This window comes from Microcaecilia unicolor, chromosome 1, assembly GCF_901765095.1.
Source record: "Microcaecilia unicolor chromosome 1, aMicUni1.1, whole genome shotgun sequence".
NCBI lineage: Eukaryota > Metazoa > Chordata > Amphibia > Gymnophiona > Siphonopidae > Microcaecilia > Microcaecilia unicolor.
This window is the reverse complement of record NC_044031.1, coordinates 118445526-118589704: the sequence shown is the minus strand read 5'-3', so window position 1 is coordinate 118589704 and position 144179 is coordinate 118445526. Positions and strand designations below refer to the sequence as shown.

At 42.7% G+C, this 144179-nt stretch overlaps 1 protein-coding gene and 1 long non-coding RNA gene across 3 annotated transcripts in view; both read right to left on the bottom strand.

Annotated features, from left to right (window-relative positions):
• LOC115460086 overlaps window positions 1-849 on the bottom strand; it is a 15265-nt gene extending 14416 nt beyond the window's left edge. Inside the window, exon 1 of the long non-coding RNA XR_003940370.1 lies at window positions 829-849. This is a non-coding gene — a long non-coding RNA (uncharacterized LOC115460086). The remainder of the gene's footprint in view (window positions 1-828) is intronic.
• A 41054-nt stretch (window positions 850-41903) lies between these two features.
• On the bottom strand, window positions 41904-143612 carry TRDMT1 (tRNA aspartic acid methyltransferase 1). Of its 2 annotated transcripts, XM_030199580.1 has the most exons (11): window positions 143469-143612; window positions 110469-110578; window positions 85696-85772; window positions 78086-78157; window positions 76699-76764; window positions 73102-73171; window positions 69291-69374; window positions 59074-59429; window positions 56550-56607; window positions 44899-45028; window positions 41904-42165 (listed from the first exon to the last, which is right to left on the bottom strand). In XM_030199580.1, the coding sequence occupies exons 1-11, from the start codon at window positions 143533-143535 to the stop codon at window positions 42065-42067; spliced, it is 1191 nt and encodes a 396-aa protein (XP_030055440.1). In that variant the 5' UTR covers window positions 143536-143612; the 3' UTR covers window positions 41904-42064. The 2 variants fall into 2 exon arrangements, with proteins under 2 accessions (XP_030055440.1, XP_030055448.1); XM_030199588.1 differs by lacking the exon at window positions 85696-85772 and having other exon boundaries at window positions 143469-143548.
• Window positions 143613-144179: the final 567 nt, after the last annotated feature.

Sequence of the window (144179 nt, the reverse complement as noted above, 5' to 3'; positions counted from 1 at the left end):
AGGAATAGGGGAAATAATACAGTAGTGAGAATTAATACAACCCATCAAGGACTGTAGGGGTTGACTGTACCTCCTGAGGTGTGGATAACATTGCCGTATTATATAAGCTGGCATTAACATTCTATTATATTAATGTTGGATTATTTGCATCTATGTTCATAGGAAACCGACAGTAATGTTAATACGTATGCAAATGGCTTGCATTAATGACTATATTACATGGGCATTAGCTAACAGGTATAGGGAAGATCAGTCCTCCCTGATATTCAGCACTATTTAAGCAGTCAGAAACAACCGCTAACTTGGTTAAATAGTGTTTTTTGCGGCTAACTGTGACTATTCAGCAGGAGAACATTGGTTATCTCCACTGAATATGCAGTAGGTATCACCTACTGCTAAACCAGCTATGTTGCACGGCATATCTGGTTAGGAGTGAATATTCAACGCCAGACTGGATAAGATTAATGGTTAAATTAGACAGCATAAGTAGCAGTACTATCTTTAACCGCTGTAACTTGACCGGCCAGCGGCTGAATATCTGCTTAACTGGTTAAGTGTTCAGCAGCCAAAAAACCCTGGATATTCAATGTCAGCTGCTGGAAATGGCCTGACATTGAATACCCGGATTTAACACCAGTGGCAGGCAGACAAAGTGCTGTCCGCTACCAGCTGAATATCGGGGGTAGTGTTCACAACAATACCCATTAGAATGTAGAGCCCTAACAAGCCTGTTAAATCATCTTCCAATAGAAAGCTTTGTCTACTGAGGCAACATGTGTTTTGTTGTTTGTTTGTTTTTTGTGCTAGTGTAACAATAAGTTCTTTTACCTTGGAATTCAATTGGTTAAGTTGATTTGACACATTTTGAGATATTCCAGCTCCATTTCTCTTTAGCTCTGTTATATCTTCTTTGTTTTTCCTAACCTAAAGTTGGGGGAAAAAAAGTTAATTAGGTTGATTTTTGAAGAAAGCGAGGCTCCTAACCTATCCACTTCAGTTTTAGGCACCTAGAGGCCTTTTTACTAAGCTGCGTAGGTGCCTATATGCACCCAACGCACATCAATTCGGAGTTACCGCCCGGCTACCGCGTGGTCCGGGTGGTAATTTCATTTTCTATGCACGTTCACTACACGTGCCGGAAAATAATTTTTCTTTTCCAGCGTGTAGCAGAAATCGGGTGGTAATTGTCATTCTACGTGCGTAGATGATTACCATACGGTTACCGCATGAAACCTTACCGATAAGTCAATGAGTGGAGGTAAGGTCTCAGACCCAAAATGGATGCGTGCCAATTTTTATTTTGCCGCATGTCCGTTTTCAGCAACATTTTTTAAAAAGGCCTTTACTTACAGGTGTGCCTAACACTAGCGCAGCCCATTTTTCTGCGCACCTTAGTAAAAGAACCCTCTAAAGTTCTGCAAAATCTCAACTGAAACTAAACATCTAAGGGGTCAATATTCAAAGTGATTTAAATGACCAGGAGAGGCCCCTGGTCATGTAAATCACTTGTCTGGGATTAACCAGGTATATTCAGCAGCAATTAACTGGACAATGCCACTGAAAATGCCCCTGTTAGCTAATTTGTGGGCATTTCAGGGGCAGATTCGGCACTCAGCTGGTTAATATTCAGCCCTTAACCAGCTAAGGGGCCCTTTTACTAAGCCACATAGGTGCTTATCTGCCTTATTTTCGAAAGTGATGGGCGCCCATATTTCATCCCAAATCGGGAGATGGGTGCCCATTTCGCAAAGGCGCCCAAATCGGTATAATCGAAAGCCTATTTTGGGCGTCTTCAACTGCACTCCGTTGCTGGGAACGAACAAAGTTGACTGGGGCGGGTCAGAGCATGGTGAAGACGGGACTGGGGCGTGTTTATCGGCCGAGCAGAGATGGCCGCCTTTGGCCGATAATCAAAAAATAAAGGCGTTTTTACGGGGAATTTGGGTCACTTTTTCTGGACCCATTTTTCTCAAGAACAAGCCCCCAAAAAGTGCCCCAACTGCCCAGATGATCACCGGAGGGAATCGGGGAGGACCTCCCCTGACTCCCCCAGTTGTCACTAAACCCCTCCCACCAAAAAAAAGAACTTTCAAACTTTTTTTGCCAGCCTGTATGGCCAGCCTCAAATGTCATACCCAGCTCCATCACAGCAGTATGCAGGTCCCTGGAACAGTTGTTAGTGGGTGCAGTGGACTTCACCCAGGTGGACCTAGGCCCATCCCCCCCCCCACCTGTTACACTTGTGCTGGTAAATGGGAGCCCTCCAAACCGCCCCCAAAACCCACTGTACCCACATTTAGGTGCCCCCCTTCAGCCATAAGGGCTATGGTAATGGTGTAGAGTTGTGGGCAGTGGGGGGAATTTGAGGGGCTCAGCACCCAAGGAGGGGAGCTATGGACTTGGGAGGTATGAAACTTTTTTTTTATTATTACAAGTGCCCCCTAGGGTGCCCGGTTGGTGTCCTGGCATGTGAGGGGGACCAGTGCACTACAAATCCTGGCCCCTCCCATGACCCAATGCCTTGTATTTGTTAGTTTTTGAGCTGGGCGCCTTCGTTTTCCATTATCGCTGAAAAACGAAATCGCCCATCTCAAATCCGCACACATCCAATGCATTTGCCCGGCACAAACCGTATTATCGAAAAAAAAGATGGCCACCCATTTATTCCGAAAATACAGATCAGTCCCGCCCCTTCACGTACCCGTTCTCGGACATAGACACCAATGGAGATGAGCGTTTGTGTTTGATTATGCCCCTCTAAGTGTGCCCAATGTGAGCCAATTCGGAACCACCGCCCAGCTACCACGTGGCCTGGGTGGTAATTTCATATTTTACGCACGTCCAGTACACACACCAGAAAATTTCCGGCATACAGTGCACGCTGACAATTGCCCCTTGGTTAACGCGCGAAACATTACCACTAAGTCAATAGGTAGCGGTAAAGTCTCAGGCCCAAAATAGATGCGCACCAATTTTTATTTTGCCACATGACCTTTTTTGCAGGTGCGCTGAAAAATGGACCTACGTACGTCCAACACACGTGTCTACACCAGTGCGGGCCATTTTTCAGCGCACCTTAGTAAAAGGACCCCTAAGATAGCTGCATGAATAGAACCATAAAAAACACAGTCTTATCTTTAAGCTATTCATCGTAACCGGTTAAATGCTGAATATCGCATGCCTGGATATTCAAGGCTGGTGCCTGGATATTGCCTGTGCATAAGTGCTGGAATCTGGCCCGCCCAGGTCCACGCCCCCTTGCAGCTGCATGCTATAGATTTTGTGCACTCAATTTATAGAATACTGACCAAGCATAATTATGCACATAATTGCAAATTAGTGCCAATTAACACCATGTATAGCCAAATATTGGCAATTAATTTAACAATTAAGTTATGTGCGCAACTCATAGTCTTCTATAAATTGTGCATGCAACTTAGCACGCTAAGGGGGTCTTTTTCAAAGGTGCTCTAGTGTTTTTAGTGCGCAGTAATGATTAGTGCGCACTAAATGCTAGAGACACCCTTAGGAAAATATAGGCATGTCTAGCATTTAATGCAAGCTTATTTTTAGCACATGCTAAAATAACGCTAGCATGCCTTGGCCCTTAGTGTCAAATTGTGCAAGCAAGTGTAGGAGACAGGAAAATATCTACTCTACCTGAATGTAACTCACCGTGAACTACTATTGAAAATGCATAAGCAAAATCCAAGTAAATAAAGACCTCAGTCCTACTCATTTTTCAAAGGAGCATAATTAGGATCTTAGCTTTCAAGCAAAGCCCCTAACCTTTTGAAAACTGACCTCTGAACCTTTTAACTGGAAAAATGCTATAAAGATATTTTCTCCACACTTTGGCTTAAGCTGGATTCAAGGCACTTGCTCCTATGTAATGATCTATCTTGTATACTGCTCAGAGATGCTTTATTATCTTTCACAATATTATCTCCATTAGTATAGAACAGATTCATTAAAAAAAAGACTGCTACTAGTCCAGAGTACACTTTACAACACTATAGCACTAGTTGGAAAAAGAATTTCAAATATATTATGAAAAATAAAATATTTAAAGAAAAAATAATAATTTACCTGATTTAAAACTTCTGTGAGGTCATCACCATTTATTGTTATCCTGCCAGATAACCCAGTCTTAAATTCAATGTTTTTGGCAGAACCTGGATAAAATACCAAATTGCCACTCTCCGAGGACATCCTGGGCCTTACGTGCAAAAGAAAGCAAATAAAATAGGATTTAGCCAACAGCTAATAAACCATGGCATTCCCACTTGCCCTTTAAAAGTTGCATCTAGGCAGAAAAGGGGAAATGGAAGTGTACTTACTGCTCTTCGTAAATATTTCTTTTTGTCCTCCTTGGTTCATGCTCTTCAAGTTCACAATTTAAGCCAGAGAGTATTAACAATATCCCCAAAACCCATGGAATACAGCTTCGATGTAACCTGCTTCCTTCCATCTTTCCTGGGCTCTGCCACAAGTTAAAGAGAAATCTCTGGGGCTGTAGCTCAGGTGAATGCACTTTGCCCCCAAGATTTGCTGCACTCACACTTTCCTTCAGCTTCAGTCTGCAAAAGAAAAAAAAAAGAAAAAAGAGAACCCAGTGAATGCTTAGAATGCTTATTCCTGGCATTACCAGGGAGCATCTTTTTTTGAAAAAGTATGTAGAAATGTGTTTAATGATGCTAAAAAAATTATGACCACTAATGTACTGTGTTGAGAAAAAAGTTTATGATTCCCCTAGGTGATTTGTATGTTAGCATAATTTAGAATCAAAGTCTGATTAGATCATAATCTAAGCCCTGATAAGAGAGAAAGATAACACCAATGAATAAATTGCTTTTCTGCTGACATTTAGGGGCTCATTTTCAAAAGAAAATAATGTTCAAAAAATGGCACAAGGGGCAGATGCACATATTTCTCACAGGATAATGTTTTTTAAAAAAAGGTTTAAGTCCGATATTTGCTGAAAGAAAAGCATTTTGAAAGTGGGTGTTTTGGGGGCGTCCCCTGGACGAGACATGGGTAGTGTTACGTGATTTATATTTTTTTTTGCGATAACGGTTAGCAAAACTATTTCCTTGTGCCAGAAAGAAAAACATCATGCATTACCTACTTTAAAAGTGACTCGCTCAAGACCAGACTTGTCTTTGGGTCCATCTGTGATTTTGCTGAGTTGGAGAGTGGAGAGGTGGAATTGTAAGTTTGTGAAAAAGAGTGGAGAGTTGCTGAGTGGTCTATAACCTTTGTTTCTTTGACCCAGTCTGAACCTTTTGACCCTCACATTTCCTGCCTTGCCTCCTCTGTGTCTCTTCCAAGGAGATTTTTTGGACATGCTGTGCAATGCTCCTCACATAGCCTATAACAGATGGCTACAGCCAGATGTGTGGGGGGGGGGGGGGGCTGAGGGGGTGGGTATGCAGTTCACAGGTACAGGTGCTACTACTACTACTACTTCTGTAAATCATTTCTATAGCGCTGTGTGAGTTGAGGTGATCATGGGGACAGAGGATGGCACGGTGGCTTTTCTGTGGAGCATGTGCACTGATGCTGGGAAGTGGGGATGGGCAGTGGGGTAAAGCAGGTGTGCACTTGGGTGGCTCGGTGTACTTTAATGAGCTGCTGTCAACGTTCTCGTCAGTATGTAGGCACGGGATAGGATGCTGGGGTTAGAGGGGGTCCTGATATGTGCAGCCCCTCATTTTAGCATTGAATGGTTAGTGGAGTGGGCCCCATAATTACTAGTCTGTACATTCTGAGTTCAGCAGTTTTGTTTTTTCTTATGAAAAATCAATAACATGTATTGCAGCAACAAAGGGACCTCACTGTATGTGACCCTGCCTAAGTATGAACATGAGTGGTGCTGTGATCCTGGGGGACACTGCTTCACACTCACCTTTCCAGGCTGCCTCTAATTGATCTCCTTGCCCTCGTGGTGACATTGTGGAGTGGCATGTGGTGGTGTTGCTTGAAATTTTCTGTCAGGCACAGAGAGCCCTGTCTCAGGCACACTGAAATTAGGCTCCCTTCGAAGAGACATGACTGGCTAAACTGAGAAACCTTCCTCCAGGTGCAAGAGGTATATATGTACATTTTGCACGTGAAGAGAATGTGCTGCCATTGCTGCAGACCTTTTCTTGTGTAAATAATTGTCACAAATTGAATGCAGTGAAAAACAGGTTCAGGCTTTCTAAAGTAAACTAGGCCTCTAAAATCATAGCATCTCAGTCCTGATATTTCACTGAAGAAATGTGACAGCCTGCTTAACCTTGGCAGAGTTACAAGGTTGGCAAGGGTTGTGTATAGCTGGATATAGGCATGCTGAGAAACTATAAGAAATAATTGGGCCAGGTGACGAAAAGTTAAATTTGGGGATGAGCGAAGTTTGGAGATAGGAGAGTTGAAACTTGGTCCTAATTGGATAAGAGATAAGCAAACTTGCTAAGGTCGAAACTCAGTTCTAATTGGATGAAAGTTAAGAAAAGTTAGAACTTGAGCATAATTGGATATATGTGCCAATTATGACGAAAGTGCAGGTGTGAAAATGAAATGCTCATAGGGATCTATGGGATCAAAAAAGGATAAAGGTCTGCTACCTAAGCAGTGCTTAGGAGAGACAGAGAAGAAGCCAGTTACCTTTGAAGGCACATGTCATCTGTCGTGAAGTGCTGTACTACCATGTGAATGCCTGAACTGCTTGTACTGTCTTTGGGTAAGATCTCAATGCTAATAAACTATACTTCTTTATCTAGTAAATACTGGGTTCCTTTCTAATTACATAGGGCTTATACTGCCTTGACTATGTAACCCTGTCATGAGCAGATACCAGTTAGGGTGATTAAGTATCTAGAGGGGATATGCAGTTCTTTCCAGGATAGTACAGAGAGCCCATGGCTTCCGCTGCCCAAACGGGTGAGGCAGACATAAAGCGAATGCTACATACCTGTAGAAGGTATTCTCCGAGGACAGCAGGCTGATTGTTCTCACTGATGGGTGACGTCCACGGCAGCCCTCCAATCGGAAACTTCACTAGCAAAGGCCTTTGCTAGTCCTCGCGCGCTCATGCGCGGGTCCGTCTTCCCGCCCGAACCGGCTCGTGTTCGTCAGTCCCATAAGTAGCAAACAAAGCAAGGGAAGACACAACTCCAAAGGGGAGGCGGGCGGGTTTGTGAGAACAATCAGCCTGCTGTCCTCGGAGAATAACTTCTACAGGTATGTAGCATTCGCTTTCTCGAGGACAAGCAGGCTGCTTGTTCTCACTGATGGGGTATCCCTAGCCCCCAGGCTCACTCAAAACAACACCCATGGTCAATTGGGCCTCGCAACGGCGAGGACATACTGAGATTGACCTAAAAAATGTATCAACTAACTGAGAGTGCAGCCTGGAACAGAACAAACAGGGCCCTCGGGGGGTTGGAGTTGGATCCTAAAGCCCGAACAGGTTCTGAAGAACTGACTGCCCGAACCGACTGTCGCGTCGGGTATCGTGCTGCAGGCAGTAATGAGATGTGAATGTGTGGACAGATGACCACGTCGCAGCTTTGCAAATTTCTTCAATAGAGGCTGACTTCAAGTGGGCTACCGACGCTGCATGGCTCTAACATTATGAGCCGTGACATGACCCTCAAGAGCCAGCCCCGCCTGGGCGTAAGTGAGGAAATGCAATCTGCTAGCCAATTGGATATGGTGCGTTTCCCCACAGCCACTCCCCTCCTATTGGGATCAAAAGAAACAAACAATTGGGCGGACTGTCTGTTGGGCTGTGTCCGCTCCAGGTAGAAGGCCAATGCTCTCTTGCAGTCCAATGTGTGCAGCTGACGTTCAGCAGGGCAGGAATGAGGACGGGGAAAGAATGTTGGCAAGACAATTGACTGGTTCAGATGGAACTCCGACACAACCTTTGGCAGAACTTAGGGTGAGTGCGGAGGACTACTCTGTTATGATGAAATTTGGTGTAAGGGGCCTGGGCTACCAGGGCCTGAAGCTCACTGACTCTACGAGCTGAAGTAACTGCCACCAAGAAAATGACCTTCCAGGTCAAGTACTTCAGATGGCAGGAATTCAGTGGCTCAAAAGGAGGTTTCATCAGCTGGGTGAGAACGACATTGAGATCCCATGACACTGTAGGAGGCTTGACAGGGGGCTTTGACAAAAGCAAACCTCTCATGAAGCGAACAACTAAAGGCTGTCCTGAGATCGGCTTACCTTCCACACGGTAATGGTATGCACTGATTGCACTAAGGTGAACCCTTACAGAGTTGGTCTTGAGAACCGGACTCAGACAAGTGCAGAAGGTACTCAAGCAGGGTCTGTGTAGGACAAGAGCGAGGATCTAGGGCCTTGCTGTCACACCAGATGGCAAACCTCCTCCACAGAAAGAAGTAACTCCTCTTAGTGGAATCTTTCCTGGAAGCAAGCAAGACGCGGGAGACACCCTCTGACAGACCCAAAGAGGCAAAGTCTACGCTCTCAAAATCCAGGCCGTGAGAGCCAGGGACCGGAGGTTGGGATGCAGAAGCGCCCCTTCGTCCTGCGTGATGAGGGTCGGAAAACACTCCAATCTCCACGGTTCTTCGGAGGACAACTCCAGAAGAAGAGGGAACCAGATCTGACGCGGCCAAAAAGGAGCAATCAGAATCATGGTGCCTCGGTCTTGCTTGAGTTTCAACAAAGTCTTCCCCACCAGAGGTATGGGAGGATAAGCATACAGCAGGCCCTCCCCCCAATCCAGGAGGAAGGCATCCGATGCCAGGCTGCCGTGGGCCTGAAGCCTGGAACAGAACTGAGGGACTTTGTGGTTGGCTCGAGATGCGAAGAGGTCTACCAAGGGGGTGCCCCACACCTGGAAGATCTGTCGCACTACACGGGAATTGAGCGACCACTCGTGAGGTTGCATAATCCTGCTCAACCTGTCGGCCAGACTGTTGTTTACGCCTGCCAGATATGTGGCTTGGAGCACCATGCCCTGACGGCGAGCCCAGAGCCACATGCTGACGGCTTCCTGACACAGGGGGCGAGATCCGGTGCCCCCCTGCTTGTTGACGTAGTACATGGCAACCTGGTTGTCTGTCTGAATTTGAATAATTTGGTGGGACAGCCAATCTCTGAAAGCCTTCAGAGCGTTCCAGATCGCTCGTAACTCCAGAAGATTGATCTGCAGATCGCGTTCCTGGAGGGACCAGCTTCCTTGGGTGTGAAGCCCATCGACATGAGCTCCCCATCCCAGGAGAGACTGCATCCGTGGTCAGCACTTTTCGTGGCTGAGGAATTTGGAAAGGACGTCCCAGAGTCAAATTGGACCAAATCGTCCACCAATACAGGGATTTGAGAAAACTCGTGGACAGGTGGATCACGTCTTCTAGATCCCCAGCAGCCTGAAACCACTGGGAAGCTAGGGTCCATTGGGCAGATCTCATGTGAAGGCGGGCCATGAAAGTCACATGAACTGTGGAGGCCATGTGGCCTAGCAATCTCAACATCTGCCGAGCTGTGATCTGCTGGGACGCTCGCACCCGCGAGACGAGGGACAACAAGTTGTTGGCTCTCGTCTCTGGGAGATAGGCGCGAGCCGTCCGAGGAATCCAGCAGAGCTCCTATGAATTCGAGTCTCTGCACTGGGAGAAGATGGGACTTTGGATAATTTATCACAAACCCCAGTAGCTCCAGGAGGCGAATAGTCATCTGCATGGACTGCAGGGCTCCTGCCTCGGATGTGTTCTTCACCAGCCAATCGTCGAGATATGGGAACACGTGTACCCCCAGTCTGCGAAGTGCCGCTGCTACTACAGCCAAGCACTTCGTGAACACTCTGGGCGCAGAGGCGAGCCCAAAGGGTAGCACACAGTACTGGAAGTGACGTGTGCCCAGCTGAAATCGCAGATACTGTCTGTGAGCTGGCAGTATCGGGATGTGTGTGTAGGCATCCTTCAAGTCCAGAGAGCATAGCCAATCGTTTTCCTGAATCATGGGAAGAAGGGTGCCCAGGGAAAGCATCCTGAACTTTTCTTTGACCAGATATTTGTTCAGGGCCCTTAGGTCTAGGATGGGACGCATCCCCCCTGTTTTCTTTTCCACAAGGAAGTACCTGGAATAGAATCCCAGCCCTTCTTGCCCGGATGGCACGGGCTCGACCGCATTGGCGCTGAGAAGGGCGGAGAGTTCCTCTGTAAGTACCTGCTTGTGCTGGAAGCTGTAGGATTGAGCTCCCGGTGGACAATTTGGAGGTTTTGAAGCCAAATTGAGGGTGTACCCGTGCCGGACTATTTGAAGAACCCACTGATCGGAGGTTATGAGAGGCCACCTTTGGTGAAAAGCTTTTAACCTCCCCCCGACTGGTAGGTCGCCCGGCACTGATACTTGGATGTCGGCTATGTTCTGCTGGAGCCAGTCAAAAGCTCGTCCCTTGCTTTTGCTGGGGAGCCGATGGGCCTTGCTGAGGCGCACGCTGCTGATGAGAGCGAGCGCGCTGGGGCTTAGCCTGGGCTGCAGGCTGTCGAGAAGGAGGATTGTACCTACGCTTGCCAGAAGAGTAGGGAACAGTCTTCCTTCCCCCGAAAAATCTTCTACCTGTAGAGGTAAATGCTGAAGGCTGCCGGCGGGAGAACTTGTCGAATGCGGTGTCCCGCTGGTGGAGCTGCTCTACCACCTGTTCGACTTTCTCTCCAAAAATATTATCCGCACGGCAAGGCGAGTCCGCAATCCGCTGCTGGATTCTATTCTCCAGGTCGAAGGCACGCAGCCATGAGAGTCTGCGCATCACCACACCTTGAGCAGCGGCCCTGGACGCAACATCAAAGGTGTCATACACCCCTCTGGCCAGGAATTTTCTGCACGCCTTCAGCTGCCTGACCACCTCCTGAAAAGGCTTGGCTTGCTCAGGGGGGAGCGCATCCACCAAGCCCGCCAACTGCCGCACATTGTTCCGCATGTGTATGCTCGTGTAGAGCTGGTAGGACTGAATTTTGGCCACGAGCATAGACGAATGGTAGGCCTTCCTCCCAAAGGAGTCCAAGGTTCTAGAGTCCTTGCCCGGGGGCGCCGAAGCATGTTCTCTAGAACTCTTGGCCTTCTTTAGGGCCAAATCCACAACTCCAGAGTCATGAGGCAACTGCGTGCGCATCAGCTCTGGGTCCCCATGGATCCGGTACTGGGACTCGATCTTCTTGGGAATGTGGGGATTAGTTAGAGGCTTGGTCCAGTTCGCCAGCAGTGTCTTTTTCAGGACATGATGCATGGGTACTGTGGACACTTCCTTAGGTGGAGAAGGATAGTCCAGGAGCTCAAACATTTCAGCCCTGGGCTCGTCCTCCACAACCACCGGGAAGGGGATGGCCGTAGACATCTCCCGGACAAAGGAAGCGAAAGACAGACTCTCGGGGGGAGAAAGCTGTTTCTCAGGAGAGGGAGTGGGATCGGAAGGAAGACCCTCAGACTCCTCGTCAGAGAAATATCTGGTGTCTTCTTCCTCTTCCCACAAGGCCTCACCCTCGGTGTCAGACACAAGTTCACGGACCTGTGTCTGCAACCGTGCCCGACTCGACTCTGTGGAGCCACGTCCACGATGGGGGCGTCGAGAGGTATGGAGGTCGATGCAGGCGTCGACGTCAGAACCTGTTCCGGGCGTGGAGGCTGTTCCAGGCTGTCCAGAGTGGAGCGCATCGACACCTCCTGAACAGAGGGTGAGCGGTCCTCTCGGTGCCAATGCCTGCTGGGTGCCGACTCCCTCGGCGACCCAGAGCTCTCGGTGCCAACACGGGAAGGAGACCGATGACGATGCTTCTTCGACTTCTTGGAACGAAGCATGTCACCGGAGCTTCCCGGCACCGACGAGGAGGACGTAGAATCCAGCCGTCGCTTCCTCGGGGCCGAGGCCGAAAGGAGGTCGGTCTCGGGGGGGCTGTACCACAGGAGCCCTCAGGGTAGGGGGAGACCCACCCGAAGGCTCACCGCCACCAGCAGGGGAATGGACAGCCCTCACCTGCACTCCAGACGACAGCACCACCGTCCGACGACATCAGCAGACGAGGGTCACGGTACCACCGACGTCGATGCAGCTGTCCGATGTCTCAGCGCCGATGCAGAGGGCCGATGCCTTGATGCACTCGATGCACTGGCGGCCGAGGATGAAGGTCTGGACGCTGAAGACGTCGATGCACTCGATACCCCCGGTGCCGATGTCGACGAAGAGCCCGAGAACAAAACGTTCCACTGGGCCAATCTCGCTACCTGAGTCCGCTTTTGCAAAAGGGAACACAGACTACAGGCCTGCGGGCAGTGCCCAGCCCCCAAGCACTGAAGACACGACGCGTGCCTATCAGTGAGCGAGATGACCCGGGCGCACTGGGTGCACTTCTTGAAGCCGCTGGGAGACTTCGATGTCATGGGCGGAAAAATCACGCCGGCGAGATCAAAGTCGAAATGGCGGGAAAAGGCACCACAAAAACAAGGGGAAGAAAACTTCGACCCGAGGCCTAAAAGCGGCCTATCCCGACGACGAAAGAAAACTTACCGGGGCGAAAAAGCTGGAAATATCGGGGGAAAGAGACCGAAGAGTCCCTTTCCACACACAGAATGGTTTTTTTTGTTTTTTTTTAACACAAAGAGAACGCGCGAGGTCGACTTTGCGGGGCCACGACACGGAGAAAACACGACCGTACCGAGCGCGGACAAAAGAAGACTGACAAACACGAGCCGGTTCGGGCGGGAAGACGGCCGCGCATGCGCGGTGCGCATGAGCGCGCGAGGACTAGCAAAGGCCTTTGCTAGTGAAGTTTCCGATTGGAGGGGCTGCCGTGGACGTCACCCATCAGTGAGAACAAGCAGCCTGCTTGTCCTCTGAGAATAATATATACACTTGACATGGGGACCAATACCACCGTTGTATATTTTAAGTAGTGTGTTTCCAAATGGCAGAAATATTTATCTCACAGTCTCTGACGTTTGCAGTGCATCCTTTTTCTAAATATGTGTGTGTGTGTGTGTGTGTGTGTGTGTGTTTGTGTGTTTGAATATTGGAACACATTTATTTATTTCTTCCATTATGGACTTGCATTTTAAAATGTTTTCCAGTAAACGTTTATTTCACCATTTGAACACAATATTGAAAATGTCGCTCTTATTCTGTTATATGAATATTCTACTGTTCTTGTTTTATTGTGTATATTTCTGCCATTATATCATGTTATTCCTATCATTAGAATTGAATTTTCCCATCTCCTTGCATCAATTGATTTTATGCATACATGTGGTAATTTTACTATTGTTTTACTATTAATACAGGGCCTCTTTTACAAATTCATGCTAGCGATTCCTGCAAGGTTAATGACAGGAAGCCTGTTTCTATGGGAACTGACACCGAAGGAAGGGAACTCCTTTAAAAGCACTTTTTTCACTGCACATCACAGAATAGAACTGGGGATCAGCCTAAACAACACAGCACCGACAACCTACAGCCACCTTATTGCAACTTCAAGATAAGTAGCGAATCCATCTGACTGACTGTATTTACTTGCACAAGATTGGTAGGGAAGTGGTACGGGTGCAATGATGGCTGATCGGGTGTAACATTATATAGAGCTGCTAGTCAGCTCGGCGTGATATACCCAGTTATTGAGCACCATTAGCATATTAAAAAAAATCATAAAAATGAGTAGATTATTGGTTGGTTTCTATTGCACTATTAATTAATATTAGAGAAACCCGACAGCAATAAATACTCCAGGGGATTTCAGTAATTAAATTTTAACTGCCAGACCCTCGACTATTCTTCTAACGTTCGGAGATCCCTTCTCATCATTTCTACTCCCTCCAGGGTATCCACTCTATTGGCTATTTTCGTGTCATCCGCAAAAAGGCAAACCTTTCCTTCCAACCCTTCAGCAATATCTCCCACAAATATATTAAACAGAATAGGCCCCAGCACCGACCCCTGAGGATCTCCACTGCTCACCTTCCTTTCCTCTGAGCGGATTCCATTTACCACCACCCTCTGCCACCTGTCAATCAACCAGTTTCTTATCCAGTTCACCACTTTCGGTCCTAAGTTCAACCCTTTCAGCTTATTCACGAGTCTTCTGTGGGGGACCGTATCAAAGGCTTTGCTGAAGTCCAAGTACATCTAGCGCACATCCTTCATCCAGTTCTTTATTGATGCTCTAGGTCCCACTGCAATATTTAATGTGTTACTTTTCCCTAGGTACGGTCCTTGTTAAGTTGCTTCTGTAAATTAGTGGTGATATAGAGGGGCATTTTCAATAGTGCATCTAAGTTGGACTTTGGACGTTTTGTGCTACACAAACCAATTCCAAGTAGGAAATATACCCATTTTCAAAAAAGAAAAATGTAAATAAAACCCCAAGAGTTAAAAATGCGCAAAATCAAGCCATTGGGATGAAGAAGGGGTCAGCATTTTTAGCAGAGACTGCTTCCCCCGACACCCAGGAGGGCAATGGAGCACCCTAGGGGGGCACTGCTGTGGACTTCATAGAAATGCTTCCAGGTACACATCTCACCATTGCTCCATTATCTTGTCTGCTGAGCCCTCCAAAACCTACCCCAAACCCGGGGTACAATCAATGGTGCTAAGCCACCTAGATTACTGCAATGCAATCTATGCCGGATGTAAAGAACAAATCATTAAGAACTCCAAACTGCTCAAAACACAGCAGCCAGACTCATATTTGGAAAAATGAAATACAAAAGCGCCAAACCCCTAAGAGAAAAAACTACACTGGCTCCCACTCAAAGAACGTATTGCGTTCAAAATTTGCACCTTGGTCATAAAATCATTCACAGCGAGGCCCCGGTCTACATGTCAGACCTCATAGACCTACCAACCAGGAACACAAAAAGGTCAGCACGCACATTTCTGAATCTCCACTACCCCAGCTGCAAAGGACTAAAATATAAATCAACATATGCATCTAGCTTCTCCTACATAAGCACCCAACTATGGAATGCACTACCAAATGTCATGAAAACAATGCATGACCTAACAAACTTCCGAAAATCACTAAAACCAACCTGTTCAATAAGGCATACCACAATGATCCATCCTAAATACCAGACAACGTAACCTATGCCAGAACTGGACAAAACCGTATTCTTTATACTTGACTGCTTAATTTACTCTCTCACTTATGAACTTTAAAGCAATACCACTTTGTATTTCTCATTCCGGAAATAGCGATCGCCACTACAGCATAATGTAAGCCACATTGAGCCTGCAAAGAGGTGGGAAAATGTGGGATTTTATTTATTTATTTATTGCATTTGTATCCCACATTTTCCCACCTCTTTGCAGGCTCAATGTGGCTTACAATAAATCATGAATAGTGGAGATATATAAGAGAATAGACATTTAGTATTACAGAAGGATCTTGGGTAACATGATAATAGAAAAACATGATAATAGTATAACAAGCAGAAATTATAAGACAAATCTGGATATATGTGGAGTAGTTCACATTTGTTGATCTTTGTGGTATACCTTGTCAAAGAGATGTGTTTTCAGTAGTTTGCGGAAGTTAGTTAGCTCATAAATCGTTTTTTAAGTTGTGCGGCAACGCGTTCCAGAATTGTGTGCTCAGGTAGGAAAAGGTTGAGGCATGCGTTAGTTTGTATTTTAGACCTTTGCAGTTGGGGAAGTGGATACAAATACAATAAATAATAAATAAATAATAATAAATAAATAAATAAATAAGTCAATAAGATTCGTTTGGCAGGATTTTCCTTGGTAGAGCAATGTTGCCTCGGGTCCTGTAACCCGTCAGCTTCTAGAAAGTTTCCTTTCTACATGGGGGAGGGGAGAGGAAAGACTTCACAAAACAGAGGAATTCAATAAGTGGCTTGAGTCTTGGTGTAAAGAAGAAGGTTTTAGATACATAGGAGCATGGGGTAATACGTGGAATAATAACAGGCTGTACTGTAATGATGGGCTACATCTTTCTGTGATGGGAAAAAGGATCCTAGCACACCTTAATGGCAGCCCATGTTGATAACTATGCCCCTAAAGTGCCATGTAGAACCCAATTTCAGAAAGCCAATTTTTACACATACAAATCCATAATATGTAGAGATGTCAAGAGGATGTGATTTGGGTGAACGTGTATGTGCGGAAATTGCACATTGGGGATTCACATTTACTCAAATGTACAGAATTTTAAAAGCTGCTCATTTCAGCCAGTCCTTTAACCTCCTTAATCTTCCTTTGTTTCTGTCCCCTTCCAAACAGAAGGTAAAAACGTTGTGGAATCCGTAATTATTTAGCAGCAATCACACACGGTTTGCTAAATGGCTGATTATATTTCTGTAAATGCTAACACGTACATAAGTAATTTGGTATTTACACGTACAAGCTGTACGTGTCAACACTTACACATGTAGGGCTTCTTTACAAAGCCGCACTAGTGATTCCAATGCAGCAAATGAGAGGAAACCCATAGGAATTGAATGGGTTTCCTCTCATTAGCCACACCAGGAATCGGTACCGTGGCTTTGTAAAAGAGGCCCGTAAGTTGCTGTGGTTCCTCTGTTCAATATTTCAACATGTAGCTTTGTAAAATGGCTTCTCCTGCTCCATGTACTGGCAAATACACATGTATTCCTATATGTATTTTAGAAAAGGCTCTATAGGAGCAGATCCTTTTCTAAAGTACCACCTCAAATGTACACATCCTGACCTGGATTTCTCAATTCTGATTTCTACATTCTATCTAAAGTAGAGAGGTGTGGTAGCCGTGTTAGTCCACTCTTAAGGTTATTAATAGAAATCAAACAAAATAAAACACGGAAAAGAAAATAAGATGATACCTTTTTTATTGGACATAACTTATTACATTCTATCTACAATGGCCCTTCATATATGCTGGAAGGCAACAACGTGGCCCTTGAGAAATCTACCATTTTGAGTTTCATTTCCTTCATAGTTAGAAAGTTATTCTAATGCCTAAGCTATGTTTTTAGGACTGACAATAATTACCCCTAGTAGTCACGCCTTGTCATTTATTAACCCTTTTGTATGTACAAGTCCTATGTTTCTTGTGACTTTCACCAGACTACAAATCCAGGATCCAGCCAAGAGTGGATTGAATTAGATATGATTCAGGTTAAATTGTAACAATGCAGTAGCTACAGCTGAAGTTTCTAGCAAGGCTAATCAGAGACACCTGGCTTGATATATGGATAGTAAAACTACAAACACAATTCAGGAAATCCAGAGAGAGAGAAGAAGTAAAAAAAAAATGAACAATCCAAAAAGGTCTCTCACATGAACTCAAAGTAGAAAATACCAAATTTATTATTCACAGTAGACTGTTTTTTTTTCCATCCTAGCCTACTGTGGATAATACATTAGCATTTCATGTGAGAGGCCTTTTTGGATTGTTGATACATGAATAGAACATTAACTGACACTACTGGTGTAGAAATCAACTCCAGATTAACTAGAATGCAACAACTGTAGTAAAATATTTCTCACTGATCAACACTTATCTTTCGACATCTAGTCTAGCAGATGGTCAAACTGCATAAAAGGTTATGTAGAGTTTGGAAGCCAATGGGCAAATACAAAGTCCACAGCAGTTGCTGGCAAATATTTTGTAAAATAATTATAATCTACTAGAGGTGGAACAAAATATTGTAATCATTAAAAAAAGCACCATCCACTTTCCCCCAGATTCTATATATGGCACTCAAACCTTAGGCACACTTCCGAGATAGCCACGGGTGTGTCAGGTGCATTCTGAAAAGTTGCACACAGAATTACAGAATACTGCCTAACCATGTCTAACTTGGTACCCACATTTATACCAGGTTTCAGCAGGCATAAGTATGGTGCCCAAAAGTTAGACATGGGATCTGTGCAACATGCTATTCTATATAACGTGTGTGCCTTTTATTGAACAGCACTTAGCACAGAATATTTTTGCCACCCATGTTTTGGCACTATTTATTGAATTCCCTCCATTCTGCATATCTGTCTATGAATGGGGGCTTATTGGAATAAATCCCAAGAAAACTGAGAAATACATGACCGATTTATGTCGAAAGATGGACATCCTTCTCTTTTGAAAATGAGCCTGTATGTGATTTTGTTATGAATGGTTCTTTTTGTTCTCCACTAAGGAATGTAGATTGAGCAGGTTATAAATTTTTGAATAATAAATAAATAAAAGGAAATGAGGAACAGGTGAGGTAGGTGAGAAGAGGGTGTGCAACCTCAGCACACTGCTACTGGCATACTATTTGCTGTATCAGGAGCACAGGCACTATGTTCCACTCACTTCGCACTCCTCCTCTTGCTTGTACAGGTGATGATGTGTGGGAGGCTGCTGGTAAAAGAGCCTATACCCAGACTGTTGGAGGAAGTTGTGTGTGTTGATCCTAAAGTGAAGGAAATGATTAAGCAGGCATTTATTTCTGTTTTTGTCTTAATCACAGTATAAAAAAGACCATTAAAACCTATTAAGTACAATCATTATTTTATTGAATCAATAATTCTAAAATTGTCACAGTATAGCCACCTATAAAATGTATAATTAAAAAAAAATAGTTAAAGCCTGTCAACCACAAATTCTTTACTTACAATATTTGGTTGTATTAAACCTAAATGACTTATCTAAATCAACCATTTGTCCTAGAAGGTAATCAACCTATTACTTCCTTCAATCGGTTATGCTGTATTGACAGTCAAGTTGAAAAAGGCTTGACAAAAGCAGGAAAACCACGCTGTTACACTTTAAATTCCCTTTACCTACCAAAGGAAAGTTTAAATTGTTTAAAGGAATTATGCTTAGATAATCATACCTTCGTAAATCAGAAAAATGATATGAAATACAGGTTTTGTCAAAGGGGTATCCTAAAACATTCACTGCTTATTTCTGGGATACTTGCAAAATTCAAAAAGCGGTAGGAAGTCTAGCAAAAGTGTCAAAAAATGTTAGAAAACTTCAGTGTATGAAAGGGATAGACTCATATAGTCACCGGGGCAACTCACTTAACAGCAATCAGGTGTGCCCCTGTGTAGTGACAGTTTTTAATCATTGACTGCCTCCAACCTTCCTTAGTGTGTGTATACCACACACTAAGGAAGGTTGGGGGCAGTCAATGAGAGTTGCCCCGGTGACTATATGAGACTATCCTTTGACTTCATACACTGACGTTTTCTGACATTTTTTGACACTTCTGCTAGACTTCCTACCGCTTTTTGGATTTTGCAAGTATCAACTTTTTTTTTGGGGGGGGGGGGGGGATTAGCGCCGCAAGTATATAACAGTATTTCTGAAATAAGCAGCATAAAATGTATCAAGCTTTTTTGGGATCTTGCCAGGTATTTGTGACCTGGATTGGCCACTTGAAACAACATTGGTTATCCGCTAATCATTTAAATGAAGAATTGCAGTTTATTATTTTAATACAGGTAACACTTAGCAGAGGTAATATTTCAGCTGCTCTACTACGTACGGAACAGAAATTGATTATCAGTGGCAAACAGTAGAGGCAAGTGTGTTAAACAAGGAAACAGAATGGCAACAATTGTGAGCCCTGGAGATTTTTTCTTTTAGATAGGACATCATATCCGCAGATAAACCAGATTTCCGGCTTGCAGCAGCTCCAGTGCGAGTTGATGCTGTTGGTTGTGTTTCACTTTTGTGGTGATCATAAGATTATTGAAATGATGTTAAGGTATGATTTACTAAGTTAAATGATTTAAAATGTCCAACTGCCAGGAGTAGACTGTTAAACTTCTAGATATTGCTCTGTACCCTGCGTTATTTTGTTCATTTGATGCCATAGCAAGGGAAACAAAAAGGGGTGGGGGGGGGGGGGGGGGGGGGGGGGGGGGGGGGGGGGGGGGGGAAGGGAATGGGAGGGAAGGTTAAGTCCTATTTGTTGGGGTAGAAGTACTATGTGTTAGTTTAGCCACATGGGGGGAAAATATCAGACGTTCATACATGATGATGTTAACTTTTCTTCTTAAGTTTTGAATAAAAATGATTGAAACATAAATGATTAAAAATGTATGTATAGGTGATATTGATTGCTTTGAATGTTTTAAATTTTAGTCTTGACTCCTGAGGACACCTTGTGTTGTCGAAACATGGACCCATGTAGAGTATGAGAGTACAAGATTGCTGACGCATGATTAAGCTTTTGATCAGAATGAAATGTTAAAGTTATTTGAGAACCAAGACAACAGAGAAATTGCAGAAATTTTCAAGAAGATAATATTGATGTTTCTTAACGTGAACTTTCCTTCCATCGATAAAGGGAGTTTAAAGTTTAACAGCATGGTTTTCCTGCTTTTGACAAGCCTTTTTCAACTTGACTATGAATACAGCATAATGGATCAAAGGAAGCAATAGATGGATTATCTTCTATGACAAATGGTTGATTCAGATAAGTCATTTAGGTTTTAATGATCTTTTGTATAATGTTATATTGGTTCAGACCATTTTTTAGATTGTGAACCCCGTTTGTTTTTTTAGTGCTTTTGTCTTAGCGAGAGAGGGGGTAGAGGATGTAATCAGCTTTTTTTTCCTTTGTATTGGTTGACATTTTGATATGTATTTTCATTGTATTTTATTATGCTGTGAATTATTTCAAGTTCTTTTAAAGGGGTGAAGTGTGACATACGTAAGCAGCAATAAGGAACAAATACTTTTGTTTAGTGCTCACCAAAGAAGAGGTACGAGAAGGTCCATAGATAGATGCCAGGGGTACATACTAAAGAGATTTTCAAGTTTATTTGATATAATAACACCTATTAAAAAACTGTCTAGGCAGTTCACAGAGATAAAATAAAAATAATAAATAATTAACAAAAGATAGAAATACAATGGTCAATAGGACAGAGTGATTATATATCCCCTGTCCTGCTGCTTCTAGATCCCAACCACTCCCCACCGCAACCAGACATACTAATGAATGAAACAGGGCTAAAACTCAAAGGCCTTACCAAATGAAAATGTTTTTAAACCTTCTTTGAGCTTTTGGTAAGAGGTTTCCAATCTCAAATAACCAGAAAGTTTGTTCCACTGTATGGGGCTGGTGACACTAAAAGTAGAGTGTCAGATGGAATCTAACACAATAGGCCCTTCCATCTACAGATGAGACTGAGACACCAACCAGCTGGTATTTGGTTGGCCTAGCCCCTTTTAAGGAAGAAGAGTTGATAGCCTGCAGGACAAAAAAAAAAACTATTGACCTGCTGCTGACTGCTTGTCTACCTATCAATAAAATCTGTCCACTCAGATTTCACATAGCTATACTCCTTGTTTATTGCATACTCGCTTTTCCCTAATAACCCCTCCTATATACATGGGTTTCCTTGTTAGAAAGGAAAGCTATATGAGAGATGAGGCCTGTGGGGCAGGTCATGGTCAGTTCCCATGCTTCTATAAGCCTTCTACTTTTACCACTGCTGCTAGGCCCCAGAACAGCTCCATCAGCTTCTCTACATTTAACGAGCAATGAACTGAGGTAAGGGAGATAGTAAAGAAATGAAAGCTCAGGGTGGGGTGAGAGTGAGGTTGCCAACCAGCTGCTATTAGGCCAGTTATGATTAAGAAAAGCCAGCAGGACCTTTAAATTAAAATGTGCTACAGTTCTAGACTACTATCCATCACAGCAGCTAGTCGTTGTCTCCATTCTGCCTTCTTTTCCACAAATCCCTTTTACTTTCCTAAGACTCTTTTCTTCTGAAGAAGGAGGTAGTCACGGCTTGGTTGTGGAGTTGGTTGTAGCAACAGCAGTAGCAATATGTGCAAGCAGACGTGCTTGAGTCAGCGTGTGCTCTCCTCCAAGGCTTTGCCTCCATGTAGTCAAGCCTAGACCAGTTCCTGCTCCAGAAGGAAATATTCATGGAGATGGCCGAGTGTCATGGACAAAAATTTGATAGGGAGGTGTTGGTTGTGGAGGAAAAAACATTAGGGGTTTGGTTGGAGGGAGAGCTACAGTAACTGGGGAGAGGAAACAAGGGGCACTGTCTGGTTTGAGGCATCTGGTGTTGTTCTGCTTTAGGTTCTATCGAGTATATTTCTGTCAGACATAGACTATAGAGGCGGTCAAAGGTTATTACATAAACTTTATTCAAGTAAGTAAATCATAAATCATACATCACCGCTTGAGTTGACAACATCTCCTGTCAGCGGCTGGGAGGTTCCAATGCAGCCAAACAGAGAGAGTCTCAGCAGGCACAAGGGGCCTAGGCAACACTTCTGCTCCTGGCTGAAACCTCTGTTTGTCCACCTTTAACTCCCAGCTTTTATACTGATCAATACACATGATCTCATTTAATTGAATAAGGCTGACGTGTAGCTAAGGATGTAAGTTTCTTAATGTGTTAATATGGATCATATGGGACATGCTGGACATGACCATAGGACCATAACACAGGCTGAACAAGAGCCTGCATGAATGTGTGTTGAGCTAGGCCTCAAAAGGTTAAAAGGACAAACAGTAAAGTGCTTACAATTGTACATTTGCTGAAGTGCTAATGCTAGAAGATGTTCTCTTGAGAGCTTTTGCAACATAGGCCTACAAGGAAGTAAATGTTGTTTGTTAGCAATCTGCTAAGGAACTGAAATATGATTTCATTACAGAATGGTTTATGGACCCTGTAAATTTAGGGGAATTTGGAGGTAGTCAAGCAGGTGTTGCGGAACAAACAAGAACCAGTGGTTACAAAGACATTAATGCCGAAAGTAAGAATGACCCTGATGACCTGCTGATAGGTGAAATTACTGTAAATGACAGATTGAGCAAGTTTCGGTAACTAATTGCTGATTTGGAAAATTCATCAATGCTGAGACAAAGTAAATTTGATAATGGGTAAAACAGCAATTAACTGAAATATGTATGACGCAAATGCATGTGATTTTAAGGGTATATAATTGACAGCCTAAATCATTGAAGATTAGAGAAGTAATACTGTGTATTCGCATTTAGCGTCCAGTTTACCACTCTCTATGAGAAAAAGCTTGTGGACTGTCTTGATTGATTAACTCTGATTTGATGTACTGCCTGATCTGAAATAATTATATGCCTATGTAACCTAATTGGTAAGTTTTAATAAAATGCTTCTTCTCATACTAATAATAGCCTTCTGACTCTGACTTTACCTCTTTTAGTTATTTATAAAGCAGTTTATTTGTAATAGTGGTGGACACTGTTAGCATCTATATAGACTTGTGATTATTTTACCTAAAGGAGGTCAGATTAGTTGGAGTCATAATACAAATGTATCCCCAGGAACTGGACAGGTTTCCAGAGATTCATGTGAAACATCGTCCCTAGGCCTAAGCATGTTGTCATTCCATTTAGTACAAATTACTTCCATCATTTAATATGATAATGCTATCAATTCCTGTCCTGAGAGTCCATTATGTACTTCCAAGAGAGCATTAACTATGATATAATTACTTCATTGTGTACTTTCAAGAAACATTAAATATGATAACACTTAGGCAGAACTGAATGTCAAGCACAAACATTTCCATTACAGGCATGTGGTTTGTCCCAGGGGGTCTGTCAATCCTATTGTTTTATTGCTATTTGAGTTGACTGATTCCTCTGATTGTTAAATCTGAGGGTTTTGTTGTTGTTGTTGTTATTTATTTGCTGACAATATCTAGCTGGTGGGAGAGGTTCAGAGTACAGCATTGGGGAGGTTGTATGATTGTCTAAGGGCTGTGAAAATATGGCTTCAGAAATCAAAAACTAAAATTGAATGTAGTTAAGTCAGTGTACTCATGGATCAAAATTCATTCCATTCCATTACGTAAAGTAGAGTAAGTGAGGAATCGTACCTTTTCATGACCATGTATCAGAGATTGTTATGGCATGGTTTGACAATTTGTTGTCAATTAAGTTATTTTTTTGGAACAGAATGATCTGGTGGCTTTGAACCATAGGAGCTAGCACTGTGGGTGCTCCAGCACCCCTAATATTAAGTAAACTCCTTCACTATGTCCAGTAAGGGGTAATTTGTTTGAGTTTAATACCCTCAATCATTTTGAAAAGTTGGCTGCTATGCTTTGGACCATGCTTTTATTATGACTAGTTTGAACTACAGTCTGTTCTTGTAATTCATGCATTCAGCATTCACTATTTCACTTATGCAAATAGTAGCAGCCATTTGTGGTACTGTGTTCACGTATTCACAGACATGTGCCTTTCACTTTCGCTTATACGTTTTTTTGGAGTTCGCTTACTTGCTTCTGGAAACTGCCACCAACCATCCTAGAACAGCCAAGAGGGATACTGATAGCTTTTAATCTTTGCCTCCAAAAACTACAGGTACTTGCAAAATGGAATAAATCTGATGACTAGATTAAGACAATAACTGTTTCCATCTGAATGATACAGAGGCACAGTGAGAAAAAAGGGACTTGCCCCAGGGATCACAGAGAGTCTGTGGCAGGCCCAGGACTTTTCACCGAATAATACTGTACAGTTTACTTCTGGAAACATCTACCAAGCACCCTAGAGCAGCAAGAGGGATACAGTAAATGGCTTTTAATCATTGCCTCCAACTACTAGTAAAATGGAATAAACATGTAATCTGCTGACCAGATTAAGACAAGAACTATTTCATCTAAATGATACAGTACAGTTTGCTTCTGGAAATGGCCACCAAACGTCCAGGGGGTGAGTTACAAGCTACATGTACCAACTGTAAGAGAAAGAAACATGTGATGTGTCGCAGTGACAAAATAGTTGTTAGATAAGCTTCGTTCCAGCATGTCTGTTTCTGCTGTTAGCCGTGAGTTAAAGGTTAAAGAATCAACAAACCAATCCATCCGGCAAAATGAGGAAGGGATTTGGTGGTCTGTTCATGAAGCAGATCCAGAAAGTTCCAAGACATCATTTGTGGTTAATGACTGGTTATTTGCAGTTAGTGGCCGGACTTTGTAACAAACTGAGGAATTTGAAGGTGTAGCAGAACATAAATAGAAATGTGTAAAAGGAGGAGGAGTGGCCTAGTGGTTAGGGTGGTGGACTTTGGTCCTGGGAAACTGAGGAACTGAGTTCGATTCCCACTTCAGGCACAGGCAGCTCCTTGTGACTCTGGGCAAGTCACTTAACCCTCCATTGCCCCAGGTACAAATAAGTACCTGTATACAATATGTAAGCCACATTGAGCCTGCCATGAGTGGGAAAGCGCGGGGTACAAATGTAATAAAAAAATAAAAATAAAACCATGTGCTTTGCATGAATAATCCCTGGAGGTGGCTTTGAGGACATGACACAACATGTCAAGGAAAGAGACTGCAATACAGCCTAGTAATGAAGACATGGATGAGATGGCACCAAGGCGCCAACAGAACCTCAGGGGCAGTGATAACAAACAAGAGATAGCTGAGACTCCGTGCCTCTCACATCTGCTAAAATAGTTGGCGTCGACACATTCCTCCACATCAGTGACCTGGAGGAATGTGATCCTATGCTGAAGCGCAGTCTAAAATTTAAGCGTCTCATACGCTCCACATTTGCCCCTTACAATGAAATATTTAAGGACTTGAGAAGGAACACCAAGCAGTCAAGGCTGACACAGTTTTTCAGTCTATGAGGCATGAAACTCAGGCACCTGAGGTAGATCAGGCAGAAGTTGACCCCCCAGGGAGACATCATACTTACATATTACTAAACAACATTTAATTATCTTAAGCTATGTTGAGCTACATACATACATAGCTTTTGCATGTTAAAAATGTTTGAGCTAAAACACAGTAAAATAACATTGTTCAAACCATACGTGTCAGAATTTTGCAGTAATGATGACAAATTTTCTTAATAGTACTGAGCTTATGGTTCTTGAGATGATACCTAGCCGCTATCACCTTTGCTCCGAAACCTATCTGGATTGTCATTTTGTCCGCTACTGATACCCTGCCCATGATTTCTTTTAAAAGCATGTCAGATCGGAATGGCAGTCAAATCAAAAATATCTCAAATTTAGCTTTTACAAAAATCTGTCACTGTGACATCATTAACAGTAAAATGATACCCCATTTTTTTTTTCAAAAATAGTAGTTTTACAGTACATTTTTGTATGCGTAAAAATCAATGGTCAAAAAGTCTTTAACTTCACCATGTTTAAAGATAATCTCATTCCACTCAACACATAAATGTAGATAGTAATAACAAATAAAGCTGTAAAACTTCACATTGAAATTCTAAGCGGTTGCTGAGGAAATAGCAAAAAATTGTAGGTTTTTTTTTTTGCCTTACCCTGGATAGTTATTCCAAAATACAGCTGTTCAGTTGTTGGTAATTAAGACATCCATTGACTACATCTTTCCATTCTACTTGCTATCCATTGGTTGTTAGAGGATTTATTTTTCAGACTCTTGATCTTCATGGGGTTTTTTTATTCAAGATTGTAATTACAGCTTTATGGAGTCCTTTTACTAAGGTGCGCCGAAAAATAGCCTGCGGTAGTGTAGACGCGTGTTTTGGACGCGCACAGAATTATTTTTTAGTGCACTTTTTTTTTTTTTTGCCGAAAATGAACATGCAGCAAAATGAAAATTGCTACACGTTCATTTTGGTCTGAGAACTTACTGCAAGCCATTGACCTAACAGTAAGGTCTCATGCAGTAAGCGGGCGGTAATGGTCTATGTGCGTCAAATGCCACTTGATGTGCGTAGCTGCTGCACACCAGAAAATAAAAAAATATTTTTCAGATGCGCATAGCGGACGTGCACCAAAATTGAAATTACAGCAAGGGCCATATAGTAACTCCAATTTGGCACACGTTGAGCATGTGTAGTCGCTTATGCGGCTTAGTAAGAGGGCCCCTATATACTAGCAAGAAGTCTTAGATCTTCTCAGCAGTTGTTTTTAATGGTTTCAAGTGGGTTGTGATGGCAGTGTACGATTAAGAGAGTTTTTGTAGTTCAAGGCCCATGCATTTGGAATTCATTACCAGTGGAGCTGTGACAGAAAGTCTATTTTGCCTTTCAAAAGAAAGTTAAGGCATGGCTGTTTGGAAAATATATTAAATAGATTATGAGAGCAGATTGTATGGTTGACTGTTGGGGGTATGGGGTAAAGAATTTAATGGGGGAAGGTAGGGGATTGATGAAACTGTTTATGTTTAAATCTTTTTTATTATTATTAATAATAACAGAACATAAATTTCATAGTGACATTCCACAAAGCTCATGTACCATATTTACTCCCTATCCCTAACTTATCCCCTAACTCCTCTCCGCTCTCCTTCTACTTCGTTCTGACCCTCCCCCCTACCCCCCCCCCCCCCCCCAAATTGAACAGGACACAAATACAGCAAAAATATAGCATCACATATTCAATATCTAGCTTCTAGATTCAGAGGGCATTGTATTCAGGAATGGGCTCCATCTGTCCATAAAAAGTTCAAACTCTTGGTGAGGCTTCTCTCTAGCCTGTAATCGTTCCATTCTCATCAAGGTTATCATCTGAGTTCTCCATATCTGTATTGAGGGACCTTTTACTTCAAGCCAGTCTATCAAAATCGTTTTCTTTGCCATCATAGTGGCTCTTTTCACAAATGCTAGATAACCTTTAGGTCCAGGTCGACTAATCTCTGGTTTGCCGAACAACAGCAGTGGCGAGCATCTCCATTTTGCTTTCCACAAACGCTCTATTTGACTGAGTAAGTTTGACCAAAACCGGGCAACTCTCGGACAGTTCCAGAACATATGTCCTAAAGTTGCTCCGCTCCCTTTACATTTAGGGCAGGCTCCATCAGGGGACAGTCCCATATGGAAAGCTCTTCGGGGTGGGACATGGAGCCGTAGCGCAAATCGATACTGGAGCTCCCATTGATCAGCCCAGGTAGTCACCTGTCTCAGAGTTAGAACGTGTTCCTGAAAAACATGAGCTGGTAACTGTATTGACAGGTCTTTCTCCCAGTCTTTAGCATATTTGACATAGTCTAATTCCGATTTAGTGTCCTTAATGTGCCTATGATGGTAGAGCAACGGCACCTTCTGCTGAGAGTTTAGGGAGAGCGCTGAGGGTAACTCCTCCTGTACGTCTTCTGCCAATGCCTCCCAGGGAAGACTGGATACATAGTGTCTTATTTGCCAGTAAAACAGTTGGTCTTTTGGCCCTAACAATTGTGACTCTTGCAAGGTTGTGTAGGATTGTAGTTTCCCCTCTTCTGTGATAATTTGCTGGAGAAAGGTAACTCCTCGCTCTTTCCATCTGCTAAATATTCTATAGATAAGTCCTGGTGGGAAAGCTGGGTTACCACACAACGGCAGCAGAGGGGTTACTTTATGGGAGCAATAATGAAGTTTGCAGATCCACCGCCAAGCTTTTTGGGCCGTAGGTAGGATATGAGATGCCTCCAATATTGGCGAGATTTTACATTTCAGACCATGCAATAGGCTACTAAAGTGGTATGGTCTAAACAACTCCAGCTCGATCTTGGTTGCCGAAAAGTCTGTAGTGATCTGATGTTTAATAAGCCCAATCCTCCATATTCTTTTGGAGTGCAGACCATAGCAAGAGGCAGTCTCGGCCTCTTACCCCGCCACAGGAATTTTGCCAGCGCTGAGTTCAATTTCTTCTCATCTGCACCTTTCAAGTATAATGGCAGCATTTGGAACACATACAGCCAGCATGGTACTATCATCATGTTATACAGGCTTATTCGCCCTATAAGCGAAATGGGCAGCGCCTGCCATTGTGTCAGTTTTGTTATTGTCTCTGAGAGCAAGGGCTGAATATTGAAGTAATAAAGCTTAGTCAAGTCTTGTGGAATTCGCACCCCTAAGTATTTAGTCTCTATCCCCGTTTTCAACTGGTTTCCCTCCACCTTCCACTTTCCCACTCCCAGAGGGTACACTTGAATAATAGAGGACTTCTGCAGGTTTATCTTAAATCCTGAGATATCCCCAAAACATGTAGTTCTCTGAATCAAGGTTCGCACTGAGTTCTCTGGGTTGGTTGTCACTATCAACAGATCATCGGCAAAGGCCATCACCTTAACCCTCTCTCCTCCCACTTTTACACCTGTTATTCCCTCCTCTTTAATCAGGGTCCTTAGGAGAGGCTCGACAGCTAACAAAAATAATGCTGGGGATAGAGGACAACCTTGTCTGGTCCCCCGCAGGATGGGAAACTGCGGGGTGCGCACTCCATTAACCAATACCGCAACTGTCGGGTGTGCATATAAAGTTTGGGTGGCTTGGTAGGCCCACCCCTGTATCCCTGTGTATTGAAGTGCTGCAAATAAATACTACCAATTTACGCTGTCAAAAGCTTTTTCAGCATCTAGGCTGATCAGTGCTGCTTTTATCTGTCTTTGTTGACAGTGCCCTATGGCGAGTAATAAGCGTCGGACATTCACTACTGAGTGGCGGTTGCGAACGAACCCTGCCTGTTCAGATCCCACCAGGCGGGGAATATATAGGTGCAATCTATTTGACAGCAACTTAGCAAGTATCTTAATGTCTATGTTTATTAAGGAGATTGGCCTGTATGAGTCTGCGTGTTTCTGGTTTCCCTGGTTTTAAAATTAAGGTAATCAAAGCTTCATTTGCATGCGGCGGAAAGCTTTGTCGTGTCACCGCGTCTTCAAGGAAATCTTGAAGGGCTCCTATTACTGAGGGTCCCATTAACTTATAGAACTCGCCAGTGTACCCATCAGGGCCTGGAGCGGAATGCGAAGGCAAAGATTTGATAATTGCTTGCAACTCTTTTCCTGTTATGGGTCTTTCTAACTCACTCGCCTCCTCTTTAGTCAGCTGAGTCATGCCTGCCTTACGAAAATATGCCTGCATTTCGCTCAGGTCCGGGGTTTGCCCTTGTTTATACATTGTACTAAAGAAATTTTGGAAGACCTGGGCCACCTTCTCCCTCTTATATTGAGATATTCCTTCTTCGTCCTTTACCACTGTGATTACACGTGTTCCACCTCTGTGTTTAACTAGTCGGGCTAAAAGAGTCCCTGTCTTGTTCCCGAACCTCTTGAGATTATATTTCCTGAGAACTAGTGCTTTTGAGGCTCTCTCTTGAAGTAATGTGTTTAATGCTATTTGAGCCACCTGCATTTGTTCCTTACTTTGATTGCTAGGGGCCTGAATAAATCTGCGTTTCGCCTTTTGGAATTTTTTTCCATGTTTATAATGGCCCCTGTCATTCTGCGCTCCCGTCCAGTTACGTATGCAATTACATCGCCCCTAAGAACTGCTTTTGCCGCTTGCCAAAATATGGCAGGACGGTTCTTATACTCGTTATTAAATTTTTCATATTCTGCCCATCTTCCCTGCAAGAATTTCTTGAAATCTGTATTCGTTGCTAGGTAGGATGGGAAGCGCCAGCCCGCAGTATTATGGTCACTATCTGGGATCTTTAGGTCAGCCCAGACCATTGCATGGTCCGAAATTTCTTCTGGGCCAATTTCCACTGCCTCTATTTGCGAAAATATCTTCCTGTCAATTAATATATAATCTATCCTTGAATATGTGCCGTGTGCTCTAGATAAATGTGTGAAGTCTCGCCCTTCCGGATGTAATGTCCTCCATGCATCTACTACACTAAGCTCCTGCATAAAATGATGTAATGCTCTCGCTTGTGGCCCCCCTTGCGCTGCATGTCTTGGTTTTGAACAGTCTAATAGGGGGTCTGCCACTAAGTTAAGATCTCCCAGTAATATTACAGGTAAGGATTTGTAAAGTAGGCATGTACGAGTTATGCGATCATAGAATGTCTTATCATATATGTTTGGTCCATACACCGCTACCACTAGGTACTCTTTATGGTGTAACCACAGATGTATTATCACAAACCTGCCTTGGGGATCTTTGTCCACCAGTTGTGATTTAGCCGCTAGTCCTTTCCTAAGCAGAATAGCTACACCTCTTTTCCTCCCTTTGGCTGATGCTGAATGTACTTCACCCACCCAACCTTGCTTCAGTTTTTGATGTTCCTCTGGGGACAAGCGGGTTTCTTGTAAGCAGACCACATCCGCTTTGTGCCTCTTCAAGGCAGTGAGAATCTTAGTTCGTTTTATTGGCGTAGAGACTCCCCCCACGTTCCATGTCAAGAACCTTGTAACTGTGTTTCTAGCCATAAGATGTATTTGGTAGTTCCTTATAACAGTCGTGTATATCATTTGGAGACCCTGGCTCCCAGCTCACCCGGGTCCTCCTACTTCTCTCACTATGGTCGTCCTCTGTTGCTTGTTCCCTTTCATAAATAACAATCCCCCTCTGAATACTCTGTCGCACTTTCCTATCTTCATTTAAGTCCCCTCCCTGTAGCAATACCTCCTGGATCCTGCCCAACAAACAGTCCTCCCCCCCCTACCCACCCTCCCTCCCTCCCCCCATACCTTCTTCCTTTCCCTCCCATTGACCCCTCACTCTCGTCCCCATATGTCGGTTAAGAGAGAGAAGGTCTAAAGATGGCGGGCTCCCTCTCCCCCCCTTGACTGTGTTTATCAAACATTTCTTTACAACTTATCTGCTATTAACTTCTTTTCATACATACTGACATTAACTTGAACTCCATCTGACATAACTGATTAGTCTACAGATTTAAGTGTAGTCCTGCTTATCGGCCGAGTCGGCCTCCATGTAAGATGTTACCCCTTTGTGTGGAAGACCATCAACCTCGTCCTGGGCTCGCTGCGTTGTCATATTTTAATCCAGTTTGCGCTTCTTGTGGAGTTGTAAAGGTTCTCCAGGACCCCTCTATTTGCACCTTCAGCAGCGCTGGGTATAAGAGAAGAAAGCGTTGCTTGTTTTCCACCAGCCTTCTGCAGATGGGGCCAAAGGCTCTTCTTCTCTCTTGTACCACATAAGAATAGTCTTGGAACACCTTTATTGGTGATCCTTCGAATTCCATTTTTGTCCCATTTTTGTCGGGCCCCTCGCAGTATTTCCTCTTTATGGATAAAGTTATGAATTTTGACAATCACTATTCTCGGCCTGGTTCTTGAGTTATTCTGCTTTCCCAGATGATGTGCTCGTTCCAAACAGAGCGGTCCTGCGCTGTCCGAGAGCGCGAATTCGTTCTTTAGCCAGCGCTCTAATTGGGTAAGTAAGGAGCGGTCCGGGATTGATTCTGGGACTCCTATTATTCGGAGGTTCGACCTCCTAGATCTGTTCTCCAGATTGTCCACTTGTTGGGTTAAGGCGCCTAGCTCCCGCTGCAATTCCTTAACCACAGTTTCTCTGGCCGTCTCAGCGTCCTCGATATCCGACACCCGCACCTCTAATTCCCCAGTTCTACGAACTGTCTCATCGAGGCGAGTTTCCATCCCAGCCAGCTGGTCAGATAATTTGCTGAATTGCGGTGCCAGCGCGGTCTGTATCACCTCCGTGAGCTGTTGCAGTTGATCGGCATTAAATGTTGTAGCGGCCTCTGGCTTCGGACTTGCCGCCATCTTGCCTTCTCCTTGGCCGCGTTGTTTTTCAGGCTCCTTTTTACAGTTCTGTTCGGCATTGTTCTGCTTTCCCGCACTACAAAGGGGTCCATAAACGTTAAGTCTATGCAATTCTTGAGGTTCTTCCCGGTAATTCGTCGCTATAACGGGGTTGTGGGAGAGGGTGGCCCGAGAGAGCTTAGAAGCACGTCTTCTTCCCTCTCAATCCATCACGTGACCCCTGATGAAACTGTTTATTGTTTTCATTGTAATTTGTCTTAAGCTGTTTTGGTGAGCCAGGCTTCACAATTACTGGAAATAAATAAATAACATACTAACAATCTGACTGCAGGATTATTATTGCAAACAATAAAACAAATATTAAATTTTGCAACTTCACTGGAAAACCATATGCTATAAAATCATAAAAACACTTTTGTGACATATGAAAAAAGCAAAGTAGCATTTATTATCTGGCTTCCTAAGAGTATGATATGTTATTCTGTATTTTGTTGTATAATTATGTGTTAATTTATTTTTTATTAATACAGGTATAACCAAAATATAATGAATTCACACAATGTACCATCAGAACGCAAATGTGCTTACAAGTCCAGTTATATATCATGCTTTGTTCCAGTACAAAAGCAGGTCACACTCCTCCCCAACTCTCCTCCTAAATGGGAATAACTTGTGCTCAGTGGGAACAGATATATGACATAGCTCCTGAAAGTTTAGAATTCAAAATGGCTCCCAGACTCATTGAAACCAGACACCTTTCAGGGAAGTTACATCAGAAACTCCATGGCATTCCATAGTTAGTTAAGTAGATCATGTGGTTGCATCATAGAATGTAAGTAGGGGGTTCCTGAGAAATCCACAGGTGAAGAATTGTTTTCTTGGCCATCAAAATAGCTCTGTCCATAAATCCTTTGAAGTCCTTGGGGACTGAAGAAGGGATTTCATATACTCCAAAGAGTAGCCCTGGCTTCAGTCCAATATGGCATTGCCAGCAATGAGCCACAAAGTAATGAATCTGTGTCCAGAAGTGCAACTGCCAGCAGAGGGAGTGCTTCACTTCGGGCATGAATCCGTTGGTTGTATCTTTGCCTTATATGCCCATTTGGCAGAAATGTAAAGTCTGAAAAAGAATTTGTATTGCTTTTCCCACTTATTTTATATTACCAGATAGTGCTTTAGCAGATTTCAAGCAAGATTCTACCAGTGCTGTTGAAATAATGAATTGTAACCTCAATCTAACACGTTGAATGGCGAGCATAGTCTAGTGGTGGTGTGGTTTCTTGGCAGTCTGCATGATGAAATCGTAGTACATAAGTAATGCCACACTGGGAAAAGACCAAGGGTCCATCGAGCCCAGCATCCTGTCGACAGCAGCCAATCCAGGTCAAGGGCACCTGGCAAGCCTCCCAAACGTACAAACATTCTATACATGTTATTCCTGGAATTGTGGATTTTTCCCAAGTCCATTTAGTAGCGGTTTATGGACTTGTCCTTTAGGAAACCGTCTAACCCCTTTTTAAACTCTGCCAAGCTAACCGCCTTCACCACATTCTCCGGCAACAAATTCCAGAGTTTAATTACGCGTTGGGTGAAGAAAAATTTTCTCCGATTTGTTTTAAATTTACTACACTGTAGTTTCATCGCATGCCCTCTAGTGACACTTTAAATTATGATACAAAGATATATGCAGTGGTGAGTGCCTCCTGAACATCTTCCCTCAACTGTGTACTAGGAAGAGAGCAGATATAATGTCTCAGTTGCCAATATGCAAACAAGTCAGTGTGAGCCAAAGTGTATTCACAGTGGGAGTTCCAGAAAATCTTTCAAGATGCCTTCATCTGTTAAAACATGATATAAGTAACGAATGCACTTTTGCTCTCAATTGTCAAAAGTTTTGCACTCAGTTCCCAAAGGAAAATATGGATTGTCTCATATAGCAAGAAATGAGGTGACCGTAGCTTCCACTTTCTGATGTTTCCATACCCATCTCCAAGTGGTTCTTAAAGGTTTTAACAGAGGGTGTTGGTAGTACCTGAGGATCCAAGATGGCCACACGTACCTGAGGTGCTGCTGACTTCTCGCTGTTTTGCTTTAATACTTACATTGTAACATAGCAAATTACGGCAGAAAAAGACCTGCACGGTCCACCCAGTCTGCCCAACAAGATAAACTCACGTGTCATTTTTTGTGTATACCTTACTTTGATTTCTACCTGTCTTTTCAGGACACAGACCGTATAAGTCTGCCCAGCACTATCCCCACCTCCCAACCACCAGCCCTGCCTCCCACCGCCGGCTAAGCTTTCATTACTAAACGAAGGGGAAAAGTTGTAGCATGTCTCCCAGCAGCTTGAACCCCCATCTCCCACTTTGTGTCGGAAGATGGGCGCCCTTCTCCTTCAAAAATAAGCTGGACAGTGAGATTTCCGGGGAGAATTCAAGATGGCCGCATGCATTTAGTTGAGTTGCAGTCCTCGTTTTCCTTTAAATAAAAAATGCCTAAGAGAAGAGGCAAGGCGGCGGTCAGGGCTTCCCCAATGCCAGCCTCCTTACCTGTGGGTCCGATGGACCGTTTTCTGAGGACTTCGGGGCAAGGAGAAGCGGTCGGGAGCGGTTTCCTAGAGGGCGCCAGCATTGTGGAGGAAACTTCAGCGTCCTCGGGACTTGATGTGACACTGAGCCCCGACGTTAGAGCTCCTCCCCCGCAGCCAGCTCGAACGAGCTCTCCCTCTCCTGGAACGAGTGCTCAGACGCTGGGAAGCAGAACTGAGGCAAGCTCGAGAGAAGCCCAGGGAGAACTAATCGAGAGGGATTCAATGAGCAGTTCGTTGTTGGAGGCTGCGGATCAGGAAAACACGGATGAAGGCTTGAAAACTGATTTGCTGAACGTTTTTCCTTTAGCATTACAGAAACCTTTAGAAGTCACTCTGGACTCATTATGGGACCTGGTAGCTCAATATCAATTTCAACAAACTAAAGTCCTGCTACAGAAAATAAATGTTGTTGAAAAAACCTTAGAGAAAAATGGAACTGAGATAAAAGCTTCCCCTGAGATTTTAAATTTAGAAGAAAAACTTACAAACACTGCTACTGTCCAAATGGTAATGCTAAAAGATATATCTGAGGAGTAAAATGGAAACATATGACAATTATATGAGAAGATATAATCTAAGGTTTATAAATTTTCCCAGAGTTGCAATGGTAAGCCTACAGCAGATGTTAAAACGCTACTTTAAAGAAATTTTACAAATTCCGGAAGAGAATTTACCTTCTCTCTCCCAGGCTTACTATGTACTTCAAAAGCAACAAGAAATATTATTGCAACAACAAATTCCTATGGATGTTACAATTTTTTTGGAAACTTCAGACAGAGCAAGCAACCGCGGCAACCTTGGTAGCCACGGTAGCATTATTCCCAGATAAGCAATGGCTGTTTAAAATGGATTTTAAACACAAAGATAAAATGTTTCTGGGTCTGAAGATCTTACTATTTCCGGATGTCTTGAAGGACACACAAAAAAAGTGCAAACAATTTTTGATACTGAAACCGTAAGTATTGCAGCTAGGAGCTACTTTTTACCTCAGGTTTCCGTGCAAGTGCATAATTACTTATAAAGCGCAAAAATATCTTTTTATGGAACCATCTCAATTGACTGCATTTGTGTCTTCTAAGAGATCTGAAGGAGTGTAATTTAAAGATAACCTTGCTTAATATCTCTTCTAGATGCTATTATTTCCTATAATTTTTATATTGAAATCCTCTAGTTTAAAGGAATTCTCTCTTGCTATAATGAGGACTTGAGTGTTGAACATGGTCTGCTTTATTTTCTTGTGTTATATTGCTTTAAGTAACACTTTCCATTCAAGTGTGAAATCCTTGAAATAATTGTATATGTTTAAAAATTAAATAAAAAAAAATAAAATAAGATGGATAGTAACATAGTAGATGACGGCAGATAAAGACCTGTACAGTCCATCCAGTCTACCCAACAAAATAAACTCATTTTACATGGTATGTGATACTTTATATGTATACCTGAGTTTGATTTGTCCTTGCATTTCTCAGGGCACAGACCGTAAAAGGTCTGCCCAGCACTTAAAGACACGGTTACACCTGCCAGAAGGCAAGTTTATGTTGTAGATCCAGTGGACTCTACAGATCTCACCGCGACCTCTCTAACCTCATCTCTATTCCTCTACTCCCCTCCTCTTCACTGCCCTTCTCTTGCGCCCTATGGAATGCCCACTTTATCTGTAACAAACTCCCCTAGATCCAGGACCTCTTTATCTCACGTCACCTCCATCTGCTCGCCATAACAGAAACCTGGCTCTGCCCTGACGACTCTGCTTCAGTCGCAGCCCTCTGCCATGGCGGTTATCTTTTTTCACATACTCCTCGCACTGCTGGTCGCGGTGTTGGACTACTTCTCTCTCCCTCCTCCAGATTTCAACACCTTCTTCCACCTCAATCTCACTGTTTTTCCTCCTTTGAAGTCCACTCTATCCGCCTTTTCTCTCCTCTGCCTCTTCGAATAGCAGTCATTTATCGTCCCCCTGATAAGTCCCTTTCATCCTTTCTCAGTGACTTTGATGCCTGGCTTGCCTTCTTCCATGATCCTTCCTCCCCCTCTCTCATCCTTGGTGACTTTAATATTCCTGCTAATGATCCTTCCAACTCTTATATTTCCAAGTTACTCGCTTTAACATCCTCCTTTAATCTCCAACTATGCTCCACCTCCCCCACTCATCAAAATGGTCACTGTCTTGATCTCATCTTCTCCTCCAACTGTTCACCCTCTAGTTTCCTTGCCTCTGATCTTCCCCTCTCTGATCACCATCTTATAACTTTCACACTTAAATCTCCTCCCTCCCAGTCCCGTCCTATCTTATCTAATTTATCTAGGAATCTTCACGATATTGACCCTTCATCTCTATCCTCCCATGTTTCAAACCTCCTCTCTACTGTGGCACCATCCACGTCTGTCAACGAGGCTGTTTCTTCTTACAACAATACTCTATCCTCTGCCTTAGACACTCTTGCACCTTTGATGACCCGCCCTATAAGGCATACAAAACCCCAACCTTGGCTGACTTCTAATATCCGCTACCTACATTCCTGTACCCGCTCTGCCGAATGCCTCTGGCGGAAATCTCGGGCCCTTGCTGATTTCTTACACTTTAAGTTCATGCTGACCTCCTTCCAATCTGCTCTTTTACGCGCCAAACAAGATTATTATATCCAACTGACCAACTCTCTCGGCTCTAACCCTCGACTTCTCTTCACCACATTGAACTCTCTCCTCAAGGTGCCCCCTCCCCCAACTCCCCCTTCATTATCTCCTCAGACCCTTGCTGAATTCTTTCACAAGGTTCAAAAGATAAACCTTGAATTCTCTACCTCGCCACCTCTCCCTCCACTAGTCCGTTCCCCTCTCTCTCCTTCCCCTCATTCCTTGTCCTCCTTTCCTGAAGTTACTATAGAGGAAACTACACTTCTCCTTTCTTCCTCAAAATGTACCACCTGTTCCTCTGATCCCATTCCCACCCACCTTCTTAATGCCATCTCACCTGCTCTTATTCCTTTATCCGTCACATTCTCAACCTCTCACTTTCCACTGCAACTGTCCCTACTGCCTTTAAACATGCTGTGGTCACACCTCTCCTTAAGAAGCCTTCACTCGACCCTACTTGTCCCTCTAATTACCGACCCATCTCCCTCCTCCCTTTTCCCTCCAAATTACTTAAGCATCCTGTTCACCAACGCTGCCTTGATTTTCTCTCCTCACATGCTATTCTTGACCCACTACAATCTGGTTTTCGCCCTCTCCACTCAACCGAAACTGCGCTTACTAAAGTCTCCAATGACCTATTAGAGGTCTCTATTCCATCCTCATTCTTCTTGATCTTTCCGCTGCTTTTGACACTGTCGATCACAGCATACTCCTCGATACCCTGTTCTCACTTGGATTCCAGGGCTCTGTCCTTTCCTGGTTCTCTTCCTACCTCTCCCTCCGCACCTTCAGTGTTCACTCTGGTGGATCCTCTTCTACTTCTATCCCTCTGCCTGTTGGCATACCTCAGGGTTCTGTTCTTGGTCCCCTCCTCTTTTCTATCTACACTTCTTCCCTTGGTTCATTAATCTCATCCCATGGCTTTTCCTACCATCTCTATGCTGATGACTCCCAAATCTACCTTTCTACCCCTGATATCTCACCTTGCATCCAAACCAAAGTTTCAGCATGCTTGTCTGACATTGCTGTCTGGATGTCTCAACGCCACCTGAAATTAAACATGACCAAAACCAAGCTTCTCATTTTCCCCCCCAAACCCACCTCCCCACTCCCCCTGTTTTCTATTTCTGTTGATGGCTCTCTCATTCTCCCTGTCTCCTCAGCTCAAAACCTTGGGGTCATCTTTGACTCTTCGTTCTCCTTCTCTGCTCATATCCAGCAAATCGCCAAGACCTGTCGTTTCTTTCTTTACAACATTCGTAAAATCCGCCCCTTTCTTTCCGAGCACTCTACCAAAACCCTCATCCACACCCTTGTCACCTCTCGTTTAGACTACTGCAATCTGCTTCTTGCTGGCCTCCCACTTAGTCACCTCTCCCCTCTCCAATCGGTTTAAAACTCTGCTGCCCGTCTCGTCTTCCGCCAGGGTCGCTTTATTCATACTACCCCTCTCCTCAAGTCGCTTCACTGGCTCCTTATCCATTTTCGCATCCTGTTCAAACTTCTTCTACTAACCTATAAATGTACTCACTCTGCTGCTCCCCAGTATCTCTCCACACTCGTCCTTCCCTACACCCCTTCCCGTGCACTCCGCCAACTACCGCACAGTCGCATCTATCCCACTAGTAGTCAAACTGATGGAGAGTTTGGTGACCAAACAGCTTACTGACTACATGGATAAGTTCTCAATACTACATAAATCACAATCAGGATTCCGCCCCCTCCATAACACTGAAACCATGCTTGTCACTCTCCTGGCCAAATTCAAGCATGAAATAGGTACAGGTAAAAGTATACTTCTCCTCCAATTCAACATGTTGAGTGCATTCAACATGGTAAACCACAATATACTACTACAACTCCTAGATCACTTCGGGATTGGTGGAAATATACTTAGTTGGATCAAGGGTTTTCTAACCACCAGAACACACTAAGTAAAATCAATTTCAAACATATCACCACCGTGGAAAGCAGACTGCCGAGTACCTCAAGGATCACCATTATCACCAATACTCTTCAACATAATGATGATCCCACTGGCCAAGTCCTTATCCAATCAAGGCCTCAACCCGTTCATCTATGCAGACGATGTCACAATTTACATTCCCTTCAGACACGATCTGACAGAAATCGCCAATGAAATCAAGCTCGGTCTAAACACCATGGACTCATGGGCAAATTTATTTCAACTGAAACTGAACACTGAAAAAACACACTGCCTCATCCTCTCATCCCAACACAATAAGTACAAACCCACAACCATAAACGCCCCAGACCATACCCTCCCTATCTGAGATAGCCTAAAAATACTCGACCGCAATCTTACACTTGAGAGCCAAATAAACTCCACTACAAAGAAAATGTTCCACTCAATGAGGAAACTTAAACGCGTAAAACCTTTCTTCCCGAGGGAAATATTTCGTAACCTAATGCAATCAATGGTACTAAGCCATGCAGACTACTGCAATGGAATCTATGCAGGATGTAAAGAACTCACAAAGAAACTCCAGATTGCCTAAAGCACAGCAGCCAGGCTGATATTCGGTAAAACATGATTCGAAAGTGCCAAACCCCTCCGAGAAAAACTGCATTGGCTCCCAATCAAAAAAAATATTACCTTCAAAATCTGCACCCTGGTCCTCAAGATTATCTATGGCGAAGTCCCAGGATACATGACAGACCTCATAGATCTACCAACCAGAAACAGAACCAGATCATCACGAACATACCTAAACCTCCACTACCCAAATTGCAAAGGACTCAAATACAAAGAACCAATGCATCCAGCTTCTCCTTTATAAGCACACAACTATGGAACACATTGCCAAAAGCTGTGAAAACAACCTACGACCATCTAAACTTCATGAAATCACTAAAAACCAACCTGTTCAAAAAGGCATACCCTACCGACCCAACATAAATGACTAAACTCTGCAACACAGCAAAACCAAAGATCGTATTGGACACTATATAACCTTCCCTCTCCTCGACCCCTATTGTGCCTAAAACACACATACCTTTATTCAACCACAACATCACCTTGTATTTGTTCTTCTACTGGACTTGGCGAACGCCTTTACAGTACTACGTAGGCCACATTGAGCCTGCAAATAGGTGGGAAAATGTGGGATACAAATGTAATAAATAAATAAATATTGCACTTAAATTGTAATCTTGTCGATACAATCTGTAACCAATTTATTACAGAATCATGTAAGCCAAATTGAAGCCACCAACAGGCGGGAAAATGTGGGATACAAATGCAATAAATAAATAAAATTTTAAAAAATTATGTGTGCTATGTCATTAGCCTCATTTTCATGGACAGGACATAGACATTTTTACAGTGCACTCATATAATAGTTTGCTTAATGCCACCTGGGTTGTCTGGACAACTTCCTGGTTATTGACAGAGGGTCATTGCTTATCATGCATTGACCACTTTCAGAGAGCATTCGAGTTCTACGATTCTTTGGGATATACACTTGTTTTGTGTGCTAACATATACAGTGGCGTACTAAGGGGGGGCGGTGGGGGCGTTCCGCCCCGGGTGCACGCCTTAATGGAGTTCACAGCCTTAATAATTTCCTGTAGAGGGCTGGACATCCAACACTGGGGCTATACACTACCAACCAGCAAGTGTGATTCTCTGCCCTACACTTGTACTCCTAGCATTAAAAATCTACATCTAGATCTTTAAACAGTATGTCTGCCTTATATTGTAACGTTTTCCTAAATAAAATAGCCACTCTACCTCCTTGGTGCCCTAAGGAGGCGTAAAAAGCCTCAACTACCCATACTGATTTGAGTTTCTGATGCTGTGTGTGTCTGACAGTCTGGTTTCTTGTAAACAAGCTATGTCTGCTCTGTGGTGAGGACCCCTTAGTATTTGTTTCCTTTTAATAGGTGAAGTTATTGCCTTCACATTCTGTGTTAACAATCAAAACATTTGAATTTGGCTATGCTTGACCAAAGAGACCAATAGGATGTATAATTATTAAAATATTTCTAATCCACAAGGTTGATCAATAATTTGTTCACAGTAGAACATCCATAATATAAAACAAATGAAAAGATCCACAGACTGAACAATAAAAGGGAAAACACAAAAATAAAATTACATTAAAACAAAAGAAGTAAAAACTACATCTCTGCAAGACTAATAATATATTTTTCAGTGAAGTTTTGAAACAGACCTATTCTGAGTACTCTCAGTGAACCTGCTTTTTAGATCATTTACAGTTTATTAAATGATACATTAGTATGCCCAATAATTTAAAAGAATATTTTATATAAATACTATCCACAAATAATAATTATTACATCAACTGGAAATTCAGTTGTAAATTTTCTTTTATCCACTCCACTGATTTTCTGCCTTCGTTTCTAGCCTTTTCTGGATTGGAGACGCTTGTAACATTAAACCATCAGCCTATCATATCAGCAGAGCAGTGATGAGTTTTGCCACAATATGAACATTGAGGCTGTTTCCGAGAAGCCGGTAGCGCTGTTTCACTGTTGTCTTATCTGGAAAGCCTGAAAGAGAGCAGACCCAACATAAGATTATCATGCACTTAACACATGACTTTAGGCTACAATTTTTGCCAACAAGGATTAGTGTTATTTTACAGTGCGATGTGACCCAGTTTTGCAAATAAATGTGAAGAAAATATAAAAGCATTAGGCTAGCATAGAATATTAATGCTGTTAAAAGCAGCAGGCAAAAGAGATCTCTAGATGATGCAGTCAGCTACTGCAGTTCTGGTGTGTCAGCAATAAGGGATTTATGAGACTGTTCTTGTAATAATATACTTAGAATCCTTTATTGCTCCACAAGTTCCCTTGCCAGCTCTTTTAACAACAAGTAGGCTAATAAATGACCTTGCAGGAAAGCAGATAAAGTGAGAGGGGTTACACTTAGCTACACACAAGCGTGGCCACGTCAGATAACAGCAGTAGGTCTCAAACATTTTTGTTCATCATATTTCTAAGTATGCTTCATCCCATGATGCACTGGTATTACCCTTCTGTGTTTTGACTCTCAAAAAAGTCAGATATTCTGGGTATAAGATTTCAAAATTGTGAAAGAACAAATAGCTACAACCATGTTAATATGAGGTTATTTTATAAATTTATAAATTCTTTAAGCAGCTCCCATACAAATTCCTTGAACCTCTGGGGACAGTCATGTTTAGAAAATTTTATAAACAAATTCATATAGATAGAATATGACATTTATGCTACCTGTATAATGGAAAGGGAGAACAAAACAAATCAAAAGATTTAAAAAATAGTTCTTTTACATTTTGGGTCCTGTTTACTAAGGCGTGCCTACAATTAGCACGCACGTGCTAATCGTGTAGGTGCCTATAGGGATATTGTAGGCATGTACATGGTTAACGCAATACATGGTTAATGCGCATTAAAGATGCTAATGTGCCTATAATGCAGCATAGTAAACAGGGTCCTTTGATTGTTAATTTAGATCATATTTTAAATTTTTGTAAACCATCAATACTAAGAGGGTTGTTTACTAAAGCTTGGCTCAAGTTATCGGCAGCAGGGCCCACTTTGGGTGGCCCAAGGGAAGAAGAGAAAACCTTGGGTGGCCTGAGGGAGGGAGAGATGGGGAGAGAACCTCGGGTGTCCCGAGGGAGGGAGAGGTGGGGAGAGAACCTTAGGTGGCCTGATAAAGGGAGGGGTGGGAAGAGAACCTCGTGTGGCTTGGAGGGAGGGAGGGAGGGAGAACCTCACGTGGCCCGGGGGGGGGAGGGATGGGGAGAGAACCTCACGTGGCCCGGGGGGGGGGGACGGAGGAGAGAACCTTGGGTGGCCTGGTGGGAGAAGGAGGGGAGAGAACCTAGGGAGGGTTAAAAGGGGAGGGAGAAATGTTGGATTGTGCACGAGGGAAGGGGGAAATAGAGATGGAGGGAAGGAAGTGGAGGGAGAGAGAGATAATTGACATGGCATGGAGAGAGAGGAGAGAAGGAAGAAAAAGAGAGGTGTTGGACTCGGGGGGGGGGGGGTTGGGAGAGAGGGAAGAGAGATAAATAATGGGCCTGGGGGTAGAGGGAAATAAAGGAGAGGGAGAGTTGGACCTGAAAACGGAAGAAGCTGGTCTTTTATCTGTGGAGCTCAAGCCCCTCCAACCAAAGAAATCTGCTGAGTCATCCCCTTCCTCAGAAGCCAGGAAGTCAGTGGGATTCCTCCAGCCACTAACATTTGCACTACCCGAGCATGCTCAGTTTGTGTATGAACTGAGTATGTTTGGGGAGTGGCTGGAAGCACCCTGCCAACTTCCTCGCTTCTAAGGCAGCAATAGGAGGAAGGGGGTTGCTTTAGGTAGTGTATTTCTTCAACTGGCAGGGCTTTAGCATCCCTACCAGGAAAGGTATGATATCTAATGTGTATGGGGGGGGGGGGGAAATGCATGCCCCCCCCCCATCCAGTCCATCCATGTGCCCTCACCATAATTAATCGAGATTAAAATTTCTAATCATGGGATTAATTGCAATTAAAAATCTTACTTGAAATACAGCCCTATGACTATTTTAATAAAGATATATAAGTGCCTGTTTATAAAACAGTGCAACTATACCTCCTGAAATTGTGGCTAAAATGAGCGGGCTGAAGTACTCATGTAGGTGTGCATTTTATAACTTTTACACAGTTAGGGATTCTGCCCGCATGCTGCCCACTGTAGTAATCTGGTCATGTACAGATAGTTGGGGATCTAGCCAGATCTTGAGATCTCTCACCTTCACCTACACACAAAAGCCAAATCATTAGGCATTTGGACCATGTAACTGCAGCCAATCTATGACAGAACTTAAGCTGGCACTAACTAGAGCCATAGCAAGAAAACATTACTAATATGAGAAAAAAAAACTAGCTATCAGCAACAAAAATACAACAGCTCATCCCATATTTCCTTATTAAATCACACAAAGGCCACACGTAGATACTGAATAGAATTTGTGATAAAACCGAAACCTATGGTACTCCACGATTTTGGAGCCATGGATCAGAGTACTTTTGGCTCAATACTATGTGTTATTTGTTTACTGGAAAAAAACAAGGAAACCCAATTATATTTATCTTTCTGAAGCCCAACTTGGACAACCTTTGAAGCAAAACCTAATGATGATGATCTACTGTGTCAAAGGATGTTTTTATTTATGATTTGATATACTGCCATTCAAACTATATGAAATGTTTGGCAACTAAAAGTTTAACAGATATAAAATAAGGATTTTCCTTCATACATACTAAATTCTTGCGGGAACCCATGAAGCTTGGCTATTTCTCTAGGAGTAAAGTACCGCAGCTGTAGTGTTGATAGCCTTTTAAGTTTCTCTTCTTCTGATAATGTCTCCAGCAACTTAAACACAGACTCCATCTGCAAACAAAGGTAATTTTCTCAATAGGTAATTTGCGAGTTGTTTCTCAATATTCACTATGGGGTAGATTCTGCCTGGAACCTTCACTTGCAACTACCTAGAGACTGTTTCCCCCCCCCCCCCCCCCTCAATTTTATATCTCCATCACTACACCATGTCTGTTCACTGCACTGAGAGACCAAGACCAGAGGCCATGCACCAGGCTCCATCCAGAGCCCTGTTATTATAGGCCCTGAGTGACTCCAGCTACTAATCGTCACCTTTAAGTAATGACCATGCCTCCCCTCCCTCTGTGAGGCTGAATACACAGCCTCCACAACATTTCCATCTCCAGCCAACCTGGGGGGTGGAAGGCATTTAACCAGGGACTTTCTGTATGATAGTGCATAATATTTGCCAGGTATGGGAATAGGCAGATGATAGATTTTATTTCATAAGTTCATAAGTGTATATATTCCGGATTATATAGTCATACATACACAGTGAGCACTGTTTCTGATGGGATATTCTTACTAACTAGGAAGCTCTTTTACTAATTTGCAATACATTTTGCGCTTACTGCATAGTTAACCCAAAAATTACCCTGTGGTAAGTGCAAAGGCTGTGTGGTAAATGCAGGGGGGGGGGGGCATGCCCTTCATCCGCCCTGCATTTACCGTGATATCTGTGATGGCTGATAACATGGTGCAGGCCCATTCAAACAAAAAGCAAGAAAGCACAGCACAGCCATGGCGGCACCCCCCCCCCCCTCCCAACACTTCTCCCCATGTTCTCTAATCCCTTCTACTACTACTACTACTACTACTATTTAGCATTTCTATAGCGCTACAAGGCATACGCAGCGCTGTACAAACATAGAAGAAAGACAGTCCCTGCTCAAAGAGCTTACAATCTAATAGACAAAAAATAAATAAAGTAAGCAAATCAAATCAATTAATGTGAACGGGAAGGAAGAGAGGAGGGTAGGTGGAGGCGAGTGGTTACAAGTGGTTACGAGTCAAAAGCAATGTTAAAGAGGTGGGTTTTCAGTCTAGATTTAAAGGTGGCCAAGGATGGGGCAAGACGTAGGGGCTCAGGAAGTTTATTCCAGGCGTAGGGTGCAGCGAGACAGAAGGCGCGAAGTCTGGAGTTGGCAGTAGTGGAGAAGGGAACAGATAAGAAGGATTTATCCATGGAGCGGAGTGCACGGGAAGGGGTGTAGGGAAGGACGAGTGTGGAGAGATACTGGGGAGCAGCAGAGTGAGTACATTTATAGGTTAGTAGAAGAAGTTTGAACAGGATGCGAAAACGGATAGGGAGCCAGTGAAGGGTCTTGAGGAGAGGGGTAGTATGAGTAAAGCGACCCTGGCGGAAGATGAGACGGGCAGCAGAGTTTTGAACTGACTGGAGAGGGGAGAGGTGACTAAGTGGGAGGCCAGCAAGAAGCAGATTGCAGTAGTCTAAACAAGAGGTGACAAGGGTGTGGATGAGGGTTTTGGTAGAGTGCTCGGAAAGAAAGGGGCGGATTTTACGGATGTTGTAAAGAAAGAAACGACAGGTCTTGGCGGTCTGCTGGATATGAGCAGAGAAGGAGAGAGAAGAGTCAAAGATGACCCCAAGGTTTCGAGCTGAGGAGACAGGGAGAATGAGAGAGCCATCAACAGAAATAGAAAACGGGAGGAGCGGGGAGGTGGGTTTGGGGGGGAAAATGAGAAGCTCGGTTTTGGTCAATACCTCCCACCCCACAAGCAGGATACCTTGATGCTGATGAGCACCCAATTCAACCAATCTCACCCCCTATGAATACCCAACCCTATGATAGGCCCCATCCTGACATAAATCTGTGCCCCTCCCAAGGAATACCCTCCCCCCCAAGTGGTCCTGTGCAGCAGCAACACTCCCCCCCCCCCCCCCACCTGACTGCACTGGGATTCAAAATGGTACCAATGACCCTAGTGGGAGTCTCACAGTACTACTGCTAGGGGTTCTCCTTCCATAAACGGAGCCCCATGGAAGGATGAGGTGGGGAGAAGGTAGGCCTCAGAGGAGGGACAGAGTTTTATGTTGGAACTGTTGAAGGGGGTTGAGTTGGTTAGATTGGGGGGGGAGGTGAGATTGGTTGAATCGGGGGGGGGGGGGGTGTGGTACTCATTGGAGGGATGGGATTGGTTGGCATCAGGAGATTGGGTGCTCATTGGGAGGGGGAGGGGGATTGCAGCTCTGATCGGGAAGTTTAGAGTAGCACCACCATGCTTTCTCTGCCAGTAGGGCAGCTGCACTGACTGCCTCCTCTTGAAGAGGTAGTAAGTTCAGCTGCACTATCAGAACTTGTGCGACAGCTAGTGCACGGTACTGAGCCATGCACTAGCTGTCATAGATAGCCAAACTTCCACTTGCTCATACTACACCCAGACCAGGCCCACTCCCGCGTTAGGCAGCTAATGCCGCAGCAGTTGCCTTTTTAATGCAGGAGACAGTACAGCAGGTTTGTGCTACTGTCTATCGCATGGTAAACCCTGCATTAGTTGCTTAACATAGCTTAATAAAAAAAGCCCATAATGGCAGGCTACCGGAAAAAGCAAACTCACACCAAATGTATAATCAAAAAGTGGAGTTCGTATGTACATAAGAACATACGCATCACCATGCTGGAACAGACCAAAGGTCCATCAAGCCCAGTATCCTGTTTCCAACAGTGGCCAATAAAGGTCACAAGTGCCTAGCAAGATCCCAAAAAATAAAACAGATTTTACACTGCTTATTTATTTATTTATTTATTACATTTGTACCCCACGCTTTCCCACACATGGCAGGCTCATTGCGGCTTACACAGTAACAATGAATATACAATTTGTAGTGAACGTAATAATCATGGGGTTAACGGATAAGTAAATTGAACATAGTAGAATTAGGGGTAGAATTAAATTGAACATAGGAGGAAAGAACTGTGGATTTTCTCAAGTCCATCTTAATAACTGTTTATGAACTTTCTTTTTTTAAACCCTGCTAAGCTAAATGTTTTTACCACATTCTCTGACAACGGATTCCAGGGTTTAATTACATACTGAGAAGATTCATTATGTGCTCCCTAGTCCTAGTATTTTTAGAAAGAGTAAACAAGCCAAAAATATGGTCCAAACACTACTCAAAATTAGTATGTACACTTTAAAAAAATAACAATGATAGGGGCATCAAAGAATGTTGGATGTACAAGAAAGGATCCTGAAAACTTCTATGACCATTTCATGTCCCATAAATCCAAATTTCTCTGATAACCCTATCATTATCATCATTTTTATGATTTTATTTAGTTATTTTTTGTAGCGCATGTATTAATTTTGAACAGCTTTTGGACCACATTTATTGCCACACAAACTCCACTTTCAACTTGTATTGGATGCATTTTTATTAAAATAAAATGTACTGCTGCATGACATGGTTAGATAAACATAACTCTAAGAAAGTCAGAGGGTAATTCTATAACGGATGCCTAGATAGCTTTATATAAGATGTAAACCACTTTGGTTATACCATAGACAGGAGGCATATCAAATGGTTTATTCTTACCCCCTTCCTAGCTTCCCAAATCTAGTTAAGGTAAGTGCCTACTTGAAGCCTATTCTATGGGTATAATGAAAAGGAGGTGCCTACTTTTCTTTGAAGAATACTAGTGCAAGCCACCTTAAATGTATCTAGGCTGGAAGAAGGGATATTTCACCAGCCCCAGAACTGGTGCAAATGCGCACGCCTAGACTACCAACCCACACTTGACTCAGAAATGCCTACCTGCAAAGTACATGCTATCACATCTTGGCACATACCAACAGAATACCACATAGACGAAAAATGTGGCTCCTTATAGCATTACCCCCTCACTGTCCAGAATCAGAGCCTCAAAAAGGGAAGGGAAATGGGACTTGATATACCACCTTTCTGTGGTATTTTGCAACTACATTCAAAGCGGTTTACATATATACAGGTACTTATTTTGTACCAAGGGCAATGGAGGGTTAAGTGACTTGCCCAGAGTCACAAGGAGCTGCAGTGGGAATCGAACCCAGTTCCCCAGGATCAAAGTCCGCTGCACTAACCACTAGGCTACTCCTCCACTCCAAAAAGGAGAATGGAGTGGGAATGAGATTTGATATACTGCCTTTCTGTGATTATAATCAAAGCGGTTTACATGTTATATACAACTGCTGCTATCCAAAGGCTGAGGAAACCGTCTTCACCATTATTTATGTTCTTCGATATATTAAATCTGCAAATGATCTACTGCATTTATATGACAAAACGAGCTTCAAATTTGGGTGAAAGTAGAAATCCATATACAAAACATTGAAAATAAAAACAATGTGCTCTTTTTCTAAACCACAGATCAAACTGACTCATGTCAAAGAGCTCAATCCTGGAGCCAAAATCATAAGAATAAATATCCCCTTTCATGAGGGGCAATCAGCCTTGAACTCGTTTTATAGAAACCAGCATACCAAACTTAAATGGTGGCACATCTTATTGGCCTGTGATGAAAGTTTAGTAATGAACACATTCTTATCTGAAATGAACCCACAGGAAGGAATCACTGAACCATGAAAGGAGAAAACAAAAGACTTGTCTAACAAAGGGTCTCATACTAATTACATTTTTCATGACTTGTTCATTACAAGGAAGCATTATTTATATCGGCCAATCATTCTGTGATCTGGAGCACAAATACAAAAACCACAAGGTGCGTCGTCACACAGCACTACAATTAAAATGAGTACAAATCAGCACCTTGCAAATGTAACTTCAAAAATGTTATTAACTTTAGTATAAATTCCCAATTTTTAAAGAGTGATGCTGGTTCAGTTGCTGCATCTTTTTATTTTTTCCTTTACTATTACAATGTGGCATGCCAATTACTGTGAACTGCAGGTCTTCCTATTTTTGATCTACATTTTTAATATGTTCTTATTCTGATAGTGATGACACAGAAAAGAGACTGGTGTTTACTACTGGCTGCTGTCAAAATGGGGGGAATGGGGGAGAATGGGACTTAATATACTGCCTTTCTGTGGTTAGAATCACAGTGGTTTACATATTATATTCAGGTACTTATTTTGTACCTGGGGTGATCGATGGTTAAGTGACTTGCCCAGAGACACAAGGAACTGCAATGGGAATTGAACCCAGTTCACAAAGCCTGTTGCACTAACCACTAGGCTACTCCACTTGCAGCAGTGACAAAATGAATGGCACATGCAAATAAAAACTCAAAAACAGAAAAAAAAGGCCTGTGCAGAGGCACACAGAACAACACAAACAGCAAAGGTGATTCAAGGAATAAACTTTATTGAAGAGGGACCCAACCTGGCCAAATTTCGGCTTTACCTTCATCAAGGGTTACCAAACCCTTCAAAACAAGGTCTAAATGTTCACTTGTGCAGAAAAAACTCTTCATCTGCCAAGTATAAAAACATCTCCTGAGAGGAAGTGATGCCAGCGCTGAGAGATGGCAGCCTGATTCCTTAGCTCCATCGGAGCAACAGGAGAAATTAAAGCTAAGTCTGCAATTTTCGCCGGTTCACTCCCAAATCTCACCTTTGCAATTGTGCCAGTGATGGCAGTGGGGAAAAAGCTTGAGAAGTTTAAGTACTGAGCTGAGACAAGGGCCTGCAGCTCAGGAACGCCGCAGAAAAGACAGTGTGCCAGAACAAGATGGCAGAGGCGGACATAGATACAGAACTAGACCACATGGAAATCGTGGAGAGCAATGGAGAGCTTACAAAAAACTATGTGGCCCACTGGTCCAAGGAATTAAAAGCAGAGCTGCTGGCGGGTGTGGAAGGACATACAATCAGCGGTATCGGAGCTGCAGCTGGAAATTAGAGAGATTGGAAGCTGCCTAGAACAAAGCAAGAAGGTGGAAGGCCTGGAGGGTGATTTACAGGCTATGAGGGAGGAACTACATGTGGAGAAAAAGACAAAGACAGATCTTCAGGCAGTGCTGGAAGATTTGGAAAATAGGTCTAGACGCTGCACCTACGCTTCAAAGGCATACCAGAGGAGGATAAATACAAAGACTGAGCCCAGGTAATAAAGGAGCTGTTACGCTCTGCTACACTTCTCCGGGATGGGTCGGTTTCTGTTTCCTAACCTGGCAGCCGTCATCCGGCTTGGAGCAAGAGCAGCAGCCATCTTGTCTAAACGAGAACAGGAAGGAACTCCATATCTGGTCGTGGGAGGATCTCCTATGGGGGCTGCCATGTTGGATGCACCTGAGTTTGGTTTGCTCTGATTGCTTCACTATTTAAAGCACTGCCTCCAGGCCTTCTTTGCTTCGGCCTCAATTGTTCTGAGGAGTTGCTGTCGGAGTGCTGTTCACCGGCTAGCTTCTGCTCCTGATTTCCTGTGTACCGGACCTTGGTTACTTCTTGGATTTCGCTTGTTTGCTGCCTGCCTTGACCCTGGACTGTTTTTTGACTATTCTTGCCTATTCGGAGTTCTGGTGCTGGACTGTGTCTGTATTCCTGCCATCCTGGTCAGCGGCTGTGCAATCCCGCCGGTTCCAGAAGTCCTGGTGGCCACCTGCAGCTGAGGGCTCAACTCTCGGTGAATGGTGGTCGCTTCCCAGGTGAAGCTAGGGGTTGTCTGGCTGCCTGACCGAGTATGGCATCTCTCCATCTTCGCCGTGCTCAGTCGGGGCACAAGGGCTCACACATCTCCAGTCATAACAGGAGCTCTGTGCCTCAGGAGAGGGAGCAACGGGGGATTTGGGGGCAGCTACTATTAAACTTGACAGGGCCCATGGAAGTTTGGGGCCTCAGCGTGAGTCTATGCCCCGGGATATAATAGCATGTTTTCATGATTTCACTGTGAAGGAAACGGTGTAGAAGAAAGCCAGGAATCTCGGTGATATTAAGTGGGACTTGGTTAGTCTGTCGGTGGGAAAGGGGGTGGGGGGCAACACCGGGTCTTTGGGTGGGCTCATGGAATGTTAATGGTTTAAATGACCCAGGGAAGCGAAGCATTATATTTCGTAAGCTGAAACATATTCGGTGGGATGTTATTATGCTCCAGGAGACTCATATTAGGAAAAAGGTACTTAACCATCATGATTATAGTGAGTGCTATACTCATGTGGATCCCCAGGGGAGGGGGAGAGGAGGGGTTGTGATCTATCTATCTATCTATCTATCTATCTATCTATATAAGGTATTCCTTTCATAAAAGAAAGTGTTTTTGAAGATGGGTTGTGTAGGTGTTTGGCTGTAAGGGGACGTTTGCATGAACAGAGGGTAACATTTGTTAATCTTTATGCTCCAAACAGGGGACAGGGGGATTTTTTTTCTATTCCCTGCAAGAGAACCTTTCCCAGTTTGTTACAGGGCTGATTGAGCTGGGAGGGGACTTTAACTTATCCTTAAGGGCTCTCAATCATTCTAAGGGAGGGAGTGGGGTTAGCTTGGCACACAGACAAAAACTTCTACAGTTGGTTAAAGAATTAGATTTGTTGGATGTTTGGCGATTGAAATATCTGGGGCAACACTCCTTTTCTTTTTACTCATATGCATGACAGACATACACAAGATTATATGATCTGGTGTAGTCGTACTTTCTGGGAACAAGTGCAAGAATCTAATATTGAAAGCATACATGCCTTTGATCATGCTCCAGTTTGGATTCAGCTGTGGGGTTAGAGAGAGACATCATACCTATTGGAGACTGAATGAACACATTCTGTGGGATGCCAACATTTCAGAAGAATTATGTGGGGTTATTAGAAACTACATGGAATTGAACAATACGGGTGATGTATCTGATGGGACCCTATGGGATGCGGGCATCTTATTAAATGGAGGGCGAGGCAAAAATGAGAAAGGGAAAAGTAAGAGTTGGAACTTCGCACACAATTAGTACTATTACAAATCCTACATCGGGGGGGGGGGGGGGGGGGGGAGGAGGCTGACACTCTAGCACAACTACAGACTTGTAGAACTGAGTCAAAAAGGTTGCAGGTAGAACAAATGGAATTTTATAGGCGTCTGACCCGTAAACATTTTTACAAATTTAGAAATAAAGCAGGCAGAATGATATAGAGATGAAGAGATTCGTGACCAATTTGTCAAGTTTTGTAAAAATTTGTACTGTAGAGGGAAAGGGGTACAGAAATCAGAGATTTGCGAGTATGTAGTCAGAGATGGGATAATGGGTTTACAAGATGACGAAAGTGAGCATTAGGAAGCCCCCATAGCTCCTGAGGAAATTTTTAGAGTTGTTAAAGGTCTTAAAGGTGGAAAGGCGCCAGAGGTTGATGGATATACTGCAAAATTTTATAAGATTTTTGTTGCTGAATTGGGACCACTTTTACAAGGGTGGGAAATGCTTGTTTTGAGGGCCAATAATTACTGGCCAGTATGCATGAGGCAGGGATCTCGGTAATATTGAAGCCTGGGTGAGACCCCCATTGTATGTGGTTCTTACCGACTGATTTCGTTGTTAAGTATAGATGTTAAAATTTTGGCCAAGATTAAGGCAGACCATTTAGGTTGGGAACTCCCGCAGATTATTCATACTGATCTGGCTTTGTGGCTCACAGGCAGGTAGCGGGTAATATTAGACGTACTCTCAATATAATATTTATTTATTAGGATTTATTTACCGTCTTCTTGAAGGAATTCATTCAAGGCGGAGTACAGTAAGAATAGATCAAAATATGAGCAATAGACAATTACAGCAGTAAAAATATTCAAAAACAATACAAAATATGGCATGGTATACTATTTACAGTATCAACACAATATGTAATAGAATATTATAATTGATAGCGAAGGGTAAAGCAAAGATGTAACATACAGAAGGGTAAGAAAGTAGGAAGAGTTAGAAAATAAGGTGACTGATTTAAAGAAAGTTGCACATGAGGTCAGAGAAATGGTTAAATCTTATCTCAGGGTAGGAGTGGATAAACATGTCCTGCTGCAGTATATGCAACCTGAGTACTCCTTGTGTGTGTGAGTGAGACTAACGAGTTAGTTACTTCTTCCAGTAAAAGGCCTGGTTGAAGAGCCAAGCTTTCACCTGCTTCCTGAAGTACAGATAGTCTTGTGTTAAGAGCAGCCTTTCAGGCAGTGAATTCCAGAGTGTGGAGGCTACTCCGGAGAAGGCTTGCTTGCGGGTATCACATCGTGTAATGTCTTTTGGAGAGGGTGTGGTTAGTGAAAGTCCTTGGGAGGACCTTAGTGTCCTTGGCGGTGTGTGGAGGATCATCCTATTTTTCAGGTACTCAGGGCTATTTCCTTTCAGGGCCTTGAAGATCAGACATAGAGTTTCAAATTTAGCCCTGTATTGTACTGGTAGCCAATGAAGTTTTTGCAAAATGGTGCGATATGGTCACATCGCTTGCAACCTTATATGAGTCTTGCTGCTGCATTCTGAATCAAGTGTAGCTGGTGCAGGCCCTTTGTAGTCAGACCATTGTATAGTGCATTGCAGTAATCCAGTCTTAATGTTATCATGGCATGTACAACTGGGATAAGATTCACCTTCTCGATGTAAGGAGAGAGGCAGTGTAGCTGTCACAAATAGTAGAAGCAGCTCTTGAAGGTTGCTTGGATTTGGGGAATCAGAGTAAGTGTTAAATCTAACTGTATTCCAAGGTTCCTGACTTGTTATTTGAGGGGGGAGTTCATAATTCCTAAAAGAGATTTTGATGTCAGGTATGTATCCACTTGTGTTAGGGACCCAGAGAAGCGCGGTTTTACTTGGGTTCAGGTAAAGCTTGTTGTGTTAGCCCATTCTTGAATTGATGTTAGACAGGTAATCAGTTTATTCAAGGCTGTAGTTAAGTCAGGTTCAATGGATATGAGTAGCTGCACATCATCCGCATAGATGTAGATCTGAGTTTCCATTGACAGAACCAGCTCAGCTAGTGGTTTGAAGTACATATTGAATAGAACAGATGACAGTATCGATCCTTGTGGTACCCCTCAGGTCAATGTCCATGGTGGTGATGAGTTGCTGCCAAACATTATGATTTGTTGCCTGTCTGATAGGTAGGATCTGAACCAAGCAAATACTGTTCCATTGATACCTGTTTCTGCTAGCCGTGCTAGTATATCATGATCCTCGGTGTCAAAAGCTGCAGAGAAATCAAGCAGTACTTGTCTTGGTTTCTGTGAAGATCATCTAGTAGGGATACAAGGACCATTTCTGTACCATAACCAGGTCTGAATCCAGATTGACATAGATCTAGCCAGTTTCTTTTTTTGTAACCAATCATTAAGTTGAACATAGACTGTTTGTTCTACGAGTTTCCCTAGAAATGGAATGTTGGATACTGGCCTGTAATTTTTAAGTTTGTTCTGGTCAAGGTTGTTTTTCTTCAGCAGAGGGTGCACCTCAATGCGGAGAAAAGAAAACTGAGGAGGCACGCTCATGTGATGGGCGGGAAGTCATCTGCGCATGCGCAGTGCGTGCTGCATGCGCACCAGAAGACTCTGACAAAACTTTGTTTTTATTTTGCTTGCAAATTGCCAATTCCTGGGCCAACGCGGACGTCGACCTACATGTGAGAACAAGCAGTCTGCTTGTCCTCGGAGAATGAGTTCTACAAATATCCCTAAATGTGGGAGTGGAAGGTGATATACATAGAAGTGAAAAAAGCTTCAATAGGTGTGCTTCTTAAAGAAAATGCATATAAAGTATTGACCAGATGGTACTACACATCTGACAAGTTAAAAGCTATGTTTCGCATGATTACTGATTTTTGTTGGAGATTTGGCCTTCCAACTGGGTCCTTTTTTCATATATGGTGGCCGTGTGGGAAGATTCAGGAATTTTGACAAGGGGTTACGAGAAGGATGTCTTTTGCATTAGACTTTGTTTTTCCCTGTGACCCCAAGTGGTGTTTACTTGGGCTGGGTATGATAAGTAGTAGTAGTAGTAGTAGTAGTAGTAAATGGAAGTGCTGACTTAAACGCATGTGCTTATCAGCGGTCAAAAGTGTCATAGCTGCTCATTGGAAAAATGCACACAAAAAAACCAGCAGCATGAATCTCTCATCATAATCTAGGCTAAAAATACATCCAGGCTTTGTTTGATGGTTGTACTATAAAGTTCAAAACGGTATTATTAATTTTGTTAAGACCTGCAGCAGTGATAAGCAATATTACTATTCCAAAAATACTACTACTACTACTATTTAGCATTTCTATAGCGCTACAAGGCATACGCAGCGCTGCACAAACATAGAAGAAAGACTAGCGCCACTGGAATAATGCTACTGCATCCCCTATCCCCCAACAAACCTCTGCTCTGAAGGCAACCACCAACTTACAACATTAGAACATGTCTAGTCAGCTATTTGGATTTGGAAGGTGAGAGAATCTCTGTTACATCAGTGATGTCTAATCTCAATGAACTGGAGGTGGGAAGAAACTGAGGAACAAGGAAAGACCACAGCAAAAAGAAGAGAAGAAAATGAAGATCTACAAATATGGGGAAGATACAGCCAAGATAAAAGGTAATGATATACATGACAAATATTACTGTAACTGAAACCTCAACATCTTCTGCAGACTGCAGTACAGATCCTGTTCCTTCTACATAATGCCCATATCTGAAAAAAAATATAAAAAGTAAAACGAGTTCAGTAATGCTGCAGAAAACAGATTTAATTTGATAATATCCTTAATGATTTCCCAGTGGCATCAACATATGTAACATGTTAGGAAGACAGCCATTAACTGTGGAGATAACATTTCACGATCTAGCTGGCCAAAGTTTGTTACTACAAGGTTTGTCATTGATCAGTGATAATACACAAACCATTCAGCTCTTTAAAAAGAAGTTAAATGTCATTCTGGGACTGCCATTTATTAGTTTCATCCTATAACAGCACTATAACAGCTCAAGCAGGCGTTTTATTGAAGGCACTCAGGAAAACAATGCCTATTTTTATGAAATACATGTGTAAGTATTTTTTGTGGCGAAGAGTGCCGCATGTGGATATTTTATAAAACATGCATGCAAATTAACTTCTATTGTGATACACATGAATCTTACTTCTGCCTTGGAACAGATGCAATTTTGTGCTGCTTTTGGGAAGGTTATTTTAAATAGGCATAAGGCATGTATGTTGCCTTTATAACAGAAGTTTAACATATTGCCTACATGCCTTTGCTGGCAAGGGATCATTCTATAAGTAGCCTATTTTTCCCTGTGTGGTTTCTAGTGAATTTTCAAAATGATAGTATACACATATTTTTGCTTTGAAAATTACCCAAAGGATTTTATATGCTCACATTTACAACTGTTTGGCACAGAAACATTTTCTGGGTTAATTTACAAACATATGTTCAAAAATATGTGTTAAAATGCGAACCAATCCCCAATGCGCCCCCAGGAACACCTCTGCTCAATGCAGGCAAAGTTAGGTGTGTAAAAGTTGTGCCTGCATGATTTCATGTGAAAACACCAACCAGCTTATTTTCGAAAGAGAAAGACGCCCATATTTCGACCCAAATCGGGAGATGGGCGCCTTTCTCCCGTGGGCGCTCAAATCGGTATAATCGAAAGCCGATTTTGGGCGTCTCCAACTGCAATCTGTCGTGGGAACGGACAAAGTTGACAGGGGCGTGTCGGAGGCGTGGTGAAGGCGGGACTGGGGCGTGTTTATCAGCCGAGGAGAGATGGGCGCCCTCGGCCGATAATCGAAAAAAGAAGGGCGCCAGAAGCGAGAATTTGGGTCACTTTTTCTGGACCCTTTTTTCTCACGAACAAGTCCTCAAAAAGTGCCCCAACTACCCAGATGACCACTGGAGGGAATCAGGGATGACCTCCCCTGACTCCCCCAGTGGTCACTAACCCCCTCCCACCCAAAAAAAAGAACTTTAAAAACTTTTTTTTTCCAGCCTGTATGCCAGCCTCAAATGTCATACCCAGCTCCATCACAGCAGTATGCAGGTCCCTGGAAAAGTTGTTAGTGAGTGCAGTGGACTTCAGGCAGGTGGACCCAGGCCCATCCCCCCCCCTACCTGTTACACTTGTGGTGGTAAATGGGAGCCCTCCAAACCGCCCCCAAAACCCATGTACCCACATCTAGGTGCCCCCCTTCAGCCATAAGTGCTATGGTAATGGTGTAGAGTTGTGGGCAGTGGGTTTTGGGGGGAATTTGGGGGGCTCAGCACCCAAGGGAAGGGAACTATGGACTTGGGAGGTATTTTAATCTTTTTTTTCATTGTTACAAGTGCCCGGTTGGTGTCCTGGCATGTGAGGGGGGCCAGTGCACTACGAATCCTGGCCCTTCCCACAACCAAATGCCTTGAATTTGTTCGTTTTTGAGCTGGGCGCCTTCAGTTTCCATTATCGCTGAAAAACGATAACGCCCAGCTCAAAATCTGATGTTTTGTGGGTTTTTTTTGTTACATTTGTACCCCGCTCTTTCCCACTCATGGCAGGCTCAATGCGGCAGGCAATGGAGGGTTAAGTGACTTGCCCAGAGTCACAAGGAGCTGCCCGTGCCGGGAATCAAACTCAGTTCCTTAGTTCCCCAGGACCAAAGTCCACCACCCTAACCACTAGGCCACTCCTCCATATTTGCCCGGCACAAACCGTATTATCGAAAGAAAAGATGGATGCCCATCTTTTTCGAAAATACGGCCTGGCCCGCCCCTTCACGTATCTGTCCTCGGAGATAGATGCCCATGGAGATGGGCGTTCGCGTTCGATTATGCCCCTCCAAGTAACCTGAAACAGCCAGGAAATTTTGCCAATTTTTCCAAAATAGGGAATACACAACACTGGGATAAAATCTGTCATATCACTTATATTAAGTGAAGGCAGTTTGAGGTTAATACTCAAACTGCAGTTATACGTTTTGAATTGTTTTAAATGTATAACTGTAAAACAAATATTCAGGAGCCTTAAATGTATGTTTTTAAACATACAGAGCTATACTAAGAGCAAAAGGGGGCGGGGGGGGAGGCCACAAATACTTATAGATTATGTGTACAGACATATTTTACCCTTGATGGAACGAATAACATGATGAGGGGATCTATACCTTGGCCTACACAATACTTACCCTTTGGTAAAGCACGTAGATCTCCTACTTGTGGGCTTAACAATATCTAATAGCAACGCATAACGCAGTAAGGATTTTGGTGGTAAGAAATATTGACTAAGGTCTTCTGCACCATCTTCAAGAAAAACCTGCAACATTTGAATAGAGATATCATTGTTCTGGGTCTTTTTTCTTTCTGCGTCTTCTGGTGTTTCCAGTTTAAAAAGGAAGGGGCCTTGTTCAGAGTACTGTCTTGATGGCTTGCTTGTCATTTTTGTCTCTTCAGCAGGAACAAACGGCCAGTCCTTATCCAGGTTCATGGGAACACTGCGTTCTTGTAAACACATGCCTTCGGGGTTTGGGAATTCTGTCAGTATCTATAGTGACAGTAAACAAAATGTACAAATAATCACCATACTATGTAACTCTTCAGCATACTGATGGTCTGTAATTAACACTGCTATGTTTGTTAAAAAAAAAAACATAAGGTAAACGTTAGATAGTCCAGAATGTGACAGCTAGGGTAAGAGCAGGTTATGCAAACAGGATAGAGTCCGTCAGGCGCTCATGGACTTGCATAAGCACAGTTTAAGGCACTAGTGTTATTGTTTTAAGGTGCATCAGACAAAAAACAGAATTTGAGGAAGAAGGTACAGTGGTATAAACCATCTAGACCACCAAGATCGAGTCATAGGAAATTGCTGAATGTTCCCATAAGTCCAGAGTTTACGATGGAATGATGATGCCTGAGAGAATTCTCAGTGACCACGCCACATCTATGGAATAATTCCATTGATTTAAAGAACAGAAGTTAAGTCTCCTGATTTTTTGTAAGAAGCCTAAGACCTTTTTGTTTTTGATAGAGCAAGCCTGGTAATGAGGAGGGTCATTAAGCTGTTCATAGGAATATGGTTAGAGTACAGGTAGAATTTAAGATCTTGTGGTCTTGGAAAATTGATTTGGAGATGTGATGGGATACTTAGTTGTTCCTTGGGATGTAGTTAAAAGATTAATAAAGGAAGAGCTCTGTATATGTTTCTATATTTTATTGTTTTTATAAGTTATATTTTTATTGCTGATTTTATTGAAAACTGCATTGAATGTATGAGCAGGAATATGTTATAGAAAACGTTTAAATAAAACAAACTTAAAAACTGTAATCTAACGGTAAATACTGAGGGAATGAAGCAGAAATTATTGGGGTCGCTAAACGCAATGAAAATTACCTTTCCCTTGATACAGGAGTACGTTCAATATTGGGGGTGCTGAGCTGGCTCCAATGGTCACGGCCACAGAAAGATTGATAAGCACTGGCCTCAAAGTCATCTAGTACTTTGTAAATTGTGTGATGTGAGCCACTGTTATAAAATAGCTCTGTCCCACCCCCCTTTGAAGTATGTGTACAAAATGTAGAAATTAGGGTTACCATATTTACCCTAAGAAAAAAAGAGGCTACATGCCCTGCCCCCTGTCACTCCCCACTCCCCAAAGAAAGCCAGATTCCCTCTCTCCTCCCCATGTAGATCCCCTCCCCAATTTTCCAGCCTCCCTTCAACCACATGACTCCATTCACTACCCCTCCCCTCCCCTCCTTTACCTTAGTGTGGTGCCCTGGTAGTCTAGTGATCTCTTTGGGGCAGGAAAGAGACCCCTCTTTCCTGCCCAGCGTGTCTGCAGACTGTATTTCTCCCGACGCCGATTCAAAATGGCTGCAGAGAGTTCAAGCAGTGACCTTGCATGACTTCTGCAAGTACCACCCAGTAATCGCCAAATGCTCTAATGTGGAAAACAAAAAGGGCCAGCTTAAATGATCAAACGTCTTGGCCGCATATAGACTGATCAAAAGCACGGGTATCTCTTGCACTTGACTATAGGTCTGTCACAGATTCAGGGAAGGTGAGCCCTTGGGCCGCCGCCAGATACCAGCTAGCGGCAGGCGAACCACCCGGACAGGACAAAGCACTAAAGCAAAACCCAGGTCAGGCAGAGCTGGAGCTGGGGACAAGCACGGCTGGGACTGACGCTGAAGACAAGCACGGCTGGGACTGGAGCTGAAGACAAGCAGGGTTGGAACAGGAGCCAAGGTCAGGAAAAGCAGGTAAATCCAAATAGGAGATAACACAAGACCAGGCACATGCAACTAGGCAGGAAACCTTGTTGCAAAGGAAATGCATGAGAGGCTCGTGGTTCCTTATAAAGGCCCTCACTAATATTGTCACAACCTCAGATGCACTGGAATGAGGATTGGAACACACTGAAGAACACAGCTAGGGCACCAAAGGGAGGCTAGAATACTGGGACATCAGACTGAGGCTTTGATAGTCCCTGGAATGAGAGCTGGAAAACAGGGAAGCAGGCAGCAGAGGCATCAGTGCAAGAGGAACATAATGCCAGGGAGGTAGTCTGGAGAAGCCACGGAGACCAACCACTGGAAAGAAAAGTGAATCGGGGTGCGGGGGCACTGGCGCAAAACTCCGAGAAGGAGCCGCGCGGGAAGAACGGCGCTTAACTTTGGCCGCTTTCTTACCATCGCCCGAATCAAGGGCGACCATAGCATTAATGTCGCCCAGCTCGAGGGCGGCCCAAGAAGGAGCCGTCCGAGCAGAGTGGCCGGCCAACATGGAGTGGGCGAGCAGCAGGGGATGGGCGCTTATGGCGGGAAAAACCGGGACACTGACCGGACTCCAAACTGATGCTTAACAAAGGCGATTCAGGTTTTGAAATCCCCGCATCCCCGCTAGACGCACCCACGCGGTCCGGGGAGCGAATCCTCACGCCCTCGCCCTCTGACGCCATAAGCCACGTGGAGACCGAACGGGGAACCCCCTGCCCGCTATAAAAAGGTAAAATTACCTGCTTCTCGCTCCGAGCTGTAACGAACTGGTGTCCCAGTGAGCAGCTGCAATAAACGTTGAAATAAACGCCCTTAAGGACGTCCAAAAATTTTTTTTTTCAATGGAGCCAGTGGGAGGGGGGAGAAAAGGAGGGACCTGGCACCACCAGGTTTGCACTTGCTCAAGAAGAGCCCTCAACCCCAGGTACTCAACAAAACCTAAAAATTAGGCTTGGAGACCTAGCCAGAGCTGCTGCTGTGTGTGACCACCACCTGCTGAGATAGAGAACATACTGAAGAGTTTCCGGCAGCACATGACCACATATAGGGAGGCAAAAGGATTGCTCTCTATCTCCACCTGCTGGTAGATGGACACAACCCACCAGTCTATGGATTGATCTGTATGATGATATGGAAAGGAACTTGAGAACAGGGCTGGAATCAAACAACAGCCAGCAGACTTCCACAGGCTGTCCTTGAGACCACAGTTCCCCCTGGAATCAGGGACATCCTGGACCCCATATCTAGTGTCCGGTTCTTTGGTCACAGTACATGACATCTTAGCCTGAGGTTTCTTAGGACAAACCCTAGCCAAGCCCTGGTTCTCGGATGAAGGAACTGAAGAGGTCTTGCTCTGAAGAAGCCTCCCTCCCAATCGGAGATCTGCAGCATCCTTGCTCTCTTGATGTGGGGAACTTGTCTCCAGTTGTTGCTCAGGGCAGACCTTAGCCATAATCCCAGTAGTCCAGGGCAGAACATCAGGAACATTAGCAGTGGCTAAGGTGACAGCAGACACCTTGGAATCCAAGCAACATTGATCACAGGCATCACTCCAAGAAGTAATTTCACCTCTCTCCCAGTCTAATGTTGGATTGTGTCTCTGTAGCTAGGGTAAACCTAAGACGATGGGCTTCACGGATGTTTACAGGACATATAGAGTAATGTCCTCCCTGTGGTCACCAATACTCAGATGCACTGGAACAGTCTGTGTTTTCAGGTGTCTTTGAACGTTACCATAGACTGAAGAGACCGGAATGGTCTTGGGACAAATCTTAAGTAGGGATCTTGAAATGCCGAACCAGAGCCTCATCTATGAAGTTTCCACCTGCTCCCAAATCCAGGAAAACATCAGTACGCTTCTCTCCTTGATCTAGATCAAGAACTGCTGGAATTAGGAATTGGATATGAAGAGTCTCTAGAGGTGGTCCCAGCGCTGTACCCACAGCCAGAGGTAGGTTCTAAGATCCAGACTTATTTGCCCCGAGGACTGGGATGAAAACCTCTGGTTTAGACATTGTTTTGATAGGTAGAGCAAAGAAAGTGGTCCAAAACCCAGAATCTGTATGAAATCATGTTCCTCAGCTACTTAGAAGGATTTTAACAAGGATGAAATGGGCACTTGGCTCAGAAGCTGCAGCAACGTAAGGCAGCTGAGGAAAAACAGTATGGAGAGACAGAAAAACTCACTGATCTTTCCCACTCCCAGCTTTCTCAAGAAGACTAGGAAACGTGCATGCATTCAAGCAGATCAGTTTTTAAAAAGGTGGAAATAGCTGCAGGAATCAGGGTAGATAGCAAGTATCTGGAACAAGGCATACAATTAGGAACAGAGCTGACTAGGGCAGGTACACAGAGGCTTATAATTGTGCCAAAGTAGGCAGATAGATAACAGTTATATGTATTTTATAAATTAGGATACAGAAAAATTAAGTGCAATTTGATAGCCTAAATACAGTGGGGGAAATAAGTATTTGATCCCTTGCTGATTTTGTAAGTTTGCCCACTGACAAAGACATGAGCAGCCCATAATTGAAGGGTAGGTTATTGGTAACAGTGAGAGATAGCACATCACAAATTAAATCCGGAAAATCACATTGTGGAAAGTATATGAATTTATTTGCATTCTGCAGAGGGAAATAAGTATTTGATCCCCCACCAACCAGTAAGAGATCTGGCCCCTACAGACCAGGTAGATGCTCCAAATCAACTCGTTACCTGCATGACAGACAGCTGTCGGCAATGGTCACCTGTATGAAAGACACCTGTCCACAGACTCAGTGAATCAGTCAGACTCTAACCTCTACAAAATGGCCAAGAGCAAGGAGCTGTCTAAGGATGTCAGGGACAAGATCATACACCTGCACAAGGCTGGAATGGGCTACAAAACCATCAGTAAGACGCTGGGCGAGAAGGAGACAACTGTTGGTGCCATAGTAAGAAAATGGAAGAAGTACAAAATGACTGTCAATCGACAAAGATCTGGGGCTCCACGCAAAATCTCACCTCGTGGGGTATCCTTGATCATGAGGAAGGTTAGAAATCAGCCTACAACTACAAGGGGGGAACTTGTCAATGATCTCAAGGCAGCTGGGACCACTGTCACCATGAAAACCATTGGTAACACATTACAACATAACGGATTGCAATCCTGCAGTGCCCGCAAGGTCCCCCTGCTCCGGAAGGCACATGTGACGGCCCGTCTGAAGTTTGCCAGTGAACACCTGGATGATGCCGAGAGTGATTGGGAGAAGGTGCTGTGGTCAGATGAGACAAAAATTGAGCTCTTTGGCATGAACTCAACTCGCCGTGTTTGGAGGAAGAGAAATGCTGCCTATGACCCAAAGAACACCGTCCCCACTGTCAAGCATGGAGGTGGAAATGTTATGTTTTGGGGGTGTTTCTCTGCTAAGGGCACAGGACTACTTCACCGCATCAATGGGAGAATGGATGGGGCCATGTACCGTACAATTCTGAGTGACAACCTCCTTCCCTCCGCCAGGGCCTTAAAAATGGGTCTTGGCTGGGTCTTCCAGCACGACAATGACCCAAAACATACAGCCAAGGCAACAAAGGAGTGGCTCAGGAAGAAGCACATTAGGGTCATGGAGTGGCCTAGCCAGTCACCAGACCTTAATCCCATTGAAAACTTATGGAGGGAGCTGAAGCTGCGAGTTGCCAAGCGACAGCCCAGAACTCTTAATGATTTAGAGATGATCTGCAAAGAGGAGTGGACCAAAATTCCTCCTGACATGTGTGCAAACCTCATCATCAACTACAGAAGACGTCTGACCGCTGTGCTTGCCAACAAGGGTTTTGCCACCAAGTATTAGGTCTTGTTTGCCAGAGGGATTAAATACTTATTTCCCTCTGCAGAATGCAAATAAATTCATATACTTTCCACAATGTGATTTTCCGGATTTAATTTGTGATGTGCTATCTCTCACTGTTACCAATAACCTACCCTTCAATTATGGGCTGCTCATGTCTTTGTCAGTGGGCAAACTTACAAAATCAGCAAGGGATCAAATACTTATTTCCCCCACTGTATATATATTCTTAGTGCCCAATTCTGCTGCAGAGCACAATGACAATGGTGCCAAAAGAGAAGCACTTCTTAGGAAGGCTAACCTTATTGCAGGGGAGGATGACGACCTCTTGAAGGAGGAAGAGATGAATCGTAAGAAAATCCTATATAGGTCAGGTTCCACCACTCATGGCATAATACCATCTAAATGTATGGCATGGCACTTAAATCAAGCTGAATGCCATTTTCCAGAAAAACTGCAACTCTGAGGGCCTCTGGAACAATGTCAAGGCTAAACAGGGATCTTTCCAGTCTGGTTACTATGTTCTTGATCAAGCACTAGGTGGTCTTGTTCAAGCTAAACGATGCTGCTAATTTCTGGGATCAGCCAACTGGATACCTTCTACTCTATAGCAAAATAACTGAAGTACTTGTCCCCATCTTACGCTGCTAGGTGAGTTCTCTTGCCATGCCTTGTTTTTTTCTAACAAGACTTGCAGCCTGTGGCAGTGTAGCTTCCCCATCTTTGTATGCTTTCTTAGAGCTTCTATGGTATGCAGCCTGCCTGGAAAGGGTGCTAACTTCAAGGCAGACTGAGGCTGGAGTCTTACACCTGACTGCATGGGTGCTCTAATAAGCAACAGATGGTATCCCCAGTCTTGATGGAAAGGCACGTCTGGTGGAGGTCTGGGTCACAACCATATGAAAGCCAACAGGATGTGCTATGCATATAGGGCTGATTATTGTCTCTTACCAGGCTGCCAAATTGCTGAACTCTTGGACTTTTGCTCAGGGAAGCACAGCAATACACTAGAATAAGTATACGACCCCTATGCACGCTTCAGCTACTATTTATCTCTGTGTTTCCTAGTTGTAGAAAGAGAGCAGACTACATAGATGCAGACAGACAGGCACAAAGAGGATGGGCAGGCAGACAAGAAGACAAAGAACAGGAGAACACAGAGATGCAAAGAGTAAGTAGATGACAAACAAATTGAGGAAAAATAGAGGAGGGTTAAGAGCAGAGAAGAGAGTAAACATGAGGGAAAAGGAGGCTCAGAGAAGGCAGAGACAAAGATGAAACATAAAAAGAAACACTGGTCGACCAATAAGTCTCAAGCTGATCTCCAGCACCAACCAGTAACCCACCAGTCAGCTTTAAAATGACATGTTGTTTGAGGCTTAGGCACCATTTATTGCAGGTGTAAAAGTGTGTGGCCAGTTTCTGTGAGATAGATGTGTACATAAATAAGCATAGAAAGCAAGTAATTATGTGCCCAGCACAGAAAACACCTCTTTTGTAAGTGCAGACTTTTCCATATTATTAACTATATATGCACATAATATCCCCACTTATAAAAGGCAAGCAACACATAAATTTCATGCCATTTCTATGTAGGTACTTGCAGCGCAAGTTTACAAAAAGTACTCCATCATGGTTAAACAAGTTTCATAACCTAGTGCACACTTTTTAACAGGGTAGAATGACCAAGTATAAAGGTGTCAATGGCAGGAAAACAAAGAAATGCAATCAGTTGTCCGACACTTGTGTGGCTCCACTTTACAGCTTGTCATGGAGCAAATAAAACATTCCACTACATATTTCACTCAAAGAATAGTTAAGCTCTGAAACTGGGGGATATGGTAACAGTGGTTAGCGTATCTAGGTTTAAAAAAAAGGTTTAGACAAGTTCCTGGAAGAAAAGATCTCAGTCTGTTATTGAGATGGACATGGGGAAGCCACTGCTTGTCCCAGGATTGGTAGTAAGGAATTTTGCTACTAATTAGGTTTCTGCCAGGTACTTGTGACCTGGATAGGCCACTGCTGGAAGCAGGATACTGGGCTAGATGGACCACTGGTCTGATCCAGTATGGCTATTCTTCTGTTCTTATTAAACCAGTGTCACACTTCTTATACAACAGAGTATCCTCACCTATCAGACACCCTTGAACCCTCTGTATCTAAAGGGCTATGCAGTTTTGCATTAGATATAAAAGCTTAATCAGATCCATGAATATTAACGGTTTTCCATATCTTAAACCTGGTTTATGAGATAATGCAGGTCTCGTTTTCAGAATATTTGATGATCTTGAAAAATAGACCTTTTAAGAAACTCTCAAAATGAAAAGTGCAGATTTGATTAGTTTACATCACTCTTCAGTCAGTCTACATCTTATTCTCTCCAAAATGTGAACAAAACAGATGCTCGAGTGAGAGGCTGATTTGCATGCTTATCCCAGCTGTTTGCAAGCTTCTGATAAATACAGATTAATGAAATTCAAACAGGCATCTGCACTTATGAAACTGTACAGGCAGAAGCAAAAAAGTGTACATATGTGATAACCATTCAGGATCCCCTCAGATCACAGAGAAGCATGATAGTTTTGACTGCTGATATTCATATATACTTTACTGGCTACCAGTACAATACAGGACTAACCTTGAAACTCTACGCCTGATCTTCAAGGCCCTTAAAGGAAATGGCCCCAAGTACTTGAAGAACAGGATGACCCTTTACACACCGCCAAGACTAAGGTCCTCCCAAGGAATATCCTCAACCACACCCTCTCCACAAGACATTACACAATGTGATACCTGCAAGTGAGCCTTCTCTGGAGTAGCCTCCACAATCTGGAATACACTCCCTGAAAGGCTCCGCTTAACACAAGACTATCTCTATTTCAGGAAGCAGGTGATAGATTTTCTCTTCAACCAGGCCTTTAATAGAAGAAGTAATTAACCTGTTAGTCTCTCTCTCTCTCTCACACACACAAGGAGTGGCACAGGCTGCGCATACTGCAGCAGGACATGTTTATCACCTCTCTGACCTTACATAAGTACATAAGTAATGCCACACTGGGAAAGACCAAGGGTCCATCGAGCCCAGCATCCTATCCACGACAGCGGCCAATCCAGGCCAAGGGCAACTGGCAAGCTTCCCAAACGTACAAACATTCTACACATGTTATTCCTGGAATTGTGGCTAACATGTATAGAATGTGTAACTTATGTGTAACTTTCTTTAAATTAGTCCCCTTATTTTCTAACATCTCTTACTCTCCTACCTATCTATATGTTCTGTTGTTGCTTATACCCTAAGCTGTCTATTAAAATGTTTTATTGTGTATTGTGTTAACATTGTAAGTAGTATACTATTTCATACTTTGTATTATTTGAACATTTTTACTGCTGTAATTGTCTATTGCTTATATTTGACTTATTCTTACTGTACACTGCCTTGAGTGAATTTAAAAAAAAAGCAATATATATATACTCATGTGTGTGTATACACCCTCCAAAAATGTATGCTACTATTTATCATAGTCTGTAGTGCACAAAGATGTACCTAGTGTATTATAAAGCGTTTTCTGCATGCAAAGCCTATTTTACCCGAGCAAAATTGTTTACATAAATTTTCATGCATCAAGTTTTATGTGATCTGTGCCAGGTATTCCTTGGGGTGTAATTTGACAGAGTGAGCACACACATAAATACATGCACAAATATAAGAACATAAGAGTAAACATACTGCGTCAGACCAATGGACTATCTAGCCCAGTATCCTGTTTTCCCAAATAGTGGCCAAGCCAGGTCACAAGTACCTGGCAGGAACCCAGATTACCACATTTGTAAGAGAAGGTATAAATTTGTGTATCGGCATTTGTGCACCACTGAAGTTGGATCTGGAAGCCTATTTTATAAAGGTACATAGACACCTGTCTTGTCTGCCTTTATATACAGGAACCTTCTTGGACATCTCAAATAGGTGTCCAGTTATACAAATCAAGCCTGTAATGGACAGTCCCTCTTCTTGGAGCTTACAATCTAGTCAAGGCAGTCAAGGGACAAAATGGTGAACAATTAGGCAGAAAGAGGGGTTCACTGGAAAATTTTTGATTATCATCAAATGTGACTTTGATCCTCTAAATGCTTAAGGGGATCTATGTTTATATATGTTGTTACCGATTTGTCTATTGTTATACATTCCTATATTTATTTACATAAAAAAATATTCACACATATATAAATACTAAAATGATATATATAAACATATGTATATATCACAAGCAAACAGGATAAAGGGATGCTTAGAAGCTTACCTGACTGCTGGTTTGAAAGGAAAACGGCTCAGGCAGAAGCTTTGCAATCAGAAAATACCGCAGCCTTGAATTTGGAATGCCAAGCTAGTAATAAAATAAAAGGCACATCAGCTTGCTTGCTCAGACAAAGAATATATAGAGCTAAGGAATCCAACATTTACGTAAAACTGAGCTGGAAGGTTTGACAATTAAATCTAATAAAATGTGCAACATAAAGAGTTACTATTTTCAACAGTTTCTTTCACTCCATTCTTAAGCGTAGTACATGTCTTTGGAATACAATTTCAGATTTTTTTATGTGATATATGTGTACTGCTATGGATTTACAGCCTGTCTCACTGACAGACTACTCAATAATTACTGTGGATTCTTTTGGAATCGTATTAGATGAATGAGACCTTTATTAGAGGTTCTAAAATCTACAATGATTAAGATATATACAATAATTAAATCATCTAACTAAAAGAAAGCTATAAGACAGATATATACATATTATACATGTACAACATCACTGGTCAGGAATTTCTGGCCCTTATCTCATCAGCTGGGAGGCCTGTTGCAGCGAAAGCCCAAAGTCTTTTCTGCACGATGCGTCCACTCACAGATGAGCCTCAAAGTTCTGCTGACACAAGCCCCCCTTTTATGAAGCTAAAGCTTATTTTCAGAGCCAAGGAAAATTACAGAATGCTTGAGAATAGGTAAACAAGCCATACTGTGGGAATGTGGTCACATGTTTCCAAGTCCAGGTGGCCAGTCTGAACTTCAAAAAAAAAAGGACCATCCTCCTCTTTACATACCAAATTAATTAGAGCTGTGTCTTATCTTCTGCATTTCAACTTATTTTCACACAATCAAAGTTAAACAATCATTTTTAAACAGAATTACTTCTAATCAACAATACAGACCCCAAGTGCACTTGTTAGTCAAGGCAGATTGAGTTGAAAAGCAATCTCTAAAATCTGTTTTATTACAATATGCTGTGAAGATTTTCATGTACTCTTTATGTAACATAAAAATGGCTCTTAGTAACACTGGCCAAAAGGTGGGCCAAGCACTGTCTTTTCAACTGGAACACCCACAACTTTCATAACCTGTACTGGATGGGATAAGAGTGACTGACTTCTTGAACGTATCTTCCACACAGACTATATACTAGGTTAGGAAAAAGAGAGATTCTAGAAGATAACTTTTTGTCCAATACATCTTAGTTGAGGTTTCTAAGAACACACAACAGAGAAAAGCTGAAATTGAGAGAATATGGTATACTACAGCAAAACTTTGCTACTCACCTCTGAAAGACATTGCCTATTCTAGGATATCATTAAAGTTTATAAAATACTAGTAAAAAAGGCCCGTTTCCGAAACCAATGAAACGGGCGCTAGCATGTGGCTTTTTTTTTGTGTGTGTGTATGTGTCACAGAGTTATTTTGTGTGTGTGTGAGTGTGTGAGAGTGCGGTGTGTGTGCAGGTTGTTGATGTGTGTCTTTTTTTGTTTTGTTTTTTCCAGCGGTGGTTCTATGCTCTCCATGCTGCACAGATAATGAGCCATTCTGCTGGGGAATGCTCCTCCCTTATTGTCACGTAGTTTCCTCTGATTGGTCCGTCTTACGTTGCCTAGTGTTGCCTGGGAACGGTGTTGTGATGGTCCTTTGTGTTTCAGAATGTTGAGGGTGTTTTTTCTGATTGGTCCGTCATGCGAGGGCGGGGCAGAGAGACATGGTCAGTGTTGTGGCTTCACCACCATGAATCCATGAACCCTTCAGTGAGTGACTGAGTGACTTCAGAACGTTGTCTTCAGAACGTTGAGGGTGAGTTTTATTATAGTAGATAATGAACACGGGAATGTGCAGAATCTTAAGAGAATATTTTAATTTACAAGGACTTCAAGATGGTAACAGCCTGGGAAGGTTTTAAGTTCTTCCTCAATAAACACAATTAGCATAAACCTAAATATACAAGTAGTTCTAACTCAAAAGGACAACACCACTGTAGGCAGTGTCCAGTGATCCAAGCAACTGATCTGTTTGATGCTAAAACAAAGGAAAAGGGTATTTCCTCTGATGGTCTTTGTTCCCCAAAATATATCTTTTTATGCAAATAAGTACCATATAGCTAAGTAGGACCAGTTTTAGAAATCCCTTCTATGAATGGGTGGAATTCTCAATAGCCATAGTAGACAACATTCTACTGTAGAGACAGTATGCTACCAGTCAATATTAGAACGTCCTTTGGTTACACTACATAGTTATCCTCAGATGTCATCTCTCTCCTTTTAGAAGCGGTTCATTAATAAGTCTGAGGGAAAATCCTGATTAGAGGTTGTGTTAAGTCAGAGGTCCAGTGAACAAAGCCTAGCCCAACTCTCAATAATGTCAAAGAATAACCTATATGTGATGAAATAAGCACTAGTGAAAATGGAAAACTTGCTTTTCCATGGCTGCCGATGTTATTTATTAGGATTTATTTACAGCCTTTTTAAAAGAATTCACTCAAGGCGGTGTACAGCAATGTAGCTCAAAGATTAGGCTATGGAACTTCCATTAAATATGGCCGACTTCCATCTCAATATTTAAACACTAATTTAAGTTTAGCAGGTCTATTAACCTTCATGTGCTTTCTTTAATCTTTCATCTCTATCAACAATATGCTGTAAAATGGAGGCATATAAAATAAGAAATGAATTCGACCTCAGTGTTAACTCAAGTCTAATCTCTTCTTTATGTTATTTTGGAGATTCTCTATAACTACCCTGTACAAATCCTTTTTAGTGCTTTCACTGAAATTTCAGTAAAACAGTTTCAAGATAAGGCACTATACAACATGAATGATGTAACTGGATTTTATCAACTCTTCCAAGATTTATGGTTTTCTAGTAAAATATTTCTTCACTTTGAACAATGAATATATGACTCTTCCATTTTCCTTGTCAAGTTTTCCAGATATAAACCATACAAAAAGGAACCCAGTCACATTTGAAACACCAAACTGTTGAAAAATGATGTTCAAAAGATAATTCTCAAAAGTTTAGTGCAGAGATCTAATAGCTGTACTGGTACAGGAAAGAATTGAATTATTTGCAGGCTGCAACGGTTGTAATTGACCAACATAAGAACAATCCAGAGAGGATAATGTAAGTGAACCTATGAAAAACCTTGACAAGTTTCTAAGCACCTCTTTTAAACTTCTCCTAAGTTGATTTCTTTTTGCTCTATCTGTTGCTGCATCCCAGTCTCCCCATTTCTCAATCCTCCCACACTCTCTCTAGTCTCAACATCACCCTTTTGTCCAGAGTCTCCCTCTCTCTCATCTGTCATTCTCCGTAATCTCCCTCTCTCATCCCATCCCTATCTGCAGAAGTCCCTCTTACTCTGCTCCACAATGAAAATAACTTCATTAGGCCGACACAGGCTGTCACTATCGCTACTGTCGTATTCTCCTTTTCCTGCCAATATCACTCCTCACATTGTCTTGCTTAGGTTGCTACCTCCATCTCCCATTTCCTGCACTGGCCACTAACCTCTTCTCCTCAGTCCATGCAGGCCACTGATGCTGCCTCCCTCTATATACCATAATAAAATTTAGAGTTGCCATAGCACCCAGGATCTGATAAGCCCTGACCTTTGAAACTCCAAAGGAATCAACTGAAGAAGAGACTTTACAGTTTTGAAGGTTCATGCACAACATCTTTAGATAATTGACACAATGCAAATGATGAGAAGCATGTAAAAAGACTTATTTGAATGTATATATCAATAAATATTTAAATATCAGTAGTAACCATTACATATTTAGAAGAATTGTATCACTTACACAAGTTGGAGATAACAGAAATTCTTGATATTGAAATCCACATTTTTCTAATGTTTGTAGAAACACATTCCTGTTTAAAAAAAAGATTTTAAAAAAATGTTCCTTATTTATTTTTATTTATTGCATTTGTATCCCACATTTTCCCACCTAGTTGCAGGCTCAATGTGGCTTACAGAGTTTGTTATGACATTGTCATTCCATGATATCACATGTTTAATGTTTAATGTTAAAACTGTGAAATTACAGCTGGATAACCGAAGTTAAAGCAACAGTATTATTAGTGAAGAATTATATTCACTTGATGGTTAAGACAAAGAAACTACTAACATCCTTTTTGTTTATGATTTCTAAATGCTAGTGCTTCAACTTTCTATTTGGTTTTCTTAGCGAGACATTTAAGCACGCAGGGTTTACTGTGCTAACGCTCATCAGAACCCCATCACAATATTTCAGTGCCATGTCTAAAGCATGAATCCAGAAAATACTTATTCATACCTACCGCAGCTAAATGTAACACCTTCAACTACTGAGAAAGGGTAAGCTAAATCCCAAAAAGCCTCATATGTACCAAACCAAAGAACAGCCCCAGAATACAATAATTTAAAAAAACAGGGACAAGATCAAAATGTGCACACTCTTCTATTCCTAAAAAAAGGCATGAAAATATAAGACAAAATATTCAGCTGAAAGATGACCTAAGAATAAGATCCGGTAAACAAGCTGTAGATAATCTGCAGAATCTAGCAACTACTGTTAATTTAAACTCTCTATATCTCTCGCTTAAATACAATTTTTTTAAATTGAATTTCTGGTAAACACACACTCATCTCCTGTGTCTCTTTTATCTGTAGTTCTGTCAGGAGGGCATATATCTGTGCCAAGGCCCCTCTCTCTTCCCTCCAGTTGTAGATGAAGTCTTCTATATTATTTCATAGTCTTCTATTATTGTTAGGTTTCTCCGGTAGTGTTGTTTTTCAGAGTGGAGCTAGTGTACTACTTGTAGTACTGAAAGAACTGTTGGGGGTTTGTTGGTATCTGCTTTCTATTTCTGCTCTATGATTCTTCCGTTGTTAATGTAATCTCTTACGTGTTGCAGGTGATTTGTTATCATCCATTGAAACCTGTTTTTTTTCCCCCCTTGAGCTGAAATTTGGGTCATTCAGTATTTTCTTGATAGGTGAGTGCTCTGGTTCTATTGCTGCCCATTGGGCCACTATATGCCAGTTTTTAAATGTGGGGCCTATTAGTGGGTGGGTTTGCCATCTTGTGGGGAGTTTTTCCTTGGGGCAGAATAATAATGTGGCTGGGGAATCTGCAGTCTGATCTCTGCCTTCTAATCCCCCCAGTGTTGGTCCTAAGTACCAGTGTAGTACTGTTCTGCTCAGGGCAGCTTGGTGGTAAATAGAATGCGTCTGCCTCTTAAAAACAAAAGTCAGTTAAATTAATTTAAAAAGAAGCTCATGTAATGTAAGAGAAGAAGTGATATTGGTGATTATCGACTCTGCTCATCTAAAAGGGGCATAACGTTATGACTGTTCCTCATCATACAACAGAAATACAGAGCTGCTCTATACTGTATCTTCATTTATTTACACTGCAAATGTTCTTTTTATACCTGTATCAAGTTAAGCAGAAAACCTTCCTGACTAGATGCTAAAGCCACCATTTACAGATCACGAGAGCTTCTAATTTTCCTTTTCATATCTTTACTTTGAGCTTCAAAGATGCTGCAGGCCTTTGTAACTTATAAAGCACCTTGGGGCCCTTTTACTAAGCCACGCTCAAAAGTGGCCAGCGCTTTAGTAGCGTGTGGTTTTACTACGCGCTGCAGCCACTTTTAGTGTGGCAGTAAAATAGCCGCATCTGTATATTTTCCTGTAATGGCCACGTGCTAATTTCACAATTAGCAAGTGGCCATTATCACAGAATACCTTGCCTCCACCTGTTTACTAGGAGGTACGGGCTCCCGTGCTAATCAGGCAGCGCATGGCAATGAACCCGTGCTACCCAATTAGCGCAGGGCATGCCTACTCTCTGCCCATAGATGTGCCTCCTGTGTCAAAAAATAGAAACTATTTTTTAATGCGGGATTAGATCACGCTGGGACGCCTCAGCGCCTCCCGCACCAGTATTTTTGGTGAGCGGTAGGAAAGCACCAAAAATTCCTTACGTTGGTAACTGGAAGAGCACATAAAATATCAAAAAGCAGCATGGACATCAGACTCTCAATCAGAAAGCTTAATTCAGGTGGAATTCTTGCTGTTTGTGTGCGTCTGTGCTGGTGCCACATTTCCTGGTTCTCTTCCTACCTCTCCCTCCGCACCTTTAGTGTTCACTCTGGTGGATCCTCTTCTACTTCTATCCCTCTGCCTGTCGGCGTACCTCAGGGTTCTGTTCTTGGTCCCCTCCTCTTTTCTATCTACACTTCTTCCCTTGGTTCATTAATCTCATCCCATGGCTTTTCCTACCATCTCTATGCTGATGACTCCCAAATCTACCTTTCTACCCCTGATATCTCACATTGCATCCAAACCAAAGTTTCAGCGTGCTTGTCTGACATTGCTGCCTGGATGTCTCAACGCCACCTGAAATTAAATATGACCAAAACCGAGCTTCTCATTTTCCCCCCCAAACCCACCTCCCCGCTCCCCCCGTTTTCTATTTCTGTTGATGGCTCTCTCATTCTCCCTGTCTCCTCAGCTTGAAACCTTGGGGTCATCTTTGACTCTTCTCTCTCCTTCTCTGCTCATATCCAGCAGACCGCCAAGACCTGTCGTTTCTTTCTTTACAACATCCGTAAAATCCGCCCCTTTCTTTCCGAGCATTCTACCAAAACCCTCATCCACACCCTTGTCACCTCTCGTTTAGACTACTGCAATCTGCTTCTTGCTGGCCTCCCACTTAGTCACCTCTCCCCTCTCCAGTCGGTTCAAAACTCTGCTGCCCGTCTCATCTTCCGCCAGGGTCGCTTTACTCATACTACCCCTCTCCTCAAGACCCTTCACTGGCTCCCTATCCGTTTTCGCATCCTGTTCAAACTTCTTCTACTAACCTATAAATGTATTCACTCTGCTGCTCCCCAGTATCTCTCCACACTCGTCCTTCCCTACACCCCTTCCCGTGCACTCCGCTCCATGGATAAATCCTTCTTATCTGTTCCCTTCTCCACTACTGCCAACTCCAGACTTCGCGCCTTCTGTCTCGCTGCACCCTACGCCTGGAATAAACTTCCTGAGCCCCTACGTCTTGCCCCATCCATGGCCACCTTTAAATCTAGACTGAAAGCCCACCTCTTTAACATTGCTTTTGACTTGTAACCACTTGTAACCACTCGCCTCCACCTACCCTCCTCTCTTCCTTCCCGTTCACATTAATTGATTTGATTACTTTATTTATTTTTTGTCTATTAGATTGTAAGCTCTTTGAGCAGGGACTGTCTTTTTTCTATGTTTGTGCAGCGCTGCGTATGCCTTGTAGCGCTATAGAAATGCTAAATAGTAGTAGTAGTAATTTTCTACTTATTACAGCTTTAAGAGTTAATATGGTCCAACAGCATGCTTCAGATAACTGAATTATTCAAAAACAATTTTCTAGCACCTGGCAGAGGAGTCTTCAAATCCTTTGACATTCTCTAAAAGAATGTATTTGGGCAGCCTTTCCAACCTGCAAGAAAATTATTATTGTGTTAGCAGATAAAACAACTTTATGGAAAACTTTATAATACAAGCAGACATCAAAGATGCTATTTATCCAACAAGGTATAAAATAAGTGGTTATCAAAGATAGCAAAGGGCAGCAAAAATCTACTGCTGCTTTATTGTAAAGGCCATTGCTATATGGAATCAGGTTGCAGTGTTTATATTAATATATAATCTAACTACAGTATTTGTATGATATGTTTTATAGAAATACATGCAAAAAACAGACTATCAACAATATCAAAACTCAAGGTCCTTGAAATTTATAATACATCTATAAAATGTGTGACAAACCCCTGTGTCCTTTGACCTGGATCTGTTTTAACATAACCTTTAACCTCCCCATGCCAGTAGCAAATTTCTTGGACAGCAGGACTTCATCTACTATGAAAAAAACAACAGTCGGAGTAATGCATCTATGTGTGACTGAAACATCTGTCTGGGCATTAGCTCTATGCGTAAACATGTTCAGGAGAGATTGAGAGCATATTTCATACTCTGTCTCTTCAGACCAACATCTGTGATCAGCACTGTGATAAGGATTTCCGTCATATTAGAAGAGATTATTTCAGAGACCAGAATCAAAGAAATTGGAGAAAAAATCCTGCTGCTGATACTCTTTGTAACTCTGGTCATATCATTTAATGCTCTGTTGTGACAGGAACAAACACAGTTTGTAAGCTCGCTGGGGGAGCAGGAAATGCCTACTGTACCTGAATAAAACCCACTCTGAGTTATCAATGAAAAGGCATAAGCTAAATATAAATAAATACATCAGTGATAAAACTAGTTCATAACAAGGATGTTCATACAGATAGTTAAGTAGAACAGTTTGATGCAATTCCAGAAAAAAAAACCCTATTTATTAGCAATTTTAAAGAAAATTTATATATCAAAGTTTTGTAACTTTTTCAGATTTTACAAGTTTGATAAATCAAAGTAAGTTTTTAGCACAGACTGAAGAATTCAATAGATAAAAGGCATTTTAAAAGAAAGAGGTCAGTGAGGCAAATGAACAAAAATAAGGCAAAAGTATTTGTATAGGTAGCATATTGTGTGATCAAATCAGTAAAGCAATGACTGTGTCAGCAAATTTCATCCATCAGATGGACTGCAATGTATAACTAAGGGCTCCTTTTAGCAAATGCAACAAAGCCCATTCAATTCTTATGGGTTTCGTCGCATTTGCCATGCCAGAATCACTAGCATGGCTTTGTAAAGGGAGCCCTAAGAAATCATTTCACATGTTTGATAACTACTTTAAAAAGAATAAACAAACAATTTACCTTGGAAGGATATCAAGAACATAAAGGAAGCTCTTTGCCCTAGGATCAGCTACATCCCCTTGAAGGCCAATTCTAATGAAGCAAGAGAAGATGAAACACATTTTAAATTATCTTTTAACTTAAATTGAATCAACAACAAACATTTTAGATATATTAATTTAGTACTAATGTAGGAATCAGAATTCCTAAACTAGTTACTGCACTTCAAATTATGTGGTTTTAAGCATTTAATTTTACGTTCCTCAGTCTTGGCCTGCTCAACTCATTTTTGGGCTGATGCCAAAAGCTGTTTTATGATACAGATAAACCACTATTTTTATCAATTGTTATTTATCAAGCATGCAAAAGGAAGGTACAGTAGGAAGACTGTGGAAATAAAATTAGGCTTTTTATGTAGATAGGAAATTGAAATCCAGTCTGATGCTCAGGCACCAAAGGCAGACTAAGCTCACAAGTCTTAATGTGTGAGATAACAACAGTGCAGGGAAAAGGGTTTTAGATTTTCTAGGAACTGGGAACCTTGCATCAAACTGTGCACCAGCTATGCTGGAGAACCCGAAGAACCCGGCATATTCAGAAGCTGCGCCAAATCCAAAGATGTGCTGCTGCCGACCATTTCCTCCACGTCCCATGGGATTCCTGGCCTGAACGCACTGCAACGCCCTGATACCGGCCATCGGGTCCCATAGCAGGAACACCGCTTAACAGCTTCTGCCGGAATCGCCATTCACGCAGACTGTCACAAGCACAGCACGTGTCCCAAGCGGTGTCAGGTTCCCTCCCCCGCAACAAGTAGAACTTGCAGACCTCCAAGTAGCCAAACCTACCACTGTTGGCTGCTCCCCCCAAGCTCACAGTCTCCACATGTCTTACCACAGATGATAAAGGCTCAGGACTGATATTTTGTCCCACACTCTCCAGAAAACCTCTTTCATTCTCTTTTTTTTGTTTTGTTTTTAAGGTTCTTGTGCTGGAAAAGGAGAGTTCAACAGGAAAGAGAGGAGAGATGAAAGGAGGGAGTAAATTTGTGGGGCACCAGAGACAGGGATCTGAAGACCTCCAGATATGATTCTGCAGACTCAAGCCACCCACAAAGCTCAATTGGGGACCAGCTGACCAACTGGATCAGGAGCAAAGCACTCAGAACCAGAGGCTGAATAGTGTGTCCATTCACCTGAAGGAGACAGAAAATACTTAAAAGCTAGACTGGATTCCAGAGACATATGTCTCAGCTCAGTTTTCTATCTCCACCTGCTAATTGATGGACACAACTATTTCACAGGTTCTGGAATAGTAGGATGCTACATAATGGAAACAAAAATTTTAGGGACCAAATTAAGTCAAAACTGATTTACCTCATGTAGATTATAAGCAGACAACTCCCCAGTATTTGGAGTATCCTAGCAATAACTCAAACATGTGATGATCCACTGTAGCTCTCTCATTGGATGCTGAGACAGTGTTTAACAAGTTAGAATAGGTTGTCTCTTCAGGATTTTGGCCTGGTTGGATTGGGGGGGCCAATACACCATTTTCAACCTAAGGCTCAATGGCACAGGAGCGACTGAAGTTTGCTCTTGCACCAGCTACCGGACAGCAGGGAAACCCTTGTTAAGTCCCGAAGTGGGGACAAGGGGACCTGCGCAAACCTTTCCTTCTTTTAAAATGGCCATTTAAGATGCCCTGAGGAATAGAATAAACATAGCTTGCAAAACATTTTACAGATTGTGTTATTCACGTACTGCAGAAATTACTATTCTGTGGAAGTGAGTTACTGCAGCTTAGCGACACTGATGGTAAATAAAACTGCGGTAAAATGAGATTATTTTAATCCAGTTTAGTAACTACTCCACTAAGCTGTCTATAAAAATCAAACAAATAAATGTATGTCATACAGAAATACTATCAAGAATTTACGTGCTCCATTTTCATGGACGAGTTACATTAACGCATCCCTAAACTGCTCTGTATATAAATATATAGAATATATCTCCACCACCTGATCCAAGAGGACAATCTCGGGTTCTAGGGAGAATTCTCTATATGGCACCTAATGTTAGGTACTACTTCCTCACTGACTTTTTGGTGTTGAAAAGCATTCTAATGGATGCAAAGTGCAGAAACGGGGAAGATCTGTGCGAACACACACTTATGCACCCCTTTATAGAATAGTGACTAAGCCAGTGCCTCCACTGCATGCAGATCTCTCTCATGAATATTCATTGTAGGTATCCTGAAAACCTGACTGGCTAAGATGCCTCCAGGACCAGGTTTGGGAACGACTGGCCCAAGTGTTTCCGCCTGGATTTGTCAAAAGACATATGGGAGGACATGGGCGAGTCAGGGCATACCCTTAAAATAAGCACAGTGTTATAAGAATAGTGCGGATCCGTGCCCAACGTGCGCCAGGATTTACACTTGGTTTCAGTTGATGTAACTCCTCACACCCAAAGTTGAGTATGGATCCCGGCCCTACATACTATTCATTAAAGGGCGTCCACCCCAGAACATCCATTACAGAATACCACTCAGCGTGAATTTTGAGCGCCATTTACTGAAACCTGTCCTCTGTGCTGAAATGCTTAACAAAATATTACCCAATATTGTTCTTAGTACTCCCTCTTGAGTCTCATATCATGAGCTCTTATCTAGTACTTCCCTTCCACTGAAATTGGTTTACTTCTTAATGCATTGATCCCATCTTTTATTGCTCCCTCCCTGTCTCACAAAACTTGAAAATTCTTGGAGTTACTATTGATCGAAACCTCACTCTCGACACCCACGTGAATACGACGAAAAAGATGTTCCACGCCATGTGGAAACTCAAACGAGTAAAACTCTTCTTCCCGAGATACATCTTCCGCACCCTGGTACAGTCATTGGTAATAAGCCATCTGGATTACTGCAACGCACTGTACGCTGGCTGCAAAGAACAGACTATCAAAAAAACTCCAAACAGCCCAGAATACTGCTGCCAGACTCATATTTGGAAAAACTAAATATGAAAATGCAAAACCACCAAGAGAGAAACTTCACTGGATCCCACTTAAGGAACGCACTGCGTTCAAGATCTGCACAATTGTACACAAAATCATTCACGCAGACGCCCAATCTACATGCTAAACCTCGTGGACCTACCTCCCAGAAACGCCACAAGATCATCTTGCAAATTTCTCAATCTGCACTTCCCCAGCTGTAAAGGACTAAGAGGCAGATGCACTAAAACTTAATGAGCTTTTAATGACCCTCCAACGAGGAAAATTTGATCCGTTGCATGCATCAAAGGGCTTTTACCGAGGAAGCTAGCAGTTAACGAAAACGGAATGGAGATGAGCAATTAGTGTAAAACCCCATTGAAACGAGATGCACTAACCTTTTCCGATTGCCTTTACGCAGGAAAAAGGCAGGAAATCTAACGAGAGGTCTGGACCTCTCGTTAGGACAGCTCTGTGCCAGGAAAAATCGTAAAGTGAAACTTTGAGCCAATCCCAGCGCATTAGCAGAGCTAAAAGCGCTGTGATTGGTCCAAAGGACATCAGAAAACACATCAAATAAAAAAAATAAAAAAAGGATCGGGAGGGGGCAAGGGCGCTCATCAGGAGCATCCTGTATGGACGGCCTTGCCCCCCCCCCGCTGCTCCCCACTTTCCGCCGCTTCACCCCCCCCCCCCCCCCACGAAAAAGCAAAATTCTAGCAGCCCCGGTCCCCCTCCCTTCCTGTTCTTCTGTTTTGCAAAAGCTAACTCCGCCTCCCATCATTCCTCCGCCCCGTGCACCCCCCGCTGCTCCCCACTTTCCACCGCTTTCCCACCCACCACGAAAAAGCGTAATTCTAGCAGCCCCGGTCCCCCTCCCTTCCTGTTCTTGTGTTTTGCAAAGCTAACTCCGCCTCCCGTCATTCTTCCGCCCCGTGCCCCGCCCCCGCTGCCCCCCCTGAGGTCGACTACACCGCTCCCCCCCTCCACCGAGACCCCCTTCCTATTACCGACCCGAGCAGCGCCTCTCACCTCTTTCTGAAGCGCTGCACGGGCAGGAAGATCTGTTGTGTTGGTCCCAGAGTCTCCATGACGTCTCTTCTTCCCTGGCCTAGGCCCGCCTCCTTCTGACGTAGGTTACTTACGTCAGAAGGATGTGGGGGCTAGGCCAGGGAAGAAGAGACGTCATGGAGACTCTGCGACCAACACAACAGATCTACCTGCCCGTGCAGCGCTTCAGAAAGAGGTGAGAGGCGCTGCTGGGGTCGGTAATAGGGAGGGGGGTCTCGGTGGTGGGGGGGAGCGGCGTAGTCGACCTCAGGGGGGGCAGCGGGGGCGGGGCACGGGGCGGAAGAATGACGGGAGGCGGAGTTAGCTTTTGCAAAGCAGAAGAACAGGAAGGGAGGGGGACCGGGGCTGCTAGAATTTTGCTTTCTCATGGGGGGGGTGGGAAGCGGCGGAAAGTGGGGAGCAGCGGGGGGGGGGGGGGCAAGGCCGTCCATACAGGACGCTCCAGACGAGCGCCCTTGCCCCCTCCTGATCCTTTGTTTTTGGATTTTGCTGACCGTGTAGCCACGTGTATGTGTTGTGGCTTTTTTTGTTTGTTTGTTTTGACGTTTGCAGCATGCGCAGAGCAGCCAGCAAAACGCTTGGCTGCTCTGCGCATGATTTAGGGGCCAATTACCGATGTGTATTGTGATTCTTTGATACATTGTATGTTTCAATACCGATCTGAGCATGTGTGACTTTTTTTTTGGTGCATTCTTCGTTTTTTTAAAATCGTTAGGGACTTTAACGATTTTGATTTTTTTACGTTTGGTTGCTGCATCTGCCTCTAAAATACAAGCTGATGCATGCCACTACCTTCTCATACAAGAGCACGCACTTATGGAACGCACTACCTACAGACCTGAAAACAATCGACGAAATAACTAACTTTCACAAATCTCTGAAGACATATTTCTTCAACAAGGCATACAAAGAGAACCTATAACCTCACTAATCCACTTCACCAACCCACCCAGCTTTGAAAGTTCACCTTCTATACTCAACCCTAATCACCCCCTTCTTTCTTCCCTTACTTAATCTCTGCACATCACTAATTGTATCTGATATCCTGGAATGACAATGTCATAACAAAACTATGTAAGCCACATTGAGCCTGCAAATAGGTGGGAAAATGTGGGATACAAATGCAATAAATAAATAAATAAAATCTTTTAGGTACTTGACTGTCTTAGTGGAAAAACAAAACAGTGGAAATATGATAAAGGCAGTGGTTCACAACCAGTCTTCAGGGCACACTTAGTTAGCCAGCCAGGTTTTCAGGATACCATTTGCACAAAATGGAGAGAGTGTATGCAAAATTATCTCATGCATATTTATTGCTGGTGTGTTAAAAACCAGGCAGGCTTGGTGTGTTCTGAAGGCAGGTTGAGAAGCCCTGCGCCTAGGTATACATATTTAGATTTATAAAATCCTATCCATAGGGCCTTAGCTGTAAGCCTCACACCATTCTGATAGTTTTATAGAATACCTCCAAACTATTTGTAGGTCAGGAGGCCATATTTTCAAAAGCACAGACACAGTATATTAGATGAGGTCTTGCAAAACAACCTGTTCAAGGGCATGGTTACTTTATTTTCCTAATAGATATTCAATGTATCATCTTTCTAGCTCATTAGCTAATTAATTACCTAAAACACATCCTATAATTTGACTAGTGTAAAAACTATATAACAGCTGCATGTTCTTAACCATTTTAGTTAGGATGACGACCTAGATCTAATACAAACAAGAGGCAATTTTCAAGCTGACTGCACTGGTACCAATCTGCCTATACTTTTTTTTTTTTTTTAATGAAAGTCTTTTATTAAATCCAGAAAAGAACAATACACCAAAAAAACAAAAACAAACCCAAGTGCAGCAAGGCACAATTCAAATTGTAACAAAAACCGATAAAGCACAAGTAACAATCCAGTATCTGGAATAAAATACTAAGCATTGTAACTTTTGTTTTCTGCACATACTTTTTAAACCTACAGACTTTGCACCAAATCGAAAGGGATGTCTCTTCATAATGGGACCCTTTTACTAAAATGCGTTAAGATTTGGAGTTTATGCGGCTTAAAGTAGGATTTTCTCGCTCATTAACTCCAAATCTAATGCAGCCTCCTCCTGCTGGAAGGCTTGCACAACCCATCAGTCCAATCCTGGGCCGGTCCGGAGGGACGCTAAGGAAAGTAGGATTTTCTCTCTCATTAACTCCAAATCTAATGCAGCACTTTTTAGGGCATTTTCAATTGTTTTTTTAAAATTCAGGTCGCACAATAATGTTGTCATTAGTGCACGACATCTGCTAGGAGTTAATGCTAAGAGTTCCTGATGAAGGAGATTCTGAAACGGAGCTCTGTTGAGCCCGGGGATGATAAGAATGGATAAGTGACATTGAGGCATATTTTCAAAGCACTTAGACTTACAAAGTTGCATTGTAACCTATAGAACTTTGTAAGTCTAAGTGCTTTGAAAATGAGCCCCTGTATCTATGAATGTGGCAAGCACTGCTGTTTCAAGTTTGAATCACGGACCTTTTGAACTTTTTGCCGGCACATTTGCTTAACTGTTATTTTCATTGGACATTGGCATTTAAAATTTTTACTTAATGTTATTGAATAGTGATTTGTGGTAAGCTCGGGGATGAATGTGGACATGGTAAATTGGAGCTTTATTATGGGCTCATTGTTCATTTAAATGATTCCATGTGACTTGCCGATATATAAGCAAGGGTGTAGCAGTACGATACTGACAGCTGCAACTTTTCATTTAAATACACTAAGCAGGTTTCTACCTTGGATAACTCTGTTTTGGAGTGGTTGTGATGTTAATCCCCTCTATAGCGTGCTATTTTAGAAAACTTCTGTTGAGGAGTTAACGCGGGAGCATTTACCACCTCCTATTTAAGAGGCACTATGTGCTTCTACTTCAGCACTGCGTTATCCATTTAGTGCATATTAAGGGGGTCTTTTACTAAGGCGTGCTAGCGTTTTTAGCGAATGCTAAAAATAAGTGCGCACTAAACACTAAAGACACCAATGTATTCCTATGGGCGTCTTCAGCGTTTAGTGTGCGCCTATTTTTAACGTGCGCTAAAAACGCCAACGCGCCTTAGTAAAAGACCCCCTTTGTATAACTCGCTAGCTAGAAAACACTTCCACACCGATTCCCTGCCCATGCCATGCCCTCTCCAAAATATTCTTTTAAAAATTAGTAACGCCCTCGTCAGCACATGCAAACAGGAAAAATACTATACAATACTGTAATGCATTTCAACTGTAGCCTGTTTGCACATGCAAACCGTGTGTTAAAGTCTTAATGTCCTTTAGTAAAAGGGCCCCATGGATGCTATGGTATGCCACACATGGTTTTAGCTACTTTGAGAGAGGGCAATTGACGAATTGCTTTGAAAATTGCTTCATACTGATCACATGGTCTGACTTGCCAAATAAACAGAAATAGTTTTCAAGTCATTTCTTAATGTAGTATGAGCACAATGTATTTATTTCATTTTCAACATATGTCTGCCCTGCTTTTTGTTCTGTGTATATAGTGTTCTTACACATATTTAAAATACTGTACCGTGTAAATGGTTGGCAAGGTGGACTCATCAAAATCATATCAAAATCTAGTCTATTTAGTTCCTGCAGCGTTATCCCCTAGAGCAGAGAAAAGTGAAAGGGATATGTTTTAGACTTGTGTTATCTAGTATTTTCTTCATTTATTCTGAAAAGAGGACAAATTATGTGCTGTCACAAAGTCTTCCTTGAGGAACCTATATTCCAGTTCTACTACACAAAAAACATACTTGTTTGCATTAAAGACTTCATTGTGTCTTTATCACTTAGAATAGTGGGTAAAGCAAATTCCAGCTCAGTAACTTCCGGTGTTGGCTGTGCATTAGTCCACATTTGGCTAGGTTTCTCTATCTAACTATCTATCTATATCTGTGTGTGTATGTCTGTGTCTGTGTGTATATATATATATATATATATATATATTTATTTATTTATTGAATTCAATTATGAATTTAAAAAAAAAACATAGTCCCCAACAATGGGGAGATGGACAGAAAATGTCAACCAATAACCAAATTGAGAAATCGGGATATAAATCCACAAACAGCCTATAAATAATTAGCCTCTTTTGACCCACCAGCTTCCTTAACTATCAGAAATCTTTCACGCAGAGAGGGATCAAAAAAGACATTTCATATTACTGTAACTAAACATCTACAAGGAAAATGCAAACAACAACAACAACAAAAGATGCTCCTAACGCAAGAGTACACATTTTTAAATCAAGAAACTGGTTTCTAGAAAATTGAGTGGTCAGGTTTATATTTATTAACTGCCATATCCAATACCTTCCTGTGTTGTCAGTTCTGCTTTCTCTATCAGATACATACTTAGGCTGAAGAGGGAGGGAGAGTCAAATGCATATGAATATAAGAACTTAAGTAAAGCCATGTTGGGTCAGTCCCAAGGTTTAATTTGTAGACAAAATGAAAATGGAGATGTGAAGCTGAGGGAGAGCGTGGATGGGCTAGGGCCAGATGTAGGAGCAACAGGAGAAGAGTGGCTGCTCTCTGCTGTACTCCAGTCTGACCCTCTCCCTTCCTTTTCTTTACAGGTTAAAAAGAAGGTTAAAAAGAACTGCATTTCTGGGCCATTCTTTCAGCAATTAAGCCCTGGTCAGACCAAACCCAGAAGCAACCATGGTCAATTCAGGTCAGTTGGAACTACCCAGCCCTCCCAAAGGTACGACTTCTGGAAAACATGATGCTTCAATAAGTCCTTGTGCTCAAGGGCTCTGTAATAATAATTATTGCTGCGATTATGTACTTTGGTTTGTATGATGAAGACAAATTTAAAATACAATTTAACTAGCTAATGAGGGTACTTTGCAATGTTAAATTTTGAGAACCATGGAAAATTAACATTTCTGGATTGTGACCCCATACCATAAATTTGGATATCTCTCAGCATCTAATGATTTTGTTGATCTTTATATTAAAAACAACAAAAAAAAGAAAAACCTGCACTAAAATCAAACAGGAAAATCACATACAAATTACAAAGCCTAAATTATATCTGAAATCAAGATTATTTTGTTCAGGTCTTATATCTCAGGTAATGGGACCAAATAAAATTAATCATGTGAACTAAACTACAGAAAATTTTTAAAAAAATCTACAAAGCACCATTGGGATATTTTCAAGAAAGAACAAAGCATAATATACAAAATCCTTATTGAATTCTTCAGACCTGATATCCAGATAAGTGCTGCTGACTGGGGCAAGTCACTGATTTTCACCAGCAACTGTCCAAATAATGTCACTGAAAATCATTGCAGACCACCCTGTGATATCCAAATAGTATCAGGGCAGTATGGGGAAGAGCAGGAAATTATCTCGAGAGTGGCGATATTCAGTGCCGTTATCCGGATAATTATCCAAACTGAGGAGAGAAAAATTGCTGTCCAAAATTGTCTGAATAGTGACCCAGATAGCAGTGTGGCATGCTGCCATTATCTGAATACTCCAGCAGTTGGTGGCAGTACCTAGATATTCAGTGCTGCTATCCGCTTGCCCCCAAATTCTATATAGTGCGCTTACATTTAGGTGCCGAAATCGGCATGAATTCTATAACACCGCATGTAACTTGTCTTAACAAGCTAATGAGCGCTGATAAAAGCAGTTAACAAGCAATAATGAGCACTAATTAGCACTGATTAGAATTTAGGCGTACAACTCGCTAAGCGTATTCTGTAACAATGTGCGACAAACTTCTAAAGTGCGGAGGCAAAAAGGAGCGAAGTTATGGGTGAAGAAATGGGCGTTCAAAATTTAGGAGCCTACAAATCAAGGTTCTTGTTGGGCAGACTGGATGGACCGTGCAGGTCTTTTTCTGCCGTCATCTACTATGTTATGTTATGTAGTTATAGAATATGGGCCAGTGCGCCTAAATCTACGTGCAGAGATTTACACCAGGTTTTCGTTGGCATAAATAGATGATATCAGCACTGAAATATCAACTAAGCGTATTCTATAATTGGCGCCTAAATGTAGGTGCCATTTTAGAATATGCTTAGTCAGCACTGATTTCAACGTCAATTTTTTTAGGTGCCATATATAGAATCTCCTCCTTAGCGGCTAGCACTGAATATCTGCAAAGTATGGCATTGACTAGCTTGTTTTTTGACCCGGCAGTTTCTTCCTGTTTTCCCTGGTTTCCAGCTCAGCTGGATCCAGGGCTGGGAAATAGTGCATGGGTCCTCACGCATAACTACCCGAGTATTCTTCCTTATGTTATTTTCTCTCTCAACTCGCTTAATCCAGCCAGTGCAGCAACAGCTCACAGGCAGGGGCCATGGACCAGGGCTCTCTTCCTAAACCCTACAATTATAGATCCTAATTGGGATCTACTGGGTGCAGTCACTGCATATTGATAGTGCCGAACCCCCAGAGAGTAGACGCTGGATTTATGCACATTGTGGCCCCCAAGAGGTCCCTCTCAATTAGTAGAAAGTGAATTTTGGGTTCACTAGTTTCCCATGCTTGTGAAAAGTATGCATAATATGCTACATCACATACAAACATTTTTATTAACTATTCTTAAAGTAATACATAATAATGAGGTCCCTTGTAATTTGAGGCTCTAAACTGAAGCTACATACTGTAAATCCAGCCCCGAATCCAGATTGCTCTGTACCAACAGTGTATAATCCTGCCTCTGAACTACTGGTTCAACTCCACTTTTGTGTTATCTGATTTAGCAAAAAATATATATATTTAGAAAATAAAAAGTTGCTAAGCTCACAGGAGCCTCTAATTTCCAAGACATATTGCAGATGATAACACCACTGAACAGAGTCGAAGTAGTGTAGCTGAATGGCAGACAGGTATAGCGAGAAAGCACAGAAATCAGTAATTGCTTTAATGCAGTAACTATTAAAGAAAAGACTGAGAAGGCAGAAATGATGAAAAATACTGTGACCATTTCTTTTGTCCTTACTAATTCTTCATTTAGTTGTGAGATAACACAAATGTAGAGTGGCATAATCAAAGACAGTTAATTAGCAACAATGCCTTGGAGTACATCATGATCTCTTAGTTCAAAGAAAGCCAAATAATTATTTTTGCAGTGCATTTATTAAATAGGGCTTAAGAGGTAATCAAAATGGATCAAGCAGAAGGGATATGCCAGGAAGAAAAGAGAGAACTGAAATGAACATATGACTGTCTATCTTAAGCACTTGAAATGGCTGCCTGTGAAATATTGTCTTCTGTACAAATTGTAACGCATTGCACACTGTACCATGACTCTTCTAGTTATTTGAAGACGGCTGTGGTGCAGTATGCTCCCATGTGTGTATTGCAGTTACAGGAGCACTGTAATAATGTGGTACCTGCTTTCAACATTTTTGTTTGGAGCGAACTAGATCTGTTGCTTTTTCTGTGGCAGAACCAGTAGAGTGAAATAAACTGCCCCTGTGACTAAAGGTGGAACTGCAGCTTACTACTTTCAAGAAGAATTTGAAAGATTATCTGTTTAATATGGCAGATTTTGTGCCTACTTGAATTCATGCCTGTTTTTGGACTCATGGACTTATAAAGGTTGTTTTTTTCTGTACCGTCGTTACCAAAGTTTTCAAGGTTTGAGTATGCTTTTGTATGTGTTTATTTTTTATCTCCCGCTTTGGATAAAGGTGGTTTATAAATAAAATATTCTAATCTATTCTAATCCTATTTACAGTAGGAAAATAGAGATTTTTTATGAGACATACATAGTAGATGATGGCAGATAAAGACCTGTATGGTCCATCCAGTCTGCCCAACAAGACAAACTCATAGCACAAGGTACGATGTGGTACCACATAAGTATGCTTATCTTGATTTCTCCTTGCCATTTTCAGGACACAGGCCTAAAAGACTGCCTGGAACTGTCCTTGTTCCCCAACCAGTGAAGCTGCAAACGAAGTCCCACTTCTGCCCATCCAGATCTGTCTAGCCATGATCAGGGGACAGACTTTAGAAGTCTGCCTGGCACTGGCTTTACATCTCAATTACTTGAGTTACCATCTAATCACTGCTAAATTTGTTTGGTTCCATTCTCTTTCCATGCAGGATTCTTTGGTGTTTATCCCACGCATTTTTAAATTTTGTTACCATTTTCATCTCTACTGTCTCCCACGGGAGGGCATCTCAGGAATCTACCACCCTCTCCATGAAAAAGTACTTCCTGATGTTAATTCCTGAGTCAGCCTTCTGCTCAGTTAAATGGCACTGGCAAGTCCAGGAGCCGATATTCAGCAGCACTTAATTGGACAGTGCTGCCAAATATATGCTCTCACTGCTGTGGAACTCTACAATTAGTTCTGGGGTGGTCCAGGGGACAGAGTTGGGAGTTCTGTGGGCACTGGTGATGTTCAGTATTGATACCCATCATACTTTCAAGATCTCTTAGGCCATCTTTAGCTTTGCCTCAACAGCACTTCAGGAATCAATGCCATGACATGACATATTAAGGTAGATTTGAATATGAGAGGACTGATTATTCAACATAGGTGTAAATGATGGGAATAAAGAAGCAGAAAAGAACGTAAGCACCCATACTCCTACAGAGCTGAAACACTCTTCAGCATCACACCAATGCCACACAGGGATATGACATTATGCATCGCATACACTATCGTGATTCTATACTCTGCCCTGGTCTTCTCAGTAAAACTGAAAAAAAGGTACCTTCTGCTGACTGAGGCCAAAACACTTTCATTAACAGGTTATGATCAGTGGAATAATCCCTATCTTCAGGAGTGATAAAGATAAGAAATGCAAATATGGTACAGAAAGTCAAAGAAGTTTCAAACAGAAAAATTCACAAGGCCACTAAGCAAAGGGTTTTCTCAATGACATAGTGGAAGTTTGGTGAACAGATTTGTTCTTGATAGAGGATCACTTTATTTGTTAACTGTTGATAGATTTGCAATTTGCTGTAGGGAAATTAGATAGCATTTAATGGATTACAGGTCACTAGGAGTATTACAAACAAAGTGAACTGACCTATGGAAGACCTTTAAAATTCAACCAAGATAAAGCTATAAGCAGGGTAACAAACTAGGTAAGGTTTTAAAGATAAGAAGTAGACACATTCCCAGTGGTAGACACTTAAAAAAAAAAAAAAAGAAATACTGAATCGTGATGAAAAATATAATACATTTGCTGTTGCAAGAAATGCAATTACTTTCTAGTGCCCTTGATTTTAAAATTTGATTTATACACTTTTTATTTATTTGATAATTTATCTCCCACAAGGTCCTATTGAAAGCTCCAACCCCAGATATACTGCTCACTCTTTAGAAAATCTAATAACTACAATAGCAGTAATTATTATGTAAATGAGGGAAAAGTGTCAACTATTACAGCTATATTCACACATCAGTGTTAATTTTATAGCATGTAGAAAAAGTCATCACTGACTGAAAAACCCTCAAATGTTTATTTTTTATCTCTATACTTTTTATTGAAAAATTTTTAAAAAAAAAATATATATCCTCTAAATTGAATGACTGTGATGTCTAAGTGAAACTAAAAAATAACTTGTTCACTTATTGGAAAAAGTAAAGCCGTTCACTTATCTTGTCATATTCTTTTTTCTTTTTTTCAGAAAAAAGAATATGACAAGATAAGTGAACGGCTTTACTTTTTCCAATAAGTGAACAAGTTATTTTTTAGTTTCACTTAGACATCACAGTCATTCAATTTAGAGGATATTTTTTTTTTAATTTTTCAATAAAAAGTATAGAGATAAAAAATAAACATTTGAGGGTTTTTCAGTCAGTGATGATTTTTTCTACATGCTATAAAATTAACACTGATGTGTGAATATAGCTGTAGTAGTTGAGACTTTTCCCTCATTTACATAATAATTACTGCTATTGTAGTTATCCTATTGAAAGCTCTACAAAATACTGACTTGCTTTCTGCTATTAACCAGGCAAAGAGACAAGAAGCTCATACAGCTGTATATATACATAGGGGCCCATTTAGAGACCTCCCAGTACCTGTCTTCTTTTTTTATATCCCCTCCAATGTGTAAGCGAGTGTGTCTCTGTTGATATGGCAACAGACCATGGCTCTCCCTGGGGCCTAATGAACTCAGAACTGTTCCTTGGCTGCTAACTAATGACTGGGCCTCTGAATTGTTCAAGTTTAACCTATTCTTTATATATCAAATATCACTGTCAAAAATCTTGTTTGTTTGTTTGCTTGATTCTTATATTACGTGGAGGGGCATAATAGAAAGGGGTGCCCACGTTTTCCTGAGGACGTCCTTGCAGGACATCCCAGTGAAGAGGCAGGGAAACCCATATTATTGAAACAAGATGGGCGTCCATCTTTCGTTTCAATAATATGGTCGGGGACGCCCAAATCTCAACATTTAGGTCGACCTTAGAGATGGTCGTCCCCGGTTTTCGGCGATAATGGAAACCGAGGACGCCCATCTCAAAAACGACCAAATGCAAGCCATTTGGTCATGGGAGGAGCCAGCATTCGTAGTGCACTGGCCCCCCTCACATGCCAGGACACCAACCGGGCACCCTAGGGGGCACTGCAGTGGACTTCACAAATTGCTCCCAGGTGCATAGCTCCCTTACCTTGTGTGCTGAGCCCCCCAAAACCCACTCCCCACAACTGTACAACACTACCATAGCCCTTACAGGTGAAGGGGGGCACCTACATGTGGATACAGTGAGTTTCTGGTGGGTTTTGAAGGGCTCACATTTACCACCACAAGTGTAACAGGTAGGGGGGGGTATGGGCCTGGGTCCGCCTGCCTGAAGTGCACTGCACCCACTAAAACTGCTCTAGGGACCTACATACTGCTGTTAGGAAGCTGGGTATGACATTTGAGGCTGGCATAGAGGCTGGCAAAAAATGTTTTTAAAGTTTTTTTTTAGGGTGGGAGGGGGTTAGTGACCACTGGGGGAGTAGGGGGAGGTCATCCCCGATTCCCTCCAGTGGTCATCTGGTCAGTTCGGGCACCTTTTTGAGGCTTGGTTGCAAGAAAAAAATGGACCAAATAAAGTCAGCCAAGTGCTCATCAGGGATGCCCTTCTTTTTTCCATTATCGGCCAAGGACGCCCATGTGTTAAGCACGCCCCAATCCCGCCTTCGCTATGCTTCCAACACGCCCCCGGGAACTTTGGTCATCCCCGCAATGGAAAGCAGTTGGGGACGCCCAAAATCGGCTTTCGATTATGACGATTTGGGCGACCCTAGGAAAAGGATGCCCATCTCCTGATTTGTGTCGAAAGATTGGCGCCCTTCTCTTTCGAAAATAAGCCTGATAGTTTATTAGTACATAAGTACATAAGTAGTGCCATACTGGGAAAGACCAAAGGTCCATCTAGCCCAGCATCCTGTCACCGACAGTGGCCAATCCAGGTCAAGGGCACCTGGCACGCTCCCCAAACGTAAAAACATTCCAGACAAGTTATACCTAAAAATGCGGAATTTTTCCAAGTCCATTTAATAGCGGTCTATGGACTTGTCCTTTAGGAATCTATCTAACCCCTTTTTAAACTCCGTCAAGCTAACCGCCCGTACCACATTCTCCGGTAACGAATTCCAGAGTCTAATTACACGTTGGGTGAAGAAAAATTTTCTCCGATTCGTTTTAAATTTACCACACTGTAGCTTCAACTCATGCCCTCTAGTCCTAGTATTTTTGGATAGCGTGAACAGTCGCTTCACATCCACCCGATCCATTCCACTCATTATTTTATACACTTCTATCATATCTCCCCTCAGCCGTCTCTTCTCCAAGCTGAAAAGCCCTAGCCTTCTCAGCCTCTCTTCATAGGAAAGTCGTCCCATCCCCACTATCATTTTCGTCGCCCTTCGCTGTACCTTTTCCAATTCTACTATATCTTTTTTGAGATACGGAGACCAGTACTGAACACAATACTCCAGGTGCGGTCGCACCATGGAGCGATACAACGGCATTATAACATCCGCACACCTGGACTCCATACCCTTCCTAATAACACCCAACATTCTATTTGCTTTCCTAGCCGCAGCAGCACACTGAGCAGAAGGTTTCAGCGTATCATCGACGACGACACCCAGATCCCTTTCTTGATCCGTAACTCCTAACGCGGAACCTTGCAAGACGTAGCTATAATTCGGGTTCCTCTTACCCACATGCATCACTTTGCACTTGTCAACATTGAACTTCATCTGCCACTTGCACGCCCATTCTCCCAGTCTCGCAAGGTCCTCCTGTAATCGTTCACATTCCTCCTGCGACTTGACGACCCTGAATAATTTTGTGTCATCGGCGAATTTAATTACCTCACTAGTTATTCCCATCTCTAGGTCATTTATAAATACATTAAAAAGCAACGGACCCAGCACAGACCCCTGCGGGACCCCACTAACTACCCTCCTCCACTGAGAATACTGGCCACGCAATCCTACTCTCTGCTTCCTATCTTTCAACCAGTTCTTAATCCATAATAATACCCTACCTCCGATTCCATGACTCTGCAATTTCTTCAGGAGTCTTTCGTGCAGCACTTTGTCAAACGCCTTCTGAAAATCCAGATATACAATATCAACCGGCTCCCCATTGTCCACATGTTTGCTTACCCCCTCAAAAAAATGCATTAGATTGGTGAGGCAAGACTTCCCTTCACTAAATCCGTGCTGACTTTGTCTCATCAGTCCATGTTTTTGTATATGCTCTGCAATTTTATTTTTAATAATAGCCTCCACCATCTTGCCCGGCACCGACGTCAGACTCACCGGTCTATAATTTCCCGGATCTCCTCTGGAACCCTTCTTAACCAATACAGCTATAGCTAGCATGTACTGAACTGACACAATAACCAAACTTTGATGGTCATGGGAGCTGAAAATCTTTAGACGATTGCTTAAACTAATGAACAGAATATTACTGTTTATTTTTTGCCCTTCTTTCAAATCTCAGCAATTAAATGTAATTCAGAGATGCCAAGTTATCCAATTTAGGTTAGAAACTTTTTGGCGAGTCCTGGCCAAAAGCAGTGTGGGATTTGTAGTGCTTGATCCTGTCCACTGAAATCAGTGCTGCAAGTCCCATAATGCAGAAGGGTGGTGTGGTCAAAAATCCAGGACTAGCCCAAAATCTACAGCCTGGAACTAGGTAACTTGGCATCTCTGGTAACTGCACGTGGTTGTTGAGCATTAATTCTGAGTAGCCCTTGCTACTAGACTTCTCTGAATCATGTTCATATTATAAATGCACAGGAGATGAGTCTCTTTCAATTGAAAGGAAATTCTGGAATGAGAGGGCACAGGATGAAGGTGAAAGGTGAAAGACTTGGAAGTAACCTGAGGAAATACTTCTTCACGGAAAGGGTGGTGAATTTGTGGAACAGCCTCCCAGTGAAGGTGGTGAAGAAGAAAACTGCATCAGAATTCAAGAAAGCTTCAGACAAGTACAGTGCATAGGATCTCAAAGAGAGTGAAATGAAGAGCAGAAGACATGGATGGTGCAGACTGGATAGGCTTCATTTTTCTATGTTTAGAATAGCCTTTGCTCTGCACACTTTCTTTCTCTTTCTGGTAATCAGTAATGTCCACTTATAAGGTTTCAGACCTGCCAAGTCCTCCACATCAAGCAGGAGACTCCACTTTCACGGGTCATCTCCTGCTGGTGAGTGAACATCTCCCGCTGAGCCAGGAGCCTAGCTACCATTGAGTAAGCCCGGCAAAATGCCCAGGGCTGCCCAATGGTAGGAACTACCTACTGCCCTCTGTTCTCCATCCCTGCTATCTGCCTTCTTTGTCCCTGACCTGCCTCTCCCCCTCCCCCTAAATGGGTCCAGCATCTCCTTCCACCCCCTCTCCCCACATATGTCTGATGTTTCCACTCCTCCGTGGCCCTCTCAAAATGGCAGTGGCTGGCAGTGCTGTAAACAGGCTGCCTGCGACTGGCCCTGCTATGACCATTCCTCTGCCATTTCTGCCTCCTGCAATGTCACTTCCTGTAGGCCCAAATGAGAAAGGAAAGATCCTGGCAAGGCCAGCTGCAGGCAACCCGTTTACTGTGCTGCTTCTGCCGGCTAGCTGCTGCCACTTTGGGAGGACTACTACTACTACTACTATTTAGCATTTCTATAGCGCTACAAGGCATACGCAGCGCTGCACAAACATAGAAGAAAGACAGTCCCTGCTCAAAGAGCTTACAATCTAATAGACAAAAAATAAATGAAGTAAGCAAATCAAATCAATTAATGTGAACGGGAAGGAAGAGAGGAGGGTAGGTGGAGGCGAGTGGTTACAAGTGGTTACGAGTCAAAAGCAATGTTAAAGAGGTGGGCTTTCAGTCTAGATTTAAAGGTGGCCAAGGATGGGGCAAGACGTAGGGGCTCAGGAAGTTTATTCCAGGCGTAGGGTGCAGCGAGACAGAAGGCGCGAAGTCTGGAGTTGGCAGTAGTGGAGAAGGGAACAGATAAGAAGGATTTATCCATGGAGCGGAGTGCACGGGAAGGGGTGTAGGGAAGGACGAGTGTGGAGAGATACTGGGGAGCAGCAGAGTGAATACATTTATAGGTTAGTAGAAGAAGTTTGAACAGGATGCGAAAACGGATAGGGAGCCAGTGAAGGGTCTTGAGGAGAGGGGTAGTATGAGTAAAGCGACCCTGGCGGAAGATGAGACGGGCAGCAGAGTTTTGAACCGACTGGAGAGGGGAGAGGTGACTAAGTGGGAGGCCAGCAAGAAGCAGATTGCAGTAGTCTAAACAAGAGGTGACAAGGGTGTGGATGAGGGTTTTGGTAGAGTGCTCGGAAAGAAAGGGGCGGATTTTACGGATGTTGTAAAGAAAGAAACGACAGGTCTTGGCGGTCTGCTGGATATGAGCAGAGAAGGAGAGAGAAGAGTCAAAGATGACCCCAAGGTTTTGAGCTGAGGAGACAGGGAGAATGAGAGCGCCATCAACAGAAATAGAAAACGGGGGGAGCGGGGAGGTGGGTTTGGGGGGGAAAATGAGAAGCTCGGTTTTGGTCATGTTTAATTTCAGGTGGCGTTGAGACATCCAGGCAGCAATGTCAGACAAGCACGCTGAAACTTTGGTTTGGATGCAAGGTGAGATATCAGGGGTAGAAAGGTAGATTTGGGAGTCATCAGCATAGAGATGGTAGGAAAAACCATGGGATGAGATTAATGAACCAAGGGAAGAAGTGTAGATAGAAAAGAGGAGGGGACCAAGAACAGAACCCTGAGGTACGCCGACAGGCAGAGGAATAGAAGTAGAAGAGGATCCACCAGAGTGAACACTAAAGGTGCGGAGGGAGAGGTAGGAAGAGAACCAGGAAAGGACAGAGCCCTGGAATCCAAGTGAGGACAGGGTATCGAGAAGTATGCTGTGATCGACAGTGTCAAAAGCAGCGGAAAGATCAAGAAGAATGAGGATGGAATATTGACCTCTGGATTTAGCCAGTAATAGGTCATTGGAGACTTTAGTAAGCGCAGTTTCGGTTGAGTGGAGAGGGCGAAAACCAGATTGTAGTGGGTCAAGAATAGCATGTGAGGAGAGAAAATCAAGGCAGCGGCAGTGAACAGCACGCTCAAGTAATTTGGAGAGAAAAGGAAGGAGGGAGATGGGTCGGTAATTAGAGGGACAAGTAGGGTCAAGTGAAGGCTTCTTAAGGAGAGGTGTGACCACAGCATGTTTAAAGGCAGCAGGGACAGTCGCAGTGGAAAGTGAGAGGTTGAGAATGTGACAGATAAAAGGAATAAGAGCAGGAGAGATGGCATTAAGAAGGTGGGTGGGAATGGGATCAGAGGAACAGGTGGTACATTTTGAGGAAGAAAGGAGAAGTGTAGTTTCCTCAATAGTAACTTCAGGAAAGGAGGAAAGGGAATGAGGGGAAGGAGAGAGAGGGGAACGGACTAGTGGAGGGAGAGCTGGTGAGGTAGAGAAAGCAAGGTTTATCTTTTGAACCTTGTTGTGAAAGAATTCAGCAAGGGTCTGAGGAGATAATGAAGGGGGAGTTGGGGGAGGGGGCACCTTGAGGAGAGAGTTCAATGTGGTGAAGAGAAGTCGAGGATTAGAGCAAAAGGAGATGCTGGACCCACATGGGAAGATGAGAAAACAGAGAGAAATGCTGGATCCATGCTGGGGGATGGGGGGTAATATGCAGAGAAAGAGAGGCCAGACCCACATAGGAATGGGAAGGGGAAACAGACAGATGATGGACCTGCAAGGGGGTGGGGGTGAGATAGAGACCAAGAAAAAAAGGGGGGTATGGGAGGGAAGGAGAGAGAGATGCTAGACCATTAGGACTGGAGCGAGGATTCAGGGTGTGAGGAGAGATGCTGGCCCCACAGCTGAGGTCTATTGGGGTGGAACCAGGAGGTGGAATAGGTGGGTCTGGGGGTGTGACTGGGTGGAACTGGGAATGTGGCTGTGTGGAGTGTGGTTGAGGTGGGGGCATGGCATAAATCTCCCTCTCAAAGATCGGGCCTCCTTGGCAGCTCTGGGGTTTCCAAATTTTTTTGTTCTCATTTTCTAAGGTTAGAAGACTGACAAAGGCCTAGACCTGCTCGCTGTGCTGACTTTTCTGGCAGTTGGTAGATACAGCAGCAGAGCAGAGGAAAGCTGGTGCAGCCAGCAGATCAACACTGAGCTCCAACCTTGCAAATTAAAATTGGTATATTGAAAGAAAGGGATCCCATGAAATACTATCATATGCCCAATTTAATGTTGTTACTTAATTTTTCTTCAAGCCATTGCTCTATGTCCTTCCTCTACTGCCAAATCAGCAGAAAGCAGGCCCTTAGGGCGCTTGAAGGATGCTGCATCAACATAAGCTAGTAAGTGGTGGCACTTCGACAGTATACAAATCTATATCCTGAAGGAGGCCAGCAGCAGTTGCTGCTATCCCATTATTAGCCTGAATAACCAACAGGAATCTTAGCCAAGGACCAAGATGAACTTTTAAGCTCACTCAAATGATACTCCAACTGAAAATATGACTCACTGGCCAGCAAACTGCAAAACGGAGCAGTTCTACATCAGGCAGTTATCTGCAGGCTAACAGGGAAAATGCGAAGCCACAGCTAAGGAGGGTACTATAGAGGCAATGCCTACACCAAGACACCTCAAAGGCAAAATGACAGTATCATTAATGTATTACCACCACCTGTGATTCCCTTAATATTCACTGTTCCCTATCTCTTTAATATACTACTGCATAAGTTATGATTTTTTCTGTAACTCCTGTTTCTCTTGATTTTTATTGTAATCTGTTTTGGAGTGGCTAAAAATGTACAAACAATAGGAAAATAAATTGCTAAATTAAATGCACAGTATTTTAATACTGTCTAAAATAGTACTGCTTTCAGAACTTTTTTTGTTTGTAAATTCCAATCCCATTTTTACTTAGGGGTCCTTTTACTAGAGTACTAAATGATAAGACACCCATAGGAATATAATGGGCATCTTATTTAGCGTGTGCTAAATCCATTAGTGCACCTGAGTAAAAGGACCTTTAATGGGTTTTTTTTAACAATTGTGTTTTATTGATATAATGAAGTACACAAGTTTTAAAGTTAAAAATGCACTATTTTATATTTCATTTATTTATATTTTGTTGGGCTCTACAGTTTCTTCCTGCTCCTTTGGTTTGGTAGCTCCATCCTAACTTGGACCATAAGCATTCAAATTATCGGAGCAGTTTTATTATTACTATTACTATTATTATTATTACAATCTTATATCTTGCAACTACCAGCCAATTCAGCGCGGGTTACAATCAAAAACACTGAAGCATTTTTTTCAACTAACTTTAGCCCAGTCATTGAGAGGCAGCCCAAAGATCATACATCACAATGTCTCCAAGGACATTCTAATCATGGGCCCTAATTTTGCCTATTAAGGAGGTAGTCTTATAAAGTGGGCACCAACATTTAGGCATCAAGGATGCACCTAAATGAAGATAGTACCACACATACATGCATGAATGCCAATATTCCAGATACGTGCTACTCTATAACAAGGCATCTAAACAAGATGGTGAATAGTTTGAAGGTGGGCAAACATATGGATGCAGTCTGAGAGGAGCATGGGAGAAGTGCAGAGAAATGTGCACAAATTATAGAACTAGTATTCTATAATTTGTGCACATTTCTCTGCGATTTATGTGCGATTTTCAGTAATGTAGGTGTAAGTGCTCCCACCTAAACACATCACATATAGCGAATATACTTACCTGAAGCAAGAACTCTCCGAGGACAGGCCATTAATTCTCACATGTGGGTGATGTCATCCATGGCACCCAGTGCAGAACACTATCCAATGTAATATATCTTTAAGAGTTCACAGAAGCACTCCCACCATGCGAGTGCAGGACCATCAGTAAAACACTATAGTTACATAAGACGACGAAAAGGGGAGGTGGGAAGGTATGTGAGAATTAATGGCCTGTTGTCCTGAGAGAATATCTGCTACAGGTATCTTCGCTTTCTCCGAAAACAAGCAGGCCAGTTGATTCTCAGATGTGGGAATCCCTAGCTACCAGGCTCACTGAAAACAACAACAGTAGGACAACAGGAACTCACAATGGTGAGTTCAAAATTTCAATTAACCTGAAACTATATAGAAACTGTCTAAGAGTGCAGCTGGGAACAGAATAAAACGACCCTAGGAGGGTGAAGTTGGATTCTGACCACAAACAATTCTGGAGGACTGCCTGTCCAAACCGACTGCTGAATTGTGTGTCTTGCTAAAGGCAATAGTGGGATGTGAATGTGTGAACTGAAGACGACATCGCAGCCTTGTGAATCTCTTCTATAGAGACTGATATCAAGAGGGCTACTGATGCCACCATGGTTCTGACATTATGAGCCTTGACATGACTCAAGAGTCAGCCCAGCTTAGGCATAAGTGAAAGAAATGTAATCCGCCAGTCAATTGGAGATGGTGCATTTCCCGATGGTGACTCCCATTCTGTTAGGATCAAAAGAAACATAAAGCTGGGTGGACTGTCTGTAGGGCCTAGTCTGCTCCAGGTGAAAGGCCAATGCTCACTTGCAGCCCAAGGTATGCAGTACACTTTGACCCGGCTAGGCATGAGGTTTGGGAAAGAATGTTGAAAGGACAATAGACTGATTCATATTACCTTAGCCAGGAACTTAGGGTGCATAAGGAAAACTACTGTTACAATGACATTTTTTGTAAGGTGGGTCCCTAACTACTAGGGTCTGAAGTTCACTGACCCTACAAGCTGAAGTAACTGCCACCAAAAACAAGACCTTCCAGGTCTAGTACTTCAGTGGACAGGAATCCAGTGGCTCAAAAGGAGCTTTTATCAGCTGGGTGAGGACGACGTTGAAGTCCTGTGACACAGGTAGAGGTTTGTCAGGAGGCTTTGTCGAAAGCAAACCTCTCATGAAGCGAACAATAGAGGCTATCCAGAGATGGACTTACACATTGTGATGGTAAGTATTAATTACACTGAGGTGAACTCTTACAAAATTGATTTTAAGACAAGACTCAGAGAAGTGCAGAAGGTATTCAAGCAGGGTCTGTGTAGAGCAAGAAAGAAGATCTAGTGCCTTGCGCTCACACCAGTCAGCAAACCTCCTCCATTTGAAAGAATAACATCTCTTAATGGAATCTTTCCTGGAAGCTAGTAAAATTCTGGAAAATGCAAGGAAGGAAATTCTAAGCTCTGAACATCTAGGTTGTGAGAGCCAGAGACTGGAGGTCAGGATGCAGAAGAGATCCCTCATTCTGCGTTATGAGGATCAGAAAACACTTCAATCTCCAAGGTTCTTCAGGGGATAACTCCCAAAGAAGAGGGGACAAGATTTGCCTGGGTTTATATGGGGATATCAGGATCATGGTTCCCCATCTTGCTTGAGTTTCAGCAAAGTCTTCCCCATGAGTGGAATGGGAAGATATGCATACTGAAGGCTGTTCACCCAGTGGCAGAGGAAGGCATGCAACACTAGTCTATCATGTGCTCTGAACCTGGAACAGCACTGAGAGACTTTGTGATTAAGAGGAATGGCAAAGAGATTCACCGAAGGGGTGCCCCACACTCAGAAAGCCTTGCATGCAATGCCCATGCTGAGTGACCACTTATGTGGTTACATGACCCTGCTCAGTCTGTCAGCCAGACTGTTGGATATGTCCACCAGGTATGTGGCTCTGAGAACCATCCTGTTCCAGACAACCCACTGCCACATCCGGACGACCTTCTGGCGCAGAAGGTATGATCCAGTACCCCCCTGCTTGTTGGTGTAATACATTGCAACTTGATTTTCTGTTTGAATAAGTACAATTGGTTAAACAGCTGATCTCGGAAAGCCTTTAGAGCATTCCAGATTGCCCATAGCTCCAGAAGGTTGATGTAAAGGTCTGTCTACTGAGCTGACTAAGCACAGCGAGTGTGAAGCAAATCTAAGTGAGCTCCCCACCTTGGGTAGGGGATCCATCATCAGTACCTTCTGGGGCTGAGGAATTTGGCATGGAAGTCCCATGGTCAAAATGAATTGAATCATCCACCAGAGAAGGAATTGAACCAACTCTGGTGTCAGTCGGATGGCATCCGCTAGGTTCCCAGAGGCTTGACATCATTGGGAAGCTAGGGTGCACTGGGCAATTCTCTGTCCAGATTTAATTCATTCTTACTATCCATTCTTTAATTTCCTTCTTTTTCCTTCATCTACCTATGGCTTTTCATCTTTTTCTCACCCTTGTTCTCCCCATGCCCCTTCCTCTTATTCTCCAGTCTTTCTCTGCTCCCCTTTTCCATCCAGCAGCTCTCCTCTTTCTCTCCCCATCCTTCCAGCATCTCCCCTCTTTCTCTCCCCATCCTTCCAATGTCCCCCTTCTTTCTTTCTGCATCCTTCCATCCAGTGTCTCCTCTTTCTCTCTACCCTTCCATCCAGCGTCTTCCCTCTTTCTCTCCCCATCCTTCCACCCATCTACCCTCTCTCCTGATCCTTCCATCTAATGTCTCTCTCCCCCTCCTTCTATCCAGTGTCTCTCTCTCTCTACCCTTTTCTGTTCAGTGTCCCTTCTCTCTCCACATCCTTCCAGTCTCTCCCCTTTCTCTCTGCATCCATTCATCCATCTCCCCCTTTCTCTCCCCATCCTTCCATCTGTTTTCCCTCTTTCTCTCCCCATCCTTCCATCCGTCTACCCCCCCTCCCGATTCTTCCATCCATTCTTCTCTCTCTCTATCCCCTTCTTTCCATCCAGGCCTGCTCACACAGACCTGCCAAGTCTCCCGCGAAACACGCGGCGCCAGCTCCCATTTCCTACCACTGCTGCTTCTCCTGTTGAGCAGCAGCAGCAGCCGCTACAAAAACAAAAAGCTAATTAAAGAACCAAAATGTTTTTAAAAAGCAAGCACGGCACTGCAGGCAGCCATCAGGCATTGGCTATCGGTTCTGCAGCCACTCCTCTCGCCTCACGTCACGTCGCTGCGCTCCTCCGGGGTCGTCCTCCAGGGGCAGTGACGCTCCGTTCTTGCCCCGCTGTAATTGGGGAACGCCGGCCATTTTTGCAGCGCCAGCGTCCCCAGGGGGGATAGCTTCCCTTCCAGGCGCGGAACCCGGGAACGTTGGCCACGCCTCCGACGCCCGGATTGGCCATTCGCGGCGGTCGCCGCCTCCTTCTTCTGGCTGACTAATCCGGGTTTCCTGGCCTGCTGACGTCGGTCCTCCTGCTTCCTGACCTCCCTGCCTCCTGTCAGCTGTTACTTGTCTCCTTAATTGTAGGGGATATATATAGGAGCAGTGGTCCCCACTAGTTTTGCTTCAGCTTCTACTTTGGTAGATTGCTTATGCTACTGGGAGACTCTGTCTACTACTACTTGCTGCCTGACCTGACCTCTGCTTGGAACCCGACTACTCTCTGCTTGCCGCCTGACCTGACTTCTGCTTGGAACCCAACTACGCCTTCCTTGCCACCTGACCTGACCTCTGCTTGGAACCCGACTACTCTCTGCTTGCTGCTAAACCAGACCACTCCTCAATCCAGACTCTTCGTTGCGGGTTCTTGACCTAACCCTAACTTCTGTTCGAACCCAGTCTTTCTTTGCCTGTTGTCTGCGGCAGCCTGACCCCTGCCGGCCGCCTGCACCTGGGGGCTCAACCCTCGGTGAACGGTGGTCCTCTCAGGTGAAGCCTCGGGGTTTGCTCAGCTGCCCAACAGGGCGCAAGCTCAACACCTCTTCACTGTGCTCCATCTGGGCACAAGGGTTCACAAACGTGACAGATGGCAGCCATCTCCTTCACAAAAGCGGGGAAGGAGAGACTCTCTGGTGGAGATTTTCACCTCTCCTCTGGCAGGGAGGGGTCTGATGAAATACAATAGGACTCCTCCTCTGAGAAGTACCTTGGATCCTCATCAGACGCTCATGAGCAGTCCGTAGCAGCAACAACAAAAAATTCCTCATGGGAGGGCTAAGACCGAGCCTGCCTCAGATAGGAGGAATGGCGTCAGGATGCAGGCTCCACCCTCGACTCCAGCAAACCTTCCTCCATCAATGTCTAAGAGGTACCTGCATGGGCGGCTGTTAATACAAATACCGCACACAACATTGGCATTGGAAACCTCACTGCCCTGTGAGGCAGCATGTAGAAACATGGCTGGCGCAAGCACCCCTGATGCCACTGCATTCTGCTGGAGAAGCCCTGTCAACTGCTCTTGAAGCACGTCCCAGATCTGCTCATCAAGATTCGACATCATGAAAGGCTGGGGCGTCGGGTCAGAGACAACTTACTGAACCACCAGTGTAGACTTGGGTACCTGGTCCTGGCTGCATGGAGACCTCCACACCAATACCTCCTCGATGGAGGAGGAGCGCTCCTCCTGATGACGACATTCTCAGGTACCGGATCTCTCGGTGCCCAGGTGCTCCCAGTACCATGTGTCGGATCGATGCTTGTGCTTCTTGGGCTTTACCCAGTGCTGACGATAAAGACGTCAAATCCTCACACCTCCTCGGTGTCAGGTCCGATACTGACCGGTCCTGGGGACCTGCACAGTGGTCAGCCTCGAGGCAGGTGGAAACCTGCTCTATGCACATCTACTCCCAGTGTTGGACATAAGTCCAGCAGCCATGCTGGTGCAAGCGCCAATGTCGATGTCTATATCGACAATTCGGACCTTGATCCAAAAGTTTTCTCCTTTTGAGCCTCTCTGGACTTCTGTGTCCTTTTTTATCCAGCTTCTCCTATATAAGCACACAATTATGGAACGCACTGCCAAAAGCTGTGAAAACAACCTATGACCACCTAAACTTCAGGAAATCACTGAAAACCTACCTATTCAAAAAGGCATACCCCACCGACCCAAAATAGATACCTACACTCTGCAACACAGCAAAACCAAAGCTCATAATGGACACTATATAACCTTTCCTCTCCTCAACCCCCATTGTACCTGAGACACATGTACCTTTATTCGACCACAATATCACCTTGTATTTGCTTCTTTACTGGACTTGGCAAATGCCAATATTCAACCACATTATCACCTTGTATTTGTTTCCCTACCGGACTAGGCGAATGCCGTTACGGTACTATGTAAGCCACATTGAGCCTGCAACTAGGTGGTAAAATGTGGGATACAAATGTAACAAATAAAAATAAAATAAATAAAACACTTGATACAGCAGGAATGGGTGTCAGCCCTAGAGATGGTCTGATTGCACTGAGCATAGCGCTCGAAGCCACTGGGAACCTTCAATGACATGCAAGGGAAAAGAGCCAAGACCAAATCAAACGACTATGATACAAAAAGGAGCAAATCACCCAAAAATAAAAGGGGAAAAAGTCCCAGCCGATGCTCAGGCCTAAGAGGGCCTTGTGAGCCCAAGAAATTAAACTTAAAAGTCTGGCAAAAGATCTAAAACTATAAGAGAAGGAATATAAAATTATCCCAAAGAGGGAACAAGGCAATTTGAGGCAAAAAAAAAAAAAAACACCCCACAAGGGAAGGCATAAAAGCTCTCTGAAAAAAAACTGCATGCAGACACTATGAGGTGCCATGACAAACGTGTTCTCTCCCCACCCCGGATGAGAAGAGATGGACGGTCCTGCACTCGCACATGAGCACTGGATAGCGTTCCGCACCAGGCGCCATGGATGATGTCACCCACAAGTGAGAATCAACTAGCCTGTTTGTCCTTGGTACACTAGTATTCTATTTTTAAAAAGTCTGCAATACAACAGTTTATTTAGCCTGGCAACATAAATAATAATAAAGCAGGAAGGAAATTCTTAGCAGTAGTTCAGTTACATCCTAGCTTATCACTAATAATTATGTCCTAGACAAACAAAACCAAAGTACTGATTATTTCTGGGATTAATGATTATTACAGAAACCTGGCTTACAGAAGAGGGACTGGTGCAACAGATGATGGGGTATGTTTACTAAGGCACGTTAGCATTTTTAACATGCCTTTAAAGTTAAGGCGTGTTAAATGTTAACATGCCAATACATTCCTACAGGCGCATTAGCATTTAACGCACGTCAAACATTGATGCACGTTAAAAAACACTAACGCATCTATAGTGTGCCATAGTAAACACAGCCCCCATGTGTCCTACAGGTTATGCAATTCACTCTTAGTATGAGAAAAAATAAAGGTGGTATTTCTGTGACCTATAATAGTTTTTTACGTGTACAGTTAGATGATATTATTGCACAGGATGGGATGGAAGGTCTGAGTTTGAAAATCCAATTTTATGATACAGTTGGACAAGTAGGCCTGGCAACATTTTATAGGCCACTGAGATGTATCAGCAGTATATAGTTTTATGAGTGAAGTCGTTGATAAGATTTATATATGGATGTCATTCCATCATTTAAAAATTAACCCAGATAAGACAAATATTTTGTGGATGGAGAATCGTAAACAACCTATGCCTCTACTGAATCCAGTATTAGCAGGTTCAGAGGTATTAATCAAATCAGAAATAAAACTTATAGGACTTAACTAAGAAGTTTCCCACTAGTAGTACAATACAGTACAGAAATGCTTTTTTAAATTGAAAATATTGCAAAGGTTGAAAAAATACTTTCTACTGATCAAATTCAGTCACTAATTCTTACTATACTAGATTATTGCAATGTAATTGTTTATGGCCCTTCCTCGAAAGCAACTAGACAGTAACATAGTAAGTGACGGCAGATAAAGACCTGAACGGTCTAGCCAGTCTGCCCAACAGTCACATTCATTATCAATTCAAGATTAAAATCAAGAATGAATGTCATATTATATACTTGATCATGGTCGGTCTTTGGTGTTTTTGGGATATAGACCGTAGAAGTCCACCCGGCTCTGTTCTTATGTTCCAACTACTGGAGCGGTCGTCAAAGTCTACTCCAGCCTATCTGAATCTGTCACGTAATTCGCGAGACACAGATCATAAAAGTCTGCCTGGTATTGTCCTAATGTTTCAAATTACCTCTCTAATCCATCCTAAGCTATACTGCTATATACAGGACATAGACAATACAAGTCAGCCCAGCACCGGCCTTAGTTTTTACAGCCAGAGTTGCCATCTAAGAACCACTTGATATACCATTCACTTTCTAATTAGATATCACCTATTCATTCCCTGCCCCTGGATTTCGCCGTTTTGCAAGGACGTCCAAATCGCAATTTGGACGTCCCTTTCGAAAATGCCCCTCCACACGGTATTAACTTTATTTTGCCATCCTTGGTAGCAAGCTTGTGACTCGGACTTTACTGAGCTGTATCGTTTCCTGATAATCTACCCTTTGTTTCTGCCCTCTATTCCTGAACTCAAATACACAGCTCTCATTGCAGGCTGGAGCTGGTGTGAGAAGGATAAACAGGGCCTTGCTACTTCCTGGGACAAGACTTGGTCGTTCCTTGATTTAAAGGTTATAAAGCTATTATTCTAGCATTAGAAGTCCACCCTAGGGGGCACTGCAGTGGGCTTCATAAATTGCTCCCAGTACATAGCTCCCTTACCTTGTGTGCTGAGCCCCTCCCCCCCCCCCAAAACCCACTATCCTCAACTGTACACCACTACCATAGCCCTTACGGGTGAAGGGGGGCACCTAGATGTGGGTACAGTGGGTTTGTGGTGGGTAGGTTTTGGAGGGCTCGCTGTTTCCTCCACAAATGTAACAGGTAGGAGGGGTATGGGCCTGGGTACGCCTATCTGAATTGCACTGCAGTACCCACTAAAACTGCTCCCGGGACCTGTATGCGCTGTCATGGTCCTGAGTATGACATCTGAGGCTGGCACGACATTTTGAAACATGCTTTTTAAGGGTGGGAGGGGGGGTTAGTGACCACTGGGGAAGTAACGGGAGGTCATCCCCGATTCTCTCCGGTGGTCATCTGGTCATTTCTTAGTCGTAATAAAAACACGTCTGGGTGAAAACGTGCAAGTGTTCGTCAGGGACGTCCTTGTTTTATTCGATTATGGGTCAAGGACGTCCAGGTGTTAGGTATGCCCAAGTCCTGCCTTCGCTATGCCTCTGACACGCCCCCTTGAAGTTTGGCCGTCCTTGCGACGGAATGTAGTTGGAGACGTCCTAAATCGGGTTTTGATTATACCGATTTGGACACCCCTGGGAGGACGTCTATCTTCCGATTTATGTTGAAAGATGGATGTCCTTCTCTTTCAAAAATGAGCCCAATAGTCACCTCAGGGATCACATGTGGAATATCAAGTGCTATAAATAAATAAAATAATATACCCTTTGATGTGCTGGGAAAAGGCCTGTAGAAAAAGCAATAGCAAAATTCCAAGCAATGCAAAATATCAGACAAAGAAAAAATGCTAAGTATGGTGAAAGCATCATCTTTGCTTCTCAAAGAAAGGGTAAATTAGGCCTTACCTGCTAATTTGCTTTCCTTTAGTCCCTCATGTTTCTCAGCCGGTGGTATTGCCTGTGTTAGGTTCTTTCTCCGGCTCAGAAGAGCAGCGACATTTGAAGTGTTTGGATGTCAAGCGGGTGTTGAAACACTATATTAAGTCTACTGATGACATTCGGCGATCCGATCGTTTGTTTATTCTGATTGGAGGTTCGCGCAAAGGGTTCATGGCCTCTAAGCCCACTATTTCTCGATGGCTTAAAGAAATGATTGCCTCAGCTTATCTTCTTTCTGGGAAACCTGTTCCAGAGCATGTTAAGGCTCACCCTACAAGAGGTCAGGCAGCCTCTTGGGCAGAGCATTGTTTGGTACCTCCGGAAGACATTTGTAGGGGGCGACCTGGTCGTCTTTGCATTTTAAATCAGTGATTCCCAAACCTAGCTCTGGAGGCACCCCAGCCAGTCACGTTTTCAGGATACCCACAATGAATATTCATGAGACATATTTGTATGTAGTGGAAGCAGTGCATGCAAATTTCTCTCATAAATATTCACTGTAGATATCCTGAAAACCTGACTGGCTAGGGTGCCTCCAGGACCAGGTTTATGAACCACTGCTATAAACAAACAGTCTCTTTAATTGACTCAATCGAGGCTCACGGATGCTGGCAGGCCAATCAGGCACTTGTTATCATGTGGGTTCTGACATGCAGTGCTGGCTGGAGTGAGCACTGATGGTACTGAGAGGTTCAGTTTCAAAGGAGACTTCCCCTTCCAGCTCCTGAACAGTAATAGGACAGGATTTGCCTAGGTTCCTGTTACAAAGGTCTGGGGTGAGATGAAGGGCCTATTGATCAACTGTTAACATACACCATGCAAATTTGGAGAGAAAGGGATTCATATTGAAAAAGTGGACAAAAGCAAAGTGTTATCTATGCATAAACTAATCATTCCTTAACGAACTTAAGATATAATAAGGGAATGTTACTGTTTAGATTAGCAGAGAAATAATGTTATCACTTCCTTCACTCATTATGTTCTTTCATTATAGAAGTTGGTTTTGAGCACAGCATTTCTTAATTTTTCTATTGCTTCTAATGATGCCTTTTTCAGATGAAACATTCAACAACTGCAAATTGCTTTCATTAGCATGGGAATCTAATTGGGGTGTCCAAAAAACATGCAGATGTATCATTGTTGAGAAACCAAGGCAGTGAAACTGTATACATAACTAATAACTTTTACTGAGGTTGAGATTTCCACAAGGCGCAAAACAAATGTGATGTGACACACTGCAGATATGACTCTCTAAACCTTAACTACAAAACTTATGTTGCATAGTAACAGTATAAATATTCATACTTTTCAGTTCCCATACTCTTTTCTTCCAACTTTGCTGAGGTAAGTACTTTAGAACACAGTGTACAAGGTATCTGAAGTGCTTCCAAGCCACTGGATTCATAAAACCTGAGAAACTTATGACTCACCTCAATGGTTTTTGGCCAGAGTGGTGTAGTGGGAAAATTATGTTTGTAGACTTCATTAGCAATTGTGTTCACATCAACCGCCGCAACAACCTCTGCATCAATTCTGCTTTCTGCAATTATAAATGTAGGCTTTGTCATTTCTAGGTAGAATAAAGGCCTTCACCCAACACACAAGGAAAAGAATCTTTAGCTTTCTGTACTATCCCAGAAGTCAAGTAAAATTTAAAAACCTAGTCTTACACAATTACATCATGAAAGATTGTAGGTGTGTTTTTGATGTAGGTCTTTTTAAATGATAGCAGAGTAGGTGGATCTTGTTGCTTTATTGTTGTCAGTTTTCACAATGTAATCTGCAGACTTGAATCTTCCTTGCCACTAAATTTACTGTACAACTGAGATGGGATTTCTGAAACTAGGGACAGAAATATAACAAAACACAGAAAAAAAAATAAGATGATACCTTTCTATTGGACTAATTTAATACATTTTTTGATTAGCTTTCAAAGGTAACCCTTCTTCTTCAGATCAGAAATAAGCAAATGCTGACAAATATCAAAACATATAAGTGAAACACAAAAGCATTACAATGCAACTAGGGAGAATCTTTTACTGATAAATCAGTAGTATGTGCATTTTTTTTAAGTAGCCAGAGAATTTGAAAACATTAAAGGAGGAATTCATCAAGGTATGGTCAAAGATCGCGTTTTCAAATCCTGATGTACTGCTGGATTCAGAAACCTGCAGGATCCCAGTACCACAGGTTGCCGAGTCCAGAGTCAAGAGAATAACACTCCTTGCGAGCCACCTCGCAAGCAGCATTATTCCCGCGACCCGTGGGCATTGGCCACAAAGCTATGGCCTATTGCTCCTGGGCTGGTATAGCAGGGTTTCCCCTGGCTTCTGGGCCCCCCCCCCCCAGCATAATACCTGCTCCCCCCAAAGTACAAACCCCCCACTCCCCAGTCAATCATGGCCAGTCTGGTGCTGACTTCAAAATGGCACGACTATCGCTAGCGTCATGTTTCCATATAAGGAACCACTTCCTTATAAGGAAATATGACCCTAGCAGTAGACATGTGAGACTACCGCTAGAGGTGCCATTTTGAAGCTGGTACTGGACTTGGCAGGAGCGACTGGGTATTGGCCCTGTCCAAAGAATCCCATTACCCCCCCCCCCAGGACCCCAAAAGACACCCCCCCCAGCCACCCCCTGGACCACCAGTGATAGAAAGGTAGCCCTTTGGGAGGTGACAACTACCTTAGAGGTGGGAGTGTGGGAGGCTTGTACTTGTGGGGGAGGGCAGCCTTGTGCCATGGGGGCTTAAGTCGGGGGGACCCTGCTATGCTTGGACCGGCATACCTTCTAGGGCCTGATGCGTCCAGGTGGTGAAATATCCCTAGCAAAAAGCAGGGGTTATTTTAACATGATTTTTGCAAGTTGCATTAGGGTATCTGCATAATAACGAGTTGCAAAACATGAATTTGTCATATTTTGATCTCATTACTATTTAACCCATGGCCACTTAAATATCACCGCAGTATTTTTGGTCCAGCAGCATTGAGGCCTCTTAAGTTGCATTAAGGCCCAAATAATGTGACTTAAGAACCTAACACTGCTTAATATTTAGATTGTAAGCTCTTTTGAGCAGGGACAGTCTCTTTGTATCAGGTGTTCAGCGCTGCGTGCGTCTGGTAGCGCTATACAAATGCTAATAATAATAATAATGAATTCCCCCCTAACTGGCATCTGGTTTTCTAGCTTTTAGTCAGTCACTGAAGTCTGGCATCTTCAAGTGTTGTACACATTGGAAACAAAGCACCTCTGGTACTCTATTGTAAGACAATGTTAGTACATTTGAAGCAGCATTCCCCTACTGTAGGTTGTTAAAACAGATCAAAAGTTTTATCAAATATGATAAACTAATCAAATGTAATTGCATTAATATTGTTTATACAATTGTAACAAATATTTAGTGGTTTTGCAAACGTGTGTGTCAATGGTTTATGATTTGAAAATAGTTGATTTTTTTTAAAAGTTTTTCTTTGTGGCCTTTTTGTTAAATACCCCCTTCTCTTACCCCTCACCACCCATTTCAATATTATAAATCTCACATGTTATATCCAATGTAACACAGCCCAATTCTGAGAAATAGATTCTATGGATTCCTTAAGAATGCAGCATAATCATAGCATTTCCTGAAATTCCACAGTGATTTGAGCCACAAACAGTGTCTGTCACAGTGTCTGATTTTTTTTTCTATTATTGACTAGAGACGTATTTCCACAACTTTAGAGGGCCTGCAATTTCTAACACTTAAATCCTTCAATTTCAAAACAACTTAGCTGTAAATGGTATCAAGCGGGTCCACTACTCTCAAGGTCTGTTTTATTTTTGCTATCAGAGTAACCAGCAGCTTGTACTGAAGCAATATGACCATTATCAAAGTATACCAGGCACTCCTGCTGTCTGGTGACAGTCCCACTTCCTACATGACTGCAAGGATGCAAAACTGATGCTCTCCAGCTTTCCTTTGGGGCAAACAAAAAAGCTGAAACATTGTAATTTTGTATTTCATATTAAAATGTTCTCTCCAGGGTCATTATACAAAATGATGTGGTTGTTTATTTCTGGTTGACTTTAGTTCCCCTTGAAAATGTCTTCAAGTCCCTATATGTAATCATTTTACCAAGATCATCATGACCTTTCCTAACCCTTCATTATCCTGTCATAATTCGTAACTAGCTGCTTGCTAATCTTACAGAGTGCAATTTTTTTTTTTTTTAGCAAACTCATAGCTCTCCTACCTTTGTAAAAACAAACACAACAGACATCAAAGAAACTGTGCAAAGACATATCACAAATCTAATTAGATAATGATGACCTTACTGCAGATCATGGAGTTATTCAGACAATGCGAAGAATTACTCGAATCACAGATAAAGTATCAGAGCTTTCTTGGCATCCTTTGCTGCCTGTCTTTTCTTTTCACATAGGCCTGTTCACAATTAGAAAAAAAAAATCTGAAGCTATCTGTTCATCCTAGCTGCTGGATTTGGGGCACAACAGAGCTAAGGAAGGTTTGCTTTAGAATTATTTTCTGATGGATTTCTAATGAATATGCAAACAGGGGTTCTCAACCCAGTCCTCTGGACACACCCAGCCACTTATGTTTTTAGGATAGCCACAAGGGATATGCATGAGATAGATTTGCACAGAACAGAAGTAATGAATGCAAGTTCATCTCATGCATGAAAACCTGAGTGCCTGGGTGTATCGTAAGGACTGGGTTAATAACCCCTATGTTGGCACAGGTTGATACATATTGTTGCTTCTCCGATTGTTGAATGTACCTTGTTTAGGACTGTATTAATATAAGTAGGTTATAAATGACTAAATAATAATATTATTCCATCCTCCTATCACTGATTGTAGCTCCTTTCCTACATGTGATTTTTTTTCTCTCTTCTCCTCTCCTCTCTAATTGCTCCTTTTTAAAATTTTGTATTTATTAAAATGTTTCAATATTGCATCAAATCAAAATAATCTGCCTAGTAATAGGTACATCAATAAAAACAAAAACTATACAGACAACAATATTCCAAAGAAAAATCTCTCTCTATTTGGTTACCAAACAGAACTGAAATAAAAATGGGGAGAATCCAAAATGAGGAATGGAGGAGATCTTAACTAAATAAAGAAAAAGTCAAGTTCCTCCCTATACATAATTAAAGTCCCTAAATCTGGTCTGTGAATAAACATCAGTGTTTCACTATGAAACCTCAGGCCCTCCCTCAGCAGGAACAGACCTTTTCTCACTATCAACAAAAACCTTTGAAATAGTACAGGTTCAAAGAAAATATATCTATGAGAATCACAAGTCACAATACATTTACAAGAAAACTTAATAAACACTTGCATCCCAACAGTATGAGCCTCATGGGCAGCATAAAGGAATTTTTCTTATTCTATCTTGTGTCAATCTACATAAATCAGGAAATACCTAAAAATTTCTGACCAAGAAATAACACAGTACATAGAAATAATTCACTCTATCTCACTCAAATACAAAGGCCTCTAATAACATAGCACTATTAGTCTCTTTATCCACTGATCTTTCTAGGATGGCAGACATATCCATACTGTCACTGGAGATGTCACTTCTAATGCTATTCCAGATTTTACTGGCAGAAAATAAACATTTGGCAACGTGGGTGTAGTTCAGATGGAATTTTTAAAATGTCTGTGAAATATTTCTTCAAGGTGTCTCCAGGTAATTCAAAAGGCACCTTGGAGAAGATCACAAATCTCAAATTCAATTATGTTAATTTATTGTCAATTACTTCTAACCTCCAACATGAGGATAGTTTATGTACTCCTGTGTAAGAGTATTAATACTACTACTTATCATTTCTATAGCGCTATTAGACATACACAGTGCTGTACAGCTGAAACACAGTACTTTGTTGCTCCAGCATTTGCTCCTCTTTTGTAGTCCTCACTGATATTGAACTCAATTTCTCCTCCTGATGTACCTTATCCAATTCCAGCTTTTGAGATATTCCAGCAAGTTCCTCGTAAATCTTAGTCACTGAAGCGTCCAACCGCATCAGGGCGACCCAGATGGAATCAAATGTAACTACCGGAGGTTACTGCAAAGGAGCAGTCGGTTTCTTCTTCAGAAGAGACGATTAGAGCTTTGAACTAAAGAGCCCATCTCAGAGGCCAATGATATATTTTTCAACCTCTGGTCACACCTCACAGACAACACTTCCACGCTTAACCCACCTGCTCCGTAGTTTAAATCATCCATACAGGCTACAAAATCCAGCGGGTTGAATACTGCACTGGACTCCAATCCGAGTGACAAGCTTCGGGTCTGCACTTTGCAACTTGAGACTACATCCTGCACACCTCTCGGCCGCAGCACGACCGGGGGGGGGGGGGGGGGAGGAGGGAGAGCATCAAGCATCAGGGTTCAATCAGCATTCCAGTTGATAGTGAGCCAAAGCCTCCTCCACTAGTGGCCCTTTTACAGGAGATGCCTTCAGAGACGTAGGAATGAAGATGGTAATCAATGGCTGTTTCGCGTCAGAAGGCCCAGGAGACTTAAATGCATAGTTCCTTACCTTCCCACTTCACTTTGGGGCCATCTCAAAGGTAAAAACAGGCCTTTAAAGTTCAATATAGGAAAAACTTCAGAGCAGGTCCTGTTCACCAAACACATCCATGATGACAGCAGCCATCTTGGATCTTCATTTATAATCTAATTGCTCCTATATTAATACTATTTTTATACACCACCTAGACAGTTTTCTGTAATAGATGGTATATCAGATAAACTTGGAACTCAATTTCCTCCTTACTATGCATACTTCAAAGACAAAAGATATGTATGTTCCCAAAGCTGACTACATTAAACACAAACCTCCAACAGGGCACCTAAATTTAAGAGCTTCTTGCACACTTACAGAATGCTGGAATTCACACAAGTGCACACTTATGTGTGTAAATTGCAGAAGTGCACCTAAATGCTTCTCTTTAATTATGCACTAAAATGACTTAGTGCACAATTGTTACAGGGGAGGGTTTCAGGCAGCAGCACATAGTCAGGGCCAACATTTACGTCTAAACTATGGAGGGAAAGTCTGCTAGCCCTTAAAGACCTGTCAGGGAAAATGGTGGATTAGGAGATTACAACATTTTAACAGAGCAAAGGATCTGAGACAAGGAGGGCAAATTTGTACATTTGGAACTTCTGCTGCTGCTGAAGAAGACCATACTGAAATGCTGGATAGGGGACCAAATCTCATCAATACAATGATGGAGGAGAGCTACACATGAGATGGCAACATGGGAGTTGCAAATGTATGTCTCGATCTCAATCAGAGTGGTGGAGGTACATGCTTCAATGGAGTCAATTCTACAGTCAATATCCTTTGTTCCATGAGGTTGGTGAAGAGTTTGAAGGATAAATGGAGAGGGGGGAAGGAAGAGAAAAGAGTAAAGGAAAGAGAGCAGGGAGATTGGATGCACACCAAGGCCTAGAGCTGTATTCATGGTGTGAAGATTTCATTGGAACTGTTTTTGTGTGTGGGAAACATCCTGGGATGGGTATGTATTGTTTGCTGGCTATGCTCAACAGATGTTTTGAATCTGCCATGCTGTCTTGTGGTTTGAATACAGAATATTAAAAATAAAGAATAACATATACGGTGCACTCCATTTAAGTGCACATCGGATAAGCACATGCTCTGTTTAACTGCATGCCGTACTTCGGTCCCGTTTTTTGCACCATCAATTTCTATGGGGACAACCTTCTGTTTAGCGCACCACTGATAAGTGCAAGATTCGCTTATATGCATGGTTTATGACCGCTCCTCTGCAGGAAAGACTCCGCATAAGCGCGTGCACGGAATATGGAAGCCGATTGGCATGTGACAACCAATGAGATTTCAAATTTACTACCCCTTTAACTGCCAAAGGCAGAATAAGCGAAAGAATGTTGTTAAGAGTGTACACTGGAGTCGTCGTCACTGGCTGAACGAATAGAAGTTCTTTAAAAATTAGAAAACAAAGTCAAGCATCTATTGCTAAAGAATATGGTGTCAATCCCAGTCAAATTTCACGTGTCTTGAAACAGAAAGACCAGCTTCTGGAAGACTGGCAAAACAATACAAATCCACAACGGAAACAAAAACGGGCAGGAAAAGCTGAGGAGGTAGAAGATGCTCTTCTTCGGTGGTTTTCTTGAGTCAGAAGCAGACAGTTTCCTGTCAGTGGTCCACTGCTTATGGAGAAAGCTAATCAGCTAGCTGAAAGTCTTGGACTAACTGAATTCAAAACCACTGTTGGATGGTTGGAAAGATGGAAGGAGAGGAACAGCATAAAATTCAAGAAACAGAATGGTGAGAAACAAGATGCTGATGACTTTGGTGCTGAAAATTGGGTTGTTTCAGTTCTTCCTACCATCTTGAACGAGTTTGCACCTCGTGACATTTTCAATGCTGACAAAAATTGTCTCTACTGGCAAGTGATTCCTGATGGAACACTTGCATTCAAACGTGCCAAAACTACTGGAGGTAAAACGTCGAAGGACCGACTGACGATCCTCCTTTGCTGCAATATGGATGGGAGTGAGACGTTGGAACCCCTCATCATTGGAAAGAGCAAACAGCCCCATTGCTTCAAGAAAGTTAAGCGACTTCCTTTGTCATGCGAAGCTAGCGCAAATTCATGGATGACTGGGGAAATTTGGAAGCAGTGGCTAAAGAAGTCAGACACTAGAATGCGGGCACAAAAGCGTCAGATTTTGTTGCATGTGATAATTGTGCTGCACACAGGGATGATGTCAGGCTGTCTAACGTCAAGGTGGTGTTCCTGCCACCAAACACACTACCTCTCTGATCCAACCTATGGATCAGGGCATAATAGTCAATTTCAAACAACATTATCGGGCTCTTGTGCTACATCGCCTGATGAACGTTATGGATGACCAGACTGGCAAGGATAAACGTGCTGTTGAACTGGCTCGTAATCTATCACTGTTGGATTCCCTACATATGCAGAAAGAAGCCTGGAATCATGTTACACAGTCAACCATTGTGAACTGCTACAAGCGGGCAAGCTTTGTTAAGGATGTGGAGAGGGACGAAACAGATACAGCTGTTGCAAACGTGTCAGATGAATAGGTTATTGACATCCCAGCCGGTGTTACTGAAGAGGAGTTTCATCGCTACATAGCTGTTGATTATGATCTACAAACAGCCGACAACAGCACTGATGTTGAGATATATGCCTACACGCAGGCAACAACGGCTGATGATGAAACGAGCAGCGAGGCACATGCTGACGAAATTCAACAACCTCCTCCTGTCACTTTTACAAGAGCGCTGGAGAGTCTCAACACCATATGGGCCTATCTGGAGGCCACTGGATGTCAGTGCTATGACAGTTTTTACCATCTGGCAGATGTAGTCTATGGAACTCACAGACCCAGTAGTGTACAGAGGACTATAACGGATTACTTCAAGTAAGCCTAACATCAGTTAACGGACATATGTTTATCAGATGTCAAGCTTCTTTGGGTCACAACGGTTAAGTGCATGCTCCGGTTAACTGCATGCAGGCTGGTTTCATGCCAGCCTGCATATTATATATGCAGGCTGGCATGAAACCAACCTGTACCCTTCAAACCATGCTTTCAAACCAAGAAATCGATTTGGATAGGACGAAAGAATCTGAGCATTCTTAAATGCCTTCCCCTACAGTCTCAGCTGGTCCTCCAATAGCTTATATGAAAAATAGGCTACTAAAAGATTAACCAATTCTGCTAAATTCTCAACTGACAGAGTAGACCAATCATATCAGCCATGTTTCATTTCTGATTCAAATGTTTACAACTCCTAGCTTAGCAGTCACAGAACTTAATGTTTTTTTCACACTATCCTTTAATACTCGATCATCTGTCACAAATATCTGACCTGACAAGCAAGGCCAGTGAAACGTCACTGGAGTCTAACCGAAAAACACCCGATACCCAACAATTCCCACAACACAATCAACATTAAAATCCCTCACTAAAGCAAAATTTCTAACAGTAACAGTTTGACTAATAAGGTTCCAACAGAAGTCGGAGTAGCATTACCAGAACTAAGAGGCTTGTACATAAAACATCAAGACCACTAATCCCAGCAGGAGCTTTCAATATTCACAACCAACTAATCTAGACACTTACCCCCATAATTCTATAAACTCGCTCGCCAAAATTTAGGCTTAGCACGCAAATTTGCATATGAAATTTATAGAATAAAGTCAGTTACGCGCACAACTTAATTTCATAATAGGCTGTTAATTTTGTGTTATCTGCAGATTTAGTCACCTTACATATTCTCATTTCTAGATTATTTATAAATATTGCCCATAATAAGGCAAGCAAAAAGTAGTACAGATAGAGAATAACCCACATTATAGCTACATGATGCTAGGTTCCATATTAGGGGTTACCAGCCAGGAAAAGGATCTAGGCGTCATCAAGCACAGTACGCTCAAATAATCTGCTGTGTGTGCAGTGGAGAACAAAAATGCAAATAGAATGGTAGGAAATATTGTGTGCATCAGAAAAGATTTGAAAGAAATAAAAACAGTACAGAGACGGGTGACAAAATGATAAAAGGGATGACAACTATCTTATGAGGAGGCTAAAGAATTTAGGATTATTCATGCTGGAGAAGAGATGGCTGAGGAGAAGAACAATAGAGGTCAATAAAATCCTGACTGGCATGGAACGGGTAAACATGAATCAATTGTTTTACTCTTTCAAAAAAGTGCAAAAACTAGCTGACATGCCATGAAGTCAGCAATACTTTTCTTTTAAAAATAGAAGAAAATATTTTTAAAATTCAATGTGTAATTAAGCTCTGAAATTTGTTGCCTGAAGACGTGGAAAAAGCAGTACAACTAGGTTTTAAAAAAGGTTTGGACATCTTGAAGGAAACATCCATCAACTGCTATTAAGGAAGACTTGGGGAAAAAGTCACTGCTTAGTCCTGTGGGATAAGCAGCATGGAAAGTTTCTGCTTTTTGAGATCCTGCCAGGTACTTGCAACCTGGACTGACCAATGTTGAAAACGGGATACTGTGCTTGATGGACCTTTAGTCTGATCCAGAATGGCAATACTTATGTTCTTATGTTTCCATATGACACATACAATGTGTACGTCACTAATTAAGCCTAAATCGCACATCCACCAACACCCCTCAGAATATAGTTCAATTACCCTGATAAATTTAATCCATACCAACTAAAATCCATCCCCTTACAAAAAAAATAGCAAACCCTCCAAAGGTCTACCAACAGGCTCAAAGATTAAATACTCAGTATTCTCCCCTTCTTACTAGTCCCTATTAATAACAAATAAGCAATCAATTAATTTGTACATCAACCACACCAGCACCCAAATCGTGTATGAAGGAGCACTTCATTGACATGACTGGTGCTGGCATTGCCAGCGTCTGCAAGGAAGACAAAGTCCCTATGCAGCCCCTTGACTTCAGTGAAGGGCGGTGTCCACCTTGTCTCTATAACTGTATATATCAAGTAAAGCAGCAGCAGAGATACTTGTGCAAAGATAAAAATACCAGTCTGAATGTTAATTTTACCTCCCTATTGTCAGTAAAACTGTGGAAAGAGCTGTTCATCAGCAGGGAAGAAAGAAATCACTGTCCCAGCACCTGCAAAGGGAATTTAAGCCTTGGTGCAGCCCCCTCATGTTAGCAAAAAGGAGTGGGCTCACTTCAACATATTCCTGCTTTTTCAAATGCCTGCTCAGAGTGGGTGCCAATTCAGTTACAGTAGGGTAAGTCCCTGCTGTATAGAGGGCTTACAAGTGAAGTTAGGTACCTGAGGCAATGGAGGACCCAGTAGCCTAGGATCAGAAATGGGACTGAAACCATTACTTCCTTGGCTCTCAAATTACAGCTGTAGCCACTGGGAAGAAGCAGAAGCATTGGAGAAAAATGATTTCAGTCTGCTTATCCTGCTCATACTAGAATGCTGGTATAGTATTGAGACACTCACCAGTTTTGAATTTTAATAGTTTCCAGTTTGCCACTGTAAAAAGGAAATTTTGCATTCCAATTTACAAAAGACAGACTCCCCTGCTTCTAAGAGCTAGGTCAATGACACAGAAAGAATACAAATTTACTGAGGTACACCGTTACTCATTTAGGGTCAGATGTACTAAAACTGTGATTCCCATACCTATCTTGGGAGACCCTCAGCCAGCTCAGGAAACCCACAATGGATGTACATTAAATAAATCTTCATGCTATGGAGGCAGTGATGCAGGTGACTGCGGATATCTTAAAAACCAGATTGGCCGTGAGTCATCAAAGACAGATTTGGGAACCACTGTACTGAAGTTTTTCTCCAATTTTGGACTTGATTTTATAAACAAGGTGCCTACATGGACAGTGAAAAAAAGAAACCTATTTTATAAAAGCTCTGACAAGACAAACAATCCATCCAAAATAATGAGAACATATCAACAACAAGCATCCAAACAGCCCCACTCTCAAACTCTCTCTACCAAACAATTTGGAAAACTGATTTTCAGGACCATCATATTTGAAGCTAAAATTTATTTCAGCATTATTGTCTCCAATCCAATAATGCTGAAATAAGTTTTTGTGTCTTATATGATGGTCCTGAAAACACTGTTCACAATAGTTTCAGAGAGGGATTGTTTGGAAATTAGTATACAAAAAGCAACATAGGCACCTAAAACTAGCTCTAATGGGGCACAAATGCTCTTGCACAAATTTAAATCTATTCCAAAACAAGTGTGTGCCATGGGTACATGGATTATAAAATATAGAGAAACAACAAACAGTGGGTCCAGTGCAGTGGCGTAGATACAGGGGTCCACAGGGGGCCTGGGGCCCCCTGAATTCGCTCTAATTGGCTGGCGAGGGTCCCCAACCCCCGCCAGATGAAATGTTTGTCCAGTGCTGGTCCAGTGCCGCATTGCCTGCCCTGCTCTCTCTTTCCCACACGTCTGGAACGCTCGTTTTAGTGAAACTGTGCATGCGCCCATGCTCAATTTCATTTAAAATGAGCATGCCGGACATGAGGGGAAGAGAGAGCAGGGCAGGCAATGCGGTGGTGCCGGAGTCCAGTGTTGGTCAAATGTTTCAGCTGGCAGAGATTGGGAACCCCCGCCAGCCAAGGTATGTGCAGTGGCAGTACTGGGTGGGGAGCGGCAGGGCGGTGGTAGTGGAGTGGACCAAAATGTGACCGCCTCACTTTGAGCTCTGGCCCCCTCCCACCTCGAGGTCTGGCTATTCCCCTGGTCCAGTGCAGCCCCTGATGCAGACTTAGCGCAAAACATGGCCACATCAGGCGATCTTTTCAATAAAGAATTTTGTATTATCATTATTTGTGGACCTGCTGTTTGTTGTTTCTGTTCTTGGTGTGGATCCAAAGAGCCTCTCTTATAAAATATAAACACATACATTGCAATTCTGCTTCAACTCAGCCCACTCTTCACACTCAGGAACACATACTCATGATCTTATCTGCAAATCCACTTACAATCAGGAATGCAGCTGCAAAATTTTATTTTAAAAAATCCCAAAACATTTTCAGCATTAAATGTAGAAAAGGATTTTTTTTGTTGTTTTTTTTAATTAGCTTCCAAGTGCCTGAGGGGAAAATGCTTAGCACAGGAGGCTTCATCTGCTGCAGCCCATGGTTGCCACTTAAAGCACTCCTCAGTCACTCCTGCCCTGCCCTAATAATTCAAAATGGAGCTAGGAGACCCCAAGGCTCTCATTTGCCCCACACGTCAAGGAAGATTTTAGGTCAGATGATTTCACTTTGGATTATGGTACTGGCACGGCAGAATTGACCTGGGATCACACCTGTTTTATTTGGTACCTGAGGGAGCCCAGTGGGGTATGAATTGTGGGGCAATACAAAGACGGAATTTTGTGCCAGAGTAGGGAAATGTCACTCAGAAACTAGCTTCCCCTTTTAAAAGATTGTGGCTGGGGGGTGGGGAGTAGAAAATAAAGTAGCAGCCATCCTAATAATATACATTAGTGTGAGTACATAATTTACCAAATCCTTTAGTAAATCTCATGTTCACAGGAACAGCGGGGCGGGGGGTGCGGCAAAGCATAAGTAAAACAGCCCCTTAACTTCATAAAAAGACTACACTAAAAAATTTCAAATGTTCACAACCCATCAGTCTGTATTAAAATATTTTATCATGTACAATGTAATGTAATACTATCAATAAATGTATTTCAAAATAACAGCACCTAAAACAGAACATTTCTTTTTTAGCAAATGTAGTTACAACAGTCTTAGGCCTATAACATGATGGGCCATTAAAATACAGGTTCTAAGATAAAGTAAACGGTGTTTGGGCATGTGGAGTGTAAGGTCTTGTGTGCATGTGTTTTCAATGTTAAGAGTCTCACCTGAGGACAAGACTCAGGTGTGTTAACACTGACATCTAGTGCCAAAGGGAATCAAACAGGTGAACAAGTCAAAGGTCAAACCGAACAGGTTAAAATCTGCTCTGCTACAAGGAAGTCACTGTGCTTAACGCTGTCTTTATACAGTAAGCCAACGCCAAAGCCAATGCCAAAAAGTTATCAGTACATTGGCAAATGCCTAGTGGAGGAGTGGCCTAGTGGTTAGAGTGGTGGACTTTGGTCCGGGGGAACTGGGTTCGATTCCCACTGCAGGCACAGACAGCTCCTTGTGATTCTGGGCAAGTCACTTAACCCTCCATTGCCCTAGGTACAAATAAGTACCTAAGCCGCATTGAGCCTGCCATGAGTGGGAAAGTGCGGGGTACAAATAAAAAAAAAATTGTACCAATATTGTACATTGGTCTTCAATTAAAAAGGCTCTTAATAAATGCTTTAATTAAATCTTGATTAGTGAGCAGGTTTCTGGTAACAAAGCAAAATCATCATGATGGGTTCATACATTTCAGTGCTGAGTTGTGCTGCTTGGCTTTAGCTGCACAGAAATATTTGCATAATTGTCTAATCTGTTTATCTCCATGGCCATATAGAAGACAGAAAGAAGTACTTTGACTGGTCTTTTCGGTGTTAATAACCTTCATGGGATTTGAATCATTTTGAGAGCTTTTCTTGGCAGTACAAAACCAAAAAAACCCGTCAACTTTTAGACAAACAGCAAAATAGACATAAAACCATACAAAAAGAGACAACAGCATACCTTATGAAATTGAATTATGGGTTGAAATTTGAAAGATTTGTCCAGGTAATTTTATTTATTTATTTATTTATTGCATTTGTACCCCACATTTCCCCACCTATTTGCAGGCTCAATGTGGCTTACATAGTACCGTCAAGGCGTTTGCCCAGTCGGTTGATAATAGATACAGGACAGATCTTGGATAGCCAAAATTTCCTCTGCAGACCAGTTACATTTTGCCCTGTCCAAATTAGCCAAAGTTTATCCAGTTGTATTAGGAAGGAGTCTGAGGAGCACTGGAGCTGCAGTTTCACTTTTACTGGAGAGCGCTAAACATCAGACCTATCTGATTTACATTAACCAGCAAAGTCGGGCTGTACAAATAACAGCTGTCCTTTAAAACAATATACAGTGGGGGAAATAAGTATTTGATCCCTTGCTGATTTTGTAAGTTTGCCCACTGACAAAGACATGAGCAGCCCATAATTGAAGGGTAGGTTATTGGTAACAGTGAGAGATAGCACATCACAAATTAAATCCGGAAAATCACATTGTGGAAAGTATATGAATTTATTTGCATTCTGCAGAGGGAAATAAGTATTTGATCCCCCACCAACCAGTAAGAGATCTGGCCCCTACAGACCAGGTAGATGCTCCAAATCAACTCGTTACCTGCATGACAGACAGCTGTCGGCAATGGTCACCTGTATGAAAGACACCTGTCCACAGACTCAGTGAATCAGTCAGACTCTAACCTCTACAAAATGGCCAAGAGCAAGGAGCTGTCTAAGGATGTCAGGGACAAGATCATACACCTGCACAAGGCTGGAATGGGCTACAAAACCATCAGTAAGACGCTGGGCGAGAAGGAGACAACTGTTGGTGCCATAGTAAGAAAATGGAAGAAGTACAAAATGACTGTCAATCGACAAAGATCTGGGGCTCCACGCAAAATCTCACCTCGTGGGGTATCCTTGATCATGAGGAAGGTTAGAAATCAGCCTACAACTACAAGGGGGGAACTTGTCAATGATCTCAAGGCAGCTGGGACCACTGTCACCACGAAAACCATTGGTAACACATTACGACATAACGGATTGCAATCCTGCAGTGCCCGCAAGGTCCCCCTGCTCCGGAAGGCACATGTGACGGCCCGTCTGAAGTTTGCCAGTGAACACCTGGATGATGCCGAGAGTGATTGGGAGAAGGTGCTGTGGTCAGATGAGACAAAAATTGAGCTCTTTGGCATGAACTCAACTCGCCGTGTTTGGAGGAAGAGAAATGCTGCCTATGACCCAAAGAACACCGTCCCCACTGTCAAGCATGGAGGTGGAAATGTTATGTTTTGGGGGTGTTTCTCTGCTAAGGGCACAGGACTACTTCACCGCATCAATGGGAGAATGGATGGGGCCATGTACCGTACAATTCTGAGTGACAACCTCCTTCCCTCCGCCAGGGCCTTAAAAATGGGTCGTAGCTGGGTCTTCCAGCACGACAATGACCCAAAACATACAGCCAAGGCATCAAAGGAGTGGCTCAGGAAGAAGCACATTAGGGTCATGGAGTGGCCTAGCCAGTCACCAGACCTTAATCCCATTGAAAACTTATGGAGGGAGCTGAAGCTGCGAGTTGCCAAGCGACAGCCCAGAACTCTTAATGATTTAGAGATGATCTGCAAAGAGGAGTGGACCAAAATTCCTCCTGACATGTGTGCAAACCTCATCATCAACTACAGAAGACGTCTGACCGCTGTGCTTGCCAACAAGGGTTTTGCCACCAAGTATTAGGTCTTGTTTGCCAGAGGGATCAAATACTTATTTCCCTCTGCAGAATGCAAATAAATTCATATACTTTCCACAATGTGATTTTCCGGATTTAATTTGTGATGTGCTATCTCTCACTGTTACCAATAACCTACCCTTCAATTATGGGCTGCTCATGTCTTTGTCAGTGGGCAAACTTACAAAATCAGCAAGGGATCAAATACTTATTTCCCCCACTGTATATTTATGCAATTTAGAAGTAACACAGAAATCAGCCATTAATATATAGAAAAAATCCAAAAGCAAAAAAACATCGTAATAAACATGTTACATCTATATGATGACATTGTAGTCCAACATTACTAAGGGGATGTGGTCGCTACAATCATGAAAAGCTGAAAAATAGGACGTTTTTTTAAAAAGGAAATAAGGGCATGCTAACCTAGTATCTTTAAACTATATATCCTGCAACGCTGAACCTACAGCCTAGAGGTTTTCTCATCCAAAAAGTGACGCAACTGTACTGGATGGATAAGAGCAAGATAGAAGCAGTGTAGAATTGGAAGATTCTCCAGACAACAACCGAATTAAGGCCCTTGGGAATGACTAATCACTATCAAAGATTTGTGTCAGCTTTTGTTCGAATAGCAGCACCCTTGCATAGTTTAACTGGCAAGAGTAAGCAGAAGAATAAGTGGAATGAGGAGTGTCAGTCCGTGTTTAAGACAGTTTTAGAGAAGCTGACAACCGCTCTGATCCTGGCCTATCCCAGAGTCGACTTGCCATTTAATCTAACAACTGATGCAAGACATAGTAACATAGTAGATGACGGCAGAAAAAGACCTGCACGGTCCATCCAGTCTGTCCAACAAGATAAACTCATATGTGCTACTTTTTGTGTATACCCTACTTTGATTTGTACCTGTCCTCTTCAAGGCACAGACCTTATAAGTCTGCCCAGCACTATCCCCGCCTCCCAACCACCAGCCCCGCCTCCCACCACCGGCTCTGGCACAGACCGTATAAGTCTGCCCAGCACTATCCCCGCCTCCCAACCACCAGCCCCGCCTCCTACCACCGGCTCTGGCACAGACCGTATAAGTCTGCCCAGCACTATCCCCGCCTCCCAACCACCGGCTCTGGCACAGACCCTTTTAAGAGCATCTAAAGATTCTTGCTAATTTTATTTTTGTTGAAGTAACTGCTTTCAGAACATGGCAAATTATATTTTGTTTAAAATAACTTTTCAGGAAAGATTAATAGTAAGTGCACTGATTACCCCATCTTAAATAATTAATGTCTGTAAAGATAGCTATCTCCCCTTCCTCTTTGATGCAACTGCAGACTACAAACACAGCAGAGGCCACAATCCATGAACTGTTATGTATTCAAGGGTTTTGCAGCTCTGAGCCATGACAGGAGGTCACCCAAAAAGGCAATACTTAATTTACAAGAAAACAGATGCTGGTTCACTTTTGCAGTTTGTAAACGTTTTAAAAGTTCCCCCTCCTTAGCTATTCTTCCTGTTTGAAGCTAAGTAAATTAGGGAGCGTTTAACATCTTCTTTTCCAGTGCCTACATCAAAAGAAAAAGATGGCATGTGTGAGAACGTGCTCCTTTTGTTTTGTGGAATGCAGTGATATGGTATATTATAAAAATGCACTTGCTTTATTTAATTACTACTATTTCAAAGAGTAGCCATGGCGCCAAGTTCATACAAAGTTGGAAAATAAATCTGTTGGCTCAGGCTGTTTGCTATGTTAATATTTCAACACTGTTGTACTATTTCTTGATACCAGTATTACATAATAAAAAGATCTAAATATAAAATCAGCTGTTTGAGGCTTCTGTGGATGGAGACACGGGAACAAGGACAGAGTTCACAGGAACGGGGCGGGGACAGGGTCAAACTTTGTCCCTGAGTCATTCTCTAATTCTGATTAAACTAAGAGTCTAATTAGGCCAATCTCTAGTGTCTGAATAGATTAAACTACAAAATCTTAATGAAAGCAGATAGTAAAAGGGACACAGAGGTTTGGAGGCAGGTTTAAGTTAAGGAAAGGAAAACCATATAAAATAAGCCTCCTGGTGAATTTTTGCCATGTTATTTCCTCAAATAAACTCCCTGGTTGGTGTAGAGTTTAACAATAAAAATATATTTTATTTGAAAACATTTAAGCAAATTAGCAGCAGTTTTTATCTGTCTTTCCATTTGCAGAGCTCTAAGAACATATCAGCAACATATCATCCCAGGATTCTACAGAAACATCAGATAAGTAATTCTTGTACTTATTTTAGCAGTATAATGAAAAAACACAAGTTTTAAAATTAACCCTTTCCTTCCTGAGGGTAATTCTTTGTGAATAAATATTGTCTTACAGGTTCTTCAGATGCCACATGAGGACAACAGCTCCTGAATCAGGTAAGTTTTACTTTCCTTCTCTATCTTTCTACCTTTGTTCCTCTATATGTCTCTAATACCTCTGTTCAGATATCACTTAAACTTTGGTCCACAATTTCCTTTAAATCGTCTCTTGCTTGTATTTGCCGACATCGAACCCAGGTCGTGCAGGTACCTCTTCACCCTACTATCCTTTCTTTCAAAACTCAATAACAAGAAACTCTCTCCCTGAGTGTTCCCTTCTAGATGTGCTCTGCCTGGGCATATTACTGTGTTTACTAATGTTATTTCAAATTAAACAAATAATTATAGGTCCCTTCTCTCCCAAACTCACAACAACAGCCCACAGTATCTATCATACGCTATTCACAGTTCCCAATCACACCATTCCACAGTATAGCCCTTTTTAGCTTCAAACAGACAACATACCAGTCATTTAACTCTTGGCCAACATATCCACTAGAATTCTTATTTATTTTAACTCCAAACATCAACTGTCCCTCACACCCCACATCTTCTTACTATAGCTGTACCCTCCCAACACAAACAGCCTTGAGCCTTAATTACTGTGGAGCTCAGTGTTTAAATTATTTCACACAGCACCTCACACACACACACTCCGTTTCTGCACCAAAAATATCATTTTCTTAAACTTTGACAGACGTGCCCACACACGTCTGTCCAATTCATCCCACACAACTGCTCACCTCGGCAGTTTAGAACTCTGTCCTAGAATTCTGCTAGCACACTACAGCACCTGCTGCAGAATAATTCCCCTGCTCCAAGACACCATTGCCAGGCATAATCCACACACCCCAATAAAACCCTAAATGGTCACTTTCCCGTCTTCCTCCTCCCTTACCTAAGTAAGGCCATTAATGCACCACACTCCCCTCCTTAACACATTAGTGCCCAATGTTCCCATATGGGATTTTATTATGGGAACATTGGGCACTAATGGGTTAAGCTTGCACTCGCTCACCTTCCACTGCACAGCTCTGACCCAGAGCTCTTGCTCTTCACACATGCATGTGCACATGGCCATTCTGGTCTGCACTGCTACCAACAACAACAACAACAAAAAAACCTTCAGGGAGGCTCTTCGGAGCTCTCCCCTCATCCACCAACATACCTGCTGCTGAGCTCTCTCACTGGAACTGGCCCACCTCCTTGAATCAGTCCGGCTCTCTTCAGGCCCGATTCCCTGTACCTCTGTGCATGCAAACCACACATGCCCAGAAGAGGCCCCGACAAGGCCGAGCACAGCCTGTCTCTCACACATCAGCGCATGCGTGAGAAACCATGCACGTACTCAGACAGCCCAAACACTTCTGTGACCACGACCATGCGGCTCCACACTGCCCGCCACCATAGTCTCTGCTCCCAACAACTGCAACTAGCTCCGGACCCAAATCACCATGCCACAGATTGGACCCTCCACAGCACCAGCACTGCCTCAGACCCCGAAACAGCCATGTACTTTTTTTTATTTTTTTAAACTTTTAATACTGTAGGGTTACATTATTTAGTGCTCAGTGACAATATTTCCTGTCATAGAAAGAAATGTTTATGTCTATCTACATAAATCAGGAAAACTCTTATCTACCTGGAAAACTAATAGAAGAAACTTGGTGCAAATACAGCCTAAGCAGGGCATCTCTATCCTATAAGAAGACAAAAAAATATTAACAGAGTAGCCCTAAATATTATCTCATTCTGAGATCTATCGAACATAGTGGTAATGTTTAAGATATCAGATAACAGTTCTGCTGCAACAGGGCCCTCCATATTGCCCCTCTGATTTGAAGATCCTTTGCAAAAAGTGGAAATCTATTTTCAGGACACTTGAAAACCTCCTTCAAAAATCAATGAAAATCATATCGAATTGGGGTTAACTTTATTGATGGAAAGTTTACAATCCTTAGGTTCAAAGACATCTTGCTGAACTTGAATCTCCATTTCCCTCAATTTTGAGACACAGGATTCCACCCCAAATAATTTTTCTCCTGTTTTTTTCACATGAGAACTCAAAAAGTCTTAGAATAGGATGAATGAGCGACTGTGGCAGTTATAAAATTCATCAAATAAGTCAATAAAATGGAGAAAGATCCTTTAAAAATTTGATGAATAAACATATATTAACAAATAGAAGTGAATGGTGCTCAGAATCTTACTGTTGTTTCAGTCATAGGCAGAACACTGAGATTTCAATAATCGCACCTGCCGCCAGATAATAATAATGTCCAAGTCTTAACAAGCATAAGATTCAATACTCAGCTCAAAAAAAAAAGTCCTGGTAACAGGTGCCGCTCCTATAACATCATGCCTCTGAAACAACCAAACCAAGGTCCCAGTGTTCTTAAATGCTGACATTATGTGCCAACCTCAGCATCCTATGTTTTCACTTGTTGCTTCTTTAGGAGACCAGACTTATGTGTGTCAGTGTGTCAGGTCCTAGCTCCATACAACTCCAGTGGAATACATCATTGTACTCTCAAACAGACCTTGTGGAGGGTCTCCACTGCTGACCAAATCAATTCCAGTGTGATCTTTTTTGGCCTCTTCAGTGGTTGAAGCACAAGGGAACTCTCCAAAAGTTGGGTCAAAAGCCTCACTGATCTGGGAGGACTCCCCTAACTACACCTCAGCAGTTCCAGGTGGGATAATTCCTTCTGGTAGAGAAATTGCAGCTGACATTCAAGTTCAGCACTCAGCGTTCACCAGCCTCTGTCCCTTCATTGTCAAACCAGAGCAGCTTCTTCCCAGCATCTCTGCCAATGCAGTGCTCAGCACACCGGGTTGACCTGGAAGGAAAGCAGGGCTTCACGAGACTTTTCTCTCCATGTCGGGGCTCATCATCGCCCCGACAACAGCAAAGACACCTGAACTCAATGTCAGCTTCACAAATGCCTTATCGAGGTGTGCCTCAGGGCACAAGTTGCAAAGGATCCTTCCTCTACACTTGGGCATATTGGAAAAATGTTCATATTAGAAGCACCTTACTCAAGAGCAGCATCGTGAGTGTCTTGCCTGGTGCTATCTTGATCACACCCCCAGTAATAGCTGTCCTAATGTTAACCAGGTAGTTTTAATTTTAACATGGCAAATTCAGTAACCTATCTAGGTAACTTGCTTAAATAGACTAAACAGATGTCTTCTCACTGAACAAACAAGAAACTATAAAAAAAAACACCAGCCTAAAATACAGATGTCTAGAACAATTCTAACCCAGCAACCATGCCATTAACAATTACAAATAACATCGCTTTAACAATTTTAATCTTACAATATCTGCCACACCACCCCGCCAGATCTAAAAACAGCTCCTCTACCCCCACACCCCTGCCTCTTCCACCATGTGAAAACTAAACTGAAAATCCTTGTACTATGCCAGTCATGTTTGGTCAACCCTGGAGAATAGATGCTTGCTCTTTACTGATGAATTTGCACCGTCTCCATTGAGGCTCACTATAAATTTAAGCTTTTGTCCCTAACTTAAAAGGTCTTAAAGGTGACTACATATTTGATAAATCTGGTATCTTGGTACTAGCACATAAGATAATTTTAATCTTTAAAACAGGTGGTACATAAGTGCATAAGTATTGCCACACTGGGACAGACAAAACGTCTATCAAGCCCAGCATCCTGTATCCAACAGTGGCCAATCCAGGTCACAAATACCTGGCAAGATCCCAAAAAAGCTCAATACATTTTATGCTGCTTATCCCAGAAATAAGCAGTGGATTTTCCCCAAGTCAATTTAATAATGGTCTATGCACTTTTCCTTTAGGCAGCCGTCCAGACCCTTTTTAAAGCCCGCTAAGCTAACTGCCTTTACCATATTCCAGAGTTTAATTACACGTTACGTGAAAAAAAAGTTTCTCCGATTTGTATTAAATTTACTACTTTGTAGCTTCATCGCATGCCCCCCTAGTCCTAGTTGTCAGCAATCGTATTTTTAGAAAGAGTAAACAAATGATTCACGTCTACCCGTTCCACTCCACTCATTATTTTATAGACCTCTATCATATATCCCCGCACCCATCTCTTCTCCAAGCTGAAGAGCCCTAGATGTACCATGGACTGATACAAAGGCATTAAAACGTCCTCACTTTTGTTTTCCATTCCTTTCTTAATAATATCTAACATTCTATTTGCTTTTTTAGCCGCCGCAACACACTAAGCAGAGGATTTCAACATATCATCAACAACGACGCCTAGATCCCTTTCTTGGTCGGTGACTCCTAACGTGGAACCTTGCATTACAAAGCTATAGTTCGGACTCCTCTTTCCCACATACATCACTTTGCATTTGCTCACATTAAACATCATCTGCCATTTAGACGCCCAGTCTCCCAGTCTCGTAAGATCCTCTTGTAATTTTTCACAATCTTCTCATGATTTAACAACTTTGAATAACTTTGTGTCGTCAGCAAATTTAATTACCTCACTAGTTACTCCCATCTCTAGATCATTTATAAATATATTAAAAAGCAGCGGTCCCCGCACAGACCCCTGAGAAACCCCATTATCTACCCTTCTCCATTGAGAATACTGACCATTTAACCCTACTCTCTGTTTTGTATCTTTTAAGCAGTTTTTAATCCACAATAGGACACTACCTCCTATCCCATGACTCTCCAATTTCTTCTGGAGACTTTCATAAGGTACTTTGTCAAACGCCTTTTGAAAATCCAGATACACAATATCAACTGGCTCGCCTTTATCCACATGTTTGTAAGAAATGTAATAGATTGGTAACGCAAGATTTACCTTCACTAAATCCATGTTGGCTTTGTATGGCTTGGTATGACTAGAAGCTTGCCTGGTATATACCAGGGACGAAGCATTTTATGTAGTGTCCCCTTGGCTTTGGAATGGGTTCTTAAAACAGATTTGGTTGTCTGAGAGCTCTTCTTTATTCAGGAAACTCCTGAAGATCTAGTTAGTGAGTTCTCAGAAGATCTGAATTTCTTAAGAAGCTGCAAGTCATTACCTGACTGGCTACAAAAATCTGAACCAATTTTTTTTTGTTTTTGTTACATTTGTACCTCGCGCTTTCCCACTCATGGCAGGATCAATGCGGCTTACATATACAGGTATTTATTTGCAGAAGTCTCAACAGTTTCACTGCTTGAGCACCAAGACCTGAGTAATGGTTCTAAAACGAGACTGATCCTGGCCAGTCAGATCAGGCACAGTTTTAGAAATTTTTTAACAACCTGCTTCAAATGTAAGACTTAAGTCAAACGCTAGCCCTAAGTTTCTAACATTGAATTTTAGCTGATATGCAATAGTATCCATCTTCATAGGACATCCAAAGTAGGAAAACACAATGGACCCCAACCACAAAACTTCATTTTTATTTTATTAGTGAATAACCACAGAGAAACAGCAGCTATACACACATTCAGAATTTCAATAGCAGGGTCTCAAAAAAAAAAACTGCTTCAGAAGTCAGGGCATATTAATTGTTTATGATCTAGTGAACGGTCACAGAGCAGGCAAAAAAATTTAAAAAGTAGTTTTATATTGTATATGCCCCTGCATTAGAATGATTAAACTCCTGTAGGCTCTCTGGTTCGGCATTAAACCTCCTTGAATACTGCAGACCACACAACATTATTACCAATCAACTAGGTGCTGCAAATCAGCTGTTTATAATTGAGAGCTCACAGAAAAACCAAGAGAAAGGGAGAAACTGGAAGGAAGATGTCTACTACAGATCAGGGACTTGGAAACACTGAGAAATAAACCACTGTCAAGACAATATTCTCATCTACACTCAACCAAATCACTGGCAAAACCCACAGAGCCAGTAGGCACAAAAGATGTTTACTGAAAAACACCAGTACGAGAGAAAATTCTAGTATTGTCTGAAAACGCAATCAAAAGACAGAAGTTATCACTGGCAGAAAACAGCCCTTCCCAATGCAAATAAACCAAATAAGAGTTGATCTCCAACAATGTTTCAATGTGCTGGGCTTCCTCATCTGAGGTGAAATCATATTAAACACTTATATAACCCCTACACAGACTTTTGTGGATGGGTTCCCTTTTATTTTTTTTTTCCAATTTAACCGTCACCCTCCTTCTACACTCCTCACTTTTTCTCCCCTTCTTTGCCCCATGTAATCTTATGTTGTAGATCACTGTTACAGCTTTCTAGCTCTGTGTCAGCTCATGGGAAGCCAGCTCTTTCAGACCTACACAGGCGGGTGCAACCATGCCTCTCCTTGCAGGCCCTTTCAAGTGTGGCATCAGATTATTCTTAGTATTTATTTACCGCCTTTTTGAAAGAATTCACTCAAGGCGATGTACAGTAATGTGTTCCTTCTTCTGGCTCATGCAAGTGTGGAGTTCAAGGCCTTAGAGATAAGGGCAAGGGTATTTGGCACTCTGGGCTCTTTGACAATGCAATGTATGGACATGATTTTGCAAAAAGTACAAATCTAGATGAAAAAAATCATGTTATAATTACTTGATTCTTTTGTTATTTGGAAGAACTGGAAAGGTGTTGTTTTCAGAACTTACTTGAGAATGAAAGAAACCAGATGAAAAATAAATCCCTGAGGTTGTTGAATAAGCGAACCGATGGCCTCCAGCAGATTGGTGTTTTACCATTTAAGGAGCTTAAGTCAATGTGACAAAGTCTACCACCTTCATATACTTTTGTCAGTCATATGAAGATTTTGAGCTAACATGGCTTGATAAGCTTTTGGTTACCACTTAGTTAGATTTTGGAGTTTTCACAAAAAGATTTGCTCCATATTCATTTTAACTTTTCAAAGAAAATTTTAGTGTGAGCCTGTATAACGGAGGTCTGTTTAAGACCAACAACAGATTAGTCTGCACAGGTACTTATATAGATTGTTCAAGTTCACTTAATTCACTGAGTGGCCTAGTGGTTAGTGCAGTGGATTTTGATCCTGGCCGGGAACTAAGTTCGATTCCCACTGCAGCTCCTTGTGACTCTGGGCAAGTCATTTAACCCTCCATTGCCCCTGGTACAAAATAAGTACCTGAATAGAAGTAAACCGCTTTGAAAGTAGTTGCAAAAAAACCTCAGAAAGGCAGTATATCAAGTCCCATTTCCCTTCCCTATTTATTAGATGATGGTGTTACATTTTTTTTTCAAGTGGATATATATGGGAATTTGACTCTAGCAGTAACGTAGCCAGACAGCCAATTTAGAATGGGCCCACAATAAAGTTGGGTGGACCAAATATTTCATGTCTGCGCCCCCCAAATAATGTCCGCCTCCTCCCCCCCAAAGTAAATGAAATACCTGTGCTAGCGGGGATCCCCAAGCCCCATCAGTCGAAAACTTCTTTCCCACCAAACAAGTTTACTTCTTAGGTGGCCACCGACACTGTCCCTAAGCCGCTGCTGCCAGACGCCGCCCTCCGTATATGCTCAGTTTCATGCATGCATGAAAACTGAGCGTGTGCACAATGGAGGGGTCTGCGGCTGGTGGCAGCAGCGGCTTGGGGACCATGTTGGCGGCCCAAGATGTAAGTTTGTTTGGCGGGGGAGGTCTTCAGCTGGCTGAGCTTGAGATCCTCGCCAGCCATTCTAAGGGAGATGAAAATTTGGGTGGGCCTGAGCTCAAATGGGGTGGGCCCTGACCCACCCAGGTCCACCCGTGGATACGCCAATGGCTAGGTGAACCTTCAGCCTTATATATCCCAAATTAACATTCAAGTCCATTGGCCATCTGTGAAATTCTGACAAATCAACAATCATTATGAACCCACCACCACCTCTACCAGAATAATCCTATTAGAAAAAATATAATTGGACATCCTTTTAATTCTTTCCAACACATAGAAGGGACCGATGTTTGCCTATCTGCAGGCACAAGTAGTCTCAAAAAAAAAGGGATCTAAATTCACCCTATAGCAGCTACCCCTTTTCCCCATATGTAAAACTGCTCCATTTACATAATCAAAGCCAAAAGCTCAAATTAACCATGGATGAGAAGGGGCTATAAATCCTGTGACTAATAAGCTGCTGATTATAAGCTTCAGACTTTTCTTCTTTAATCTGGAACTGGGTCAGTATTTGAGACTTTGTTTTTAAATACCTATAATTTTGCAGTTCAAATGCTTTGTTTGCAAAACAAATTCTATGCCACAAAAACGCCTGTTTGCTGAATTTCAGTCTTTGCACCTTGTCATTTAACCACTGCTATCCTAGGCATACACGTACAGGAGACAAAATGTGAAATATATATTGGTAATTGCAAAACTAGAAGAACAGGTTCCCCATGAGGTAATCAATGTAAAAGAAACTGCAGAGGCCAATGTTCCTTCTAAGGACTGAGTTGATATGAGTAAAAAATTTTCTTCACAAGCCAAAATTTCCATCACATAACCCTGTGAGCACTTCTTACAGATACAAACACATACATCTACTTATGGGCATGCACGAGTGTGTGAGCGAATGCACACACACATACATAAACACTTGCAGAGTGGTTGGAAAGAATTCCATAAGCCATGCTCTGCATTCTTTCCTGACTTGTTCACCTGTAGTTTAACTATATCTTTAGAGTTACTCTGAATTTTACTCAGTTACTGGATGTTTAGCGCAGCTTAGAGGGAACATTAGGGGCATTTTTGAACACAGCAGAGAAGGAGTCCTTCATTGTCTACCAGCTGCCTCTCCTAGTACCTCTCTTTATACAATCCAGACAATTATGTACCAAAAAGAAAATATGCCAAATCTCAATGCAAACTTGACATTTGCCCTACCAGCCTAATAAGAGCCGCACCCAAACAATTCAAAAAAGACCTCACGAACCAAGTAAACTATAAACTCCTAAATGGTCTCTTCCCCACGGAAAATAGAAACATCCTACTCACTCCGCTGCCAAAAGATGCTAAGAAAAGCACAATGGACCTAACCCTACCGACCAGTCGCTTCTATCCCACTCACAACAAAATTGATGGAAGGCATAGTGACGAAACAACCCAAGGAATACTCAAACACTCAATTCTACATGAGTCTCAATCAGGATTTCGATCAAATCATAGCACTGAAACTGTACTAGTGTCTGCAATGAACTCATTCAAAAAAACAATCGCAACCGGCAAGAACATACTCATAATACAATTCGACATGTCTAGTGCCTTCGACATGGTGGATCATGGAATATTATTACACCTATTAGAATACTTCGGAATCGGAGGCCCAGTTCTCAAATGGTTTGAAGGATTCCTCACCACCAGATCCTACCAAGTAACAACGAATACTGACAGATCACCACCTTGGATACCGGAATGTGGAGTTCCTCAAGGATCCCCCCTTTCACCAACTATTTTCAACCTAATGATGATACCATTAGCCAAACTCCTAGCCAATCAAAACCTTAACCCCTACATATATGCTGATGACGTTACGATCTATATCCCGTTCAAAAGTGACTTAAACAAAATAACCAACGAGATTAACCAAAGCTTCCAGATCATGTACTCTTGGGCGGACTCATTCCAGTTAAAACTTAACGCAGAAAAAACTCAATGTCTAGTTCTCACTTCTCAATACAACACAAACAACTACCCCACTATAACCACACCCTACTGCACACTTCCTATCTCAGAAAATCCGAAAATTCTTGGAGTCACCATTGATTGAAACCTCACACTCAATACCCACGTGAAGAATACAACAAAAAAAAATGTTCCAATCGATGTGGAAACTCAAAAGAATAAAACCTTTTTTCACAAGAAACATCTTCCGCACCCTAGTACAGTCATTAGTAATAAGCCACTTGGACAACTGTAACGCTTTGTACGCAGGCTGTAAAGAACAGACCATTAAAAAACTCCAAACAGCCCAGAACACCACAGCCAGACTCTCATATTTAGGTTTTCCAAAAATGCGAAGCCCCTAAGAGAGAAACTGCACTGGCTCCCACTCTATATGTTAAACCTAGTGGACTTACCGCCCAGAAACGCCAAAAGATCGGCCCGCAAATTCCTCAATCTGAACTTCCCCAGCTGTAAAGGAATGAAATACAAACAGGCTTATGCTACTACGTTTGCGTACAAAAGCACACAGTTTTGGAACGCATTACCCATGGCCCTGAAAACCATGAACAATCTAACCAGCTTTCGCAAAGCTTTGAAAACACATCTCTTCAACATAGCCTACAAAAGTCATCCTCAATGAAACAAATCATTCCTTAAACCACCCAAGTACACAAAAAAAAACACCTCTCACACGACATTACCATCTAAATCCTCTTATACCTCAGCTTATGATCGACTGTATTTAAATCATCTACTATATAAATCTGCCCGATTGCAGATCGACTTACTACTAAACAAAACAATAAGATCTGCTGTCAGAGAAAATGACTACTTATGGCCAAAGGTTGCAACACAATAGCAGAAAAAGCCTCAAAAAGCTTCTAGGTCTTGAATTGACCTAAAGAAGCTACATCGGGTCAAAGGACCCTGCTTTCATCATAGGCATAAAAAACCGCTACTGCTACACTATTTGAATATTATCAATTTTACTTAATTGTATTAATTGTGCTCAACTTATAATAATCTGTATGTTAAATAAACACCACACTTATCTTTGCGGTGGGTGCTTCATAACAATGGATAGCGTGAAAATGCTGAATTCTTCCCTCTCCACCAGTGGGGGACTTTTTGAGGCTTTTTCCGCTATTGTGTTGCAACCTTTGGCCATAAGTAGTCATTTTCTCTGACAGCAGATCTTATTGTTTTGTTTTGTATTTAAATCATGCAATGACCTTATCATAACAATACTCTGTAAGCCACATTGAGCCTGCAAAAAGGTGGGAAAATGTGAGGTACAAATGCAATAAATAAATAAATAAAATAATACAACATATTAAACAGAATATTATTTACAATATTCTAGAAACATATACATGTACTTTAACACTTGGAGACCCTTTTACTAAGCCACATAAACGTCTATGCACGTCCAACGCGCTCCAAAATGGAGTTACCGCCTGATTACCACGTGGCTCTTGTGGTAATTTCATTTTTGGAGTGTGTCCTATACACGCAACCAAAAAATAATTTTTATTATCGGACGAGCACAGGTCATTACCACCCGGTTACCGCATGAGACTTCACCAAAATGGACGCGCGGCAATTTTCATTTTGCCAAACGTCCGTTTTCAGCAAAAAGTTTAAAAAGGCCTTTTTTACAGGCACGCTGAAAAATGGATTGGAACGTGTCCAAAACCCGTGCCTACACTTCCGCAAGCCATTTTTCAGCACACCTTAGTAAAAGGAACCCTTGGTTCCCAGTCAGCCCTAGTTCCCCAGTCCAGCATCTTTCTACTGACCTTGTGAACAGTATTGTTCAGCAACACTGTAACAGAAATCATGAGGTTACTGGCAACCATATTAATGTTTTTGGTAGGTTGTCAGATAGCCAGTAGGCTTCAGCTCTGCTAATCTTTAGTTTACTGTTCAGTTGCCAAACGTTAGGTACAGTTAATACAAGTATACTGCTCTTATGGTTCTGTTCCCTAAATGTTAGTCAAATATGTATTAAAATTAGTGCAATAAAGATACCATCTTAGTCCATATTCTATTTATTTATTAACCTTTGATAACATGGCTACCATATTACTTTATCCTAAACTAAAAATAAAATTATTTTCCTACCTTTATCTGGCCATTTACTTTTTCTGAGTTGATCCTAGTCTCTGGTTTCTGCTTTACTCCATCTTCTCTTAACTCTTTAACCAACACTTTCCAACCATTTGTTATTTTTCTCTCTCCTCCTTTTCCTTTCAGCTTTCTTCAATTTATTTTTCTGCCTTTCTGTTCATTCTTACTAGCCAGCCTTCAATTTTCCTCTATTACTGTGTCTACCTACAGCTTTCCATCTTTTCACTTCACCCCAGCTCTCATATTCTACTTCCTCATATTCCCCAGTCTTTCACTAACTCCGTCCTCTTCCCCTATTCCATTATTCACCTGCCCTCTTGCTGTCCCCTCCCCCAATCCATCCAGCATCTGCCCTCTGGTTATCCCCTTCTTCCATCCAGTATCTGCCCTCCTGCTCTCTCCCACTTCTATCCAGCATGTATCCCCTTCTCCTCCTCTCCTTTCATTCAGCATCAGCCTTCTGACTCTCCTCCCTTCTATGCAGCACCTATTCTCTTGCTCTACCCTACTTCCATACAGCATCTGCCCTCTTGTTTCCTCCTTCTTTCTGCCCCTTCCATCAGTATTTCCCTCCTCTCTCTGTCTCAATTCCCCATACCCCGACACCCCCCTCTGTGTCCCTATCCTTCCCCATGTCAAACATCTCTCACTCTCTCCCTTTCCTTCCTCCTGCCCTTCTCCCCAAAATTCAGCAAATGTCCCTCTCTCTCCACCCCCACCCACCCCTATGCAGATCCATATCTCTCCCTCTTCCTCCATCCCGCACAGATCCTGGCATCATTTCCTTTCTCCTTCCTGCCCCAGTTCTAGTATATTTCCCTCTTCCCCTGCAGATCCCGCCACCATTTAGCTCTCCCCTCCCCCTCACGTTATAGTATCTCTCACTCGCTTCACTCCTCCCCACTTGATCCAGTATCTCTCCCTCTTCTTTATTTATTTTAATTGTTACAATTGTATCCCACATTTTCTCACCTATTTGTAGGCTCAATGTGGCTTACATAGTACTGGAGAGGCCTTTGAAGGCTCCGGTGTGAACAAATACAGGGTGACGTCAGACGCACGCAGAGAAACTTGCAGAGAGGATGATTGAGGAAGCAACGCGAAGGGCACAACAGCACTTCGGCTGTCGGGGGTTTGGGTCCCCCATCAGCACAGGTAGTCCACAACGGCGGCGGGGGGGCGGTTTTCGGCGGGCCGGGGGGGGGGGGGTCGACAGGTTCGTGGAGGGGGGAGGTCGAGGGGGGCCGTAGCGCGGGGGTGACAGATTATTCCGAGGCAGGGGCCTACTCCTCCCCTTGCCTTGGAATCAGCTGTCATGACGTCAGTGCATGTCTGCCTAGCAGACCACCTCCAGGGAGCCACGGTCCCAAGCACAGAACATTGGAGGTGAGAATTATTATATAGGATTACAATTAAAGGTGGTCTGGGATTTGGAACAGTTATTCCAAGTCCCAGACCACCAACAGTTACTGGATCATCGTCATGGATGTTGTGATCCTACTCAGGAGGAATGGACACATTTATCTGCACTGATGGCACAAGCTTAGAGGCTAGATTGTATTTTTTCAAATATTTCTCTTTCAGTTCTTTTCATTACAGCTGGTGAACAGTTGGATATTCCAGGTTTGAGGGGGGGAGGGAGGGGTTTTACACTTGCTCTACATTGTGTTACTTTTATTATGTTTCATACTGAACACTTTTTAAATAAAAATGGAAAGTTAAAAAAAATTCCAAAATCGGACAACAAAATCTGAATCTAAAATGGCGAGCATACTTTTCTTTAACATTTTAGATTTCATTTGGTTCATATGCTATGAACCAGTAAAAGCATTATGATATAAACACAGCAACCTAAAATCATACCAAAGCCTCAGCATTTTGGGGTCCTTTTATTAAGCTGCAGTAGCAAATGGCCTTAGCGCACCTAATGGGAGTCATTTCTGCACACTAAGGGGCCCTTTTATGAAAGCGAAGTAGGCCTAATGCGGGCCTACCACGTGCTAAAAAAGGCACTACTGCGAGATGTGCTGTGTCCTGCAGTAGTTTTCCGCACTGGAAAGTATTTTTTATTTTCCAGCGTGGGAGGCATGCCTGCGCTAATTGGGTAGCACAGCCAGGCACATTATCGCATGCTACCTGGTTAAGCACAGGAGCCCTTACCGTCTCTTAAAAAGGACCTCAAGGCTATTTTTACCACAGCTGTAAACAGAAAAAATGGATTTTCTATTTATTTTGTTAATTGCCATGTACTAATGTTCACAATTCCCTAATAGAACTAACGTTGCCATTAGTATGCAGCCATTTTTTTTTAATTACCGCAGAAGCACTTATCTTGAAGGAGGCTGGAGCTCTCATGTTAGCATAAAGAACTCTTTAAAGCTTACATCTCATTAAGCTCAAATTTTTTTCAGGCAATACAGCTGGGGTGTGATCTCACCCTTTTAGCCTTCAATCTCATTCATTAGGAAGATAAATCTCACTTTTTGGGAGGGACCACCCTTGGCATCTCTGGAGGATGGGTGGGGAAGAGCACAAAGGGTATACTGAAGGAGCAAGAAACTGGACACACATAGGGAAGAAGAACAGAGGTGTGGTATGGAAAGGAATACAGTGGGTTGAAAAGCGAGAGTGAAAACGTTAGAAGGAAATAGAAAAAAATCTTTAGGAGTGAATGGGCAGGTAGAAAACAGTGAGGTGTGAAAGAAAATAAGGAGAACAACTAAAATTGAAAGTGAAATTAAACAGAAAAACTGAAATTAGTAAAAGAGAATTAAAGTTCACACAAAAAGGTTGTATGTTTTTTTTAAATAAATGATTGACAATTCCAAGATCTATAAAAATAATTGTTCTGGCATCATTTCTATAGCGCAGCCGTATGTAGCGCTGTACAATGACCATAAACAAGACAGTTCCTCCTCAACAGTGCTTACAATCTTCTAATCAAGGCAAAGAGGTCAAATAAGGGATAAAGGAAATTACTTAAGATGAGAATAATAAAAGGTCATCTTAAATGTGTGCTGCTTTATGCACATATACTACCGAGTTACTGAACAATCTCAAATGCAGTGGTTATTCCCTATAAGGTCACTTGGAACTTTTTTCAACCTGCTTGTTCTCCCCATCTACCCCCAAGAAACTGGTGGTAACCTTGGCTGTTGTTGCAGGAATGTGCTTGTGGCTGTATTGCTAGAGGAGGGGGAGGCTGAGACGTGGAGTAGGCTAAGCTATTGTCTTCCAGAAATTAATGGAGCGCTACTTGTGAGGGAACGTACAGCATGTATACATTGGAGTGCAAGGATGAAGGCCAGTTTTGGGGAAGGTAGCCGTAATGTTGCCTTACTGCAGTACTACAAGGTGAAGGTGTGTTGACTGCGGGGAGGGTGCAGTCAGAATCCAAAACAGAAGAGAGCGCGCGCGGCGGCAGCGGCTCTCACCTCTCAGCGCGTGATGCATTCCCCCGATGCCGCTGTACAGCTCCAACACGCGCAAGCAGCGCTCCATTGTAGACGGGCCCCTCTTACTTCAAGTCGCTCGCGGGCTGTGCACATATCACATCCGCACGGCCACAACACCGTCCAGAGCACATCAGTTCCGCCCGTGCTACGAAAGTGTCGCTACCACCTGATCCCAGCAGCTCCCGCAAGGGAGGAGGCGGGGTGCTTTCCTTTAGTTTTGTCTACTACCTACGCTAGTAATTCAGTAAACCTGCTTTAAAATGTGTCCTTTATACTTGCGTGAGCTGTAGTGTATAGGTCTAAAGCAAGGGTTCTCAACCTAGTCCTCAAGACACACCCAACTAGTCAAATTTTCAGGATATCTATAATGAATAGGCATGAATGATATCTGTAAACAATAGAGAGCGTGCACGCAAATCTCTCTTATGCCTATTCATTACTGGTATCCCGACCCGAAACTCTCTTACACATATATTCGTTGTTGGTATCCTGAAAACCTGATTGGCTGGGTGTGTCGAGGACTGGGTTGAGAACCCTTGGTCTAATGCAAGGTTATTGCATCAACTGCCTGTGTTCTGCTGTGCAGCCAATGGGAGCTGCAGCCAGTCTCAAAACAGAGGAAATTCAAAGTATGCCTTCTAGTTTACTCCTTGAAACAGGGATATAGATAGACAAATGGACCAATCTACC

Bases quoted from the DNA above. Each gene is read 5' to 3' on its own strand.
- TRDMT1 (XM_030199580.1), bottom strand. From the start codon at position 143,535: ATGGAGCGCTGCTTGCGCGTGTTGGAGCTGTACAGCGGCATCGGGGGA. The intron at 59,430-69,290 runs GTAAGCTTCTAA...CTGTCACTATAG, and splicing joins CCTTTCAAACCAGCAGTCAG to ATACTGACAGAATTCCCAAA. The intron at 42,166-44,898 runs GTATGTATGAAG...GCTCTCTTTCAG, and splicing joins TGGGTTCCCGCAAGAATTTA to GCTTTCCAGATAAGACAACA.